This window comes from Aethalodelphis obliquidens, unplaced genomic scaffold (genome assembly GCF_003676395.1).
Source record: "Aethalodelphis obliquidens isolate GAN/ISIS:26980383/991018 unplaced genomic scaffold, ASM367639v1 scaffold8, whole genome shotgun sequence".
Taxonomy (NCBI): Eukaryota; Metazoa; Chordata; class Mammalia; order Artiodactyla; family Delphinidae; genus Aethalodelphis; species Aethalodelphis obliquidens.
This window is the reverse complement of record NW_020837952.1, coordinates 55,744,338-55,875,752: the sequence shown is the minus strand read 5'-3', so window position 1 is coordinate 55,875,752 and position 131,415 is coordinate 55,744,338. Positions and strand designations below refer to the sequence as shown.

The 131,415-nt window shown below is 53.3% G+C and overlaps 3 protein-coding genes and 1 long non-coding RNA gene across 9 annotated transcripts in view; 1 reads left to right on the top strand and 3 right to left on the bottom strand.

Annotated features, from left to right (window-relative positions):
* Positions 1–15,923, bottom strand: part of MGAT3 (beta-1,4-mannosyl-glycoprotein 4-beta-N-acetylglucosaminyltransferase) — a 30,940-nt gene extending 15,017 nt beyond the window's left edge. Inside the window, exon 1 of the mRNA XM_027107704.1 lies at positions 15,749–15,923. The gene's annotated coding sequence lies outside the window, so the exon portion shown is untranslated. The remainder of the gene's footprint in view (positions 1–15,748) is intronic.
* Positions 15,924–40,702: 24,779 nt separating this feature from the next.
* On the bottom strand, positions 40,703–67,067 carry TAB1 (TGF-beta activated kinase 1 (MAP3K7) binding protein 1). 3 transcript variants are annotated; one of them, XM_027107699.1, is made up of 11 exons: positions 66,957–67,067; positions 53,137–53,273; positions 52,610–52,763; positions 51,428–51,514; positions 50,791–50,929; positions 49,717–49,830; positions 48,979–49,090; positions 47,063–47,207; positions 45,303–45,525; positions 44,138–44,300; positions 40,703–42,555 (listed from the first exon to the last, which is right to left on the bottom strand). In XM_027107699.1, the coding sequence occupies exons 1-11, from the start codon at positions 66,987–66,989 to the stop codon at positions 42,348–42,350; spliced, it is 1,515 nt and encodes a 504-aa protein (XP_026963500.1). In that variant the 5' UTR covers positions 66,990–67,067; the 3' UTR covers positions 40,703–42,347. The 3 variants fall into 3 exon arrangements, with proteins under 3 accessions (XP_026963500.1, XP_026963502.1, XP_026963501.1); XM_027107701.1 differs by having other exon boundaries at positions 42,427–42,551; XM_027107700.1 differs by having other exon boundaries at positions 42,438–42,659.
* A 104-nt stretch (positions 67,068–67,171) lies between these two features.
* On the top strand, positions 67,172–81,985 carry LOC113621049 (uncharacterized). Of its 3 annotated transcripts, none has more exons than XR_003433015.1 (3): positions 67,172–67,261; positions 76,266–76,379; positions 80,595–81,985. It is a non-coding gene; the product is annotated as an uncharacterized LOC113621049 (long non-coding RNA). The 3 variants fall into 3 exon arrangements; XR_003433014.1 differs by having other exon boundaries at positions 67,189–67,447; XR_003433013.1 differs by having other exon boundaries at positions 67,189–68,802.
* An 8,096-nt stretch (positions 81,986–90,081) lies between these two features.
* Positions 90,082–121,181, bottom strand: SYNGR1 (synaptogyrin 1). 2 transcript variants are annotated; one of them, XM_027107702.1, is made up of 4 exons: positions 121,024–121,181; positions 101,717–101,954; positions 100,149–100,288; positions 90,082–96,067 (listed from the first exon to the last, which is right to left on the bottom strand). In XM_027107702.1, exons 1-4 carry the CDS (start codon positions 121,120–121,122, stop codon positions 95,846–95,848), a joined length of 699 nt encoding a protein of 232 aa, XP_026963503.1. In that variant the 5' UTR covers positions 121,123–121,181; the 3' UTR covers positions 90,082–95,845. The 2 variants fall into 2 exon arrangements, with proteins under 2 accessions (XP_026963503.1, XP_026963504.1); XM_027107703.1 differs by lacking the exon at positions 90,082–96,067 and adding an exon at positions 98,162–98,916 and having other exon boundaries at positions 121,024–121,177.
* Between the last annotated feature and the right edge of the window lie 10,234 nt (positions 121,182–131,415).

Below are 131,415 nucleotides of genomic sequence, written 5' to 3'. Positions count from 1 at the left end.
GCCACGGCTCACGGGCCCAGCCGCTCTGCGGCATGTGGGATCTTCCCGGACCGGGGCACGAACCCGTGTCCCCTGCATCGGCAGGCGGACTCTCAACCACTGCGCCACCAGGGAAGCCCTGAGCTTTGTTTGTGTGACTAGACTGGTCCTGTCTGCTCAAGAAGTTTTTAAGGCTGGTCTCCTTTTGTTTCTGATTTTAACAAACCCTCCCTGAACTCTCCCCTCTACAGTCCCTGCCCGTAAATACGACCTGCCCCAAACCCTCCACAGACTCGCTCATAGTTGGCTCCAGTTTGCTTGTCCCAAACTGCAAGTCCTCACCTCTTTGAGCTGGCCTCAGTTTACCTCTTTACTGAGGTCAACACAGCTACACCCTCTAGCTGGGCAGGGCTGGGCAGGGCTGGAGAGCAGCAAGCCTGGAACATTCCTCCCAGGAGAGGGCGCGTCCATCACCACCGCCTTCTTCAGGGCAGCTGGAACTTACTGAGTGCCGCGGGTGCCGGCCGCTGGGTGAGCTGGCCTTACTCCATTATCCTCAAGGCAACTGGGCAGGAGGAGAGGGGCACAGGGGCTGAGGGACCTGCCTGAGACTCAGCTGGCAGCAGCAGGACTCACACCCACACGCCACTGCTGCGGCTTCTCATTCAGGCTTTCCCGCACAAAGTCTAGGCTGCTGCCTTGAGCCTAGCCTGGGTCAAAGGCCCCTGCACGTCTGCCCCGGCCCCCAGCAGGAGCCCGTGGGCCTGCGTTTGTGGGTCACAGTCCTCCCTGGCTCTGGCATGCGCCCAGACCAGCCACCAGAGCCCCGTGCCCAGGACAGCTGCACCCTCCCAAAACCCCTCTGCCGGCAGCTTCCCCGCCCCACCCCACCCCCGACTCCCCCTGGAACAGCGTGAGCGCCCCCTTCCCCCGTGGCACTCTCAAGGCTGGGCTGCATTGACTTAAAACCGCATGTCAGGGTTTCCCTGGTGGCGCAGTGGTTGAGAGTCCGCCTGCCGATGCAGGGGACGCGGGTTCATGCCCAGGTCTGGGAAGATCACATATGCCACGGAGCGGCTGGGCCCGTGAGCCATGGCCGCTGAGCCTGCGCGTCCGGAGCCTGTGCTCCGCAACGGGAAAGGCCACAACAGTGAGAGGCCCGCGTACCGCAAAAACAAACAAGCAAACAAAAAAAACGCATTTCACAAAACCCAGGGTTCCCTGAAAGGCTGAAGGAGCCCCAGAGCCCTTTCCCATCCCCTACCGACTCCAATGGGAACAGATCAACCTGGACAGGGTCCCGTGTCGGGGTCTCCAGTAGCCTGAAGGGGGTCTGGTGCTCTAAGAAGTCGAGAAACTTCTGAGGCCAGGCCTGGACTTCAGGAGCTCTGGCGGCCTGAAGCTCCTTAGGGGACCTGACTCCTGCAGACCCCTGCCAGGGGTCGTCGCCTGCCCATGTGTACTGCCCTCCTGCCCACACCCTCCCTCTCTTCAACTTCTATCCCCACCTTGCCCTTTACTTTTTCCCTAGCCCTGCTGGCCTGGAGCTCAGAGACAGTGAGCGAGGGCCCCACACCGCCTGCACCCACCACTCAGGGGTTTCTGTTTGCTTGCAGTTTGCCAGCTGGGCCTGGCCATATGGCCTGGGGACACACAGACCCCCGCGCCCGTGGCCACCCCTACCAGCCTGTCACCGTGTGGGGGGAAGAAGAGCGCCCACCTGAGGCCTATCCCAGAGCCACTCTCTGGCAGGGGCACTAAGTGCTTTAGCTCTAATCTGATCCTTCCATGAGCCCCCATCACCGTCACAGGCGAGGAGGGGGGTTCAGAGTCTGAGTGACCAGCCTGACTCACCCTCTAGGCGGCAGCAGAGTGGCCGACCAGCCCCTGGGCCCTCGCGGTACCCACCACCCCACCCTGATCTCTGCCTGGCACCTCCCTGGAACCCCCAGGCCCACCCTCCCCTCACCTGACCCAGTACCTGCCTCGGGTCCGGCGTGGCACGCCACAGGTAAGGTAGTGTCCCATCCCGGCGGCTGCACCGTGCTTCCCGACCCCCTCCCGGCATATATGGCTTGTTTCTCCCTGGAGGCTGTCCCCCCACCCCCAAGCTGAGCGCAGGCAGCAGCAGTTAGGTGGCGATGCGGTGAGCCAACTCTGGCCTGGCTTGACACCAGCTCTGCCCTTCATCAGGGCTGGTTTCCTGGCTCCACCTCTTCCCAGCCGGGTGGCCTCACCTCTATCCACGAGGTACAAACACTAACCGAGCGGCAGGGCAAGGCAGCCTCCCGCTGCGGGAGCCGCTCCCCAGAGCCAGGAGTCAAGGAGGTGAGGGCACCCGGCGTTTCCGTGTCACAGGTGAGGGGCCTGTCGGTGCCCTGCGCTCAGTAGACCGCAAGCCCAACTCCTCTTGGAGTCTCTCCCTGCTCGCTCTCTGGGCAGAAGTTCACCATGACCTGTGCCCTGACTCCCAAGGTGCTGCTGGGCACGTCCAGCAGGACGCGGATGGGACACGGAGGTCCACGCAGAAGAGCTCAGAAGCAAACTCGCTCCACTGGTGGGACCCAGTGGCTCAAACAAAGCGGGGGCTGGGGGCGGGGAGAGGAGCTGGGGGACCCGGGTCTGAATCCGACTCTGCCCACTAGGAGAACCTGGGCCGTTCACCCGCACGGGGGCCCAGCTCTCCGGGGGTGGGAAAAGAGGCTGGCCAGGGATGAGAAATCAGAGGGCTCAGAGGAGACCCCCAAACGGCTACCGTACTGCCTGGCTCCACGTCCAAGTCCACCACTGGCAAGGCATTAGTTCTCTGTGTTAGGAATGGCCCTCTCCGGGGTCCTCCCGAGAGGGTGAAGCCGTAAATCAGGCCCGGGCGCAGAAGGGGGCTGGCCGGCAGAGCTGCCAGCATTCGTGCTGCTGGAGGGTGGGATGCATCAGAGGCCTTTAAACACACTGCCCCGCACCCCTGGGACTCCTCCTCCCCCCTCCTCCCCCCTCCTCACAATGCAGCTTAGCCCTCGCCTCCCGGGGGCGCGCGCTGCAGGGGCGCCTCCACCCAGCTTGCTCGGGAGAGAAACTTCCTGTTGGTCTGTCTGCCTGCCCTGCAGCCCCCCTGTGCCTCAGTGTCTCCCTCTGTCACATAGGATCAGCCCCACCCAGTAGGGTGGCTGGAGGTCCAAGTGAGGAGAGTTGAGAGGACACCCCCAAGTAGGGGGACGTCCCAAGGGCCCAGGGGCTGGGTCATCTCTGCAGGGAAAGGGCTGGGAGAGGCGGGGCGGCGTGCGGTGCTGGTGCCAGAAGGGAGAGAAAGGAGGAAGGGAGAGGAGGCCAGGGTCCAGCCGAGGTGGAGCCGAGGCAGCAGGAGGCTGCAGTGGTGACTTGGGCAGACTATTACTCATTAATAGAGCTTCTGATTGAAGGACTGAGAAGAACCCGGCTTCTTCCAGTTCATGACAGTAACACGCTGCCAGTCCTTCAGCAAATGTGGACGGAGCCCCGCCCCACGCAGGCCTATGGCTCACATCCTTACGTAGCCCACTGGGGCCAGTGGGGAGGAAACCCCCCCAGAGACCCCTGCACCTCGGGCTTGCAGCTCCTGGCCCACCTCCCAGCCACTCGGCCTTCCAGACCCAAATGACCCACCCTGGCCCGTCAGGAAGAGAGAGCGGCCAGAGCAGACAAGTCCAGGGGCCGAGGCCAGCCCTGCCCTGCCTCAGTCTCCACATCTGTGGAATGGAAATCAGAACACCCACACCTCCCAGACTCACAGTGAGGAAAAACAAGGCCAGTCAGGCCGGAGCTGAGCACTTTGTGCCTCTACAAGAACTCATTTCTGGGCCCGGCACGATGTGAGATGCCCCCAGCCCCATCTCTCAGGAGTGAGAGCCCTCAATGACAGAGCAGTGGGGCAGCAGCTCCCTGGAATCCAAACTCCAGCGGAACTGTACTCAAATCCGGCCCCTGCGCCTTCTCGCCCCCCTGTGTGATCCTGGGCAGGTCACTCAATATCCCTGGACCTCGGAGTCCCCGTCTACAACGTGGGATCATCCCAGCCCCTCACCTCAGGAGAATTAAACGGGGTAACGCCCAAAGCACCTTGACAGAGACCAGTCCTCTGATCTCCGAGGCTGAGCTCATGCCGGCTCTCCACACAGCCTCACCACGTGCCTGGATGGCCCGGCTGGGGCGCTGCTAGGCCTACTGGCACCTCCCTCCAAAATGCCTCTACTCCTCCTCACCGGCCCTGCCTTCCCTTTATTTTCTGTCTTGAAATTCTTAATTTTTGAACAAGGGGCCCTGCATTTTCATTTGGCACTGAGCCCACCAATTCTGTCACTGCGACTCCCCATCAGGCCACATCCCTCTGCGCAGACCCCTCATCACACTCAGAATAAAATCCAAACTCCTTTCTGCACCCACAGGCCCAGTCCCTGCATCTTTGCTGACCTCGCCTCCCTTGTCCACTTGACTCCAGCCACAGTCCCTGCCTTCCCAGCCCTTCCACACCCCAGGCTCACCCGTCTCAGGGTCCTCGCACTGGCTGTTCCCTCCGCCTGGAATGCCCTTCCCTCAGATCTCCACATGCCAGCCGCCTGCTCAGAGGGGCCTTCCTGACCAGCCAGCTAAAGGGGCCGTCCCCTCCCAGGTCATCTGCTCCACAACACTCCTCACTGCTGAAGCTATCTGTCTCCTTGTTTATGTGTTAGTGGTCTGTCTCCCCCACCCACACCCTGCTCGCTTGGAATGTCAACAACATGAGAGCAGGGTCACCATGGGCCCCAGTCATCGGTCACTGCTACTCCCCACCCCCTAGGACAAAGCCTGGCCCAGAGCAGGAGCTCCATAAACAGCTGTTGAATGAGGATGGAACTCATATGAGAAGTGATGCTAGACCCCTGGTGGCAAGTATCATCTGGTTTGGGGGTGCCTGAGGCAGCAGGCCCGCCAGTGCACACCCACACCTAGCAGGGCTCCCTCCACTGCTCCAGAGGAAGCCCCCCCAGCCCTGCTGAGATCAGCGCCGTCCTGCCCAGGCAGCCCCAGCAGTGCCAGCCCCTCCTGCCAGGCTCGCCCATCCTCCAGGGACAATGTACAAAGGGCCACTTCAGTTCGGAGCCTCAGCTCCATCTCCAGCCCAGCAGGCCTAAGTGTGGGGGAAGAGAGGGGAGGGCACACCCCACCCCTCCTCTGTCCTCGTGGAGCTTTCTCTAGCACAGGCAGGATGCAGGGTGGGCGACAGAATCAAGCGATAGCTGGAGAGACTGTGTCCCATGTGCTGCCCCCTGGGGGGCAGGGGTAGGTGAGTGCCCACGTGGGGGGCGGAGTGGTGCCCATGCCCAGGGTGGAGGCAGAGGTTGGCCTCCGTGTTCCTAGGCAGTAGGAGTGGAAGGACTCCCACGGGCACCTCCCCACATGTACAGGGCGGCAGGTGGTGGGTACACCTGTGCATGCGGGAGGCCCGAGTGCTGGCTGGGTAAGGGAAGAGAAGAGCAGAGCCAGTGGGATCTGGGCCAGGCTGCAGGGAGGGTGGGGACCTGGGCTTTAGAGTCAGTTCCCATCATGCCTAGAACCCTCCACTGCAAGACAGGGCGCAAGGGACTTCCCTGGTGGTGCAGTGGTTAAGAATCCGCCTGCCAATGCAGGGGACACGAGTTCAAGACCTGGTCCTGGGAGATCCACATGCCGCAGAGCAACTAAGCCCGTGCACCACAACTACTGAGCCCGCGTGCCACAACTATGAAGCCGGCGCGCCTAGAGCCCGTGCTCCGCAACAAGAGAAGCCACTGCAATGAGAAGCCCGCGCACTGCAATGAAGAGTAGCCCCCGCTCGCCACAAACAGAGAAAGCCCGTGCGCAGGAACAAAGACCCAATGCAGTCAAAAATCAATCAATCAATCAATATTAAAAAAAGGGGGGGCTTCCCTGGTGGCGCAGTGGTTGAGAGTCCGCCTGCCGATGCAGGGGACACGGTTTCGTGCCCCAGTCCGGGAGAATCCCACATGCCGTGGAGCAGCTGGGCCCGTGAGCCATGGCCGCTGAGCCTGTGCTCCGCGGCGGGAGAGGCCACAGCAGTGAGAGGCCCGCATACCGCAAAAAAAAAAAAAAAAAAAAAAAAAGACAGGGCGCAAAGAACTTGCTCAGTTGTTCCAACAACCTGAGCTGATAACCTGTGACCTGAGCCTGGCACCCAGGATGCTTGTACAGCTTCGGGCATTACCAACTTTCCTCCTTCTGGAACCCGTCAGGGGTGCAACCATCCACCTAGCCGCCCACGCCAGGAGCCCAGGAACCACCCTAAATCCTCCCTCACTGACCCCGCATGACTAGGCCTGTCTATTCCATGCCCTGATACCTCACAAGCCCCACCCTTTTCCCTGTGCCACTGTTCCACACTGGTGGTACCACCACCAATGCTCACCTGCACAACAGGAGTGGCCTTCCCAAGGGGACTCCAGCCAGGTGCCTGTGAGCCAAGCAAAAGCCCCATCTGGCGCTGCCCCTCCTAGCTGAGAACCGTGTCCTCAGGATAAAGTCCAGATCTTCCAGGAGGCTCGATGTTTCTGTGTAATCTTACACTCCCTCTCCCCATGCCGGTCTGGGGAGGGTTCAGCTGAACTAGACTCCAGGTCTCCCTGACCCCAGGCTATGGAAAGAGCCGAGCTGTTTCAACCCTGGCCTGCCCCCAACTCCCCTGGTCCCCAGCTCCAGCACAGCGCCTGACACAGAGGTTTGCTGAATGAATGAAAGACCTTCCTCCCACATCCACACACCTGCACTTTTCAGTCAATACCGCCGGGCTCTCAGGCCTGGTCTGGGGCCTGGAAAAGTGCCTGCAGGTCCCAGTCCTGCCTGCCACGTGACCTCGGGCTCAGCGCGCCCCAGGGAAGCGGTGCATCTACGTGAATTCGAAGGGTCCCTTCCAACGGGCTGGTGGTGCTGAAGGGAACGGTTCCATCCTCAGTGCTCAGCAACGTGATGGCTGATGGTTGGGAAGCAGTACGGGAAGGAAGAAGGTGGAAAAAGAAGCAATGGCTTCGAGCAGGTTAGGATCCTCCCCACCAAGGCTCACCGCTGTGTGCTCAGTGCCCAGAGCCAGGTCTGGCCTCAAGCAACCGCTGCTGAATGAAGAAACGGGCTTGAACCCTGGCTCTGCCACCCACAGCTCTGTGGCCCCAAGCAAAAGTCCTACCCTCTCCAGGCCTGTCTGCTGAGCCATTAAAGTGAGGCAGGTAACACCACCTGCAGGGTCCTCGGAGGGATGTGGGGCTGCACCTGGCCCAGAGCCTGTGGCTCCTGCAACCTGGGAACCTGAGCACAATTAACCTCCTGCTGGGAGTGGCTCTGACGGAGCAGGTGCACAGCTGGTTGGCTCTGCGGCTCTGGGCACCCAGTGAGCCTCCTCGAGGCTGAACAATGAGCCTTTTCCCTTCCCGATCACTCTCTGTCCGCCCCTGCCTGCGAGGGGCCATAGCCTCCTTGGGTCAGTCCCCACCAGGGACTCTCAGTGAGCCCTCACCAAATGGCAGGGGGCCATCGCGCAGGGCTGCAGGCACTGGGCCCCGCTCCTTAATTTCATGGAAGCCGCCAATCTCTTCTTGCTTCTTTAATTACTTAGTCCTTCCCACCGCTGGATCCAGAGAGCATTCTGGAACAGGCCTGCAAGTGCTCAAACTTCCCACTGACGGTGGGGCAGCAGTGACAGAAGCATCACCACAGGTGCGAAGGTCATTCCAGGGGTCAGGTGGCTGGGGTCCCAGTCTCAGCAATTGCTAACCTCCCAGGAGACCCTGGGCGCCCAGAGCAGCGCCCCCTTCCCAGGTGATGCGCTTCATCTCAGCTCATCTTCACGAGCCCACCTCACAGATGGGGACCGGGGCTTAGAGAGGGGACATACCTTGTCCAAGGTCAGGTACCAGCAGGCCATGGGAAGGGCCTGGCTCAGCAGAGACCACGTGCATGCCCACTGCTGCTTACCAAGGTGCAGGACTGCCCCATCCTCTCTGGACCTCAGTTTCCCACTGACCCCCGGGGGCACGGACTTGACCTTCCAGCTCTGACTGATATCAGTGCTCCGCATTCCAGGCCACATTCTAGGTTTGCTGCTCCATTTCCCCCCTCCAATTCCATAATCCAGTTTCTCTCTTCTGAATTGAGGGGTTCCACTTCTAGGTGCTATGTTCTGGGGTCTGGTCCCGAGGTTCTCCTCTCATGGAAAGTTCTGCAGCCCTGGCTCTCCAGCCCACATGCTACTTCTTCAGGGCACTGTACTCTCCTCCCTGCACTGGCAGCGGGGCTCACAGCCCACAACTCCGTGTTCCAGCCCCATCAGCCTTCAGGAGCACTTCAGAGCGGTGAAACCAGCAAGGAGTGTCAGCTTGGGGTCCCAGGGCCATCGGGGGATCGCAGAGCACACCCACAGCTGGGCAGGAGTGCGCCTCCTCACCCTTCTCCCCATCCTTCCAGGATGCCATCCTGCCCGCCCACCCCCACCCCTGCTGGCCACCGTCCCCACCAGTCTGCACTGGGATGTCCTGACAAGATGGGCACTTCCCAAGAGCAGAGACCTTGGGACACTCATCTTCAGGGTCATGGCCTGGCACCCCCTTGTGGGCACTCAATAAACGCTTGCTGAATGAATTAGCTAGGCATGATCAAGACTGGCACAGTTACACACGGGCACAGACTGAGGGACACGCATTCATATGACAGAGTTGCTCCTGCTGTGTGCACATGCTGGTGACGCACACACACACACACAAATGCACAAAAACAGACACGCTCACACCCTGCAGTCGGCAGAGCTGTGCCCTGGCACCTAGCCCAGCCCCTGGCACATAGTAGGCACCGGTGATTAAGTGCTGAATGAATGAATGAGTGCTTTGTACCAGGGACAGAGCCAGGGGCCATGGAGGAGTCAGAGATTGAGTCCCCACTCGGCCTCAGGGCTGAGCTGTGATTAGGAATACTATTACCACAGGGGAGAACTTGACCACGTTGCAGGACTGCGGAAAGGCACTTCGAGGCAGGAGTCCGTCAGGAGGGCAGTCAACGGCGATGCACACCCACTGGGCACAGGGGTGTGGGGGTAAAGCCAACAGCTCTGGAGTCACCCCTGGCTGGAAGGGGCAGGAATGGCTTCCTGGGTGGGTGGCAGCACCTGGGGTGGAGTGGGTTGGCTTTCCAGGTGGACGGTCCAGCATAGCAACAGCCCCGAGGCTGGAAAGTGGGGTACATGGGAGAAGAGGAGCGAAGGCCGGACTGGTGCCATAGGAAGTCAGAGGTTGGGGCGGAATTCTCGGGGCGCTGCATCCCAGTAGCCCCAGGCCTGGACCCTCACTGACCCGATTTCCAGGAATGAGAGAGACGCAAGCTGTTTGCCACGGGTGCACATGTTCTGGGGTATGTGCCTGGGACGGGCCAACTCCCACCCTGAGACCCCACAGCCAGTCCCCCTGGAGGCTGCCCACAGGCAGTGACCCCAGAATCCAAAATATGGGGAGGTGGCTGTTCTCACGGCACCTTTTCTTTTTTTTTTATTTTAAATTAGTTAATTTATTTATTTTTGGCTGCGTTAGGTCTTCATTGCTGTGCGCGGGCTTTCTCTAGTTGTGGCGAGCGGGGGCTACTCTTTGTTGCGGTGCACAGGCTTCTCATTGCAGTGGCTTCTCTCGTTGCAGAGCATGGGCTCTAGGTGCATGGGCTTCAGTAGTTGTGGCACGTGGGCTCAGTAGTTGTGGCGTACAGGCTTAGTTGCTCTGTGGCATGTGGTATCTTCCCGGACCAGGGCTCGAACCCGTGTCCCCTGCATTGGCAGGCGGATTCTTAACCACTGCGCCACCAGGGAAGCCCACGACACCTTTTCTTACCTCTCTCCTTTAGAATATTACTTCATCTCTCCGGTTATAAAGGTTTCTCATACATTCTAGGGAATCTGGACGTCACAGCGAAAGAAACAGGATGATACCACCCACCATCCCACCACCCCCTGGGCTAACATTTTGGCTTAAGTTCTTACAGAGTTTTTTCCTGTGCACATTTTTGCTGGAATGAGCTATTGACATGGATTTCCTGCCAGCTTTGGGGCAACACACATTTTTCCTAAGGAGCTTTGTCTCCCACACCGGAGGACCAGAGGGCAGACCTGAGCCCTGGGGATGCTGCTCTCCTTGACTCCTTCTCATCCACTCCCTAACCTGGACCCCATTGAGAAACACCCCTCGGGTGTGGGGTGCAGCCCCACAGTCCTGGGCTCTCCTCCTACAGACCACAAAGGTCTGGGTCAGTGCCAAGCACCCCGGGATCCAATCTTCCCTCTGGGAAATGAGCCGGTTCAGCTCCCCGGTGGCCCCAAGCTCCCCAGTATGGCCCCCTCTCTGGACTGAGGTGACAGTCACCGACTGGGCTGCACTTTCCAGTTGCCTTCAGGAGCTGCGCTGGGAGGTCCCTTGGTCTTTCCCAGAATCCCCTCCCTTTGCCACCTAGACACAAGGAACAGCAAAGCAACCCCGCTGCTGTCCCTTGGTGACCTGCACACGAGTCCCCTGACCCAGTCCTCTCTGTTCACTCCACTGGCATCCCTGCCAGACCCTCGATAGACCTGTCCTGCACACGGGTCTCATCCCATGGGGACGGACAGGCAGAAATCCCTAGCGAGGAGGATCAGCCTTGCCATTGGGGTAGGGGTGTGGCGTGGCTTCCTGAAGGAGTCTTAAAGGATGGGTCAGGAGGGGAGGGGAAGGGCATTCTGGACAGAGGGACAGCAGCAGAAAAGGCTTGAGAGGAAAGCTGGAAGCTGGATTTCTAGTCTGGCTGGGGGAGCTGGTGCATCGCTCCTGAGGTATTGAAATGAAATCACGCAAGAAAGCGCCAGCATCTCGTTCCCATTTCTGCCGTAAATATGAGTTACGACCATTAACATTCACAGTCCTGGGCGATGGGTCGAGAAGGCACCTTCTCTATCTTTCACCTAAACCAGCCAATCTGCCTTGTTTCCGGAAGTGGCCCTCATCTTCCACTCTCAAAATTACCATTCAACAAGTACTAAAGAAATACTTCTCGGGCTTCCCTGGTGGCACAGTGGTTAAGAATCTGCCTGACAATGCAGGGGACAAGGGTTCAAGCCCTGGTCCGGGAAGTTCCCACATGCCACGGAGCAAGGAAGCTCATGCGCCACAACTACTGAGCCTGTGCTCTAGAGCCCGCGAGCCACAACTACGGAAGCCCACGTGCCACAACTACGGAAGCCCGCGCGCCTAGAGCCCGTGCTCCGCAACGAGAGAAGCCACCGCAATGAGAAGCCCGCGCACAGCAACAAAGAGTAGCTCCCACTCGCCACAACTAGAGAAAGCCCGCACGCAGCAATGAAGACCCAACACAGCCAAAAATAAATTAATTAACTAAATAAATAAATTTAAAAAAAAAAAAGAAATACTTCTCGAGTGCCTCCTCTGTGTGAGGCATGGTGTCAGCCCCCAGGGAGTGCCTGTGTGCCCAGCCCAGGAACGAGTCCCCCGCCTTAATGGGCAGCTCTCCCTGGTCCCCCTTCCCTGGCCACCACGGTTCACCCAGACTGTGTGCTGGTCCCCAGTAACAAGAGGAGAGTGGTGACGAGGGATTTGTCCAAAGTACTAAGCAAGCTCTGGGGGTTCCACAGCCAGCCCAGGACCTGTTCCCTGGAGGAAGCGGCAGTAGCAGGTGCTGGGATAAAAGCAATGGGCAGGGGGAGGGGAGGAGCGGGCAGGGGGCATGGCATAGTGTGTGCAGAGCTGGGTTGAGGCTGGGGGTGGAGCAGAGGCCGAGAACACAGGAGGGGGCTGAGTCATAGGGATCTGGGTCCCAGAGGGCGGGGGTCTCATCCTGGAATTCATGGGGCTAAGCAGTGGTTCTTGGAGTCCACAGGCCTCTGAATCCCCAGGGGATTCAAATCTGGGTTTCCAGCCCTCCCTCCCATGGTGTGATTCTGACTCAGCAGGGCAGGGTGAGGCCCGGGAAATACATACTTTCCCCAAGCTGCCCAGGTGAGGCAGGGCCCCGGGACTACGGCAAGGAAGGAAGTAGCACCAGGACCCTGAAGCGGGTGGCCTGGAGGCCAGGACACGGGTGAGGCAGCTGTCTCAGGCACCCAAGCCTCAGACAGCAGCCACCTCTGGGTGATTGAGGGGGCCTAGACAGGCAGCCCCGTGAAGCTATGGGGTCCTACAGGCTAGATATAATCCTAGCCCTGCCACTTCCCGTCCCTGGGCCCCAGGCCGCCTCAAACTGCCAAATGGGATAATAATATTGGTAGCACCTGCCTCGAGGGAAGTTCGAGGCATCTCTGAACGCAAAGTGCTTTGGCCCAGTGCCCAGCACACAGTAAGCGCTCGATAAATAACAGCAAATTATTATGACTGGAAAGTCCTCCATCATGGGTCTCTCAACCAGACTCTCAGAGACTGCCTCTGGCCACCCTCCCTCAACCAGACGCTGTCTGGCCTGCTCCTTCTGGGAAGTTCCTGGCCTGCCTAGAGAGGTAGCCAGAGGCTGGGCCCTCAGGAGGCCCCAGTGTCCACACAGACTCCTACCTTCTGTCCTGGCCTTCACCCTGCACCCCACCCCACCCCAAGGAGTCCCACTTCAGTGGGAACCAAAGTCTTAGCCAAACAAGCTCTAAATTCATGAAACAACAGAGTAATTAGGTGTGTGAATGATTCTTATTGTTCCAGTTTTATTTTTATGGAAAAGATGAAAATAAGTGAGCCAACGGGGGAATTTCAGCAGTGCAAGGAAAAGCATTTGGGGACTCTGTTAACTTCTTGGATTATGGGCAAAACCTTGGGCCCCCTTGTCAGCCCATTCTAGACCACAGGACCGTGGGCCACTACCCTTCCACCCCCCCACCCCCCAGGCCCGCTTCCAGCCCTTGGGAAGTTCCCACCCGCTCCTGAAGCCTCTCTTTCCCCTTCTGGAAGATGGGCACAAGCAAGGTCCCTGTGACCACTCTGCTGCAAGTGAGGCTGCCCTGTGGAGGGTCAGCGTCCTCCATCAGGGATGGAGAAGGGGGAGGAATGGGTGGAAGGAAGAGCAGGGCCGTTCCCCTGGTCTGAGAACCATTTACACCCCAGCTCATTCGAGACCCAGTTGCCAGCATACCACTGCCCCCTGCTCAAGCAGTGGGTACAGAAAGGCAGGCTTTGGCCCATGGGGACTCACAGACAGAGGGGAAGAGAACGCGGAAGTGGACGACACATCTACTGGGGCAGGCTGTGTAGTCTCTGAGGAAGCAGGGGCGAAGAGGGAGACTCATTCAGGGAGGGGGGCAGCGAATGCCCAATGGAAACGGAACCAGGCTGTTCAAATAGCAGTAATGTGCGTCATCCCCATTTTAGAGACAAGGAAACTGAGGCACAGGGAGGCAGAGTGACTAGTACACTGTCACACGGTAAGAAGTGACAGGATCGGGATTCGAACCTGGGCCACTGGATCTGGAATCCTTGCTTTTTAACTTCTGCACTTGGCTGCCTCATGGCACAATTATTGAGACTCTCCCCCTACCCCCAAGCAGCCAGCACAGAGCTAGGCAGACCATGGGTGCCCAGGGATATCTGCTGGCCAACTAGATTCCAATCTCCGGGGGGCAAGGCCTGTGTCCTCTCCACCTGGCTCTGCCCGGCACAGTGCCCCTCACAGGAGGACATCATGTTTGTTGATCAGAATATCTGAAGAAACTTCTGGAAGGGAGCCCTGGTCCCCATGTGGTAGACTAGAGCTAGCTGGGAGTGGGGTGCACCATGCGGTGTGGGGAACAAAGAGGCTTTGGCCTTGGGGAGCAGAGCAGAGCCCCCTGATGGGCATGGCTGGGGGCCAGAAGGTGATGGGTGCCCACGAGGGCAAGAGGAGGCCGTCTATGCAGACCACCCCGTCCCTGGTCACTCCTCACTGCTCCTCCTAGAAGGAGGACATGGACATACAGCTCCCCCAGGCCTCGGCTACCTCCTAGTCACATCCAGCCCTCACGGGATCCTCACCGTCACCCATGAAGTGGACGTGGCCCGCCAGCTGGTATCCATGTCCCTGTTTTACACGTAAAAATACGGATGCAGCAGCCAGCGCTTCCCGAGTGCTTCTCAGGTGCGGCATGCGGCATCTCATGCAGTCCTCGCCACAACTCTGTGGAGGATTCTCCCCATGTGACAGATGTGGAAACTGAGGTTCTGAAAGCTGCCCAGCCGGAGGTGGTCCAGCTTCCACAGTAAAAGGGATCACCAGTGTGGGTCAAGCAGCCCTGACCACATCAAGGGCACTGGGCAGACCCTCGGAAGGGGGGCAGCTGAGCCAGATGGCGCTATCCCAGTCAAGTCACCCCTCACTGTGCTGTCCTCGTGCCAGCTCCCTGGTGTGACCCGCCATCTCGCCTCCACCTGGCCCTCCTTCCCTCCAGCCCTGGCTCCCCCTCTTCATCTGGCTTCCGATTTTGGCCTGACGCAGTGCTTGACCATCCCCCCACCTCCATCTCCCAGCACATACTCACATCTCTGAGCCTTTGCTCATGCCATCCTTCCTCCCAGAATGCCCTTCCCACTTTCTCCACCAACAAACCCTTCCAGCTTCCTTTTATGTTTCCCAGCAAGTTCTCTCTCCCCCTTGGACTGGCAGCCCCTTTTTCAAACTTTCCTAGGACCCTGTGCCTATCTCTTTAGCACTGATAACCCCACAGAACTCCCAGCTCCCCCAGGTGGGGGGTGGGGGGGCACTTGTCTTCTTCCCTCCATCCTCAGGCTTGGCCCGTTGCCTGGATTTTTAGTAACTGCCCAGGAGGTGACACAACAGTGCCCGCAACTCCCTCATCAAGGAAGGTCTGGCTTGGTGGCCCAGGAGTGAAGAGGAGTGCTCTGGGGTGGAGAGTGGCAGTGCTGGGGGACCCTGGAGAGAGCTCATTGAGGTAGTGTCCCTGCCCACGCCCCTTCTAGGAAGTCTTCTAGAGCCTAGACAGTCACCCGACCTCAGGTCACCAGGGTTGACTGAGACCCATCTCTGCCTCTCTGGCACCCCAGCTCAGGCACACCCCCCCCACTATAACCCAGGTGCACTCCCCTCCCCACCCCGGTTTCAGAACTCATTATTTGCAGATATTTATAGCGCCCTCCCCCAGCCTGGTTGCCTCCCCCGCCCTGGGCAGTGAAGTGGAAAGAGCGGGAGCCCCCTCAGCAGGAAGGGTTGGGGTTCTTCCCCCACTCCCCTCTGCCTGGTCCCGGCCTCCGCACCCGCCCAGCACCCAGACAGCGCCTGGGCCCCTGCCGCCGCTGCCGCCGCCGCCGCCGCCGCAACCCGGAGTGGGGGGAGGTGGATGGGGGAAGGCGGGCGCTGAGGCCTCCCACCCCCAGTCCCGCGCCGCGCGGGAGGTTTGTCGGGGGCGCAGCGCACAAAGCCTGGCTCCAGCCCCGAGGCTCGGGGACGCCCCCGGCCCAGGCCGGGGGTGGGGGGTCGAGGGGATGAGGCTTTGCCCTCCCGGGCCACGGAAAGCTCCGCTGAGCAGCCGGGTTGGGGGAGGGGGCGCCAGAACTGAGTAGCCGCCTCTGCATCCGCCCGTCATCTCGGCCCCCCACCCCGGCCCCCCAGCGTAGTTCTCCCGCCCCCGCCCCCAAAGGTCACGCTCAGGGAGAGGGTCTGTGGGAGCTGTGACTGGGGGCGCAGCGAGCGCGGAGGAGGAGGCGCGGAGATGGAGGCGGAGGGCCGGAGTGCAGGGATGGAGGGGGCTGCGGCTCGGGCCCCCAGGACGCCAGGGTCAACTCACCCATCGCCCGCCGGGTCTCAGCAGCGGCGGCATCAGCGGCGGCGGCGGCTCCGCGGCCCCCGGGGCCCCCGGCGGGGAGATGCTGGCGTCCGCCGCAACCTCTCGCCCCATCCCGGGCTCCGGCGGCGGCGGCTGCGGCGGGCGCCCGGCATCGCAGGCGGCGCGGCCCCGGCCCGGCCCCGATCCCCGCCCCCCGCCCCCACCTCCACCCCGTCCCGCGGGCCAGGCGCGGCCGCCTGCCTGCACCACGGGGCCGCGGCGGGGGCCCGACGAGCAGACCGGCGCCGGGGAGGGCCCCACGGGAGGCGCGCGGGGGGTGCGGAGCCGAGGCCCGAGCGCCGAGCGCAGAGGTGCCGCTCCCTCCGGGCTCGGGCGGCTCCGGCCCCCGCCCCGCCCCCACCGGCGCCCCCTCCCCTCCGCCGCCAGCCGGGCTCCGCTCGCAGCGCCGGGACTGGGGGTGCCTCGGACCGCAGTCTCGGGCCGCCGCCGCTCCGCGCCTCCCGCGCGTGCGATCAAATTGTGTGTGTGTGTGTCTGTGTGTGTGTGTGTCTGTGTGTGTGTGTGCGCGCGTGTGTGCGCGCGTGCGCGCGCGCGCCCCTGCCTGTGACCGTGCGTGCGCCGGCCCACGGCCCGGTGCGTCCTGTGCGGTTGTGTGTGTGTGCGATGGGAGGCGGAGCGGGTCGGAGAGTATGTGTGTCTGGCATGTGCATGCGTCTGCGTGTCCGGTTCTGTGTGCGCCTGGATGCGTGTGTCTGTTTTGCAGTGTGAATGGGTCTGTGTGACCTGCAGCGTGTACCCGGGTCTGTTCCCGTGTGTGCATGGGCGTGGATCCCTGGGGCTGTGCCTGTGTGTACCTGGATCGTGATTGTGTGCACACATCTGTGACCGTGTGCAGAGAGGCCTCTAGGTCTTGTACTGTGTGCCTGCCAGGCCCTGGGCGTCTGCGATGATGTATATACGCATTTGCGACCACCGTGGGCAGAGGCCTGGTTTTGTATTGTGGTGCGCGCATAGCGCTGGGCCTGTTACTGCGTCTACACAGGTCTGTGTGTTGGTGAAGATCCCCGATGTACAGTGGCCTGTGGGCCTTGGGCCTTGGCTTACTTGTATCCTTCTGACCCCCTCCATCCATGCATATGACCAACACAACTGTGTGCTCCCTCTCCCCCAGGCATGGCCCACTGACTCCGGGCGGAAACTTCCCCTCCCCCCGCAGCGGGCACTCAAAGCCCACTGGCCCTGCCCACATTTTGGGCGTCCTCTCCTGCTACGCGGCCAGCATTAGCTCTCCAAGCGCCCACCATTTCACACCTCGGCCCCTAACGCTCTTGCTCCGGGATCGAGGCACCCTCCATGTGCTTCCTGCCCTTCCGGGGCGGTGGGCTTCAAGCTTCCGCTCTGGGGGTCCCGTTGAGCATTCACTTCCACCCGTGTGTGCAAGGCATCTTGGGTATGCAGCAGCACCACTGTAGACCATCGGCAAAGGGGAGCAGGGCAGGGCGGGGAGATGCCTCAAGGCTAGGTCCCAGCACATGTTCCCAAGGGCAGCCCCACGGACCTCTGGAGCCACCTCCTGCTGGTCTTCCTACTCCAGGTGCTCCGGGCCCACCTTTATCCATTCTTGCTAAGCAGCCAGGTGGCCCCTTCTTCAACATTCATTTGAGCAGGTCACTCTCCTCCCTGAACCCCAGATGGCTCCCACTTGCTCTCAGCTTAAGCTCAGTTCTTGGGCAGGGAAGAAGGAGGCCCCGGTGGCCTGGACCCATCCAGTTTTTCAGCATCACCTGCTACTGTTCTTCTCTGCCTGAAAGTTCCCTCTAAGCCGAAGATGAGCAAACTATTGTCTGTAAGATCCAGATAGTAAATATTTTCAGCTTTGCTGCTCATAGGGTCTCTGTCTCAACTACTCAACTCTGCCATTGTAGCATAAAATCAACAACAGATATTGTGTAAAGGAATGAGCATGGCTGTGTTCCAATAAAACTTTATTTATGACCACTCAAGGTAAACCATTATTCTTCTTTCGATTGTTTTTTTCCACTTGAAAATGTAAAAACCATTCCTAGCTGGCACTGCTCTAGGTATATAGATCCCTGAGCCCTATGTACCATCCCCATGACTCACCTGCTTCAGGTACTCTGTCACGCCCCCCAAATCCCATCGATTCTACCCTGAAAATGTCAGCCTCCTCTTCTCCCCCACCTGCCTCTCTAGCAGACTCTCTGCCCTCGTCTCTCCACCCCCGCGGAATCCTCACTACTGCTCACACACACTCACCTCCACCTCGCCATGCCCCTCCCTGTGCCTCTGCCTGGGGATTCCTGCCACCTGGAAAGGGTGCTCGCAGAGACACTTTCCTTGCCCCCCACGTCCCCGGGAGAATCTCCTCCCGCGGCCTCCCGCAGTAGCTTGGGCATCCCTCGGCCCAGAAGTGGAGCAGTTTCAGGTCTGGCTTCCCCAGCAGACTTGTTCTGGGCATCTAAGAAACCTGGACACCGGCCCAGCACCAAGCTGGGCACAAAATATCGTATCCCTCGGTCTTCACAGCTTCCGGCAAAGGGGAGGTGGTGAAATGACATGCCCTGGGCTCGAGTTCAAGTTTGTGGGGCTTTCTCGGTCTTCACTCTCTGCCAGGATGCTCGTGGTGGGTGGTCCACAGTATTCATCTGTCACTTCGTGTGTGCTCTTTCTGCCCCTGACATGCTCTGGCTCCCCCCTAGACTACGAGCCCCGCAGGTCCAGATCAAGGCCTGAGCCACAAGTATGCCTTTTTGTCCTTTGAAATTTTTTAATTGACTTGAATGAAGAGAGAATAGCTGCACACAGGGCAAATTTGAAAATTATTGAAGGGTGGCAGGTGGAAAGCACGCTTCCCTCTATGTAAGGATTTTACCCTTGTGACATTTTTTGTGATGCAGCTCGTTTGATGTGAAGCCATTTTGTTGTGACCTAAAAACCAATCCATTCCACTTATAGCCTGACTCCCTTTTGGTTTTTTTAATAAGGTTCAAAATAGATGTGGTCACCTGTCGCTGAGCCCCCAGGCCCTGCCCATGGAGCCGAGTGAGAGGTAAGGTTTGTGGGCAGGTCACTTTGCATGGTGGTAACTGGGTTCAGGAACCAGAGACATCTGGCTTCAGTCTGGGTTTTTGTGCAAATGACTTAATCCTCAGTTTCCTTGTCTGTAAAATGGGGATAAGGAAGCCTCCCTCATAAGGCTGCTCAGAGGGTGAAATGGGTCCCTGTACACGAGGCCCTCCTCAGGGCCTGCCATCCAGTCTCTATCTTAGCTTCAGGGCTGCCTTCTCCTGAGCCCTGAGTACAGGGCTTGACATGCAGGAGGCACTCAGTCAACACTTGCAGAGAAAAAAAAATGAGTTCATGCTGTGTGCATGTTGCTTGTCATTAAAAAAAACAGTGATTGGCCATTTTGACCTGTCTGAAAATGGCCACTTGGGAAAGCTGTGTCCCCAGTGTCCTGCTTCAGGGGGCTATACCCTGCATCCCTCACTGGGGCATCTCCACCCACATGTGGGTGCTTTTAGGCCCATGCACTGGAGAGGGACCTAAAGGCAGGCACCCCCCAGGGAGGGCAGTTGTGTGGAGGAACAAGAGTGGGATTGGCCTGCCCTGCCCGGAGCTGGCCGGGTCAGGGAGACTCTGGGGACCTGCTCAAGCATGCTGTGTCCTCTCCCCACTTGGGTCCTTGTTCTCTGGAACTTTCCAGATTCCCAAGCTTCTTGGGAGACCACAGGGGAGTCAGACTTGGTTGGGGCCACACCAAAGTCGGCCTCCATCTGCCCATTGTGTTGGAGACTGCACGTGGCAAATGCCTGCCACCCACCCCAACAGAGATGACAGGTGACTTGCCCAGTCACACACAACCTGCCCAGGCCCCACCTCTCCACCCTCCCTGTACAGGCCCTGCAGCGCCAGGAGCCCACCTCTGAGATAGCTGCCAGGAGGGAAACAACCCCCAGTTCCTTCCTCCCCAGTCTCTTCCCCTCCAGCTTTTATAGAGGGCTGGCCGCCAGTAGGTGCTCGACAGGGAGAGAAGCCAAGTATTGTCGTGATTAAGACCTGGGTTCTAGGGGCTTGTCTGGTGGCACAGTGGTTAAGAATCCGCCTGCCAATGCAGGCGACACGGGTTCTAGCCCTGATCTGGGAAAATCCCACATGCCGCAGAGCAGCTAAGCCCATGAGCCACAACTACTGAGCCTGCGTGTCTGGAGCCTGTGCTCCGCAACGGGAGAGGCCACGACAGTGAGAGGCCCGCGCACTGCAATGAAGAGTGGCCCCCGCTCGCCGCAACTAGAGAAAGCCCTCGCACAGAAACGAAGACCCAACACAGCCAAAAATAAAAATTAATTAATTAAAAAAAAAAAGAACAGTTTTTTTTTTAAAAAAAGAATCCGCCTGCTAATGCAGGGGACACAGGTTCGAGCCCTGGTCCGGGAAGATCCCACATGCCACGGAGCGGCTAGGCCCGTGAGCCATGGCCGCTGAGCCTGCGCTCTAGAGCCCGTGAGCCACAGCTAATGAAGCCGATGCCCCGCGACAAGAGAAGCCACCACAATGAGGAGGCTGCGCGCAGCAGCAAAGACCCAACACGGCCAAAAGTAAATAAATACATCTTGTAATAACCTATAATGGAAAAGAATCTAAAAAAGTATATATATATATATATATATATCTGAATCACTTTGCTGTACACCTGAAACTAACACAACATCACAACATTGTAAATCAACTATATTTCAATAAAATTAAAAATTAAAAAAAAAGACCAGGGTTCTAATGCACTTCCACTGCCTGTTCCAGTCATTTCACTGTGCTAAGCCTCCGCTTCCCCATCTGGAAAATGGGGATGATCCCTGCCCAGTCATCACGTTGATATTAGTGTGGAACCTGGGCGTCCCCATCCTCTCCCTTCCCCTCACTCACTCCCCGCTGTGTCTCCAGGCCATCAGAGGGATGTGGGGAGGCAGAGGCTCAGTAGGTGGTCCTCCCTCTCCACTCCTCCTCTGGGGCCAGGCTGCCTGACAAGGAGGCTGTGGGAGGCTGGAGCTGAGAGAGGCCAGATACAAGATTAGCCACCCCAAGGCAGGTGTTGCCTTACAGATCTGCTGTCCCCTTTCCCCCGGGACCTGTTTGGTTCTGGGAACAATCGCTGGGTTTGTTATCCCTTTTGGCAGCTGCCGCCTGGCCTGTGGGAACTACATTCTCCCCTCCCTGGGTCATCTCACGCCTGGCCCTGGGTCTCCAGGACCCGTGATGAGGGCCAAGCACCTGTCCTGCCAAGGCTCCTTGGGGGCCAGGAGCACGGCAGCGCCACGGGCGGAGTGAGCTGGCTCAAAGCTTTGCCTTCGGGACTTCCCAGGCGGTCCAGTGGTTAGGACTCTGCGCTTTCACTGCCGAGGGCACCGTTTCCATCCCTGGTCAGGGAACTAAGATCCCGCATGCCGCCTGGTGGTGTGGCAAAAAATAAATAAATAAATAAAGCTTTGGCTTCTTCATCTGCAGAATGGACATGAGGTGACTGCCTGACAGCGTGTGGGCTGGCAGCAGAAGGATTCCATAAATGTTAGTCCCCTTCCTTCCTCATCACCTGCCAGATGAAGTCACCAAACTTGGCATCCTCTCCTACCCTCCCCCACATGCTCTCCATTCATTCATTCATTCATTCATCCATTCCATCATTACTGAGCCCCTCCCCAAAGCGTACAGCAAGCAGCCCTCTGAAAAGCTTGTAGTTTCTCCAACTTTTCTTACCTCTGTGCCTTGGCATATATTAGCCCTGCCCAGAGATCCTTTCTGGAAAAACTCCTACTCATCCTTCAAGACCCAACCCACATATCCCCTACCCTTGAAGGCCACTCTGGTTCCCAGAGGCCTTGCTCATGCCCTATGTGGAGAGTTCCCACCTCAAGGCCTTTGCTGCTACTGAGGGTCCATGGCTGTTATCGGATTCTCAAAGGGTGGGGGACCAAGCTGAGGGACTCCTGGGCTCTCCTGGCTTTTCAGAGGCCCCTCCCCCAATTCTTCCACTCTCCTCCCACGGTGGAGGATCCTGCGGGCTCCCACATTGCCCTCTCACCCCTCCATGGCTCTCACCTGCATTCTTGCCGTAGCTTTTCCACCGGTGCTTCTGCTCCTGCCTCATAGAACAGTCAGTGTGTTTCTGGAAGGCACAAGTCCGACCCCCTCCCTCCTCTGCTCAAACCCTGCCGTGGCTCCCATCTCACCCAGCGTGAGGAGCCACAAGGGCCCGCCCGGTCTGAGCTGCTGCCCCCTCAGCGCTCCCTGAGCTCATCTACTTCCTTCGGGCTGGCTGTTCCCTCCTCTGGAATGCTCTTCCCCAGGTGCCGCACGGTTCCTCCTCTTCCCAGTCTCAGTGCAAATGCGGGGACTCCCCAAGCACCCTGTTAGGTGCAGGCTTCCTGATCGCTCTGCCTGCTCTTCTTTTTTCTTAGCACTTTTTGTTTTTTTAACATCTTTATTGGAGTATAATTGCTTTACAATGGTGTGTTAGTTTCTGCTTTATAACAAAGTGAATCAGTTATACATATACATATATCCCCATATCTCCTCCCTCTGCGTCTCCCTCCCACCCTCCCTATCCCACCCCTCTAGGTGGTCACAAAGCACCAAGCTGATCTCCCTGTGCTATGCGGCTGCTTCCCACTAGCTATCTATTTTACATTTGGTAGTGTATATATGTCCATGCCACTCTCTCACTTCGTCCCAGCTTACCCTTCCCCCTCCCCGTGTCCTCAAGTCCATTCTCTACATCTGCGTCTTTATTCCTGTCCTGCCCCTAGGTTCATCAGTACCATTTCTTTTAGATTCCATATATATGTGTTAGCATATGGTATTTGTTTTTCTCTTTCTGACTTACTTCACTCTGTATGACAGACTCTAGGTCCATCCACCTCACTACAAATAACTCAATTTTGTTTCTTTTTATGGCTGAGTAATATTCCATTGTGTATACGTGCCACACCTTCTTTATCCATTCATCTGTTGATGGACACTTAGGTTGCTTCCATGTCCTGGCTATTGTAAACAGAGCTGCAGTGAACACTGTGGTGCACGACTCTGTTTGAATTATGGTTTTCTCAGGGTATATGCCCAGTAGTTCACCTTCTGGCACACTAGGTAATTTCTTATTTTTCTTTCTTTCTTTCTTCCTTTCTTTCTCTTCCTTCCTTCCTTCGTTCCTTCCTTCCTTTGCTGTGCTGCACGGCTTGCAAAATCTCAGTTCCCTGAACAGGGACTGAACCCAGGCCACGGCAGTGAAAGCCCAGAATCCTGAACACCAGGCCACCAGGGAACGCCCCCTCCTATGTTTCTTGTTTTTTGCTTGTCTCCCCACTAAATATAACCCCTAGCAAGGCAGCGATCTTTATCCTGACCCCGCTGTTGTCTCCCCAGTACCCACTAGCCTGCTGTGGCACACAGCAGCCGCTCAGTAAGCTCTGTTCCGTAGGAAGGACGCCTCAGCCCCGTGTGGGTTTGGGGGACATCCCTCAGCTGTAAGTGTCTTCTGTGTGGGGCTTGAGGGCTGGTGGGAGCCTAGAGAGGGAAGTGTCAGCCTTCCGGAGGGAGCGGGGCGAGGGAGACCTTCGGACGGAAGAGTCCTCCCATCAGGGCCAGGGCGGCTGTGTGGTTGTAAACGGACGTGACCCAGGAAGCCAGTCGCTTTTTGTACCATGAGCTGCACACTTAGTTGGGCCCCGGCAACCTCTCCTAGAAACTCGGGAGCCTGTTCCATCTCCACCCCGCTGCCTTCCCCGGAGCCCCCCCAAGCCTCACACACTGGAACCCCAGGTGAGGAAACTGATTGACAGAGCCCACCCGACAGCTGAGGGCAGAGCCAGGACTCAGACTCCAGAGCCAGAGCTCCAGCCACCAGGGGCGGGTCCCCCCGCAAGTTCTCTCATCCACATCTGCAGACCCCATTGAGAGAGGAAGGAGAGTACATTTGGGTGGGGCTGAGGTTACATCTATTCATTGATTGAGCACCTACCGTATGCCAGGCCCTGGGCTAGACGAATCAGACTCTTTCCTGCCCCCAGGAGAACCTGGGACATGGGGAGCAGGGGATGAGACAGAAACACAACAGGAGGCAGCCCTGCCATCCCCCTGTGGGGCTGGGAAGGTAGAAGCAGCATCTCAGCCAGGCCTCAAAGGGTGGGGCAGATTCGCAAACTAGCAAAAGAGGGGAGAGGGCATCCAGGCTGAGGGTGGACAGGGAAGGGACTGGCTAGAGGCAGAAAGTGTGCAGGGGACACAGAGGGAGGGATTCAGCCTGAGGACCCCCACAAGCTCCAAGGACACCAAAGGTACTGAGAGCTGGACTGTCACCAGCTGAGCTAGTGCCCCCCACTGTGGCAGATGCCAGCCAGGAGGGGGGCCTGCTGGAGTGAGGCTCGGGGGCCGGGTCGCCAAGGGGAACGCGCTGGGTCACACCAGTGGTCGTGCCCACAGAGAGAAGTACACACAACCACACCTGCGTGTCTATGCCTGGCACATGCACGGAGCAGGTGTGCCCACTGGAGACTCCCCACCCTAGTGTCACTCACACATACACACCCAGCCTTGTACACAGAGACCCACAGACACACCCCATGTGCACACACACAGGATACACACCCTGCACCCACAAAACACTGCTGGGCACTCCCCACAGACTCACCCGACAACATTCCTGTGGGCCACAGACGGGAGGGCAGGGCTGGGCCCCGCCCACCCAGAGCCCCCTCCTCCTGCAGCCTCGGCTCCCATCCATACCACCAGCACCTGCCTTGGCAAAGGCGCCTTGAAACGCCATGAACAGAGGTAGGGGCACAAACCCACGATGTCCACCCGATGGCAGCTTGCGCTCCTGGGGCCCATCAGCGAGGTTCCATCCTCACAGCTGCTGAGCCAGGACCTTGCCCACAGCCCCTCGGTCACATCTCCCATGCCTGGAAGGCGACCTTTGGAACGTCCAGACTGTTTTCACTTGTCTGAGCCTGAAAGCCCCGGGCCCAGAGGTGGCCCTCCAGGGGTCTCAGAGGTCCTTTGGCCCAGCAGGCTCTCCGGTCCTTTCGACACCAGAAATGTAAATAATGAGGTGCTGCGGGGAGCCCTGGCTGTCCAGCTGGAGCTGGGCGGACGGGTGGGAGTGGAAGAAAAGAGGAGTTCATCCCGAAATCTGTTCTGTGGGTCGGCCACAGAGAAAGGCCCTGGGCGGGGCTGGGTCTCCACCTGGGGGCCCAAGCTGGCAGCAGGGGCTCAGCTGGTAACCTCTCACCCATGTGCACCCCGAGACTACTGTGGCTGCGCAGATGTGGCTCAACTGAGCCTCACGCTCAAGGTCAACTCCTCCGACCCCCGTCCCAGGAGCTCTGCTTACATGCTTCTTGTGACACGGCGCTCACTCTCTCCCACAGCAGCTCTTTATTGTGGGACAGATTTGGCTGTTAGAAATCCTAGATCCCGCCACCTGGAACTGGTTAGAGCAAGTCAGTTTCTTCATGAATGCCACAGTCCTTCAGAAATTTGGCAAGAGTCCCTGCACCACTTCTCCTCCCAGGTTCTTCAGCAGCTACTCTTATGACAGGGTTTCTAGAAATTTCCATTCCAGCCACTCTCCCACTTGCCCCTGCCCTTCCCCAGCTGCAGCCTGACTAGTACAAAGGCCGAGGGCCTCTCCCCTCCCCCTACGGGCCGACCCTCCGGTTTACACCACCTGCCTTTGCGGTCAGGTTTCTGACCACTCTTGTACACTTCCTGCCAGCTGCTACCTGAAGTTCAGGGACTTGGCACTTGGAAAGGCTCAGGTGCTCATAAAAATTCTGGTTTAAAAAAAAAACCTCAGCCACATTATGGTATAGGATCGTGGGTTAGAACATGGGTCAACAAGGCAGGCTTTGAATTTTGCTATTGTTGCACTTTTGGGCCAGTCATTGAACCTCTCTGTGCCTCAGTTTCCTCTTTTGTAAATTATCAGTAGGAATAAGAATTGTATCTACTGGGAGTTCCCTGGTGGTCCAGTGGTTAGGACTCTGCGCTTCCACTGCAGGGAGCATGGGTTCGATCCCTGGTCGGGGAAATAAGATCCCGCATGCCACGGGGTGCAGCCAAAAAAAAAAAAAAGAAAAAAAAGAATCGTATCTACTGCATAAGGTTGTTGTAAAGATGAAATAAGTTTACACGTGTCAGAATGCTTGGAACAGGGTTTCCCTGGTGGCGCAGTGGTTGAGAGTCCGCCTGCCGATGCAGGGGACGCAGGTTCGTGCCTCGGTCCGGGAAGATCCCACATGCTGCGGAGCGGCTGGGCCTGTGAGCCATGGCTGCTAAGCCTGCGCGTCCAGAGCCTGTGCTCCGCAGCGGGAGGGGCCGCAGCAGTGAGAGGCCTGCATACCGAAAAAAAAAAAAAATGCTTGGAACATAGCAAGGGCCGTTATTACTACTACTTGTAGCTGGTTACTGTCCAGAAACTCCAGCCACTCAGAGCCCCCCTGACTTCTCCCTTTCTGAAAGTTTAGGGTCATGGAATGGTCTTTGAAGACCACTGAGTTCCAGCCTACCCTCCATTACACCAGTGAGGAGACAGGGCTCAGAGAGCGGCTCGGGCCTGTCTGAGACCATACGAAGCTGTGAGGACAAGACCCCATAACCATGGCCTTCAACCTACAGCATGTGTGTGGGCCCAAGGCTCTGAAGCCCAGACCACTCCCCTGGGCTCTGCGCTGCCACCTTCAGAATGTTTGGCCCCTGCCTCCCGCCAGGACTGGGGCCTATGCAGAAGAGACACCCTGTTTCTGGCACCTTCTATGGGGCTGGGGCTGCGGAGGTTGGGGTGGTAGGACCCGAAGAGGCCTCGCCAGGACTGGGGCCTGTGCAGAAGAAACACCCTGTTTCTGGCACCTTCCCTGGAGGGCAGAGCACCCACCCTCAGCCTAGGACCAGGGCCTTCGATGAGTCCAGACTTTCGGGGGCCTGCTGGCCTTACACCTCTTGGGAGGATGCTGGTAGCCTGGGCAGTGTGTAGAGAAAGCCAGGGTGGGAGCCAGGAGCCAGGGTTCTAGAACAGCCACACCCCTTGACTCACCACCAGACACCCGCACAGTGAGGGCCTTGGCCTTGGCAGCTCCTCAAAGGAGCTCTGCCTCTCCCGGGTCACAAAGCCAATTCTCAGGCTTGTCCCTACAAGGGGGAGGAGGTAACCGAGGCTGGGGAAGGGGGATGACAGGGTAAAGGGATGCAGCAGGGCAGGGTGAGGCCTGGTTGAGCAGGGACCCTCCTGCCCCAGGGTCTGACTGTCCCATGGCCTTAAGCCTGCCAGCGTCTCCCACGTGGGCCCCTCTCATTCCCTCTGCCCTGGGGCAGCCTGGTCTGGCAGAGAGGGGTCAGGAAAGGTCAGAGCCAGAGGACTGAGCCCAGAGCTCAGTGTCCACAGATGGGGATGTTGGCAGGACAGGCTTTCTGGTGCCCACCAGGATGGCCAGCATCACTGCCCCTCCCCGCATGCCCCTCACTCAGGAGCTGCTGGACAGTCTCTGCCAGCTTCTTACCTGGCCCTGCCAGGGCTGCCAGCATTCCCTGGGCCTGGAGTCACACTTGGGTGAAAGAAGGAACCCTTGTGTTTTGCTGGTGGGAATGTAAAATGGTGCAGCCACTGTGGAAAACAGTACAGCACTTCCTCAAAAAATTCAACATAGAATTAGCCTGTGATCCAGCAATGTTACTTCTGGGTATATACCCAAAAGAATGGAAAGCACGGACTTGAACAGGTAGTTATGCATCCGTGTTCACAGCCTCTTTAATCACAATAGCCAAATGTAGAAGCGACCCAGGTGTCCATTGATGAAAAAATGGATAAGCAAAATGTGGTATCAATATGCAACAGAATATTATTTAGCCTTAAAAAAGAAGGAAATTCTGACAGATGCTACAACATGGGTAAAACTTGAAGGCATTATAAATGAAATAAGCGAGTCACAAAAGGACAAATAGTGTATGATTCCAGTTCCATGAGGTACCCAGAGAAGCCAAATTCATAGAGACAGGACGGTGGTTGACAGGAAATGGGGGGTTATTGGGTTTTTTTTTTTTTTTTTTTTTTCCGGCTGCACAGCATACAGGATCTTAGTTCACCAACCAGGGCTTGAACCCGTGCCCCCTGCAGTGGAAGTGCAGTCTTAACCGCTGGACCACCAGGGAAGTCCTGGGGAATTATTGTTTAATGGGTAGTTTCACTTTGGGAAGATGAAAAGAGTTCTGGAAATGGATGGTGGTCATGGTTTTACAACAATGTGAATGGACTTAATGCCACTGAATTATACATTTAAAAGTGGTTAAAATGGTAAATTTTATGTTATGTATATTTTACCAAAAAAAAAAAAAAAGGAAGGAACTAGGAGATGGGGAGCAGACACTGCAGGAGCGGATGGAGCATAGGCTCCGGAATGATGACTAACTGTGTGAGCCCAGGCTAGTTACTTGACCTCTCTGTGCTTTCATCTCCTCATCTGTAAAGTGAGACTAATAACAGAGCCCCCTGCCCCTAGCCCACATAGAGTTTTGGGGAGGATTAAATAAGCTGCTAGATGTAAACTGCTGAGAACAGGGCCTGCACAGAGTGGTTACATTTGCCCTCTCTTCTCCCCATTTTTTAGATGAGGCAACTGAGGCACAGAGAGGTAACTTTCCCAAGATGGTAGAGCTAAGAGTGGCAGAGCCAGGATTGAATCCACAGCCTGTACTCAGGGGCGGCTGTGAAGTTTCTGAGGTCCTCAGAGGCTGGAGGTGGGGGAAGGGTTCGCATGGTCTCCTCCCCACTGGCCCCCTCGTGAACATCACTATCTAGGACTGCATTTGCTCAGAATCTGTGAGGCTAGGGTGGGGCCGAGGTGGCACTGCTGGACGGAAGTTTCTCAGTATCAGGGAGGACCGATCAGGGCAGGGCCGGTGGCGGGCAAGGCCACAGCATCTCTCCCTGCCAGCGAGGCACCCCCAGCAAAGCCGAGGCAGGGAGTTTTTAGAGTGCTGTCATCAACAGGAAGAGCAGGCCCGGCCTCATTCCCCACTGGGGCTCACGGTCTCACTCCTGGGGGGCGGGGGTGCAGGGAGCAGGGCCGCCGGGCCTTAGGAGGGGGAAAGACCCAGGAGACTAGAGAGAGAGGGCTCTGAGACCTTGGGTCCCCTAGGACCTGGCCAGAACTGGTCTACCCTTCTCGTCTCCCTGCAGCTGGGCCTCTGAGCTTCCTGGGCGCTCCCTCCTCCGCATTCTCATGAGTCACCATCCACTCTCCCACATGCCGCAAAGCAACTAAGCCCGTGTGCCACAACTACTAAGCCTGCACTCTAGAGCCCGCGAGCCACAACTACTGAGGCCGTGTGCCACAACTACTGAACCCCGTGGGCCCTAGAGCCTGTGCTCCACAACAAGAGAAGCCACCACAATGAGAAGCCTGAGCACCGCAACAAAGAGTAGCCCTTGCTCGCCACAACTAGAGAAAGCCCACGCGCAGCAACTAAGACCCAACAATGAAGACCCAACACAGCCTAAATAAATAAATAAATTTATTTAAAAAGTTCTCCAGGACTGAATCAGGCAGACCCCTCTCAAGCTGGCCAAAGTCTCCTGGGACCCGGAGATACCAGGATGCTCTCCAGGGCTATTGCCACAGGAACCTACTAGCTGCCATGTCCGCACAGGAACACCACCCCTTCTGAGCCTCCGACCGTCCTGGGAGACGTATGATGGAGCTCCAAGTGACAGAAGGGGAGGGTGAGGCTAAAAGACAAAGTGACTCCCCGACACCACCTAGGCCTGTGTCTCCACGCCTGTCCACCTTCCCCTCCACCTCCACCCTTTCCTGCTCTGGGGAAGACGGAGACGTGCCAGTGGCCCCAGCCAGGCTACTCAGGGGCAGCAGACGGCCGTCCACTGCCACACCTCTGTCAGTCCCACCAAGCCCCTGCGGTACCGGGGTCCCTCTTGCGGGGCCAGGTGTGGAAGGGCTGGGCTGAAAGGGCCCTTGGAGGGCCTTGAGTCCACACAGAAAGAGAGCAGCAGCTTGGCCCACGCACTCCCCCGGGGGGCCGCATTCCTCCCTCCACCCACCATCCCATTTCTGGCTCTCCTGTTTGAGAAATCGATGGAAAGAAGGGCACTCAGTCTGCCCCAGACGGACTGTAGGACCACGTTTCTACACAGGAGAGGCTGGTGCAAGGGGGAATCTTGAGCAAGAGCTGTGTCTTCAGCTGCTCCCCAGAGCAAGCACGTCTACTTGGGGCTGATGGAGTTTGGGGGTTGCCAAGACAACCGTGGAGCCACCTGTCTGTATGCGTCTGTCCCCCAGCCGGGGGTCCACTTGCACCCCTGTGCCCAGCTTTGCCCTTCCCCATCCCCCACCCTCCTTCCTGTGGGCCTGGACACACGCACTGCTCACTGCCCGCTGTCTCCTGAAAGCCGTGTCTCCACACTCCCGCCACTTTATCTTGTGGGTCATCTCTGTGCAGGAAGGAGCCTGGGTGGGTGCCAGGGCCGCCTAAGCAGACCTTGCCATTCGCCCCAGGCGGGGGTGGGGAGGGTGTCCAAAGCAGCTGGGTCCCGGGGCTAGCCCCTAGGGGGCCAACCCTCGCTACCTTCAAGACCAGCCCCCAAAGAGAAAGCAGAGGCCCAGAGAGGGGGAGTGACCTGCCCACACCACACAGCAGGAAAGAGGCAGAGCTGGGCCTGGCCCTGCACCCAGACCCCAGCTTCCCGATTGAATTCTCAGCAGCTCACGGGAAATGGCTCCTCTGCGGCTGAAGGGAGGACTAAGGTGACCCCAGATCCCCCCACCCCATTTCCTGTGACCAACACTCCACTGCCACCAAGATGATCACCAACTTAAAAACGCCCGTTCCTGGGACTTCCCTGGTGGTGCAGAGGTTAAGAATCCGCCTGCCAATGCAGGGGACACAGATTCGAGCCCTGGTCCGGGAAGATCCCACATGCTGCGGAGCAACTAAACTCGTGTGCCACAACTACTGAGGCTGCGCTCTAGAGCCCGCGAGCCACAACTACTGAAGCCCGCGCGCCTAGAGCCCGTGATCCACAACAAGAGAAGCCACCGCAATGAGAAGCCCGCGCACTGCAACGAAGAGTAGACCCCGCTTGCCACAACTAGAGAAAGCCTGCGCGCAGCAACGAAGACCGAATGCAGCAATAAATAAATTAAAAACAACAAAAAAAGCTCGTTCCTAGTAGAGGATGGTTTACCTATCATGATCTACTCTTCCTACTATCTCGGGAGGGACCATCTTCACTTTATAGACATGGAAACTGAGGCTGGGAGAGGTTTGGAAGTCCCAGGGCTCGCGGTGCAGAGCAAGCCCTGAACTCAGAGTTGTTAGGGGGGCTTTAGAGCTCCTGCTTTCCCAACCGGTTTCCTCCACCTCCCAGGCTTATCAGTACTTGGGCCCTGGGGGTAGGAGGAGGCGTTGATGGTCACATGGCAGACTCTGAGGCTGCTGGTGGGGGCGTCTGTTACCTGGACTCCTGGCCCACAGGGCGATCTGATGGGAGCCGGGAGTCTGCCAGGCCTCCTACATCTGTCTTTGCAGACAGCCGTGAGATTCCGGTGTCTCCAGCCCTGGAGCCAGGAGAGGGGCTGCTGTAAATGAGGCTGGGATGACAGCCACTCCTCCCTCCCTGGGCTGCTCCTCTTCAACCTCCCTGGAGGATTCCAGGCCCTGCTGATCCCTGCAGTGTCTCTGCCTACCATTCCATGCCCATCCTACAGGTGGAGAAGCTGAGGCTCGGAGTTGGAAGGTAACACGCCCAACATCACACAGCCACACCATGTAATGTGATGGCCAAGTGGGGTCAGGCCTGGGCCCAGCCCCAGGAGCACACCCCCTAAGCTGCACCGCCTTGGACATGTCGCTTCCCTGAGGCCCCCTTTCCTGAGGCCACACCAAGGCGGCCTTCTCACCACTTGTGGCTGGGGCACTCACCGGGGCCGCCAGGCTACGTGATCAGATCCTCCAGGAGCGGGGGCTGGATCACGGCAGGCATCCCCGGAGGGGCCCGGAGGCGCATACCCACCTGAGGACCCAGGGAATGTATCACAGCACCCCTCCCCCGATTCCTTTTGTTTTCCTCCCGCTCTTGCGGCGCTTGCTGTCATATGTCACTTACATTTCCTTGTTCGTTGTCTGTCTCCCACTGGGCAGGGCCTTTGCTTGGTTCCTAATCGGTGCTGCCCTAGTCAGTGCATGTTTACTGAGTGAATGAGTGAAGGCCTGCTGGACGCAGTACATCCCTTACTGGCAGGGGAGGCTATAGGTGCAGGGATGTAGGGAAGAAGTGATGGTGGCTGGGCCAGGTGAGGTGGCGCTGAGAGAGGAGGTGAGACCAACAGGACAGGGTAATGTCCGGGGTAGGGGGAGGAGGGAGCTGCGGGGTGTCTGAGGGGGAAGGCTGGTCTCTTGGCCGCCCACCCCTGACAGTCGGGCAAAGCAGGGGCTTGTTTGGATGCCCTGACGCCCTCTGGGCTGGGGCGGGTGCCTCCCCCCGAGATGGGCCCTTCCCCAGCCCCATCTTCTACTCCTCAAACTCCCTCTTCAAGACCCAGGATGCAGCCCCACCCCAGCCTTCCCTGAGTCTCCAGCTCCGCTGCCTCGCTGGCCCAGCCTGGACGCTGGCCCTGCAGGGACACAGAGATGACTGTGCTTCAAGGGAAACAGACCCAGAAGCCAAAGCACAGCGTTACCCCAACATCCAAGCAATGCCGTGTGGACACTCTCTTAAAGAAAAAAATTAGTTCCGGGACCCTGGGGCTGTCTTCGATGGTTTTTATTACAGTGTTTCTTACTACACACAGACTCAGAGCCAGGTATAAACCTCTTGTGCTTACGTTTGCCTCCCACATTAAAACCAAAGCAAATGTACAAACAAATATAAAGAATATTAGCAGAACCAATAAAAGTACAAGGTGACAGGGGAATTCCCTGGTGGTCCAGTGGTTAGGACTCTGTGCGTCCACTGCAGGGGGCAGGGGTTCGATCCCTGGTCAGGGAACTAAGATCCCACATGGTGTAACCAAACAAACAAAAACAAACAAGTTGACCACAGGAACGGACCTTGCCAGCTCTCACCACAGAAGGTCTGCAGTCCAGGGGACACAACGAAGAGCCGGTTCTCTGGGGCCGGGGGGCCTTGGCCACAGTGTGGGCCCTCCCCGCTCCTTGCACCACCTCTGTCCTCTCCCACCCAGCCTGCGAGGCCCCAGCAGGGACAGTGCCGGGACAGCTCCTGGCCGTCCTGGGCAGCCAGGCAGGCCTCGCTGGGCACGAAGTCTCCCCGCATCTTTTCTCATTAACCACCAGAGACTGTAAACTCTCAACTGCCCTGGTCAGCACCCACCCAACACACTGAGGGGCAGGACCTATTTTTTTAAATTGTGGTAAAATATACATAACATAAAATCTACCATTTGAGCCACTTTTAAGTGTACAATTCAGTGGCATTAGGTACATTCACATCGTTGCAGAGCCACCACCATCCACCTCCTGCACTTTCTCATCTTCCCAAACTGAAACTCCGTCCCTATGAAACACTAACTCCCCATCCCCGCCTCCCCCACGCCACAGCACCCACCCTTCTACCTTCTGTCTCCATGAATTTGACTCCTAAGTACGGCATAGGAGTGAGACACACAGTATTTGTCTTTGTGGCTGGCTTATTTCTCTTTAGTGTAATCCTCAAGGTTCCTGTGTTGTAGCCTGTGTCAGAATTTCCTTCCTTTTTACAGTTGAATAATATCCCACTGTGTGGATACATTTCACTTATCCATTCATCGTCAATAGGCATTTTATCCATCGATGGGTTGTTTCCACCTTTTCCCGACTGTGAATAATGCTGCCATGGACGTTGGTGTATAAATAATTGTTCAAGTCCCTGCTTTCTCTTCTCCTGGGTGTGTACCCAGAAACGGATTTGCTGGATCATGTGGTAATTCTATGTTTGATTTAGGACTTATTTTTAGGTGATTGCTCAGATGATCCTAAATAGGATTATCGTCCATTTGTTTTTAACTCATAGTTTTTTTTAAAATTAATTAATTTATTGTTGGCTGCGTTGGGGCTTCGTTTCGGTGCGTGGGCTTCTCATTGTGGTGGCTTCTGTTGTTGCGGAGCACGGGCTCTAGACGCGCGCAGGCTTCAGTAGTTGTAGCTCACGGGCTCTAGAGCGCAGGCTCAGTAGTTGTGGCACACGGGCTTAGTTGCTCCGCGGCATGTGGGATCTTCCTGGACCAGGGATCGAACCCGTGTCCCCTGCATTGGCAGGTGGATTCTTAACCACTGCGCCACTAGGGAAGTCCCTAATTCACAGTTTTAATTTGAAAACTCTCATACTCTGCAAATTATGTCCCGAGACTCTAGTTTGAGACTCTCTAGAGCTACGCCGTCCTATTGGGGTGACCATGTGCCACGAGTGGCTATGAAGTGCAGGAACTCGGCCAACCTTCCTGTACTTGAGATGCTCTGTGCGGGTAAAGGCACCCGTGTTTCAAAGACTTAGCATGAAAGAACCATCTCATTAGTAGTTTTTATATTGATTGCATGTTGAAATGATAATATTTTGGCTATGCTGGGTTAAAGGAAGTAGAGTACTAAAATTAATTTGGAAACCCCAGCAATGCGTCTTGGGGGCTCCAAGGAGCTCTGGTTCTTTATGTCTCGGGGCAGAAAGAATTCAGCAAGAGGCAAAGTGATAGATAAGAAGTGACTTATTAGAATAGAACGTGTGAGGCTTACAAGCGGGTGGGCCAGAGGGTGCCACGCCCCGAGAACTTAGTGGGCTACAGTTTTATAATCAAAGGAAAAGTGAGGAGAGAAGACCACCTTCTTCCTCACTCTTGAGTAGATGTCAAGCTTCCATCATCAGTTCCTCCTCCACGTCAGGTGGGGGAGTTTTCTTGTCCCTCCATGGTCAAGCTGGGATTGTCATGGTGCAACAGAAATGAGCAAAAAGGTAGTAACATATACTAAAATATGGTAAATCATCTCAGGTTTCAGTATAATGTCACCCTTATATTTTTGTTAGCGCACACAGAGGAGTGTGTCCTGGGAATCATTAACTTACTGAGCTCACTGGGCAGGACGTGGGTCTCATGCCACCATTGTTTTATTGTTTTGGGGCATCTCATGCTTCTGTTGCATGGTTTTGTTGCTAAGCAAACCTGCTTGGTTTTGTGGTTAAGCAAACCTGCTTTCTTGAGTTATCATTAACTTACAGGGGTCTCCCACACTTTTTTTCTTTACTTACAGTCCCCTATTGGGATTAACTATTTAATCACCTACTTTGTCCCTTTACTCTGTCCTTATCAATTTCACTTGTATCTTTTCACTTTTTGAGCGTGACCACTACGGAATCCAGCATGGCGTTTGTGGTTTGAATTCTCTCTGCTGGAAACATAACCCTCGCGGGTTAATCCAGGTGCTTTGCGAGTTTAGAGGAGGCACTTGGAGCTCAGAAGCCTTGGCCGGTTCTCTTACTTGTTTGTTTTTAATTCAGATAAAGTTCACATAACATACACTCAACCATGTGAAAGTGTACCATTCTATGTGGTCCCTGGGGTCTTTACGACATTGGACAACCACCACCTCTCTCTAGTTTCAGACTTTCTCATCACCCCAGAAAAACACGGCGTATCCACTGAGCAATCAGGCCCATTCCTTCCTCCCCCAGCCCCTGGCAACCACTAATCTGCTGTCTGTCTCTACGGATTTGCCTATTCCGGACATTTCATATAAATGGAATTATGTAATACATGACCTTTCGTGTCTATCTTCTTTCACTGGGCATATTGTTTTCAAGGGTCATCCATTTTATAGAATCTATGAGGGCTTCGTTGCTTTTTATGGCTGAATAATATTCCATTGTACGCACAGACCACCATTAGCTTATCCATTCACCCACTGAGGGATGTTTGGGTTGTTTCTGCCTTTTGGCTGTTATAAGCAATGGCGCTATGAACATTTGTGTATAGATTCTGTGTGGACATGTTTCCATATCCTGGGAATGGAATTGCTCGGTCATATGGTAAAGGCTGCTTCTGTTTGTCTTTTTTACCTTATCTACCAGAGTCCTAGATACACTTTGTCGAAGAGACGGCTGCTCCCTCAGGGTGTGTTAGGACAGACACTTGATCTTGCTGAAAGGAGGCTTGGGGGGCACTTGCTGGGGATTCCCCCCCATGTCAGTATTTTTGGGACTTTGTTCTTGGGAGGATTCGAATCTCCAGAGAGCACCTTCAGTGTCCTGCCTGGAGGGTAAAGGCCTGGCTGTCGCTGGGAGCAGGACAGGAGACAAGGGTGGGACCCCAGACTCAGAAGCCCCTGACTCTCAGCTCCCTGTTTTCAGTACAATGCCCCTATCCCCAGGCCAGGGACCCCTGGTTTACCGTTGCCAGAGAATGCCTCTGGTTTCCTGCTGGGGTGGGGGAGGGTGACTACCTAGCAGCTCTGGGAGGGGATTTGGGGGTCTGACTGCTCCTTATTTCACCCCCATCCACTACCCCCACTTGGGGCTGCCAGCTCAGGCTGAGCCCTTGGCGGTCCTGTGGGGTAAATCATGCTGGGGCTTAGCTGCCACCCTGCTTGGCTGGCATGTGGCTTTTCTGAGTCCTTTTTTTTTGCGGTACGCGGGCCTCTCACCGCCGTGGCCTCTCCCGTTGCGGAGCACAGGCTCCGGACGCGCAGGCTCAGCGGCCGTGGCTCACGGGCCTAGCCGTTCCGCGGCATGTGGGATCTTCCCGGACCGAGGCACGAACCCGTGTCCCCTGCATCGGCAGGCGGACTCTCAACCACCGCGCCGCCAGGGAAGCCCGAGTCCGTTAAGTCAGCCGTCACTCTACGTTTACTTTCCAGCTTCAAAATTGCACTCATTTGCCTCCTGTCCTGCTTGCCCCATCCTCATGGGTTTATACTTTTTTTTTCTTTTCCGGCTGTGCCACACGTCTTGTGGGACCTTAGTCCCCAACTAGGGATTGAACCCAGTCCTCTGCTTTCAAGCGCGGAGTCCTAACCACTGGACCGCCAGGGAATCCTATACCTTAAAACTGGACCGCCAGGGAATCCTATACCTTAAAAAAAAGAAAAAGAGAATCAATTCCTTTCTGTAGTCTTCACGGGGCTTTAGGAGCAGAAGACGTTTGGCATATGTGTTTAGTCTGCCACCTTTAGGGAGGTTGTCGGGATACGACTAGCCTGAAGCCCATATCCTTCACAAGTACGCCAGCCCCGACTCCGGGGAGCTTCTGAACCCATCAGCCGGAAGCGGTCCCCAGCTCAGCCTGGGTCTCGGGGCCTATTCGGGCTGGAGCTCCAGGTGCTGCTTTATCTTCTCTCCAGGGCAGGAGTCTTAACTGGGTCATTTGACTCCCTCCTCTCTCCACCCTCCCACCCACACCCTCTGGCTCAGGGCTGCACAGAGATGGCACTAGGCGTGTTTTGTCGCTAGACAGAGGAAAAAGGGAAGGACACACGGGGAAGAAGACACAGCTGGGCAAAGGCCTGGAGCCGCCGAGCGCCGAGTGTGAGGGGACATCCCTCTGCCTTCAGCTCCTGACCTCCCCCTACCTGCTCTTGAACCCTTCTTGGACCTTCTTCCTGGGCCTGAGACCCCAGGAGTGCTTGGAAGTTCAGGAAGGCTGGGGCCAGGACCTCAACTGCAGGCCACCCCACTAAAGGGAACTGAAGCCCTGCTGGTCCCTGCGAGGCAGGGCCAACCTCATTAGGTCCTACAGACACAGAGCCTCAGGGGTTGGGACCTCCTGGGAAGGACTGGCGCCAGCAACACTGCTCCTCACTCCCTGCCACCCCACCACTGCCTGCCTCTCCTCCCAGATCCCTGTCACCTGCTCTGTCAGCCCAGCCCCCCCGCTCCCCGCTAAAACGTGCACTGTCTCCTCCAGGACTCTCGAGAAAGAATGGCCTGACCCCCATGGCGTCCCCAGGCCCCCTGCGGCCGCCCCGCCAGGCCCTCCACACCCTAGGCCTGTGCTCCTGCCTTCTCTCCCTTCCTCCCCCAGCTGATCACTACTGCTCCATCAAGATGCAAGCCCACTTCCTCCAGGCAGCCTTCCAGGAGCCCCTGAGTCTTGGTCAGGGGTAGCCCCAGCCTGTGAGCTCTGCCAGGACAGGGCTGTGGCTGATTCCCGCCTGGTCTGAAGTTGAGGGCCAAGTCCCAGTGCTGGGAAAGGCTTGGTACCTCTTTTGTCCCCAATCCAGCAGACAAGTTTGACCAGGTGACAATATTCCAGTGTGACCTTTGATCTCAGAGGGTCCTTGTGAAAGTTTCCCTCCTACACCCAGGAGAGTGTGTTAAACTAGCATGGAGAGATTGCCGTCAAATCCCAGCTCTCAGGCCTGGAAGGGCCTTTGAAAATCATGAGCAAACACTGTGGGGCACAGAGAAAAGTCCCGATTTCAAATTCCTGCTCCTGTGTGATCCCGGGCACCTGGCTTATTTTCTCCGAGTCTTGGCTTCCTTACGTCTATAGTGGGATCACTGACATCTGCTCCTTGCTGAGTTAACCATCCCGTGAGATCACGTCAGGTACATGCCTGGTACATGGTTACAACTCATTAAATGATAGGCGTGGGGCTTTGTTTTCACAAAAAGCTGAACTGTAAACCTTCATTTTGAGATGAGACAGGGATCAGAGAGCCTTTGGGCCTCACCCAAGGCCACTCAGGGACACACAGACGTAGGACTCACAGAAGCACCAAATCACGGAAGGGCACACGGAGCGGGCAGGAGGGCAGAAGCCATTCAGCCCGGCCTTTAGTCAGGAACTCCAGGAGCACGTGGTCTTGTGAGATTCCAGACTCGGGGGCCTCCCTCTGGAGGCTGTGACTTGTGAGTCCAGGATAGGGCCAAGGAATCTGTAATTTTCAACAACTACCCCCCACCCCCACTGGCACACAGCTCTGACGTGCACCCAGGCTGGGCCTGCAGCTCAACGCTTCTGGCTCCATCAGATGCTGTGGGTGCAGCTCTGCTCACACGCCGTAAAGATCGGAATCTCCCACCTCCCATAGGCAGCCCCTTCCGACGTTTAACAACTCACACGCCATTAGAAAGTTCTTTCCGATCCTGAGCAGAAATCTGTCTCCTGGTCGCTCCGCGCAAACTCCTTCACCTGTCTGTGCTTTATTTCCTCATCTCCAAAGTGGGAACTAACAATAGGACCCAGTGAACCTTCAGACACAAATCCCTGCCTGGTGGCACTGGGGGGCATGTGGGGGGCGACCACCGTGAGGGCCTCTCAGGAGTTAATGCCTCGCAAGTTCCCATCTGGCACGTAGCAGTTAGCGGGTGTTATAGGGTCACCTGGGCCCCTCCACCTGGGTCCTGCTGGGTTCCCTGCGATGGGCTGAGACCTACAAACCTATAGGACTGACGTGGAGCACTTCCTGAAGCATCAATTTACTTGACAATAAGTAATTTTAAATATTATTTTTGAAAAAAATGTTGCTTTTGTACTAAAACAACCGTGAGATTATTGTGGGTTTGCTTGCAGAATTCACCTCGATATTCAAAGTAAGGAGACATCTAACTGCTTACACACTTCCAAACTCGGGGGGTACTAGGGTGGGAGTTTTCTACAGGGTAAAGATGTTTCCTGTAGGAAAGTTCCAGAAGTTCTTCTCTGGGCAGTGCACCTACCATCGTTCACCTGACATTTCTTCGACCTGCCCAGGGGCTGTGCAGGGTCCAGGGTGGAGGGGCGGGGGGAGAGGGGTAAGCACACGAAGGACTCCAATGCAGCAGGTGCCTCGAGGCAGGACGCAGGAGCTCTGGAAGGTTCTTGAGCTCAGCACCATCTGGGCAAAGGGCAGGCTTTGCTGAAGTGACAATTGCAAGAGGGTGCAGAAACAGGCGGGGGCCCTGAGGCCCACCCTGGCCCTGGCCCACCGAGGGACCGGGGAGAACGGGGCAAGAAGGGGCTGGATGAGCCAGCTGGTCCACACAGCCTGAAGGCAGGGGTGTCTCGGAGGCAGGAATGGAGTCCCTGAGCTGGTGTCAATACTCCTCAAAGCCGGCTGCCAGACACTGTGTCCCTCCTTGAGGAGGCTGCACGCCCAGAGGCTCATGGAAATGCCCTTCTTTGCTCCGGGCTGACATCACCTCTGCGTGGGAACAAAGCGCGTGCTCGTGCCGAGCCCGTCAGGATTGGCAGGAATCTGTGTCCTTGTTTGGCTTCAAAGCAGGGGGCCCAGAAAGAAGAATCATGAAAGATGCCCTTGCTGGAGGAAACGTCCGGGAGCCCGGTTGACAGCCTCCCTCTAGGCTTCGCTGAGAAGAGGCAATAACCACACCCACGGCCCAGCGTCTGGGTTCCCAGGGGAAGTGGCAAGTAGCACCTGCTGCACGCAAGGCCCCAGGCAGACCCTTCCTTATACGTGACTTTACAGTGTTAGAGGGACAAGGTCTTAAGTCCCGTAAAGCGGGAAGAGGCGCTTTGTGGACTAGTATTCATAGAGTATCCTCCATGCAGACGAAACCAAAATGAGGCCGAGGAACCTTCTCAAGGTCTACTGACCAGTGGGGAGCGGGAGTGCGAGGACTGGGTCCTGGTGACCCGCAGCCCTGCCAGCCACACCACACTCACACGCCGAGAACCGGCCTTGCCTTCAGGAAGAGGAGGAGCTGGCGCGCAGCAGGGGAGGACAGTCACCCTCTCCAGGTGTGCAGGGACCTCGGGGGATGCTGAGCAACCCAGCGCCCTCCCCTCAGGCTGTGAGGTGGCAGCACCGGTCCGGTCCGGAGGCCGGGTTCGCATCCCGGCTCTGCCACTCCCAGGCCTGCTGAGCTGGTGCTTCCAGATGCTGAGCAGGGCAGGAGGCGACGGCCACCTCCCAGGGCTGCCGCGAGCTACACGAGACACCCGTAGACTATTAACAGCACGACACATTATACCACCCTTTATTATCTCTTTACTGACGTAAAAAAGTGATTCTATCTCTAGAGACCAAACAGCATAGAGAGACGTTCTCGGAAGAGGATCCCTTTGTGCCCAAGCCTCTGTGACTGATTTTGAATCTGCTCACCTGCACAAGGAGATGGCTTCGTAGTGGAGGGGGGTCAGGGCCCTCTGCCGAGATCCGCTTTTCCTCTGCTCATGCCGCGGCTCCCCTCGGAAACCGGCACCACAATGGGCCCCGCCCTGCCACAGGAAAACATGTTCCTGGACCACATGGGACCTTGGAACTGGCCTTCGACTTTTCAGAGTCCAAGCACACTGGAGGCCGTGCACAGCAGCCAGTCCCTGGTGAGCTGTGTCTGGGGCATCATGGGGCAGGAGGCTGGGCACCAGGTGGGGGGGTGTTGGCAAGAACCCAGGGGGGCCTCAGAGACTGACAAGAAAGTTTGAGTTCTGCTCCACCACTGACTGCGTGACTTGGACAAGGTGAGAGTCTCCTGAGCCTGCTTCCTCCTCTGAAAATACGAAGGGCAATTCCAGCTGACAGCCCTGGTGGTACCCCTTCCCCACTGAACGCAGAGAACATGCATGAAATGGTCTCACTGAGGGCCTGGGCTGGCCTGATCCCCACCCTAAGTGTCTGTAAAAACAGTGCACGTCTCCAAAGCCCTCGACCACCCAGAGCAGCAGGTCTCCAGGACCTTTTGGAACCATTCTCCACTGTTCTCTGTTTCCAGTGAGCCCCGAGGCCTGGCCTAAGACCTGTCTGTTACCGTAGAGCTGGCAGAGACTCACAGTCAGTGGTTAAGACTGCAGTCTTAGCAGCTCCCACCCTGGGGCCCTCCCCAGCTCCAGCGGGGAAAAGCAGAGCAGAACTGGCTCACCCCGATTCAGGGCCTCGCCACTCCCGGAGGGGCCTGACAAGGGCGGCCCCTGCCCCCACTCAGGCCGGGCACACCTCCCCTCTTCACCCGGCCCTGGGGAGCCAGCCCTGCCCAGCCTGCCCACTCTGGTGGGCTCCAGGACCAGTGCTCCTCTTGGACCAGTTCTCTCCGGTTCCTTTCCACCTGACTGCCCTCTCTGCAGCCATCCCAGTGCCCCTAAGCCCAAAGAGGCCTAGGGACGGGGCCCAGGGATGGGTGCAGGCCTCGAAGGTGCAGACGCCAACTGGGGTTCCACTCTGGAGGCCGGCTGGAGAAGGCGAGAACCACCCCCCAGGGGCGAGGGGGTGCTAGCAGTGGCCACAGGCTCCACCAGGGGAGATGGTGTCGGGAAGGGGGTGGCCTTGGGAAAGCAGTGGCTGCCACTCGCGGGGCTTGTGGGCTGCCGCCCTTGTGCCCCTTGTTCTGAGAAACAGCCATGGTCGTGGCTGAGGCTGCCGGGGGACTGAGCCTCCGGCCCCTGTGCTGCCGCCGTGGCAAGGGGTCCGGTCTGCGTTGGTGCACTGAGAGAACATTCTCTACAGCACCACAGGCTGTGGAGTGAGAGTACGATGCAGGCTGAGCACCAGGCCCTGCTGGCCCCTGGGGCACAGGCAAATGGCAGGAAAAGGCCCGTCCTGCCGGAGCTGGGCCCCGTCCCCAGGCAAGGTCCTGCTCGGGCTGCACTCCGCGGCCGGGCTACGGCGCCATCACCACACTCTGCTCGCCATGGTCCACGCTCCAGAGGCGGTAGAACTCCGCAAAGTCCACGTAAGGCTCGACGCGGCCATCCTCGCCGGGCGGGAGTGAGTGGGCGGGCCGGGAGCGGAAAAGGCCCCCGTCAGAGCTGGAGCTGCTGCTCTGGGTGTGCGTGTTGGTGGACTGCAGGGTCAGGGTCGGGCTCTGGCTGGGAGCACAACAGGGGCAAATCAGTGATGGGCCGTGGCGTCTGGCCAGCCCCTCAGGGCACAGGCCACAAAGGCAACCACGAGGGCCAGCCGGCCAGATGTCCTTCGGGGCAGAGGAAAAGTCAAATGTATTTTTGAAGCTCTAACCACATGCAGCTCTTTAAATTAACTAGAATGAAATAAAATGGAACCCTCACTTCAGTGCTCAATAATCCGCGTGGCTAGTGGCTACTGCGTAGGATGCAGAACTTGCCACCCGCGGAGCGGCGCCGAGCTGGGCGCCATCCACTCCAACCTCTCCAAATCCATCCCAGACCAAACCCCACTGGTCACAGGCAGGCCAGGGTTCTTCTCCCAGAAAACCTCCCTACTCCCTCCTCCTCGTTTCTCTCGCAAGCTGGGTGGGGACGGGCCCCCCATGTTCCCAGAGCTCCCCGGGCACCCACCCTCTGCCACACAGCCTGTAACATCTGGGAATTACCTGCTAACCCACTGTCCTGCACACTCCCAGCACTCAGAGCTGGGCCAGCCCGGCAGCAGGGTGGGGGTGGGGGCAACTAAGCTCTGACGCAGGATGGAGGGACCCAGGGAGCTGGAGGCACAGAAGAATGGCTGGTTCTCCTGCCTGGTCTGGGATGGCTGCTACACGCCCTGCCTTTGTGGACACAGCTGGTGGCTCCTCTGAGCAGCCCTGCAGGGGTGGGGAGGCCACCCGTACAATGCTTAGGATGCCCATCACTCAGCTGCCCGGCAGGCCCCTCCAGCCCACAGGGGAGGCGGCAGCAGCCTGGGGGCAGGGAGCAGGAAAGGCCCCTGCGAGGCACAGGGAAACCTTCCCGGTGGCCCTTCCAACCGGCCAGATCTTGAGTGGGCTGGGTGGGGCACCTCTATTATTCTGTGCAGGGCTGGAATGTGGAAACCAGAGCCCAGCCCCCTGGTGTGGCAGGTGGGGGTACATTCCCCAGATGTGGAGGGGGCGAGGCAGACACCCGACCTGTCAGGCAGGTCTGCCAGGAGTGAGGAGGGGGCCCGCCCACCACACCCCCAGGCTCCAGACCCCCTGCTGCCTCCACCCCTCCCCCAGCCTGAAACTAGAGAACTCGCTTCAAAGCTAAAATCGGACGCTTCAGTCAGAGAGCACTGGCTCTCATAAGCCGGCACAGGCCAAACAATGTCCCACAAGCACAGATACCATGGGGGAGGCCCCCCAGATCACACACTCCAAGACGGGAGAAGAGAAAAGAACAAGAGGACAACCTTCCCATTAAATGAAAACGAATACATGGCACCTGCAAGCAGAAACGAGCAGCAGGCTGTCAGCACGAGCTGCCTGTCTCCACCCCCTCCCTTCCGGCTTCAAGGAGCTGCTGGAAGCTGCAGTCCCGCCTGGGAGGCTACGGAGGCCTCCCCAGGGATGGAACTGGGGGATTTGAGAGGAACAAGACCCCAGCACATCTCAGGGCGTCTCATCCAAGGTTCCTCAGGCACAGGACGTGGCCCTACGGCCACTCCTGTCCAGGGACCCAGGGCTGTGCCCAGGAAGCAGGCCTGAGATGGCTGGGGCTGGGGGTGGCCGCTTACTTGGTGAGGGTGGGAGTGGCTTCGTCCAGGGTGGAGGCACTGTGGGCCCCGTTGACTAGCTGGCCCTGGGAGGGCATGACGAGGGACAGGGTCACGCTGGTTTTGCTGGTGCTCTGGGCGCTTGAGTAAGGCACTGATACGGGGTACACGCGTCCTCCTGCAGCTGTGGGAGGAAGAGAGTGGTGGGCTACAGGGTGTGGCTCAGGGGGACCCTGGGGTGGCAGCAACAGGGCCGCTCCAGGGCCTGAGAAGGTAGGCGGTGGCCCGGCTCGGATCCCCTAGCTTGACCCTCTGCCCCTTAGGACAGCGAAGGAGTACCCGTGGCAGAGACTCCTCCGGGCCAGGCAGGGGCCTCCGCGCAGCAGCAAAGCACTGCTGGTGCTCAAAGCAGGAAGAGAAGTGCTGAGCTGCCTCAACGAAAGGGTTACTGCCTGGCTTCCCACGGTGCTTTAACCCAAGGGCTAAGTATGCTCCTAGTTGAGGTTGGCCCAACAAAAATACGGCTGCAATAACAAGCTAGAGAAACTCCAGTAACCCCGGTGTCCGTGGGAGAACAAATCCATCTGATGCTTGAGTGCTAGGGCTTGCTTGTTTGAAAAAAAGAAAAAGAAATGCAGCCCCAGGAACTGCTGGTCTTGACACTAAAGCAGCACTGGGAGGGAGAACAAAAGAGTAATTCTTCCTGGGCAACATGATTTAGAATTAAAAGGTGGAGAGTAAAGCGTCTCTCCCTCACCTCTGACATGCCCGACCTCGGCTAGGTCCCTTCCTTCTAGGGCCTCAGTTTCCTTTCTGTAAAAGGGTTGTTAATGAGGACGAAAGGAAATATGCGGGCGAGGTGGCTGGCGCACAGCAGGCACTGAGCCCGCAGCTGCCGCTGTCCCCGCGATGTGGCCCGCGATGTGGCCCGTGGTGCTGCAAAGTGCTTCCCGTGCACTCAGGTCTTTCAAAGGAGGCCAGGGCAGGTGGTACTGGCCTCATTTCACAGACAAAAGGGGAAAAATAAGCACAGCTCAGACAGCTTTAAAGTCAGGGCCCGGCCTGGAACTGCTCAAAGCCAGGCCTCCCGACTCCACTCCGCCCCAGGCAGCAAGGCCGTGGCCTCGCCGCTCTGCCCCGACCCCAGCCCCGGACGGCCTCGGGCACGGGCTTGCAGCACACATACCTGGGGCTGGGGTGGGTGCGGCCTGGCTCATCTCTCCCAGGGGGTACCCAAAGTTCCGCACCAGCAGGGTCATGTCCTCGTGCCTTGGGCAGAACTTGGCACGTTCCCCGCCACTGGCGAAGGTGTCACTGTGGATGCGCTTCACCCGGTCCACCACGGCCTGGGCCACTGCATCCAGGGACGTCTGCTTGGCGAACTCCGTGTCGATCATGGCGGCGATCTCCTGGGGGCGACGGGAGCACAAACCTGGTGAGGAACAAGGGGGCCCAGGGAGTGTAGGCCACACCTTCACAGCCGAATCAGGACACTTAGGGGTCACCAGCCAAGCAAGTGGGCGTCCCCACCGGCCAAGCCTGCAACCTGAGCTTCTCAAGGTATTCAGGATAATTCTTTTGGAACTTTCTCATTAGAAAAGGTGTGACCTTGTGATTTCTCTGATTTTTGGCTTCCACACACCAAAGAAATGGGGGAGAATATCCACCTCACTGCATTGCAGTGAGGATTAAACAACATAATGGACGTGAGGGCACTTTAAGCTCAGTACAAACTGTCGGCTTTCCTTCCTGGAACAAACTTATTGTAGGAGATGATATGTCAGGATGAAGAGAGAGTCTCTGCCCTCAGAGAAGTCCACTGTCCCGTGTATTCTAGAACCCAGTAGAAGCCACTGGATAGTCTTATCACGAAGAGCAAAGAAAGGAAAAAAAGATCACATTTATGGTAAGATAAAAAATATAAACACAAAATCCTCTACGTGATGGCTGGCTGCAGTCTCTTGGAGGTAGGAGGGCAGGGGCAGGTAACGGGAAATGACCTGGGCCCGGTCCGGGGGGCTCAGCTCCAGCACTGACCAGCTTTGTCACCTCAGGCAAGACCCTGAACTCTGTGAGCCCCAAGTTCCCTAGCTTGACATGGCAGTGAGCCCCTGCCCCCACCATGTTATAAGGCTACTGGAAGGAATGAGATAAAATGGATGAAAAACCTTGAACACAGGTATTAGGAGACAGTGAGGCGCCTAAGACTTGCCCTCATTATTTTTAATTAGGACAGAGCAGAAAAGGTTACCTTCTCACCAGAATCACAGATGGAAGGAGAAACACAAGCTGAACTTCTCTGACTGACCCAGCAAGCCCAGGTCAGGTAAAGGCAGCTTCCCTTCAAGGTCATCCTCAATGTGACTGCCTCCAAGTCCCGCTTTACTGACGACTGTCTGACACGTGCATCCCAAGGTGTAGGAAAAAGCAGCAGCTCCCCCTGGCTGAGAACCTGTGTCTACCACGCCCAGCCTTCATCACAACCCCACAAAGGCAGAAGTCATCATCCCCATCTCAGAAACAAGGAATGAACTGTGTATCATCTGCAGCTCAAAGAGGGAAGCGACGGAGGCAGTGGAGCGGGACCTGGGCGGGCCGCATGACTCCTTGGCCGGCGCTCTATGTACCAGGCCGCGCTCCTGCTGGGCTTTCCTCCGCGGCCCACCCGGGCCCTTCCCAGTCTCCAGAGCCACGTGTGCCTGTGGAAATTCATTTCCCTCACCCTCTTCCCTTAGGCTTTGCTCAGGACCCTGGGGACTGGCACTGCTTCAAGCCCAGATGAGCAAAGCTTTTGGGTAGGATGGGTGTTCTTGGAACTCTGGGCTTTTTCTTCCCCCAACTTTGAACCCAGAGAAGATGTCTGGTGAGAGCATGTGAGAATCAGAGCTCTGGGGAGCATGCCACCCTGCAGGCTGGCCAGCCAAGCTCTGCTCGGGCCCAGCTCACCTGGTTGGCCTGCCCAGGCCCGTGGGCTGCCTCCAGGGCCTTGTACAGCCCCTCAGACATCAGCACCAGGAAGCCAGTCACCCCATCCAGGGGCTGTGCACCGTGGATTTCAGGCTCCGCGATGATGGGCTTGGACTTGGCAGCGCTGTGGGAAGAGAGCAGAGGGCACAGCTGTGCTTGGAATGGCCCCCTGGGGACATTTATTCTGGTGAGAAGAATCTACATCCAGAATGTAAAATAAAACACACATCTGACAAGAGGAAAAGAAAGAGAGGAGAGAGAAAACCAGAAAAACAGACCTGTCTTCTGAGGGCAGCTCTTAAAATAAAGCTCAGAGGGCCAGGAAAGCCAGGGCGAGGCTGGGGTCACAACGGCCAAGGTCAAATGCCCAATCCTGGTCCCACTCCACATTTCCTGTCCACAGAGCTGGGGGGTGGCAGGGGGAGGGTAGGACAGCCAGAGGGATGGGTTCTCTTTTAAAAGCCCACTCCTCTTGGGCTCCTCCAAGCTGACCCAGGCCCCACATACACTCTAGCTGCAGAGGGACTATGAACTGATGCACCATCAGAGCTGGTCAATGTCGGGAAGCTCCAACATGCACACATGCACACAGGGCAACGATAAGAAGATGTTCCCGGCAACAGGATTTGAAAGAGTGAGTCTGGCAACATCCTGAAGGTCGGTCCATCAGTAGGGGCGGGTTAGGTGAGTGCTGACAGCTACACACTGGAATCCTAGCAACTGTTACCAAGAATGCTGCCAGCCTAAACTGTAGGTGTGCAGGAATGGAGGAGTGGGTGCCTAGACTGAAAAAAGTGAGGTGCACAACACTGGGCGCGGAATGCTAGCATTTGTGGGTGTTTTGAAAAAGCAACTTGCTCCCTCCCCACCCCCAACAAGCACGCGCCATGCACAGTGCATGCGGCGCGCACACACATGCGCGCACGTACACAGAAACTCCAGGGCAGGATACCTCAGAAACTAGCAGCTTCTGAGGAAGGAGTCTGGGCTTGGGGTGGGAGGAAGATTCACTTTTCACTGCATATCCTGGGCACTGTTTGAATTGTTTTAAACCACAGATGGACCTTTCCATAAAGCAAACAGAACCCGACAAATTAGAGACAAAAGGTTCCAAACGTAATTATTTAAACCTTGTGAGGGTAAGGAGCTGTAACACATATTTTCTAAGACACAAGGTGGGCACCACACACACACACACACACACACACACACACACACACAGTGTTGTCGCATACAGGGCCGCCGTAGTTCAGGACACAAGCTCTGAATTCAGCCTGCCTGGCTTCAAGTCTTGCCTAAGCCCACTATTAGCCCTGAGACCAGGCAGGCTACCTAGTGTCTGCATGTGTCAGTTTCCTCATATGAAAATACCTCTGGGGCAATAAAAGCACCCACTTCATAGGGCCTGAGGACTGAGTGAGAGAGTGGATGGAAAAAACTGCGCATGGGCTTGGATGGAGGCTCACGTTATTATCATCGTCTGTTTGCTATGAGCAGTGGGTGGCATCCAGAAGGGACAACCCATCTGGCAGCCCCGCCCTGGCCCCAGTCATGACAATACCGACCAACAGGCCTTCCGTCTGTCTCTATCCACACCAGGCAGCTCATGCCAACTCTGGCCTCTCCTGCCAGGCCCTATGGCATTGGTTGCTGCCCTTGGCTTTGGCCCAGCTCCCCACCTAACCCCTTGCCAGCCTAGCTCTACAGGACCCCAACTCCTGGCCTGCTGCCTGCTGGGTCCAGGGCCTGCCCCACACCAACCTCTCTGGGAGAATGAAAGCATCTCCTTGGGCTCCAAACTACCTCAACTGTACCTTTTGTCCCTAGAGCCTACAATCTGCATCTGCCCCAGGCCTCTGGTCTTACAAATGGGGGCAGCTAGGCCGGCCACTCACCTGAGTAGGTCGATGTCAGTGTAGCCGTATTTGACCTTGTAGTCCCCAATGCGCCTGGTGCTCTCCTGCCCACAGATGACGCCCACTTGCTTGATCTTTCCTGCATCCAAACCTACCAGAGGAAGAACAACACGACAACCTCAGAGTTTGTTCATAAAGAAGAACCAAAAGAAGGGGATACAGACATATCCACAAAAACAAGGCACTGAACAGGAAGTGAAATCATAGCTGGCACCTTGGAGGGCAGTTAGCCCAAAGTCCCCCAGTGTCCTCAGCCCCCATCCCCATCAGAACACCCGTGGCTCAGAGTCCTCCCCTATGGGACAGCAGATCCAGCACCGCCCAGCTCAGCTCCCTCTGCAGCCTGGGCTCACAGGGAAGGGAGGGGGTGGCCATGGCGGCAGCTGGAGCCCCAGGACTTCTTTGGCCTCTCAGTCTCCACCAATAACAGTGCATACCAGAGACTCCTGGAAGCATTTCACATGTAATAACTCTTTCAATCCTCACAACACCCTGAGGTTAAGTGTTACTATTATCCTCATTACACAGAAGGGGAAACTGAGGCACAGAAAACTTGAGTAAGTTCCAAAATCACCAACTAGTAAGTGGAAGAGCTGGGATTCAACCCCAGGCAGGCTGGTCCCAAGCCCAAGGTCACAGCCCGTCCACTTCATGCCTTTCTCTACATGACCAACAGAAGGCACAGGGTGGGCCACCAGGCCCCGCCCCCCCACTCACCCAGCTGTGAGAGCCGGAAGAGCTCATCCTCATTCTCCGTGGTGTGGTCCACGTTCAACTGTGTCACCTGAAGACCATCCCCCGTGGATTTGCATAAAAGCGCACGGTTCGTACCTGCAGAAGAATTCGAGCAGCTGAGCAAAGGTTGAGAGCACAGTGAAGAACGGGACACGTTGAGAAAAGAGAGAAAAGGCAAGCATCTCACACATGGAAGTCCTTGAAATGAGCAAAGAAAATAGGCTCAGACCACTGGAGCCAGTCACCAGACAGGGAGAGCTGATAATATTAAGGAATTAGGTTACACTTTTCCAGTGACATCCGAGGACAATTATGATTAGGGTTTTAACGAGACCTTTCCTCTAAGGAGCCACACTGCAGTATTTACAGATAGCACGACACAGCGTCTGGGTTTGCTTAACAACAACGCGGGGACAGAGGGCTGTAGATGAGTGAGGCTGGCCGGGGGAGGATGCTGGGGCTGGGGGATGGGCACACAGCAGTTCATTAAATGCTCTTCACTCTGCTGTTTATTACAGTTTTGAATTTTTTCCGTAACGAAATCTTAAGGAAAGGAGGAAGAGAAGAGGGACTGTATCAGTGGGGTCTCTCCAGAGCCCCTGCAGTAAACTGCACCCTGAGGGCACCGCCTTCTCAGGCCGAACATGGCCCTTCACCTACAAATCCAAACGTCCCTGTGACCTCTCACCCTCCAGCCCACAGCCAGCCCATCTTGCCGCCCTTCATGCCAAGTGGGTCTTCCACAGCCGGGCAACTTCTTCTAGACAAGGAAGCCACTGAGGTAGCCCAGAGAGGGGACACAACTCCCCAAGGCCACAAGCCAGTTAGGGGCACAGGGGGGACTCAAGCCGGGACACCAGCCTCTCAGCAGGTACTTCAAATGCCCCGGCCTGGGACTGAGACGTCCTATGGAGTTAACGGGAAACACTTAGTGGTCTCAGGACGCTCGAGGTGGAGGTCTTCCGTGTCTGGGAAGCAGACCGCCCAAAGGACACACAGATCCAGAGGCTGACCTTCTCCCCTGCTCTCCCGCCTTGGGACAGGCAGGTGGCTCACCGACATTGGCGACATAGAGCCTGTTGTTGAGAAGGACCGCCACCACGGCCATGGCTCCTCCCGAAATCTCCTTCTCCAACGTCTTGAGTCTTTCGAGGATCTTCTGATACTGAGGGGGCAGCTGGTGCTGAGGGGCGCCCTAGAAGCCATCACCGGCAGTCAGAGCGGGCCAGGGCCTTGGAGAGCATCTCACCAACCTCCCCTCCCTTAAAGACAGAGCATCTGAGGCCTGGCCGGGAAGGAAGCTGGCTGCAGCCCCAGGGCAGGCTTCTTTCAGGAGAGCCAGGCGTGACCTAACTCGTCCCGTCGGCCCTGAAGGTACCTGCGCATGACGTGAGCAGGCAGGTGACGAGGCCTGGACAGATTCGGGCCGAGGACCGACCTGGAAGGAGCTTCTCTCACACCCTATGCCCACCCCAAGTGGAGTCGCAGAGTATGGCTGCTCGTAGCCAGCCAAGGAGGGCCCTAGGAGGGCAGACCCGTTGCCACCTGCATCCCATCAGAAACTGTCCCCTAACGCCTGCCGCTCTGGCCCAGTTGTATCAATGGCCTGGGAGGGACATGGCAGATGAGTCCTTGCTCCTAGCAAAGCTGGACCTTGATCTGCTGCTCGTGGGGCACAGGCTGGGGACGTTACCTCAGGCAGCTGGGACTGGAGGCTCGCCTTCTCTGCCAACGCGTCATCGATGGACTCTAGGAAGCTCCTCTCCACCACATCGAAGGCCTGGAGGCAGAGGACAAGGCAGCAAAGGCCAATTCAAACACCACTGTCATCTGAGGCTGAAATGCTATTAACGGCAACAAGTTGCATCAACTGCAGGTTACCATGTGATGGGGCTTCGCACAGCACACCACCAGGCACTGCTGCTCCCGCAGAGCAAGGTCTGATGAAGATGGCCCCGTGGGGCTGGTGCCTTCCAGGTGGCAGTGCAGAGTGACCAGAGAGGCGGGAAGCGGCAGAGAGGTGGGGAGCACAGGCTCAGAGTCAGGCTGCCTGAGGGTGACGGCCAGCTTGGCACCTGCCGGCCAGGCAGCGCAGCCTTCTCAGAGGAAGTGCTGTTCTGACAGTGACTGAGGGTGTCCGCCCTGAGCACCCAGCGCCCGGCTCAGACTAAGTCTAGGTCAGTGACAGCTAGTGTCACTGCCACACCCTGAAGGCCCCTCAACACAGCTCACGCTGCCGCCTTTCCCAAGGGCGCCAGCTGAGACTCACTGGCACTGGGCCCTAAGGCCACGGCCGGCGCGCGGGCCCGCAGATGCCAAGGCAGGAAAATGGCTGGGAACGCTGTTTTCGAGGAAGAGGAATCCACACTTCTCATCTAAGACTAAGTGCCCCTGGACTTGCTTCCAAAAGGCGATGCCAGGAGGACAAACTCCAGAACAGCAGCAAGCACAAACGCAGAAGTGGCAAAACCAGCACAAGCCCAGCGGGAGCGAGGAGGCCTGGGGAGCGCCCAGTGACTGAGTGCCTGAGCCACGCGGGGGGAGAGGGCCGCCCTCAACGACCTTGTCTACCAGGGCTCAGCAGCCGCCACCATGCCCCACGTCCAAGGTGACGTCCAGAATCCCCTTCCCCAGGAGCACCTCGTCCAGAGCCGACCCTGCCAGGCGTGGGGAAGGACTGCTGCTGGCTGCCCGGCCCTGCACCTGGGAAGCGGGTTGCCCCTGCCGCTGGGAGAGGCTCCCAGAGCTGGTTCTTCTGCAGAGACAAGGAGCCAGTGGGGTCTTCAGACCAGCCCCGGGCTAACCGCACGCTCTGCTGTCGCAGGGCCGAGGCCCAGGGAACTCAGCCACGGCCAGCCAGCCCGAGCCCCCGTACCTGCAGCAGGACCCGCCGCACGTCGGCCTCAGTGTGCTCGGCGCTGAGCTGGCCCAGCAGGAGCTCCGCAGACAGCCGCTGGGCCACGAAGTTGGTTACCCGGTTGCCATCGTAGCCGTTGAAGACCCCGTACAGGAAGCAGTTGTTCTCACTCCTGACAGAGGGAGAGGGCAGGAGGTGGCCTGAGACCAGGGGCTCACAGAAGAGTGATGCCAGCTCCAGAGTGAGGGGGAGAAAGGAAAGGTATTGGGGAGACAAAAGACACAGCAGCTGTGGCTTCAGATGCCCACGTGGGTCCCCCACTTTGACTATCATTGCACTCCGGCCGTGGCTTTCTAGGATACCCCTGCCCCCTGTAGCAGGCCTTCAGCTGGTCTGATGTCTAGATGTGGAAGGGACAGCAGCAGACACCACCTCTCGTGGGCCATATCGCACTAGGAAGCCCCACGGAAAACACCTGCAAAACTGCTTTCTCTTGCTTGCAAACCTACTTCTGGTGCCCAGGAGAGCGCTGCCAGCACCCTCACCTGAACTTGAGCCAGTTGTCCTCTGGTGGGTGGCTCTCAGTGCCCTTGCCATCGGCAGAGTAGCTGCGGTTGGAGGCTGAGCCAACTCCAGAGAGGTGGCAGAGCGGCAGGTCATCCGTCCAGCTTGGTTGCTGCTCCTGGGAAGGACACCAGGAAACCAAGCGTGTTACCTTCTCACCCAGGGCAGACCCCACCTCATCTGCTTTTTCTTCCCCAACAAAAACCTAGCAGGCCCGGAGCCCCACCCAGAGGGTTCCACTTCCTCCTGGAAAACAATGATGCGTGTATGAACAAACACTTGCAGAAGGGTTTGCATGGTTTATGGCTAATCCACAAACTTCCCCGGGAAACCTGAAAAAGACTAGAGTTCCCACATGCAAGGCTCAGCAGGGATCTCCAGGAGTGCGCTACGCTGTGGAGCATGAGTGAAACACACACACACAAGTGAAGCAAACTCCTCGTATAAAAACTCTTTGGTGGTCCCCACCTTGCACTGCAATGGCTCTGACTCCAATCCCTTGGGCACTGGTTAAAACTGCAGATTTCCAGGCCCTGCCCACAGAATGTCTGATCCTGGCGGGGCTCAGGATATATGCAGTGTAGACAGCTCCTCCCAGGGGACTGATTCAAGCAACACAGATCCACACCTAGAGAAACTGACTTAGAAGCTCAGCCTCAGTCACTCTTCCTGGCACTGGGGTCTCCACGCCCTGGTCCCCACTCCACCCTGGTGTCCTCTCCCATCTGCCCCCCTGCCATATGCTTCTCCACTAGTACCAAATGCTTGCAGTACCCTGTCCACATCCCGCTCTTTCCCTCTGCGTGGAACACCCTCCTTGTCCTTGTCTAATAATTCTCCATGTCCTTCGGGACTCTGGCTCGGGAGTCACCGCCTCCAGGAAGACTTCCTTCAGGACGCCCCTCCCCAGGCTTGGCTGCCAGCCCTCTTGTGTATCCCTACTACACTTGGCCCCCCACTCTTGCCTGTGTCTGACTCCCATTCTACCCCCATGGATCTCAAAGCAGGCTGTTCAGTATAACCACGACAGAGCTTTAAACACAAACACACGCACATATACACAGAGCTGTCTAGGAGGCAGCCCAAACACAGACTCTGAATTTCCTAAATCTCCTTGGGGGGGCACTCTGAGCACCTGCACTTTCTAAGCCCCAGAATCGACCCTGACACAAGGCGCAGGTGTGATCCACTAACTCACTGAAAGCCTCCCCTACACCCAGCCCCCACTTGAGAGCCCTGACTGGTTCACAAAGGCATTCCCGTGCCCACCAAGCTGAACTAGAGCAAACTAAAACTGGGAAAATCAAAGTTCAACTGCAAGGAGAGTAAAATTTGGATTGAAAGCTTTATTGAAAATTTAAAAAGCACGAATACTGTGCACAACTTCTTACAAGTTAGCAGTAACAGACTTCAAAAAAGGATGTGAAAACTACTTCAACAGGCTTTTGCAATCAGATATGTAAAAAGCCTGTGGTTAGCTTTTGTGGCAAATTTCATCTTTTGTTTATTTACATACTGACAGGGAGTGACTTCATAGCTTTTTTATTTTTATTTTTTCATTTCAATTGCTTTTATGCTGCATTTATTCCAGCGCTTTAGTTTTGTGCTTTGCACCCTGGAGCAACTTCAGCAGGGTGTGGGAGTTTGTTTTTATTTTTAAATTAGCATATAGTAAAATTGCCTTTCTGGTGGGCAGGTCTATGAGGTTTTTGTTTTTTGTTTTTTTTGTTTTTTTTTTTTGCGGTACGCGGGCCTCTCACTGCTGTGGCCTCTTCCGTTGCGAAGCACAGGCTCCAGATGCGCAGGCTCAGCGGCCATGGCTCACGGGCCCAGTCGCTCCACGGCATGTGGGATCTTCCCGGACCGGGGCACGAACCTGTGTCCCCTGCATTGGCAGGCGGACTCTCAACCACGGCGCCACCAGGGAAGCCCCAGGCCTATGACTATGAGTTTTAACACTCGTAGAGATTTGTGTAACTACCACCACAATAAAGATACAGAACAGCCCATCTTCCCCAAACACCCCCTCATGCTGCCCCTTTGAAGCCACACCCTCCCCTAACTCCTGGCAACCAGTGACCTGTGCCCCATCACTCTACAGTCTTTTCAAGAATGCCATAAATCAAATTATGCAATGCATAACCTTTTTCTTCCTCTTTTTATTGTGGTTAACACGTATAACATAAACTTTACCATCTTAACCATTTTTCAAGCCATCTTTAAGTGTACATTTTCCTGGTATTAAATATATTCACAATGCTGTGCAGCCATCACCACCATCCATCCCCATAACTCTTTTCATCTTGTAAAACTGAAACTCTATACCCAGTAAACAAAAACTCCCCATTCTCCCTTCCCTCCAGCCCCTGGCAACCACCACTGCACTCTATGTCTTTAAGTACATAACCTTTTGAGACTGGCTTCTCTCACTCAGCATTACGCCTTTGAGATTCATCCAAGCTGGTGCGTGCACCAACAGTTGGTCCCTTTTTATCGTAGAGCACTATTCCGTCACATGGACATAGTATAGTTTATCCATTCATCCCCTTAAGGGCATCTGGGCTGTTTCCAGTTTTTGGCAATTCTGAAGAGAGCTGTCATAAACACTCATGGGCAGGTTTCTGTGTGAACATAACTTTTCATATCTCTAGGGTAAACACCTAGGAGTGAGACTGCTGTTTAACTTCATACGAAGCTGCCAAACTGCTTTGCAAAGCGGCGCGCCACTTGCCTCCCACAGGTAACGCACGACCGTTCTTGCTGCTCCGCATTCTCATCACATGGTATTTTTTTTTTAAGACATTCTAAGAAGTGTATAATGATGTCTCATCACAGCTTTAATTTGCATTTCCCTAATGGCTAATAATGATGTTGAGCATCTTTTCATGTGCCTATTTGCCATTCACATATCTTCTTTGGTGAAGTGTCTCTTTACAAAGTCTCATACCTATGTTTTAATTGTGTTGTTTGTTTTCTTAACTACTGAATTTTGAGAGTCCTTCATATATTTTGGATAAAAGTCTTTTCTTGCATATGTGATTTGCAAATATTTTTCCCAGTCTCTACCTGCTATTTCATTCACTTACCAGTGAGTGTCTTTTGTAAAGCAAAAGTTTTTACTTGTGATGAAATCCTTTTTTAAAAAATATTTATTTATTTTCCTTATTTTTTTGGCTGTGTCGGGTCTTAGTTGCAGCACACGGGATCTTTAAGGCATGTGGGATCTTTCGTTACTGTGAGCTGTCTCTGCGTTGCAGTGCTCAGGCTTCTCTCTAGTTGTGGCACACGGGCTCCAGAGCACGTGGGCTCTGTAGTTTGCAGCACGCGGGCTCTCTCACTGAGGCGCGGGAGCTCAATAGTTGTGGACCCTGATGAAATCCATTTAATCATTTTTTTTCTTTCATGGTTCATGCTTTTGATGTCATCTATAAGAACTCTTTGCCCAGTCCCAGGTCAAGATATCTTCTGTTTTCTTCTAAAAGTGTTATAGGGACTTCCCTGGTGGTCCAGTGGTTAAGACTCCGTGCTCTCAATGCAGGGGGCCCAGGATCGATCCCTGGTCAGGAAATTAGATCCCACATGCACGCTGCAACTAAGAGCCTGCATGCCTCAACTAAAGGATCCCTCATGCCACAACTAAGACCCGGCACAGCCAAATAAATAAATTTTAAAATAAATAAATAAAAAATAAAAGTGTTATAGTTTTACATTTAGACCTGCGATCCATTTTGAGTTCATTTCTATATAACGCAGGAGATTTAGGTAAATTTTTTTTTTTTTGGCAAATGGATGCCCAATTTTTCCAATACTATTTGTTGAAAAGACCATCCTTTCTCTGGACTTCCCTGGTGGTGCTGTGGTTAAGACTCCGCCTGCCAATGCAGGGTACACAGGTTCGAGCCCTGGTCCGGGAAGATCCCACGTGCCGCAGAGCACCTAGGCCCGTGTGCCACAACTACTGAGCCTGTGCTCTAGAGTCCATGCGCCACAACTACTGAAGGCCGTGCACCTACAGCCTGTGCTCCGCAACAAGGGAAGCCACCACAGTGAGAAGCCTGTGTGCCGCAATGAAGAGCAGCCCCCCCAGTCGCCGCAACTAGAGAAAGCCTGTGCGCCGCAACAAAGACCCAACGCAGCCAAAAATAAATTTTAAAAAAAAAGAGTATTTTAAATACTTCTGGTTACTTTAAAAAAAAGAAAAAAAGACTATCCTTTTTTGATCTATGTGTCTATCCTTCCACCAACTCAAAGCTCTTGATGACCATAGCTTTATTAATCTGTATTTAAAATCTACATTATAACATCAGTTGGTGTGATGCCTCTAACTTTATTCTTTTTCAAAACTGTTTTGGCTATTCTAGTTCCTTTACCTTTCCATATAAATTTTAGAATCAGCTTGTATTTACAAGAAAATCCTGCTGGGATTTTGATTGGAATTGTTTCAAATCTATAGATCAATCTGAGGAGATGTGACATCTTCACTATATCGAATCTTGCAATTCATCAAACGGTATGTCTTTAAAAGTCCTTGTGTCTTCTTTATGGGACTTTAAAAATTCACACAACTTCACCACAAGGGCTAAAAAGCTACCAATGCCTACGAGCAGTCTCTGACAACAGAACATATGACTAAAATCTACTAATGGAAAAGGAACGGCAACAAGAGCTGAAATTCTGCTCAGCTCCCGATGATGCTGAGCATTTAACTCTTTCAGGTCAAGCTACAGGGAAATAAAACAAAACAAAACAAAAAACTGCTTCACAGTAACACAAAATTGTTTCTAGTTTTGATCCTGACCTGTCTCACTTTAAAGCAACAAAAATGTCTCTCTTAACGTAAGTGTGAACTTCAGTCTTTGGAATCCACATGTGACATTATGCAATGAGAGTATATTTGATTAATACATATATTCATTCAACAAATGTTTACTGAACATTTACAACAGGCTGGCATTACTCCAGGTGCTGTGGACACAGTGGAGAAGACAACCGAGGGTCCTGGCTTGAAACTTCCTTTCTAGGGAGAGAGACTTCAAACATGTAATATGGTAAATAAACACGGCACTTTTAGACACGGAAATGTGCTATGGAGAAAATACATCAGGGTAGGGGCACAGACAGTGGTGGGGAGGGCTCTTCCAGATGAGGTGGTCAGAAGAAGCCTCTCTGGGGAGGTGACCTCTGAGACAGACCTGAACGTCTATGGAGCAGTGGCCATTTCAGAAAGTGGGGAAAGAGCCTTCCAAGCAGATGCAAAGACCCTGAGGTAGAAAATAGAATGACTTAGGTTTAAGGAAGTGTGAGGCTGGCGTGGCCTCTGTAGTGAGCAGTGGGGAAAGTGGCTTGCTCCTGCGTTCACACACATGCACGCACGTGTGTGCCCAAGTAAGGACAGTGTAAGGCCTTTTAGGCCACAGAAAGGAGTTCATTGCCAAGGAATTATATTTCAAGGAACAGATATTGCCAATCATCCCCTATGTCTTAGATTGATTAATATACCTCCATCACCAAGGACCTCACAAAGGTCTCAGGCAACCTCGCAAGTAAATTTCCCAAAAAACTCCTTTTTCTAGGGTCTGCCTCCTGCCTCCAACTGGGAAGAAATTAAGCATAAGATAAGGCAGAGGCACAAAAGCATCTCCCCAACTAGGAGTGTCCCCTGTCCTGAAAGGATGGGCCAAGAAGCCAGTATTCAGCACCCCAAAATGTCCCAGCTGTTTTAAAGCATGGGAGGAGAAGACATTTATACTTTCTAGAATCCTGTCTGTGATTAAAACTGAGATTAAGATGGACTGAACTCGTCCTCTAATATGAGATGAACAATATGAATGTGTCACCCACGATGCAAAACCTGTCATCGATGCTGCAATCACAGTGCTTCCTCTGCCATTATCTAACTCCCACAAGGGACAGAGACAGGCTTCCAGGGACTTAAATCTTTCCAATCAATTCATACTTTCCAGAAAAAAAAAATATTACCCAAGCAACTTATGGGCCCCCTCGGCATTGAGAAATACACTATGAAAAAGACTAGTACATTAGTCCTTCACAAGGAAGGATACAAACTCAAATGGATGACTGAGGAACTTGCCACGTCAGTGTGTCGTGGCAGAGGAACAATTCATGTAAAAGCACTTCACGATGGGAACTCACGAAGCTGCTCTCAGGAGCGGGTGATGCCACGCTGGCTGCTGCAGCCGTGCCCAGCTGACATGAGTGTAGCAAGCTCCCCAAACCAGAAAGACTGTGTGTCTGACAGTGGTCAACCTACTTAACAAGCACCTTATTCTTCAGAAAGTATTTATGCTTAGTGTCTGGATACTTCTACAGTGTTAAGTGCTTTTTCTGAAATTGGATTTTCATAATGTTGAGCTAGTAATATTTTGGAAATGCATTGTTTTAGTAATTGGCAATCAGTGTTTAGGTCAGTGGGTAAGTACTCCAGGGCTTAAGGGCAGTGTTTGTCCATTTCTGATAAAAAACACTTAAGGAAACAGTCATTGATGGATATTTTCTTAATGTACCATTATATATATACTTCAGTCAGTCCTAATACCAGCATCTTACTTAGTGGGTAAACACAAAAGGCATTCGCATTAGGATCAGGAACAAAGCAAGGATACCTATAATCTCCATTACTAAATAATGAACTGGAGGTGTTAGCACATGCAATTAGACAAGAGAAAAGAAGGAGAGCATACGACTTGGAAAAGACGTACAGTCATCTCTATTTGCAGTTGATGTGATGGTATTTGGAAACCCTAAAGAATAAATAATAAAACTAACTCAGTAAGTTAGTTAGTTAGTAACTAACTCAGTAAGTTAGTTACTGAAATAAATCAGTAAGATGGCAGGATACAAAATCAACACAAAAAATCAACAGCCTTCATATACTTAAAGAAAAGATGGGCATCTAGCCTCTACTTACTGTCAACTAGAATAACAAAGCCTTTTTCCTCTGAAGTCCTCTTGAGTCAGTTCCCCAAAACTACACTCCTATAGAGGAGTTTTTTAAACTTAAATTTATATCGGTTGGATTATATCTTAATGCTTTCATCTCAGCCATCCAGCCTGTTGACATAGTTTTGAATCTCACCCTTTGACAGATTAACAATCTCACTCAGCTGTCTATCTTGTACAGATAAGGCCTGCTACAGAGTGTTCCAAATGACTTCTAAAAAACTGTGACCAGAAGAAAAAGCGTGGGAAGCTAACCCGCTTCTGACAGGAGGTGTCTGCACCAAACACAGAAGGGAAGTAACACCTCCGCCAAAGGTTTATGATACTTGAAAAGCCATATGTATTTTTGGAACCTCAAATAAAGAAGCTACTGACCCTAGAGGTACAGTCACAGAAACAAGCACATACTTTAAAACAAACCAACTATTTATATATGAACCTTGCTGAGTGAAGTTCTCCTATTTCACACTGACATTCTTTAAACAATGAGTTTCTAGCCAACTTGCCTTGCTATTTAAATAAAGAAAGAAGAAATAAGAAAAAAATTACCCAAAGAGCATATTAAATAGTATCTACGGTAAGGCAGAGCCTCCCCCTTTCTGTCTTTCCAAGTCCTATCCACCCACAAAAGCCCGGCTCAAATCCCACTGGTGCCAGAGGCCCGTGTTTCCCAAACCTCAACCATCCACTCACCATCTTCAACAAATTATCCATTTCATGTTTTTTCTTTAATCTGCCATTTTTTCTTTTATTAAAATGACTTCATTTTGAATATAAACTCTTCAGTATTATAAGTGGAAAACCATTATTACCTGCCAAATCTTGATGGTAATAAAAAAGGAAAACAAAACAAGGTTATTAAATTCTAGCTTAAGTCATGGGCTGCTGCACTCTGAGCTGAAGCCCTGTTCTCTCTGTTGAAATAAAGGGAGATTAGCAAGAATCAGAAAGGTGTTACATACGTACTAGGACCAAACCAAGTTTATCTCCTGATATCATCAGAAAGTTTCAAAGAGAACTAAAGAGCAAATAACCTCCACACGTAAGGATGCGTTTTATATCGGCATACACCTAACCACCTCACTGAATGTGTTCCAGGTTCTGGGAAAATACTGCCCAAGGCCATGGGGCCCCTTCCCTGAGAAATGCATCCCGTGGCCTCACCGTGCATTCTGGGTACCTACTCACTGGCTATTAACTATTTGGCAACTTGTGGCAACTCTCAGGTTATAGTCTGGTATTGTTAATTGGCTACTTTATTTCACCGATTCAAAGACATGTATTTTCAACATTTTTAATATCGCTGAAGTTAGTGTGTTACAAGTTAATTAGCAGGGCACTTTCTTAGTAGTATATAAAATAATGATGTGCCCTTATAATCCATAGTGTCTTAGACCCAATGACATACGGGCAATTTCTCAGATACTCATGAGTGCTCCTTCAGCGACGGCCCTGCATAGAGTGCAGTCCCCACAGCAGCTCAAACATTCAGTAACAAGCTGCCAGAGAATTCCAGGAGGTGCTACCCGTGTGGGAGTGGGAGAGTATCTGGTCCTCCCTGATTTCAGCAGTGGCCCTCAAATCATTCTCACCCTGCTGTGGCCGGCTAAGCTTCAATTGTATTCTCCCCCTTCTGTCCACCACCATCAGGGATTATCCATACCAAGCATTCATTGCTGATTCTATTAAAACCCACCAGACTGCCAACACTCTTGCTTCCTTCCTCCACGATTCTGAACAGTTTTCGGAAAGGTCATGTATTTTCTACTCACACAAACCACCCACCCCTCCACCCCTGCACGCACTGATGCACACTTTCTCCCACGCCCGCAAATGCCAGGCCCACAGCACCAGCAGCAAGCGGTGCTTAGCGCCTGAACATGAGTCGTGAGAAGCTGAGAAAGGGGAGCCTCAGGCTTAGAGCCTCATAAACACATACAACAGTGAGTATGGCTCACTTAACTCTTTGATGGGTTACAAGCTCATTTCTCACAAGAAAGAATCTGTTTCGAAAAGCCTAATTTTAACTTGATTTTCTGAGGGAGATTCCAAAATTCATATTTTGGTATAAATTTCTCTAGTTATTCAATTGTATTTAACCCATTAAGGGGGTCACACCTTGCACACATATATTTCAGCATTAGCACCTCATGTACACGTGACCATGTCACATAAAAATAGTCCATAAGGGCTTCCCTGGTGGCGCAGTGGTTGCACCAATGCAGGGGACAAAGGTTCGAGCCCCGGCCTGGGAAGATCCCACATGCCGCGGAGCAACTAAGACCGTGCGCCACAACTACTGAGCCTGTGCTCCAGAGCCCACGAGCCACAACTACTGAAGCCCACACACCTAGAGCCCGTGCTCCGCAACAAAACAAGGCACCGCAATGAGAAGCCCGCGCACCACGACGAAGAGTAACCCCCACTCACCGCAACTAGAGAAAGCCTGAGCACAGCAACGAAGACCCAACACAGCCAAATATAAAATAAATTAATTAATTTTAAAAAAAAGTAGTCCATAAAAGTCCCCAGAGACTCATCTCAAACTCCTGGGCAGCAGAAATAGACAAAAGCATGATTCCAAGTTCGGGCCACAGCCTGAATATCAAATTATAGTATGAAAAGGCCGAGTGTTTTTGTGGCGGAAGCACCCGGATTCCTTAGAAGCAAAAAGGAAGCTCAGAAAGGGAGAATCATGCCCTCAGCAAGATGACTCTGGGTGGGGGCAGCAGTTCTTTCTCTCCAAAAAGGCTAAAACACCCTGATGCCTCCTGCCATCTCTATCTTTCAGAATGACCCCCTTTTCCTTCCTTGCTTCTCTGGGACCGACCCCACTCCTGGCCCCCACCTCTTTCACTAGGGTTTCCATCAAAGGTTCTCTATGTTTTCATCACAAATATAGCACTAATGCATTTTAAAGGGGCTACTAATAATTGTGGAGCTTACCGTGTGCTGGAGCAGCTGGACCACATTCTGACGGCATATGAGACAGTTGTAGGTGATGGTCTAAAGGATGTTTTTTTTTTTTTTTTTAATTTTTTTTTTTTTTTTTTTTTTGCGGTACGTGGGTCTCTCACTGTTGTGGCCTCTCTGGTTGCGGAGCACAGGCTCCGGACACGCAAGCTCAGCGGCCATGGCTCACGGGCCCAGCCGCTCCGCGGCATGTGGGATCTTCCCGGACCGGGGCACGAACCTGTGTCCCCTGCATCGGCAGGCGGACTCTCAACCACTGCGCCACCAGGGAAGCCCTAAAGGATGTTTTTATTTTAAGGCTATGTGTTTATTTTAACATACATTAGAAGAAAAATATATGGCTAGGACCTGTGATTTCATAGATATAATTGCTCAGGAAAAATCTGATTTCAAGTTGACTTTTTAAATAATTAAGTAAATAGTAGTTTAGGCAAAATTAAACTCTTGATTCTCCCTGCCCCCAGGGCACGCCTCCTCCAGGGCTCCCCACCTCAGTAAACGGCACCACTGTTGTTCCAACGGAAACCCTGTAGTCCTTCTCGACTTTTCTTCCTCTGTCACACGCCTCACACTTGATCCGTCAGCAAACCGTATCGGCTCTTCCCCCCGAACACAGCCAGAACTGGGTCCTTCTCACCACCCCTCTTCCATCACTCTGACCGAGCCTCTGTCGTCTCACACCTGGGCAACGGGGAGCAGCACGCAGCAGGCCCCAAGCTTCCACTCTCGCCGCTCCAACGCCTGCCTCTCGACAGAAGGCTCTTTCTCCAGCCACGAATCAGATCACTTCACGCCCCTACTCAAACCCACCCTAGAGTTTCACATCACACTTAGCACAGAATCCAAAGCTCACATCAGGATCCACAAGGCTCCCTCGGACCTCGGCTTCTCCTACTCCCCCAATGTACTCCACTCCAGCCTGACGCTCCCCTAATAGGGGAGCCTTTGCACCCCTGTTCCCTCACGCAGGAATACTCCCTCCCACATCGCCCACCTCATCTCATCAAACGTTCAACTGTCTTCCCCGACCACTCTGTCTAAAACAGGCCCTTCGCCCCGCTGTCTGTGAATCCGGCCTATTCTTCCTCGCAGCACCCCTATGTTATATTCTGGCTATTATTATATCATATATAATCTGTACTTCTTTCTGTTTCTTATTTCACTCACTAGAACATAAGCTTCACGAGGGCAGGGTCCCCTGCACTACACAGTGCCTGCCACATACTGACTACTCAGTGACGTTTAAGGGAATGAACCGTAGGCCTTCATTCACATCAGGACTGAAGGTGGAGCTTCATGGCTGGAGGTAACCACACCAGGCCAGGAGTGTAACATGGTCATTTAATACTAACAACACTCCTGGGAGTCCTCTCGGGTGCGGAAACCAAGGTTCAGGGATGTTAACTGAAAAATCAAGGTTTAGGGATGTTAGTGACTTGCCCAAGGCCATACAGGACCCGTGAGCTGTTTTATCAGGCTGTGAAGGGCCCAAGTTCTTTTGAAGCTACTTCAAAAGCTCATCTTTTCTTCAAAAGACCTTTTAAGGTACTACACTACCTGGGGAGCAAAGGTGAAACTCCTCAGGATGACATTCCACGAAGCGCTCTGCCATCTTGTCCCTGGCACTCCCTCCCAGCACCATGACAGCAGATCCCCAGCCCCTCCTGCAAGCCTCCACTGACCTGGTCAAATTAGGCCATCTGCATCCCCTCAACACATTGACACTAGAGTGCCTTACACATCACATTAGTGATACAGGCTCCTTCTCCCATGCAGGACTGCAAATGCAGTGGGGGTGGACACCTGCCTTCTTTATCTTCGTACCCCCAGGCCCAGTAACTACAGACCAGCAGATCTCATAGCCACCTGCTGTATGACGGTGTCTGAGCTACTCTCACCGGACTCAGGACAGTGGAGGGCAGGCCAAGCCCAGCACACCGTGTGGACCCTTGGATACCCTGTGAGCAGAGGTGTCTTGATCGTCATTAGCGCGGGAGGGCTCTGGTGCGGACATCCCTATCACCCCTTTGCCTTTCATCACAGTGCTACGTGCTTAAAGCTAACCAGCCAACTTTAAAAGACTGCACACGTTCCGGAGCTAGCAAAGCTCGCCTCTGTCTAACCCGAGTCCCTGGGCTCCATCACACCGGTAAGGGAGGGAAGCTGGTAGCCACTCTCCTCGGCAAGCCACGTCAGCCTATGACAGTTAACCGCACCAGCATCTGCCACAATCCACCCAGTATTTCTGGACTATTTACTACACTGGGGACATTTACATAGGGGCCCTGCCCTCCTGCAAAGCAGAGGGCCAGGCCTACCTAACCAACTCAAGGATAAGGCCAGGGCTTCCCTGGTGGCGCAGTGGTTGGGAGTCCGCCTGCCGATGCAGGGGACACGGGTTCGTGCCCCGGTCCGGGAAGATCCCACATGCCGTGGAGCGGCTGGGCCCGTGAGCCATGGCCGCTGGGCCTGTGCGTCCGGAGCCTGTGCTCCGCAACGGAAGAGGCCACACCAGTGAGAGGCCCACGTACCGCAAAAAAAAAAAAAAAAGGATAAGGCCAAACTGCCAGGCAGTAGTAAAATAAAGGGACAGCCACAGGTGTGGAGGGGAAGAGAGCATTCCCCACTGGGAAAAGCTGGGAATCGCCGTCCTGGAGGAGCAATTTCAAAGGGAGTCTACACAAAGCCTCTCATTAGATTACAGCAGTGAAGGCCACCCTTACCCGCTGGTTCCAATGCTTCAAGACCCCTTAGGGCAGTAGGGCCAAGATGCGCTGCATTTCTGTAAAGTCAGGGCTGAGCACTGGACCTGGCCTCAAATGCTTTACTCATTATTTTATAAACAATTTATTGAATGCCCAGCACCTAGTGATGGGAGGTGCTGGTAACACTATTCAGTGTTCCCCTCTCTTCAAGTTCACTTTCCAGTACAGGAGGCAGACAAGTCCACAGGCAAGTACAACAGACTGCCATGTCTGAGCAGGACCCAGGGGACAAGCAACCTGCCCTCGGTCCATGGTGCCAACACGCATGTGCATCTATGTATATGTGTGTCAAAAGGATGCAGGTGCTGGAAGACACCAGTGACAATCCCATGAGGGTCCAGACTGGGGGGAGGTGGGAGGGGGGAGCCTCACGACAATCCTCCCGCTGCCTGCTCTTACCTAATGGATAAGGAAACTGAGACTGATGGAAGCACAGTGAGTTACAGCCAGGACCAGAACCCAGTCATTCCCTCCGTATAGCCTAGAGGTTAAGAGGGTTTCTGGAATCAGAATCCCTGATTTTAATCCTGCCTCTGCCACTTACCAGCTGTGTGGCCTTTGGCAAATGACCACCTCTCTGTGCCTCAGTTTCCTCATCTGTAAAACAGGGAGAATTACAGTACTTGTCTCACGGGGCTGTTATGAAAAATTAAACTTAGAAATATAAAGCTATTGGCACAAAGCCTGGGATATAGTAAGCGATACACAACTGGCTGCTGCTGCTGCTACGATGATTATTATCGCACGACCCGCCCAGGGCCCGGGGTAGGCTCGCTACCCCGGCTCTCTCGGCGGCCGCGCGCCACTGTCCCTGCAGGCTCCAGAACGCTCCTACCCTCCACGCGCCCTTGACGCTCGCGGCCGCTAGACCGCGAATCCGAGCCCCCGACGGCCCGGCCGGCAACGCGCACGCGCGGGCCTTGCGGGGCCGCACGCACCCGGGGTCGGGAATGAGGGGGGGCCGGCCCGGGAAAGGGGAGGGCGGCGGCCACACCCTGCCAGGGACGGGGAGGCGACCAAAGGCGGAGAAGGAGCCGCGCTTGCACCCGACAGGTCCCCCCGGGCTCCCAACCCCCATCCCGAAGAGCGAGTGGGTTCCTCACATTCTGTAGCAGGCTCCTCCTCTGTGCCGCCATCTTGGAGGGACCCCCGCGAGCGCCCCCGCCTCCCGCCAGAGCAGGCGAGAAAGGCGGCTAGAGCGACCCAAAGCCGGCCAGGAGGACCGCGCTACCAGGAAGCTTGAGCCCAGCGCCACCCTACGGCCGAAGTAGGATGCGGCCGTAGGGAAGCGAGTGCGCAGGCGCGCTCTTCCACCCTTTCTCCCGTAAGAGAAAGGGAAGGACGGCTTCCTTATGTAGTAGCCCCTCTTCATCTTTATTTACAGAACTTTCTTCAGGATCCCTTTCAGGTGGGGCTCCTAAGACCCTGGATTAGGGTACTTTATGAGCACTATGGGGGCGGGAGAGGGCGAATTATTCATTCACTCAATAAATATTCATTGGGTGACTGTGCCTGGCCCTTTGGGGTGAAGCAGCAAGCAAGACAGGCCCTCCAAAAGCTAACATGTTAATTGGGAAGGACAACATTTACATGCGTAAGTCATTTCGAATGCTGCTGCTTACTGGGAAGGGAGTTTATGCATGTGGCAGGCGTGGCAGTGTGGCAGGTAACTGGCGACAAGGAAGGGCTGGAGGGGACAGCTAGTGCACAAGGCACGAGGAAAGGGAGCGGGTGGGTTCAGGAAGCATGGGTGTCACCGAAGGCCGCTGTGGCTGGAACAGAGATGGAGGGGGAGTGAGATGAAGGGGGTAGGGGGCAGGCTCTGACCTCGCTAGCCCCAGGCAGGAGTTGGGCTATTTGTCTGGAGGATAAAGGAAAGTTGTTGACTTCTGAGCAAGCCATTGACATGACCCTGTTGGTAGAAAGATCCCTTTGACTACTGTGTACAAAATTGGTGTTTAGAAGAGGATTGGCGTGGAGACAGAAAGACCAATTAGGAGAATGTTGTACTGGATCCAGGCAACAGTCCCTAGAGTGGTTTGTGTCAGCTGATGGCGGTGAACTTTATTTAGGAGATGAAATCGTCAGGGCTTGACCACGGATTGGTTGTGGGTGATGGTGGGAAGAGACGTGTCAAAGATTCTCCCAGATTTCTGGCAAGAACAACTAGGTCTGAGGAGAGGGAGAATGTTCATTTTCGACATGTTGGGTTTTTCTGGCTGCGCAGCGTGGCTTGTGGGATCTTAGTTGCCCGACCAGGGATTGAACCCCGGCCCTCGGCAGTGAAAGCGCAGAGTCCTAACCACTGGACCGCCAGGGAATTCCCTGGATATGTTGAGTTTGAGTTGCTTTTGAGACATGCAAGAAAAGAAGTCAGATCATTCCTTAGAGAAGACTAGAGCTCAGAGCAGCGGGTTAGTAAGCAAAGCCAACAGAGAGTGAGCAGCTAGAGAGGCAGGGGGAGCAGAGGTGGCACAGAACCCAAGATGAGGGGGGCATGGGGAGCAACATGACATGCTTCTGAGAGATCCAGTTAGAAGGTAACCGAAGAAAGCCTGTTAGATTTAGCTGTTCGGAGGCCCTTGGCCCAGGCAATTCGGATGGAATGGTAGGACAGAAACCCACATGCAGTGAGTTGAGGAATGGCTGGGAAATGGAGACACAAAAACCTTGAGAATAGGTGGTTCTTCCCAGTTGGTGGGAGGGAACATGGGTTTGAGAAGAGTTTTTTCTTTTAGGTTGGGAGAAACTTGAGCCTGTTTAAATGCTGAAGTAAAGGCTTAATAGAGAAGAGCTGATATTCAGAAGAGGGAAGAGGGAGGCAGTCTAGGACTGGGACGGTGATTCACCATCTTGCTGTCCTACCAGCACAGCTTCACATGGCCCAAGATGACTGCTTGAGCTCCAGTCATTTAGTCTGAGTTCATCCAGCAGGAAGGAAAGAGAAAGGTAGGAAGATGGCATTTGCTTCCTCCTCCTTTTTTTTTTTTTTTTCAAATCAACATTTACTTGCAAGCAATCTCCCTTCCCTTTTAAGGAGACTTCAGAGGTTCCTCATGATGCTTCTCCTTACATCTGAATGGCAGTAACCTAGCCCCATGGCCATATCTCACTGAAAGGGAGGTCAGGAAATGAAGGCTTTGGACTGAGCTACAAAGTGACCAACTACAGTTTCTGTTACTGAAAAAAGATTGGGAAATGGATACCAGGAGCTTATGTGCAGTCTCTGCCATGAACGGGGTTGCTGAGGCCTGGTGGTTTGTCTGTTGAGGAAGAGTCTGGAAAGAATTAAGATTTGGAGTCCAGCCCACTCCATTCTAATTCCGGCTCCATATCCTGTCGCCTGTGTGACCTTGAACAAGCCACCTGCCCTCTCTGAGCCTCAGTATCCTCCTCTGTAGAATGAGAGTGATAATCTACCTGACAGAATGACTGCAAGGATTAAATGAGATGCCACAGGGAGACCTGACCTGTGGTAGGTGCTGATGTTTATTACATTCAGAGTAAACTTTAATTTTTTAAAAGAGAATAAACACGCATTGAGCATCTACTGGATGCCAGGAACTTGTTGGATGTTTTTTCATCATACACTTATTTACTTCTCACTCCAACCTGGTGAGATACGTATTGTAATCTCCTAATTTATAAAGCAGGAAACTCCAATTCAGCAAGTCATCCAACATAGAAATGTCAGGATTTTGAACTCAGGTCTGACTCTGCAATGTTGTGATATAGTAAGACATGTATATTTCGTCTTCGTCCCAGTTCCTAGCGCAGAGCTTCTGAAAGGGTTTTGAAATTTCCTGACAGAGGTGATAGGAGCATCTTTTGTTTTTCTTAACAAGCAGCTTTCCACTGTACTGGAGTTTACGGTTAATGAATGACTGGTGTCTGGAGGCCCCTAGATAACTTCAGGTTGGGGGTTAATCGCAGAGGGACCAACCTTGTGATTAGAGGATTGGAACTTTCAGTCCCCCCTCCCCTGCCCCAGGGAGGGGAGAGGGGCTGGAAATTGAGTTAATCACCAGTGGCCAGTGATTTCATCATTCATGCCTATGTAATGGAACCTCCATAAAAACCCTAAATGAAGGGGTTTGGAGAGCTTCTGAGTTGTGAGTACAAGCACTTCCTGGGAGCGTGGTACACCCCAAACTCCATGGGGACAGAAGCTCTGTTCTCTGTGGACCCTACCAGATCTTACCCTATGTACCTCTTCATGTAGCTGTTTGTATCCTTTGTAATAAACCGGCAGAAGTAAGGTGTTTCCCTGAATTATGTGAGCTGTTATAGCAAATTATGAAAGGTGAGGAGGGGGTGGAGGGAATCCCTGATTTGTAGCCAAATTGTACAGAAATGTGGGTAACCTGAGGAATCTGTACTTGCAACTGAAGAGGGGGACGGTCTTGTGTACTCGGCCCTTAACCTGTGGGGTCTGCACTGACTCCAGGCACTTAGCATTAGAATGAATTAAATTACAGGGCACCCCATTGGTGTCTGCAGAGAGCTGGAGAATTGCTGGCTGGGGGAACCACACACTTGGTGTCAGAAGTGTCCTGCTGGGACTTCCCTGGTGGCACAGTGGTTAAGAATCCGCCTGCTAGGGCTTCCCTGGTGGCGCAGTGGTTGAGAGTCTGCCTGCCGATGCAGGGGACATGGGTTCGTGCCCCGGTCTGGGAAGATCCCACATGCCGCGGAGCGGCTGGGCCCGTGAGCCATGGCCGCTGAGCCTGCGCGTCTGGAGCCTGTGCTCCGCAACGGGAGAGACCACAGCAGTGACAGGCCCGCGTAACGCAAAAAAAAAAAAAAAAAAAAGAATCCGCCTGCCAATGCAGGGGACACGGGTTCGAGCCCTGGTCTGAGAAGATCCCACATGCCGTGGAGCAATTAAGCCCGTGTGCCACAGCTACTGAGCCTGCGCTCTAGAGCCCGCAAGCCACAACTACTGAGCCCACGTGCCACAACTACTGAAGCCTGTGCGCCTAGAACCCGTGCTTCGCAACAAGAGAAGCCACCGCAATGAGAAGCCTGTGCACCGCAAGAAAGAGTAGCGCCTGTTCGCCACAACTAGAGAAAGCCTGTGCGCAGCAACGAAGACCCAACGCAGCCAAAAACAAATAAACAAAATTAAAAAAAAAAAAAGTGTCCTGCTGTTGTGGGTAAAAACACGTTAGTAGGAGACACCAAGGCCTTTCCTGGCAACCAGTGAAGTAAGCAGACCCGCCAAGGCCCTTCCCAGCTAAGCCTCGGCATAACTTCTTCAAGTTTCTCAGACAACCACGTGTTTCCTGCCTCCGTCTTTGTCTCTGGGGTTCCCACACTTGCCTGCCCGGTGAACTTCTGCTCCATCTTCAAGACCCTTAGCAAATGAAAGCCCTTGACATTTTTCTTGATCCTGTAGGGGAGGAAAAATTTCCCTCTGCCCTTCTAGGTTCTCTTTGGCTGGTCTAATATAATTAAATTGGCATAAGACAGATCAACAGGAGAAAAACAATCAAATTTAATTTCGAACGTCCAGGAGCCCCAAACATGAAGCTCAAAGAAGTGACTAACGCAGGCAGCTTTTATACCTTGTAGGCAAAGAAACAATCACTTGTGAAGATTTGACAACACGGAAGCCTTTTTGCTTGGGGTAGCAAATTAATGAAGAAGTAACAAAGTTTGTTTATACAGCCTTCTTGGCCTTGAGACCTTGAATTCGCTATCTCTGGCGATAGGCATGCCTCCTCTCCTCCTGGTAGAGGGTATCTTCACATGGGAGATTTATTTCCTGCTTTTTCAGGGGGACAAAGGAGGGTAAGCATGTTCTCGCACTGGCTGTTTCCCAAGAAACTTTAATTCAAAATAATCAATATGCCAGAGTGGCATGTTTGGAGGCGGCCTGCCCTGAACCCCATCAATTCCCTCACCAAGAATCACTCCCTCAGTCATTTTTTGATCATTTAAAACCACAGGGCTTCCCTGGTGGCGCAGTGGTTGAGAGTCCACCTGCCGATGCAGGGGACACGGGTTCATCCCCAGGTCCGGGAAGATCCCACATGCCGCGGAGCGGCTGGGCCCATGAGCCATGACTGCTGAGACTGCGCGTCCGGAGCCTGTGCTCCGCGGCGGGAGAGGCCACGGCAATGAGAGGCCCGTGTACCGCAAAAAAAAACCACACAGTTATTGTTTGGAGTGACCTTTCCGAGGACGGGAACTATGGCATTTCAGCTCTGGGTCTCCTCGTAGGCCCTGGGGAAGCTTCTCAGGGACCGTGTGTGGCATCTAATTGATTGAAGAGTCAGAGATGAATGGATACATTGGTAGATGAGGCAGGTGGGGGACAGGCAGTCCCAAGGTCCTCAAGTGACTTACAGGGGAGCTGGGGCTAGACTTGGGGCTTCTAGATAACCCCCCAATGCCTCTTTCCACCCCTGACCCCCTAACCAATGCACTATGATGGGTCCTTTTTCCAAAATCCCTCGAGTCTGATCTTCCAGGGAGCAAAAAGACGCCGGGCTCAGCATGGCACCTGGGAGAACAAGCATTAAGTCAGCGCCTCCTGTTTGCAGGACACTGAGCTCCCAAGGGGTAGGGGTGGATCCAAGGAAGTCTGCTGGGACAGGCCCCCTTCTCTGGGGTCACCGTGCCTGGGAACCAAGCTGTAAAGTGGATCCTGTTTTCCCCAGGACAACCCTGTGGGTCAGGGTTTGCCAGCAGTCCAAGTCATGCTTCTGCCAAGGAACAAAGATGTCACAACTGCTGACCTTGATAACTGTTTAAACGGCCAGAGCAAGCTCCAGGTGCCCAGGTGGGCAAGCCACCTGGCAGGGACAAGGGCCCCGATGCGCGATGAAGCACACACATGGCCCAGGACATCAGATAACTCCGTGCCACCACACCGTGGCCTTTCCAAACCCCCAACAGCAGAAGAACAAACAGCCATGCAGAACAAACAGCCGTGCAGCTCGTTGGCCACCTTCTGGGAACTGAGAAGGGCTGTGCCTGGGGGTTGGATCCGCCCTTTGTCATGAGGTCTTCAGCACGGCTTTCCGTGGCTCCAGCAAGCTCCCCACGGAGCCAGCAGATGCCATCAGTCCTTTGTTCAGCCTCACACACAGCCCTGGCGAATCTGGCTTGCAGGTAACAGCTTGGAAAGGTGCTGTTAAAGACGCTGAAGAATACTTGGAAGAGAGAATCGCAGATTCGCCCACATCCAACCACCCTCATCCTCACCTTCCTTTCTGCCTTCTCCATTCTGGCTGGGAACCCAGGCAGATATTTTGGCCTGGTTGCCAAAAGGGAATGCAGAGACCACCTTGGGCTGCGCTCTCTGCCTTTCTGGGCTTTTCTTGGTCACAGGCGTTTTGCCATGGGGCTGTGTGGTCTTCATACTGACCATCTGAAAGGATGCATTAGAGTCCTCTGAGCACCCCCTCATTTTCAAATGTTAGCTGATAAGCGTGTTTCCAGCTGGGGGCTATTATAAACAGCTTGGCAGCAGTCATTCATGTGATTGAAAACCATTCATTCAATTTCTTAGAGAAGCACAGTGAAATACATGGCGGGGGGGAGGGAATGATTTGCTTTACAATTTTAGCAAAGGGGAAAAAAGAAAACAAGGGGAGAGAGATAGAACCTGTGGGACAAAATCAGTATAATCTGGGGTGATGCGTGAATGGGATTTTGTGGTGCTGTTCTCTCCCTTTTTGGTGTATGTTTGAAATTTTTCATAAAAAATTAAAAATAGAAATGTAAACACAGTTCCTGCCCTGAAGGAACTCACAGTCCTGCAAGGAAACAGACAAGGAACCAGACCCTGGCAGAGCAGTGTGACAGGGCTAGCATGGGGCTAGGGGACCCAGAAGAGGGCCACCTCCTCTGACTTAGGAAATCAGGGAAGGCTTCCCAGAGGAAGTGACATCTTAGCTGAGGCCTGAAGGATACATAGGAGGTGGTCAAATGATATGGAAGGGAAGGGTGTTCCAGGCAGAGGTACCTGCAAGAGCATACAACTGGCAGAGAAAGAAAGGTGGCAGCTAACGCCTGAAGCGATGGTCTGTCTGGCTTCAGTGTTGGTGAGGCTGAGCCAAAGCTGGAGCAGAGGCAGGGGCAGGACCAGCGGTGCTTCGTGATCCGTAAGTGTCTGGGGGCCTCCAGGTGCCTGGCAGCTGGGGAAGGATGTGATCAGATCTGGATTTGACGCTGATCGTTCTGATCTCTGTGATTCCTGGGCGCGGGGTGGATTGTGGGTGGTGGAGAAAGCCCCAGGCGTCCTCACGTTCGCAGCTTTACTTTCCCCTGAATTACTCCTTTACGATCATTTCCAGAATGCTCACCTCCACGTCGTGCTCTCAATTTCTCTGTGCACTACTGCTATCTTCACTTTGGTTTACCTCTTCAAAGATGCTGTGACCTCTTTGAAAGCCGGGACTAGGTTTTACTCATCTCTGCAACCCCAGTGTTTCACACATAGCAGACACTAAATAAATGCTTTGTGAATGAATGAACTTTTATTGAGCACGTACCAAGTGCCAAGCACTTTTCTCAGTGCTTTACACATATTACTTCGTGTGCAGGGTTGTCATAACCACTCCCGTGGAATGTGTTACTATTACCCCTGTCTGGGATATGCCATCAGACCATGATGCAGGTCTGAAGGTCTGACTCCTGGGGGTGGGGGTGGGGGGCGGGGGGTTGAGTAAGAAGGGTCTCAGATGGTAGGTATTGCAGTCATAGGAAAGTGTCAGGAGACTAACCTGGAGAGTCCTCGTTAAAGGCGTCCTGTGTCTCGTGGGGACCAGCCCGAGTTAGCTCCCCTCTGCTCAGTCACTAGTTAGGAGCAGTCCATTCCTGCAACCTTGGCAGGAACATGAGGGTGGATCTGGAAAGGCAGCAGCTGGAGCCGTCTGTCAGTGATATGCACAATCCCTATTTTACAGTCATGAGAAATGAAGCCCAGAGAAGTTAGGTCACTTGCCCAAGGTCACACAGCTAGGAAGCAGTGGAGCTCCTTTGCTTCAAGGGCTGTCTTTGTGACCCCCTACTTCATGACAGTGTTGTTATGGGTTGAATCGTGTCCCCCCAGATTCATGAAGTCCTAATCCCCAGTACCTCAGAATGTGACCTTATGTGAAAATAGGTCGTTGCAGCTGTAATATGTTTTGTTTTGTTTTGTTTTGGCCGTGCTGCCTGGCATGTGGGATCTTAGTTCCCCAATCAGGGATCGAACCCACGCCCCCTGCAGTGGAAGCACGAAGTCTTAACCACTGGACCGCCAGGGAAGTCCCAGATGTAATATGTTAATATGTGATCATACTGGAGTCAGGTGGGCCTCTAATCCGATATGACGGTGTGAATTCCTCTCTAAAGTGGAGCCGTAATACCTACTTCACAGTGTTGTCATGGGTTCACAACACGTGGGGGAATGTATGCAAAGATGTCCAAACTGGGAAAGGCAGGGTGGTGCTCTTATTACAGAGAGGGAGACTGAGGCCCGGGGAGTTGAAGTGGCAGCTAGAATGTGGCAGAGCCAGGATGTGAACGCAGGCCCCTTGGAGCCCCGGGTGGATCTGACTTCCTCTGGTCCCTGCCAACCCCTGGAAATGGCCCAGCGTGACAAGAGGAAGCCGACTCCGGCAGGAATGTGCCCCGGCCCCCAGCCAGCAGCATGACCGAGGCTGGGATCCTTCCCCAGCTCGGTTCCAGCTCCTGACCATGGCCGGGTGCTCGCGGACAACACCATGTCCTGTGGCTCCTGTCCCTGCCTCCTGTGGCTCAACCCTCTGGAGGATATCTGTGCGGGGGACTCCTCTGGCCAGCCACCCCCGGGGCCCAGTCGTGACCTCCCTCCTGCATCTGCCCCTCAGCTCTGTCTGTGGAGACTCCTGGCTTCCGAGCCGTCCAAGGGAAGCAGGTCCTCCTTGAGTCCAGCCCGGTGCCACCAGGCTGCCCATCTGCCAGGCAGGCTGTTTCCCCACCTGGCAGCTCCTGGAGACAAGGCCTCTCCTTTCCGGTGCTCCAGACCCCTCCCTGAGCACCCCAGACCCCCAGTGCCCACCCCAGGCTTCAGGAGCCCAAAGGAAGGGGAGTTTGCTGGAAGACGGTCAGAACTGACAAAGAAAAGGGCAAAAGGTGTCTTTCCTGAGCATCCAGAGGGCTATGGAAAAAGCAGGACCGGTGTTTGAGTCTCAGCTAGAACACTGCTAGCTGCGTGGCCCTCCAACCAGCCACTCATTCAACAAATACCTACCTAGCACCTACCGTGCATCAGACCCTTAGAGAGGGCGGTATATGCACGACTCTGGACTCAGACAGACCTGGTTCAAGTCCCAGCTCAGCCCTTTACTGTGTGACCTCAGATGAGTTGCTTAACCTCTCTGAGCTTTCTTTGTCTCATCAGTTAAATGGAAGGAATTTTACCATCCTCTTTTCAGGATTGCTGGGAAGATAGAATAGACATCGGTGAGGAGTTTTGCATGCACCCGGCACCCAATGAGTACTCCATAAATGGCCTTGTTGCTGCTATAGAAGGTGCTGGAGGTTGAAAGGTAAGTAACATGGAGCCCCTGCCCTTGAGAAGCAAATGGAGAGAGAGAGATGAACCTGAATCAGTGATTAGTAAAAACACACCCTGGGTTTGGCGTAGAAGGACAGACACGCTGGATGGGGTGGGGGCGGGGAGGAATAAAGAGGATGGAGAATCCGAAAGGCTTCCCGGAGGAGGTGCCCAACCTTAGGGAATTCAGCTAACTTCTCTAAACATCTCATCAATTGTTTATTTTCTTTAATGAGTAATTCTTAGGCAAAACTGTAGTCACCAAAAGCAGGTCAGTAGGTACCAGGGGTGCAGGGAAGCAGTTGGATAGCACTGTACATATTATTTTATAACCTGTTTTTTCCACTGAATATAATTTTAATGTTTTATTTCATTATTCTTCTACAATAAAGTTCTTATTTCCCTCATGGTATTCCATTGTAAAGATACAACCAAGATTAATTAACCAGTTTCCCTCGCATGATGTCTTGGTTGTTTCCTGCTCCTCAGGATTCAACTCCAGGTTGCATGGTGTATCCCTGTAGACCAAGATTTCTTAACCTTCTCTGTGCAAGAGAGCCCCTGGCCACCAGAAGAAGCCTGCCACCCCCCAAAAATAATATTTTAAAATGCATAAAATAATATACCAAAGTTTGCAAAGGAAACCAATTATCCTGAAACACATTTATCAAAATATGTTGTAAAATTGGGCTACAGCGGTCCAAAGAAGGTGTGAGACCCATGGAACAGAGCAGCCCACGGGTCTTCAGGCTGGCTGTGGCCTGAAGCACCCAGCCCCACCCAGCCCCGCCCAGCCACGTTCAGCTGAACCCCGTAACACCCACAGATGTGTGAGTTTATTTTAAACCACTGAGTTTTGGGACTTCCTTGGTGGAGCAGTGGCTAAGACTCTGCACTCCCAAGGCAGGGGGCCCGGGTTCGATCCCTGGTCAGGGAACTAGGTCCCGCATGCATGCTGCAACTAAAAGTTTGCATGCCACAACTAAGGAGCCCATGTGCTGCAACTAAGGAGCCCTGGAGCCTCAACTAAGCAGCCCGCCTGCCGCAACTAAGACCCGGCACAACCAAATAAATAAATAGAAATAAATATTGAGTTTTGGAATAGTGTGTTACACAGCAAAGGCTAACTGATAACAGTGGGGGAGGATAGTCTTCCTACAGAAAGCATCACCTAAGCTTATGATTAAACCTGGAGCAGAAATGGCAAATAAGCATGTGAAAAGATGCTCCACATGTCTTTGGGGAACTGCAAATTAAACAACAATGAGTTACCACTACATACTTATTAGAATGTCTAAAATCCAAAACACTGACACCACCAAATGCTCGCAAGGATGTAGAACAAGAGGAATTTTCCTTCATTGCTGGTGGGAATGCAAAACGGCACAGACACTTTGGAAGACAGTTTGGTGGTTTCTTACAGAGTTAAACATAGTTTCACAATATGATCCAGTAATTGCGCACCTTAGTATTTATCTAAATGAGTTGAAAATTACATCCACACAAAAACCTGCACATGGATATTTATAGAAGCTTTATTCATGATTGCCAAAACTGAAGCAACCAAGATATCCTTCAGTAGATGAATGGATAAAGAACTGTGGGAATCCAGACAAGGAAATATTATCAGAGATAAAAAGAAATGAGCTATTGGGACTTCCCTGGCGTTCCAGTGGTTAGGACTCTGCACTTTTCACTGCTGTGGCCGGGGGTTCAATCCCCAGTCAAGGAATTAAGATCCTGCAAGCCGCACAGCACGGCCAAAAAAAAAAAAAAGAGCTATTAAGCTTCATGAAAAGACGTGGGGTAACCTTAACTGCATATTGTTAAGTAACGAAGCCAGTCTGAAAAGGCCACGTACTGTATGATACCAGCTATATGACATTCTGGAAAAGGCAGAACTAGACACAGTAAAAAATCAGTGGTTCCAGGGGTTCAGGAAGAGAGAGGAAGGGAGGAATAGGTGAAGCACAGGGCATTTCTAGGGCAATGCAAATATTCTATATGGTACTGTAATGGTGGATACGTGACATTATGCATTTGTCAAAACCCATAGAATGTGCAACATAAAGAGTGAACCCTGATGTAAACTGTGGACTTTAGTTAAGCATAATGTATCATTCATATATACAATGAAATACTACTCAGACATAAAAAAGATTGAAATAATGCCATTTGCAGCAACATGGATGGGCCTAGAGATTATCATACTAAGTGAAGTAAGTCAGGAAGAGAAAGATAAATACCATTTTATATCACTTATATGTGGAATCTAAAATATAACACAAATGAACTTATCTATGAAACAGAAACAGACACACAGACATAGAGAACAGACTTGTGGTTGCCAAGGGAGAAGGGGGATGGGGGAGGGAGGGATTGGGAGTTTGGGGTTAGCAGATGAAAACTATTATATATAGAATGGGTAAACAACAAGGTCCTACTGTACAGAGCAGGGAACTATATTCGATATCCTGTGATAAACCATAATGGAAAAGAATATAAAAAAGAATATATATATGTATAACTGAATCACTTTGCTGTACAGTAGAAATTAACACAACTGTACTTCAGCAAAACAAATTTTTTCAAAGTAGTAATAATAATGCATCATTATTGGTTTAACAATGGTGACAAATGTATCAGTAATGCAGGACATTAATAATAGGGTAAACTCTGGGGGCAGTGAGATGAGAAGTATGTGGGAACTTTCTGTATTTCCTGCTCAATTTTTTTTTTTTTTCTTTTTTTTCCCCGGTACGCGGGCCTCTCACTGTTGTGGCCTCTCCCGTTGCGGAGCACAGGCTCCGGACGTGCAGGCTCAACGGCCATGGCTCACGGGCCCAGCCGCTCCGCGTCATGTGAGATCTTCCCAGACCGGGGCACGAACCCGTGTCCCCTGCATCGGCAGGCGGACTCTCAACCACTGCGCCACCAAGGAAGCCCAATTTTTGTTAACACTTTTTAAAATTTTTATTTATTTATTTTTGGCTGCGTTGGGAATTCGTTGCTGCACACGGGCTTTCTCTAGTTGTGGCGAGCGGGGGCTACTCTTTGTTGAGGCGCGCGGGCTCAGTAGTTGTGGCTCACAGGCTCTAGAGCACACGCTTGGTAGTTACGGCTAATGGGCTTAGTTGCTCCGTGGCATGTGGGATCTTCCCGGACCAGGGCTCGAACCCGTGTCCCCTGCATCGGCAGGCGGATTCTTAACCACTGCACCACCAGGGAAGTCCCTTCCTGCTCAATTTTAATTTTTTTTTTTTTTTTTTTTTTGGCCACGCAGCGTGGCTTGTGGGATCTTAGTTCCCCAACCTGGGATTGAACCCGGGCCCTTGGCAGTGAAAGCGCCAAGTCCTAACCACTGGGTCACCAGGGAATTCCCTCCTGCTCAATTTTATTTTCTTTCGGTTTTACTGAGATATTACTGACGCACAGCACTGTATAAGTTTAAAGTGTACAACATAGTGATTTGACTAACATACATCATGAAATGATGACCCCAGTAAGTTTAGTGAATATCCATCGTCTCATATAGATACAAAATTTAAAAAAATAGAAAAAAGTTGTTTTCCTTGTGATGAGAACTCTTAGGATTTACTTCCTTCAAAACTTTTCATATGTAACATACAGCAGCATTCATTATATTTATCAGGTTGTGCATTACATCCCTAGTACTTATTTATCTTATAACTGGAAGTTTGTACTTTTGATCACCTTCATCCAATTCCCCCTTTCCCCACCCCCCCACCCCTGCCACAAATCTGATCTCTTTTTCTATGAGTTTGTTCAGTTGTTTTTGAAATATAATGACCTACAATACTATGTTAGTTCTTGGTGCACAGCAGAGTGATTCGATATTTCTGTACATTTCAAAATGATCACCACTCAACTTTTACGTAAACCTGAACCTGCTCTAAAAAATAGTCTTATGAAACAAAAGAAAATGGGTTGTACTTATGGCTGTGCTTCTTATGAATGCATTTAATAGCAAGATCCCATAGCGGGGCTAATAATGATGGAACTCTGAAATGGTGATGAGTGGCTGATGCTCTGATTTCTGCAACGCTGTGATTTCTGTTGACAGCAAAGCCACAGGTATGGCTAATTCTACTGTGGTTTGCTGCCTATATTTGTAAGTGAAGGAAGTGCTAAATTTCATCGAGATGTTCCTGGAAATAAAGGTGTCGTGTTTTTGTTCCCCATCCAGGTTCACAGATCCCTGCTGTACAGTTACCTTTCTTTGACCTTCTGATAAACTCCAGGAAATGGTTTTGTCGGGTCAGAAGATGCACATTTTTAAAAGGTTTTGCTGCAATTGGAAAATTGTCTTCCAGTTTGCAGGTGCAGTTTCCAGTCACCCAGCATATAAAAGGGCTTGTTCTCCTGCCTCCAACCTGCAGCCAGGGGTCCTGGGATTCTGCATCCCCTGGGCCACTCTGCTCTCTAATACTGAAGTGAAAATCACCTAAGCGTCAGCCCGGGAGACCACGCCTTCCAAGGCTCACTTTGCCAGTGACTTCCAAGCCATGCTTTCTGTTTCCTGCTCTGACCTGGTTGCCACTCGTCACCTTGGCCACCTCCCTTCCTCTGGACCACTGCCCTTCTCCCCAGAAATGGGTAACCTCCTGCCATCTGGTGACATCTCCAGGCTTCAGCTCTCAGGATGGCTTCTCTGGGCTCAGCACCCCCCCTGAATTCCCTAAAACACAGCTACCACCAACCTGACAAAACCTGGCTGCAGGTTTGGGGAGAACAAAAGACAGATGTAAATCAGAGATCAGGGACTTCCCTGGTGGTCCAGTGGTTAAGACTCCGTGCTCCCAATGCAGGGGGGCCTGGGTTCGATCCCTGGTCAGGGAACTAGATCCCACATGCCGTAACTAAGAGTCCACAGGCCGCAACTAAAGACCCAGCACAGCCAAATAAATAAATAAATATTTAAAAATTAAAAATAAACTGGAAGTCCACAGTCTGGGATTCTTCACGGGGGCCACATGCCTGCTTTCTTCTTAGCCCCCACTGGCCTCTGTGCAGGGGCTCAGTGCCCTTGACTGGGTCCCTATTGCCCAGCATGTAGACCTCCCCATCCCCCCACCCCAGGGGAGAAGAAATCCTGGCCTCCCGTCTAAAGCTTGCTTCACCTCCTTCTCCTACACCCTCCTGCACAGAGCAGTCCAAAATCGAGATTAAGGGGGGAGAAAAAGTTCTTTAACTAGCTGACCCAGTTTATATAACTGAATAGAATACTTAACATCTTAGTCTAAAGCAGCTGTCTTTGGGCGTCCCCAAGAACAGCAGGAAGCTCTTACTTCACAGCTGCCTGACCAAGAGGGCTCAAGAAAGTGGTCTTTCCAAGACAATCCAGAACAAAGGGACGATCGTCTCTGTAAACAGATCCCCTCTGCTGCCCTAGAATGCAAAAGACGTTTATAACCTTTACGGTTGTCACAGTTTCTCTCATCGGCAGTTTTATGATGCATTCTCCCATGGCGCCCCATGACGCTCTCGTTTTATTAAAATGAATGTTTGATAATTTAGTAAAATTTATTTTTTTAATTAATTTATTTATTTTGGCTGCATTGGGTCTTCATTGCTGCGCACGGGCTTTCTCTAGTTGCAGCGAGCAGGGGCTATTCTTTGTTGCAGTGCATGGGCTTCTCATTGCAATGGCTTCTCTTGTTGCGGAGCACGGGCTTTAGGTGCATGGGCTTGAGCAGTTGTGGCTCGCGGGCTTTAGAGTGCAGGCTCAGTAGTTGTGGCACACGGGCTTAGTTGCTCCGTGGCATGTGGGATCTTCCCAGACCAGGGCTCGAACCCGTGTCCCCTACATTGGCAGGTGGATTCTTAACTACTGCACCACCAGGGAAGTCCCTAATTTGGTAAATTTTAAATGGTACTTCAATTTGATTTAATTTATATTTCTCTGGTTACTAGAAAAATTGAACTCTGGCCCATTTAAATTTCTTCCTATGTGAATTGTCTGTTTAGATTAGGAACCTATATTTCTCTCTGGTAACATGTAGGAAGTATTTTTCCCAGTTTTCCATTGTCTTTTTAACTTAATTTGTTGACCTAAAGCGTTTACACTTTTACGTAGTCAAGTCTCTTAGTACTTTCCTTTCTGGTGGCCGCCTTCTGTGTTATGCTGAGAAAGACCTCCCCTACCCCAAATTCACATAAATAATCACTTAAATGGTTGTGTTTACTCCATTTGGAGTTTTAATGCAGTGTAAGGGGTCCAACTTGATTGTTTCCAAGTATATAGCCAATTTCACATGAAAGTCTTCTATTGAATAGTCTCTTCTTTCCCCCACGGCTTTGAAATGCTACCTTTATTAGTTTTGGAAATCCTATACACCAGTTCCTTTGTTTTTAAAATCCCTACTACCTCCCAGCGATGTGATGATGATTAAATGAAGTAGCATCTTCAGAGCCTTTAGCACGAGAACATAGAATCTGCTCCAAACATGTTGGTTCTCGTCCCTTCTCCTTCTCTTTCCCAGTCCCATTTCCCTCTTCTCATGCCACATGCATCTACCATTTGACCTTGGGATTCTGGGAACAGTCCCAGATTCACAGAAGGTGTTTACTAAGGCCTTTGCCATTTGGGCCCCCCAAACTGCTTTTTCACCTGTTAATCATCTCAGCCAGGGTGACCTTGCTCGTGAGAACTGGATGAGTGAGCCCCCGGTGAGGAAGGTGGTAATTACACAGTGCTGGGGAGGTGGGAAGGGGTGGTCAGGGAAGAGTTCACAGTGGAAGTGACCTCGGAGCTGGGTCTAGGAGGGGAGAGGAATTGGGCAGGCAGAGAAGGGAGAAGGCATTTCAGGCCAAGGGAACAGCACGACCAAGGGGTGGGTTGCGGGGTGTTGGGCAATGGCTGAAGTTGAATGTGGCAGGATGCTGGGGATGGCAAGTCAGGGAGGGTGCACGGGAAAGAGTAGGGCTTCATTTAAGTGGGAGAGTCACGTGATCATACTTGTGTTTTTGGAAGATCACCCCAGGCCAGGCAGCAGGCAGGGAGACCAGGACTAAGAGGCTGCTAAGAAAACCCAAATAAAAGTCCAGGGGTGGTGGCCTGGACTAGAATGGTGGCCATGAGGAGGAAAGGAAATGGGCAGTTTTCCAAAATATCCAAATAGGTAAAATAGAAAGAATGGCCTTAGATTGGCAGAGAGGGGAGCTGAGGATGCCTCCCGGGTGCCTGGCTCGGGCAGCTGGGCCAATGGTGGAGGGTTTCCTGAGACAGGAGGAGCAGGTTGGGGCCCGGGTTGGGAGGACTTGGGGATGGATGGGGAGAGGCAGGGGTGGAGAAGACACAGAAAAATTCAAAATATGCAAACTCAGTGTATTACTGTATGCATTCCTGGCATCTGTTGTGAAAGGGCAGAACCAAGGAAGTGGCAGAAGGATGGTGGGAAGTGGATGGTTTAAAAAATACTTAGGGGGCTTCCCTGGTGGTGCAGTGGTTGAGAGTCCGCCTGCCGATGCAGGGGACACGGGTTTGTGCCCCGGTCCAGGAAGATCCCACATGCCACGGAGCGACTGGGCCCGTGAGCCATGGCCGCTGAGCCTGTGCGTCCGGAGCCTGTGCTCCGCAACGGAAGAGGCCACAACAGTGAGAGGCCCGCGTACCGCAAAAAAAAAAAAAAATTTAGGAAGTTGAGTCAATAAGATCCGGGGTGGATTTCTGCAGAGAGGGATAAATCTCGGATAAGACCCCCGGCGGGAACTGGAGACTGATGGCATCTTTTTCTGAGATGGTGAACACAGAGAAAAGTGGAGGTTTGGTGGGAAGATCAATTCAGTAGCTCAACAATTCCCAATTAAGCACCTAACTGCTCTATGCCAGGTACCTTTTTTCTTAAATTTTTATTGGAGTATAGTTGATTTACAATGTTGTGTCAGTTTCAGGTGTACAGCAAAGTGACTCAGTTATACATATATATACATATATCCACTCTCTTTCTTTTTTTTTAATGCCAGGTACTTTTGTATTTGGGATAGAGCAAAGACAAGATCTCTACTCTCGTGAGACGTACATTCAGTGAGGAGAGCCAGACAGTAAAGAAATAAACAGACAAACATGTTAAATGGTAAAAAGTGCTATGGAGGAAAATAAAGTGGGGGTGGGGACTGCTGTTTTTAAAGGCATGACTAGGGAAGATGCCATTGAGAAGGTGTCATGTGGGCAGAGACTTGGAGTGGGGAAGAGAATTCCAGGCAGAGGAAACTGCAAGTGCAAATGCCCTGAGGCAGGAACGTGCTAGGTGTGTTCAAGACACAGTGAGGAGGCCAGTGTGGCTGGAGAACATGTGATGGGAGAAGTGGCAGAGGCAGATCCTGTGGGGCCATGTGGGTCATTGTAAAGACTCCGGCTTTTATGCTCAGAAGGACAGGAAAACTTTCTGGAGAGTCTTAAGCAGAAGAGGACCATGAGCTAACCTGTATTTTATCTTTTTTTATTTTTTAATTAATTAATTTATTTTTGGCTGCATTGGGTCTTCGTTGCGGTGCGCGGGCTTCTCGTTGTGGTGGCTTCTCTTGCTGCAGAGCACGGGCTTTAGAGCGCAGCCTCAGTAGTTGTGGTGCATGGGCTCAGTAGTTGTGGTTCACGGGCTCTAGAGCGCAGGCTCAGTAGTTGTGGTGCACGGGCTTAGTTGCTCCGTGGCATGTGGGATCTTCCCGGACCGGGGATCGAACCCGTGTCCCCTGCATTGGCAGGCAGATTCTTAAGCACTGTGCCACCAGGGAAGCTCTAACCTGTATTTTAAAAGCTTAGTGATTAAGAATTCTTTGGTCTTTAGATTCCCAATTCCACCATTTTCTAGCTGGGTTACCTTGGATAAGTTTTATGTATATATACATATATGTATGTATGTATTCTTTTCCAGATTCTTTTCCATTATAGGTTACTACAAGATATTGAATATAGTTCCCTGTGCTATACAGTAGGTCCTTGTTGTTTATCTATTTTATATTTAGTAGTGTGTATCTATTAACCCCATGTTCCAAATTTATCCCTCCCTTCTTGGACAAGTTATTTAATTTCTCTGTGCCTCAGTTTCATTATCTGTAAAATGATGATAATAATAGTACTCACTCTGTATGGATATTGTGAGGATTATATAAAGTTAATATAAAGAAAGCACTTAGAACAGTTTCTGGCACATTATAGCACCGTATAGTGGGAGCAGTGATTATGATAATATTGAATAGTTATATCTTGGCTGCGGGCGTTGAGAACAGACTGGAGGGGACCACGGTGGAAGCAGGGATGCCATCTGGGCAGCTCCTGCCGTGGTCCAGGAGAACGATGAGAAGGGCTTGGACTAGAGGCCTCAGTGGAAATGGAGAATTAGGAAGAGCTTACAGCATTTGCCAATGGATCAGATGTGAAATACGACAGAAAGGGGAACCAAGGACCGCGCCAAGGATTTCCCCCTGAACATGCGGAAGACGGAGTTCACTGAGCTGGGGAGTCTGGGTTTCAGGGCGGAACGTCATCAGGACTTGGGCTTTGAGTATGTTAAGTGGGAGATGTCGACGAGGTATCTCCGTGTAAAGGCGCTTGGATCTGCAAGTGACCTGAGCTGGGGGTGTAACCTTGGGAGTGGTCAGTATACGGTGGATGTTTAAAGCCAACAGACCAGATGGGCTCACCCAGGAAGCGAGTATGGATTGAGAAAAGGGCCAAGGATGGGTCTGGGAGTCTGCCATGTTGACGCTAGGGCTCAACCGATGCCACCACCCAATTGATGTGACTTGAAAAGCCTGCAGACTTTGGAAAAACTTGAGTAAAAGGTTTTTGGTTTTGTCGGAGCTCTCTCAAACCTTTGAAGTAGGATTTCTAGGACATGTATTGGGACAGGCTTGGGAAGACAGCAGAGATGGGTAAGCCCAGAGGATGGATGGGTACCAAAGCTGAAGCGTTTGCTGATCCAGAAATATTCAGAGCCGGGGGAATTGTTGCCTAAAACAGCCTTTAAGGACATGTGAACTACTGAAAGTGTATAAAAATATTTCCACAAAAAGCAGCAAAGTGGCTAAGAGTATTTTTTTTTTTTTTTTTGGCCGCACCGCCCAACATGCGGGATCTTAGTTCCCCAACCAGGGATCAAACTCGCGCCCCCTGCAGGAGAAGTGTGGAGTCTTAACCACTGGACCACCAGGGAAGTCCCAGAGCATGGGTTTTTTGTTTTTTATAAATTTATTTATTTATTTTCGGCTGCGTTGGGTCTTCGTTGCTGCGCGCGGGCTTTCTCTCGTTGCAGCGAGTGGGAGCTACTCTGCGTTGCGGTGCGTGGGCTTCTCATTGCAGTGGCTTCTCTTGTTGTGGAGCACGGGCTCTAGGCACGCGGGCTCAGTAGTTGTGGCTCACGGGCTCTAGAGCGCAGCAGAGCCATGGGTTTTGAAGTTGGGTGCACTATGGGGCTTCAGGCTCTGCCCCAGTGTGACCCTGGCTCTACCCAGCTCCTCCTCAGTAGAATGGGATCAGCTTAGTGCCTCTATCCATAGGCGTTGAAGAAGTGAAATAGATAATACAAAGTGCCTAGCATAGCGCTGGCCCTAAAAGAAAAAAACAGTTTTCTTTTTTTTTTTTTAATCGGGGTATAGTTGTTTTACAATGTTGTGTTCATTTCTACTGTACAGCATAGTGACGTAGAGTTCCCTGGGCTATACAGCAGGTAAACACTGTTTTCTTCTATACCTAGTCCCACTCACACTTGTGACACTAAAAGTGTGGGGCTTCTCCCACACTGACCAATTCTCTGACACCAGCTGGGTGTCCTAACCGAACCCTATTCAGTTCTGACACTATCCACCTGGAGTTAGGAGTTAGGGTCCCATCCCATAAGTTAGGGGATCAGTTCCACAGACTGCCCTCACTTCAGAAACTATTTCTGACCTACCAGATATAAATCAGAGGTTCCCATGACCCCCTCCTTGTGTTCAATAATTTGGTAGAATGGCTCACAGAACTCCAGAAAGTACTTTACTTATTTTTACCTATTTATTATAAACGGATACATCTCAGGAACAGTCAGATGGAAGAGATGAATAGGGCAAGGCATGTGGAAGTGGGTACAGGGCTTCCATACCCTCTTCAGGCCTGCCATCCTCCCAGCACCAACCTACAAGCTCTTGGAAGCCCTTTGGTTCGGAGTTTGATGGTGGCTTCATGATGGAGGCATGATTGATTAAACCATTGACTGTTGGCGACTGAACTCAACCTGCAGCCCCTCCCATCTCTCCAGAAGTCAGGGGGTAGGGCTGAAAGTTCCAACCCTCTAAGCACATGGTTGGTACCCCTGGAACTAATCCCCCATCCTTAGGGGCTTTCCAAAAGTCACCTCATTAACATCTGCTCAGGTGTGGTTGAAAGGGGCTTATTATGAATAATAAAAGACATTTCTTTTACCCATATCATTCAGAAATTCCAAGGATTTTAGGAGCTCTGTGCCAGGAACTGGGACTGGATGAAGACCAAATATGTATTTCTTCTATTAGCACAATATTACAGGCCCACAGTCAAGTGTAGGTATGTACTTGACAAAGAGAGTAAAAGGAGAAGGAAAAAAAGATTCAGAATAGGATAAAGGGGAAATGGAGAGGGGGGCAGAATCAGTATTCTGAGCAGGGCTGAGCTCATGGGCATGTGACCTGTGCAGTCACACAGAGCCCTGCTCTCAGAATGGACCCAGCTTTTGGTTTAATGCCAGCATACGCTATCTTGAAATTCTTAATAATTGACCTTGTTTTTTTTTTTTTTTTTGCGGTACGCGGGCCTCTCACTGTTGTGGCTTCTCCCATTGCGGAGCACAGTCTCCAGCCACGCAGGCTCAGCAGCCATGGCTCACGGGCCCAGCTGCTCCACAGCCTGTGGGATCTTCCTGGACCAGGGAACGAACCCGTGTCCGCTGCATCGGCAGGCGGACTCTCAACAACTGCGCCACCAGGGAAGCCCTACTTGAACTTGTTTTGTAACAGAAGTCGAATGGGACGCTGATGCATGTGTATGAGCGGAGAAGATACACCAGGTGGCAGCAAGCAGGCTCTGGCCATCAAGAACAGCAGGGGGAAAAAAAAAGAACAGCAGGCAGTGGGCGGTATGGGTGCTGAGCAGTTGGCCTGGCCACCCCAGTGCACCCATTTGGCTGGGCAATCTGGGACACCGTGGGACTGCAAGGGGCCAGGATCTGAGCCCAGATCGGCAGCAGTAGAAGATGGTAGCTGTCCACCAAGGCCGTGGTGAGAGAAGGAACCCCATATGGAAGAGCCCGTTCTGTAGCATCTACACAAATATAAGCTCTGCGGCCTAAGTCTGGGACAGGAGCTGCCAGCACTCACACAGTAAGATGTCAGCAAATTGTCACAAAACTAAAGGATACACATGGATGTTGCAATAAAGCATATCAGGGAGTCATCAGAATTCATTAGAGCTAGAACCTCTGGTTTTAAAAACCGCTGCAGCATGGCAAAGCAAGTATTCACAGGCTTAGAAATACAAATTAAATTTAAAGATCATATTCTTCAGAAAAGAATTCTATTTTCACTGAAGTTTCATTATTAATGAAGAAGGCAATTTAAAATTAATTTTTCCTTGTAATCGAAGATAGAGCAAGCAAATGTATAAACAGGTTATTAAAATTATATACAGGGACTTCCCTGGTGGCGCAGTGGTTAAGACTCCGTGCTCCCAATGCAGGGGGCCCAAGTTCAAACCCTGGTCAGGGAACTAGATCCCCCATGCACGCTGCAACTAAGAGTTCTAATGCCACAACTAAGGAGTCTGTGAGCTGCAACTAAGGAGCCCGCTTGCCTCAACTGAGACCTGGCGCAACCAAATTAAAAAAAAAAATTATATACAAATCATGAAGTCACTCAGTTTCTTATACAACTTCCACAAGTTACAGAAAATGTTAGGGGAAACATTAAAATGTCACTGTATAACTTTACATATAAAATTAAATTCAGACATATGAAATTGGTTTGTATGAAGAGTTAAGTCTTTTTAGAAAAATTGTTCCACAAGAATCATCAGTTCTAGATGTACTAATATTTGATATATTTTGAAGTAGTTTATCAGAAATTTCTCCTAATGTGACAGCCTATAAAATATTCTTAACAACTCCAGTAACAACTGCATCAGCAGAAAGATCCTCAAAATTAAAAATTATAAAAAATTATTTGTGATCTTGCATTTGCCAAGAATGACCGTCATAGCTTTTAATTATGTCAACGGAAATGAAGTTGACAAAAGTATGTTTTGATGACTTAATAAATGAATTTACAAAAAAGTAAGCCAGAATAATTTAATGATCAGATATCATATTAACAAGGTATTATTATTTATTGTATTATATAAAATTATGACAATAAAAAATTTATTTTTCAATTTTAGGTTTATGGTGTTACTCATGTATCACTATTACCTCTTACTTATCATTATAAGTAATAAAATGGGCTTTCCCTGGTATCGCAGTGGTTGAGAGTCTGCCTGCCGATGCAGGGGACACGGGTTCGTGCCCTGGTCTGGGAAGATCCCACATGCCGCGGAGCGGCTAGGCCCGTGAGCCATGGCCACTGAGCCTGCGCGTCCGGAGCCTGTGCTCTGCAACGGGAGAGGCCACAACAGTGAAAGGCCCGCGTACCGCAAAAAAAAAAAAAAAAAAAAAAAAATTAATAAAATATTTTGAAAGAAAAAATCTTTATATTTTAGTACCTTTAACTGCACTTTTTTTTTTTTTTTTTTACTGCTTTTTTGAACAAGAGGCCCTGCGTTTAATTTTGAACTGGGCTCTGCAAATTATGTAGCGGCCCTGATTCTGAAAACTAGTATTTTTTTCAAGGGTTTTCACACTTCTGCAAATTGTCCTGCCTCTGTGACAACACCTTCAGGCTTTTACAGACTTCCCTCCAGTCCAATGAATGGCCACCACGTGATAACTTTCTAAAACCCACATCACAGTGTGGAGCGCTGGTCATCTTGGAAGGCTGACACTCTTCACTGTGATGTCCTGTTCATCCCCTTTGGGGCGCAGTCTTCTCCAACTGAGACACTTTCCTCTGAATCGCTCCCCCACCCCCATCCCAGATGGCAGATCTGAGTCCTTCGATGTCAATTTTTGAAGTCCTTTGGCAATATGTGACAAGTGGTAACTGTAAAGGGTGGAGGGAATACCGGAATAATGATGACGAGGACAGAAAGTGCAAACAGAGGACGGTGTGACTATGATCACAATTCCATTAATCTTCTTGAAGACTGAGGGGAAAGGCTGTTACAGGTGAGCCCCGGGGTCAAGCAGAAGCTAGCGGCCTGGAGCCCAGCCCCACTGTGTCCCAGGGGTACGCTTCCTCTCGCCGGGCTGGGGGTGGGGGGACAGCACCCTCAAGGGCGGGCCTTCCAGGGGTGGTGGGGCTCTTCTGATTGCGAGCAGTTGCGGCGTTCAGGCCTCCTTAAAGCAAAGCAGGACAGAACCTGGGTAGGCTGAAACCTGCGGTTCTCCACATTCTCCTGGAACTCGCGCCTCTTCCTGAGTCTCCGCCCACCCGATTGACCGGTCCCTCTGCGCCATCGCGGAGGGAAGCAACCTGATTGGCTTGGTCATAGCGTGGGGTGGGATGGGGGTCGGTGCTTTATAACAGCCATGGCGCCAAGGCCCTGGAACCCATCAGCCTGTGAAGGGGCGGCCCATGGATCAGGTGTTCACCTCTGTCCAATCAGAGGCCTAGAGGCTATTTCCCAGGCCGGGACTACTGCGGAATTTGCAGAGAGCAGGGGAGTGGGCGTGGCCAGCACCATAACTGACAGGTCCATACTGAGAGCCAAGCTCACCTGCTCCTCCCCGCCAGCCTGACCTCCAGCACTTCCAGTACTTGGGAGGTGTTCTCACAGCTACCTCACCCCTCTTTACTCAGTCCATTATTTACTGATCTGCTCCTCCGTCAAACTTCTTCCACTCTTCTCATCGCCATGGTGACCTTCCTGTCTGAACACTGGGCAGCAACCTCGACTGCCATCTCACCACCGGAGTGGTCTTTTTAAAGAACACACTGGGACGGTCACTCGCTCTTCAGTGGGTTCCACACACTGACTCTGAACCAAACCCCTACGCAGGCCTCAAGACCCTGCGCCATGCAACTCGAGTACCCTCCACATTCTCTCCGTTGTCCGCCACTCTCAAGCTCTTCCCCAGACAGGACGGCGTTTTAGTTCCTCTCCAGAATGCTCACCAGCCCACCTTCTTGCCAGCGAACCCCTGCTCATCCTAGACAGCTCAGGTTAAGGGTCATCTGCTCAGAAGGGCCCAGGTCTAAACCGCATTTTCTGACACTCTCAGCACTTCACACAGTTGAGATTTTTGCTTGCACGTTGGTTTAACGTCCATCTCCCCTGCTGGAAGACCACCTCTGCAAGGGCAGGGGTGTCTACCTGGTTCAGTGTTGAACTCCTAGGGCCCAGCACAGTGTCTGGCACTTTCCAGAGTCTGAATAAATCCTGTGGCAGCTGAGGGCCACTAACCTTAAAAACAGCACCCTGCAAACATGTGTACGTAAGAGCATGGGAATGGTCTGGAAGGAATGAGGCCAAGCTAATCTTGGCTGCCTGTGGTGGTTGGGGAAGGGGCCAGGAAAGGGAGTGGCGATGGGGTGTGCGTGCATGCACACATGTAAAGGTGAGGGGCACTGGCTTCATCCGTAATGACTTTACTTTTTACTAAACATTAATGAACAAATAAAGCATGTTCCAGGTCAGGGGAGACAGAGGGGATGGGCAAATGCCAAGCCACACCCACCAAGAACCAAAAAAACACCGTGACACTCTGCAGTCCACTGGTGGGTTTGGAGTCTTCACTTTATTACTATGTCACCAGAAGTCACCACCTTCACTTGGTTCACCACAAATGGACGGATGTCATAGAGGAGGGTGCCATGGGGCCACTGGATTCACTCTTGAGACTTAACCAGGTGGTGGGGGAGTCCAGAGTGGGGGCCCAGGATGGGGACTGCCATTCACTGCACACACACACGCACAGAGATATATTTGTGGAGCCTTATATTATACATCTTATATATAGAAAATATATATATTTATACTATACACAGGCAGTAACGCTGCGGGAAGGGCCAGGGCACCCAGACAAGGGTTGTGGGCACCAGGGGATGGCGAGCGTCACATCAAGGGGCAGCGCTGGGAGACGGATGGACAAGTCCATCCTCCCACAAACTCTTGGGAGGGGTGCTCCCCCTTTGTGCTCCTTAGAGAATCAAAGGGGTCTTGGGCCAAGGTTGGGGGCTCCCGAGGGGTAACGTGGGGGGAAGCCTGGGACCCCCAACAGTCTTCGAAGATCAAGAACCACCAGGGAAGGGTGGAGTGGGGAGCAGATGCCAGCACCCTGGGAGTTAGTCCCTCAATTGTTACACACCCGGGTGGACCAGATGCCTGTGATGGAGCAGGATGAGTGTCAACTCGGAGGCAGGAGACCTGGATCCCGAACCTCTGGCTCTGTGCTTGACTTTGGACAAGTCACTGTCTTCCTGGCCCAGACTCTACCACCCCTAAGCGTCCGTGCAGCTCTAAACTTGTGTGGAACCCAGTTTTCCTTGGCCCTCTCTTGCACTTGACGGGAGGAGGGAGCCCAAACTCAGCAAGGTCGGACTGCAGGGGTGCCCTTCTCCAAGGAAGGGCTTGGAAGCAAGGGGGAGGCGGGGGGGGGGCAGCAGGGAGGGAAAAGGGGATACCGCTGGCCTGTGAGCACAGGCTCTAAGCTTGGGGTCCCCAGGGGGCTGTCCTCAGCCAACAGAAAGAGCAGGGCTTCCCCACCAACCACTCAGCAGGGGAGTCGGGAGCCCTGGGTCTCAATCAATTCCCGCCCTGCAAATCCCTGCTCCTGTTTCTCACCCCCGCCGCAGCACAACCTGACCACGGGACCCTGTCTGGGCAGCACCCCAGGACTAGTGGGGAATGCTGAGTGAGATGATTCAGCAGCCCCCAGTCCTGGCAGGGCCTTGTAAGTTTTCCCATTCTGGGGTGGCAGGTAAAGTCTGTAATAAACACCCAGCGACCGGGTAAAGTTTAAATGGTATCCTGCCCTCTAGCCCAGCATCACCAGCAGCTGGTCGGTGCCCAGGGGAAGACATGGGCAGCACCCTGGGGTCTCCTGGTGCCCATCAGCAAGGGATGTTTTTGGTGGGGAGTGGGTGAGGGAGAGGACTTCTCAGAGAATCCTATGTGGGCACAGAGCTTCTCTCTGCCAGAAACACACCCACTCCCACCCTTACCTTTTTCGCAAACCGCTGCTCTGGTACCGGTTCCACTGCTCAACCTGGCAGATACCAGAGCCCCATCCTGTCCCCACTTGGGCCACCCAGGGGGAGAGAACCATAGATAGAGCCCCTTCCCCAGATGTGGAAAACTGAAGTCAGCAACAAGCAGCTGTCACTTGGCTGCCTGGGGTCCTCTCCCGTCACCGCTGCCCCTTGGGAGGACTTGACCAGACCTGATCCATGCTCCACCGCTAATTCACGTGCTGAGCCTCAGTTTCCCCTTAAGTGGGGACAACGATGCTACTTCTCTGCCTAGGAAATTTCCTCTCCTTCCCTCATTGCCAAGCTAACTGCTGCCCATCCTCAGGGCCCCTCCTTGGGGAGCCGCAGCCCGTCGTGCACTCGCATAGCGTCTCACCCCTGTAACGGACCCTGGATACAGCTGTCGGCTTAATGCTCACCTCTGACGGCTGTCGGCTCCTTGAGGGCAGGGACCCCACCCTCTATATTCCCAGCACAGATGCCCCATAACTGCTGAATCAACAGGCAAGTGAACAAATATTACCTGCCCCTTAGGGTTCTCGTGGGGGCTGGTGGTGGGAACACCCAGCACCGTGCTGGCCTGCAATCCCAGTGCCCTGCTTCCCGAGGCACTGGCTGGTGGACGCTGGGCCCCAGGTCTCCCCACACCTCTCCCCTCTTCAAGGCCTCCCCAACCCTTAAGGCTCAGTGGAGAGCCCACGTTGTGTAAGAGTCCCTCCCTGTCCCCCACAACCCTCCCTGTGCCTTTGAGGACACCTGCCACCCTCTCCCCTACAGCCTGTGGCCTCCCGGAGCCTTCCACGCCCCAGGGGCTCTCACCGTTCATCTTGAGGACAGTTTGTCCCACGACAGCAACTGCAGGCTGGCCTTGCTGGGTCTAGAGCCCCTGTCTTCCCATAGGGAGACCGGCCATTGGCAGGCCTTCTGGAAGGCTTTGGCTTGGCTGTCCCAGCCCCCGGGACCCTGGCTGACCCCAAATGAGGGAAGATGACACAGTGTCCCAGATCAGTTCTGTTTCCTGGGAGGTCACAAGGGCAGGGAATGGGGCACCTGCTGGGTAGCTGGGACCAAGGAGACCAGGTAGCAAGCCCAGCCCTGCCACTCACTCACTGTAACCTTGGGCGACGTGCTCCCCATCCAGGCCTCCTTGTCCACTCGGTCCCGGGCAGGGACATAGCGAGCCCCTCCGAGAGGCAGGGACAGCGATCAGTCGCCAGGAGGCCACAAAGGCGTGCTGGAGCTCCTGGCGGGATACGCGCAGCACGGAGCAGCACACGGGAGCCAGGCACGCCCTCTTGGCTCTCCCGCCCTGGGAGGCGGCCAGGGGAGGGGCTGGCGGGATGTGGGGAGAGGGGCCTGGAGGCAGGGCTGTCCCACTTGAGGGAACAGTCGGGGAAGAGCAGGCCCCTGGCTTGCAGCAGAATCAGGGTGTCTCATGGGCTGAGGTCCCCAAGCCCTCCCAGAGTGACGGTAGCACTGAGCGGTGGAGCCCCCAGCTCGGGGAGGGGGGATGGTGGGAAGGCCAGGGGACAGCAGGTGCTCTGCAGTCAGGGGCCTGGGCTTGGCCCCATCTCTATCACTGGCTGCCTGAATGACCCTGGGTGAGTGACCTTGACCTCTCCAGGCCTCAGTTTCCTCAGCCATAAAATGGAGACAGGCCAACACTCCTAGCAGGGCAGTTGTATCACTCCTAGCGGGTGACAGCCCCCAGTGTCCTGTGGGCGCTCACACCCTGCAGCCAAACCTTCCCAGCATCCTCCCGGTCTAGTTTTCCCTCCACTCCTACTCGTGGTGCCAGCAGGGCCTCCTCCACATCCCCTCTTCCCCATTCCCAGGAGCCATTTGTCTTTCAGCACTCATGCCAAGCACAGGCCTGATATACAGCAGGTGCTCAACGAACGCTCGAAGACACAAGGAACGAATGCAAACACCCCAGGGCCCTGCTGGACACACCTGCACACACATGTGGATACCCCCCCAACACCTCACTGCCCCATCCCACCCGAGCTGCCCTGGACCTCAGTGGAACCACCTGGAGGGACCGGGTAGGGCAGCCTGGGAGGGAGAAGGGGGCCGGGTGTGAAGGGGAGCAGGGGGCAGCTGGGGCAGGTCACAGGCAGGCGGGGGGCAGGCGGTCACTGTGGCTCAGTAGCCCTGTGACTGGTAGCCCTGGGGCTCGGGCTCAAAGGCGCTGGCCGGCTGCTGGTAGGTGCCACCCATGCCGGCGGGGTCTGGCCCGGTGCTGGGCTCCACGTAGGGGGCGTAAGGCATGCTGGAGTCCTGGCTGGGGTCCATGTAGTCCTGGGAGAAGAGGGCCGAGTCTGCGCCAATCTGGTACCTCTGGAAGGCCAGCACAGCCTGGCCCGCCTGGGGACGGGGGTCGGCGGGGACAAGGACAGGTGGGAGGGGACGGTTAGGGGAAAGACAGACAAGAGCACTGGGTTAGTAGAGGTTAGTCCACAGGACACGGGCAATAGAGGGTTAAATATCCTCAAAACACAGAAGATGAAACAAGCTTGACTGGGGAGGAGGGAAGGCCATCCTCGAAGCCAGCCCAGAACCACACTCTCTAGCCACAAAGAACTTCAGAAATCACCTGCCCTATGGCCCCTAATCCCAGAGGTCACTCTGGGTCAACAAAAATTCTAGAGTCTTCATTTTGGAGTGTTAAAGTGCCCCCAAGGCCCACAGCATCCTTCTCAAGATGTGTTCTTAGGGAGTTAGATGGAATGGAGAAAAAAGTTTTTGGTGGGACAGAGAAATGTCGGCATCTCCTAAAAGCTACTCTGCCTCTCTTGCAGTTAGGCATAGCCATATGACTAAGTTCTAGCCAATGGGTCACCCCCAAGTTCTCTGTCCCACCCTTTGACCTGATGCCTGGAATGCAGGTGTGATAGCGGGCGCTCTAGTTGTCATAATGGACCATGAGGTCCATGAGCCAAATTATAGGGATGGACGAAGCCTGGGTCACTATAGACTTCTGGAGCCACTATGCCAGCCCTGGACTGTCTTCCCAGGCTTAGACTTTGTTTAAACCACTGTCATTTGTGATTTCTGTCATTTGTCGCTGAACCTAATTCTAACTGAAATGCTTCACCAAACAAGTTTGGGAAACTGAGTTAAATAGAAGACTATAGGACTTGTCAGAGCTTTGACTAATGACTAATATATGCTGGGATCCCCAAGGGGAAAACTATGGCAAGCAACATTTGCCAACCTTATCCAACCACTGAAGCCCTTTTTTCACAGGACCCAGTTGGGAAAGACTTGTCTACCGCATAAATGCATAGGCGGGAAGTTCTTTTCCAGTAAAAGCAGTTTCATTGTTATGAAGGACAGTGACACTGATCACACCAAGCTAGGGAATAAATTAAATCTGTCATTAAACGACCATGTTTATAGGTTTGCACTGAAAGTCTTCTCCAGAGACCTTCCCAATCCAGGTAATCTGCCTGTGATGGGAAAATGCTAATGTTCTACATACCCTTGTTTGGGGTCTGGGAAGACTGAGGCCTAGAAAAGGGTGGACTCATGGCAGTCAGTGCCAGAACCCAGACCTAAACACAGGGGTCCTGCCCCTTCCCAGGCCACGGCCCTCCCCACCTCCTTCCTTTTGATCAGCCTGCTGACAAGGCACTGAGTCAACCAGGAACCCAAAAGGGTCAATGGGTGAGAGGCAGGGGGCAAAGGGCCAGGGGCCTGGGAAAGGCAGACCAGGCCTCAATGAGGTGGGCTGAGGAGGTTAGGAGTGGCCCTCCTGTATTTTCCACTATGTTGGTAAGAGGTCCTGGCTGTGGGGCACTCGGATGCAGGAGCCTGGAGAAGCAGGGAGGTGGAAAGTCCCCCCGGGGTACCAGCAACGTTGTCAGCACCCTTGAGCCATCAGTGAGCCCACAAGAGCACAAGGGGAATGAATGAATGAATGAATGAGTCCCTGAGAGGAACTTCTGCAGACCTGGTCCTCCCACAGCTCCCTGGCTCCACTGGGGTCTGCACGGAGGCAGAGGGCCGGAGCAGATGACCTCTGCAGACCCTTCCAGGAAGGGGCCTCTAGCTACAGGCACCTAGTGCTATATCTGTGGTCACTCCTCCATCCCCACTGAGTCAAGGCCTCCCTTAGCCAGCCAGTTCAAAGAGCCACAGACAGGAGCCATGGAGGGGTGTGGGCCCCTGCTGGACTGGGGTGCAGAGGTGAGGCTGGGCGTTCTGTTCAGAGCCCAGGGACCTGGTGGTCCACCTGGCCCTGCTTCTTCAGAGCAGGTGCACTCTCTGTGGCATTTCCACCGTGCAGTGCTTTGCCCTGGGGGCCAGTTTGTACTCCAGAGCAGCAGAGGGAACCTGTGTAGAAATGGGGGCCAAGGTCCTTTGGAAGAACAGGGATTCACCACACGGGAATCACTCCCAAAGTAGAGATTATGAAGGTGTCCTTGACTCCTTGGAGAGAATGAATGAATGAATGAATGAACAAAAGAACCTACATTTATTGAGCATCTCTGTGCCAAGCCCTGTGCCAAGCTTTGTTTCATCTGTGCAACAGCCCTGAGAGGCTGGTCCATTATCACTCCTCAGTCCAGGGAAGTAGACTGAGGCTCAGAGAGGTGCACAGGTCTGCCCAGGGTCACAAAGCACACGAGAGCAGAGCCAGACCATGAGTCTTCTGATGTCCTGGGCCAGACCCCCCTTGGCAGCCAGCCTCCATGGCGACTGGAAAATCGGCCTTCATGTTGCAGCCATGGGACGGGCTCTCAGCCCACAGCTCGGCACCCTGACAGCCCATGTGTGGAGCCACCTCCAGCCCTTCTACAGCCTGTGCAGAACATTTGGGGGAGGTTTCGGTTTGTCTGTCTTCGCCTCCCCAGGATGTGGGCTCCTGGGGCCAGGGACCACATCTGATTCATCACTAGGCACATAACAGTTGCTCAATAAATGTTTACTGAATGAACGGACACATGAAGAATAAACAAAGGAGGCAATGAGCGAATGGTGAGTCTTAACTGGCCCCTCTAGCCAGCTTTCCACTGCCCTGCACGCCCTGGCATCTTGGCCGGTCCAGGAAGTGGGCTGCCCCCCAACCTTGCCACTGGGCATGATTAGGGCTCCCTGCCTCTGGAAGCCGGGTGGGCCTACGGCTGTGCTGAGCTGGGAAACAGCGTGCTGTATTCCTCCTGGAAGGTAAGGTCCTTGAATCTCCGCACGGCCAAGGCTGCGGTCAGGCTCTGCCAGGAGACAGCAGGGGTGAGGCCAGTGGGGAAGAACAGGGAGAGGCAGAGGTGCCGGCAGGGAGGCTGACTGCAGTGGGCTGGTGGGCACCTGTCAGTCAGGCTTTCAGACCCACCCCTGGAAGTCCTGGTGTCCAATCACCCACTCCTCCTCTGCAAGCCCCGCCCCCAAGAGAAAAGGGATAGCCAGGAGCCCACAAAAAAGGAAGAAGTCTAGGACAGGCCCAGGAGGGCAGGGGGGACAGGGAAGGCTGGCTGCAGCAAGGCTTCACAGGAGGGGTCAGGACAGCTGGAAGGTCTGGAGGGAAGGTGGCACTGTCAGAGGGGAGGCGAGAACCCTTGGGATGTGGCAACGGAGCCTATATAACCCCAGATATCTGCAGGAGGGAGACGAGAGAAGAAAAAGTAAATCGAGAGGACCTGGAACCAGTGGGAAAGAAGGACCAGCCTTGCTGTCACGCTGATGGGTGCTCAACACCCCGTGGTCTAGAGCCTGCAAAGGGGTGACCTCTGGCCAGTGGGGCCCAGAGACATGCTTTTTTGGACCCACACAATATATTTCTTTAAATTTGAACAAATTGCTAACACATAAAGATCAGATTTCTCATAGAAATTCAGACTTCTGGGCTCCCTGGGAAAACAGGAAGACCTGGCCTCTGTGGGTCCCCATTACTGCTCAGAACAGGGGCCGGGCAGAGGGTACCCTTTTAGGACGGTGTGCACATGCCACCCGGTCCACTCACACCTTCTCACATCCTGCCTGCCCCGTGGCCATCTGCGTTTGTGACACACCCCACAGCAAATCCAATCTCCCCACTTTACAGATGGGAAGACAGAGGCCCAGAAAATGAGAGGCAGCCCCATGATTTGACCCAGGTCTCCTGACTCTCTGCTTGGGCTCCTTCCCTGCCTTGAACCTCAAGGCCTTATCTTCCCATCTAGGCCTCAGCTTTGTCATCTGTAAAAGGGGACAGTAACTACCTACCACCCAACTATTGGAGTGGCTGGGAGGGGAGTCCATTACCACAGGAATGGTGCTCTGCACCAAAGCCAGGGTCTGCCACCACCACCTGACTGTCTTTGCTGGACAGTCTCCTTCCTCAGGGAGCAGCCCCGCCATGAGCATTGAGGAGGGAAGCAGAACAGAGTCCATGGCTATGCTCAAAGGCCACCAGCCCGGGAGCCTGGCTGGGGCCGGCGAGTGTGGGCTGGGTGGGCGGTGTACTCACCCACGTGAAGATGGAGAAGAAGGAGAAGGCGATGGCAGCCCGGGCCGCGTCTGTCCCTTCGTTCAGCGGGCTGTCCTTGGAGACCTGCCACTGGTTGGCCAGGTAGCAGAAGCCCACGAACCACAGGAAGGCCCAGAAGGCTGGGGTGTGCGCGGGGCCAGGCAGACGCCCGCGCGGGGAGAGAGGGCGAAGAGGGAGGCGATTGGAAACCGAGGAACGGGGGACGTTCAAGAGCACGTCTCCCACGCTCCCCCACCCCCAAAGGGAGAGGGGGTGGGGGTCAGAGTGAGGAGAGCACAGGCAAGGTGCAGGCGGAAACAGAGAGGCCGGTCAGATGCAGAGCGGGAGAGAGACCACAGAAAGGAACCAGCCAGGCCGGGAGCAGATCCAGGGAGGGCCGGGCAGTGAGAGGGAGGGCCGGGCAGTGAGAGGGAGGGAGACACAGAGGGGAGGAGAGACAGAGAAAAGTCAGTCAGCTTCGGCCGGCGTGTCTCTAACCTCAGCCAACACACATTTCCTGGCTGAATCCCTGACTGACCCATGGTCCACCCTGAGACCTGCAGCTCTCTGGGAGGAGCGTCCACCCAACCCCGCAGCCTCCCAGAGAACTGGGCAGGGGAGGATGAGGGGATGCCGGGGCCAGCAGGTCTGAGTTTCAACCACTAGTGTGACTGCAGCCTCACAAGGCCCCGAGGTTAGTGAGGGGCCCTTGGAGAGCCGAGGTCTGGGGAGTTTAGTGGTGCGAGCCCTGTGGCAACAAGATCTCTAGATGCCCACAGTCTATCCATAGAAGTCCAGAGCTGCTCAGGATAAAAAGCGTGTGTGCCAGGGGTGGTGCCTAGAGCCCAGCCCCTCCCAGAGACACTGCTGGGGAACCCAGGGGCTCCATGGAACAAAGTTTGAGAACCACTCATGTCATTCTAGTTCCTTCAAGTCTAAGGGACCCCGGGCCTCACTGCCTGCAAGCCAGGCACATCCTGAGAGTCCTGGGGCCAGGAAGTGGGGGGAGGTCCCAGCCAGACACCTGACACCACAACCCCAGGCCAGTGACACCAAATCCAAGCACCCTCCAATCAGTCTCTCGGAACTCATGGGGACAGAGACCAGGGTACTTCTGCCAAAGGTCATTTCTGAAGGGCAAGGGTGGCAGGTCACGGTGGCTCCCCAGCTCCAGGTCCTGACCCTCCCGGGGTACCTACTGTGTGCTAGGGCCTTCAGCCATCGCCTTGCTTACTTCTCATGGGGCTCCACCAGGGAAGGGGCCAGAGGAGGCCACTGAAAGAAGGGGTAACTCCTCTGGTCGTTGTGCTCCCCTCCCCGCATGAGCTGTGGGCTGTTCTGGGGTCTCAGGCCCAGCCCTGGTCCCACCCTTCCCTGCTGCCAGCCCTGTGACCCCAAGTCTGTCTCTTCACCTGCCTGTACCTCAGTTTCCCCATCTGGAAAATAGGGAGAAGGGTGGCAGCCGCCTCCCAGGTGTGCGTGAGGCTGAGGAGGACCACGGCCAGGACAGCCCCCTGCGGACTCTGTTGCGCTGGGGTTGGGGGGTGCCCACTGGGATGGGGGCTCACCCGAGACGCCGATGTCAGACAGGACGGCCTTCTTACGGTCCTTGACACTGCTGATCTGCGGGAAGTACACGTCCAGGGCCAGGTAGAGCAGGCAGGTGAGGAAGGCAAGCACGCCCACGGTCACGCCGTAGCCGCAGGCATTAGGGTTGCGGTTGTAGATGCAAAACTCCTTGCTCTCTGAGGGGCTATTGAGGTAGCCCTCATTCACGATGGAGCCGAACACCACGATGGAGAACACCTGCGGTGGCGGGGGAGGGGCAGGGGCAGGCGTGAGACCCCTCCCAGTACCAGCCCCAGGGGAGGGGAGAGCTGCCAACCCCCTCGGCCCGGCCGCTGCCTGCCTCTCTGTGAGCCCTCTTCACCCCAAACAGCCACAGGGCCGGTGTTAAGCATGCGTTTCAGAGGGCAGGCCCAGAGAGGGAGGGGAACTTGCTTGGGGTCACACAGCACAGGCGGGGTCAATCGCCTTCTTCTTCAGCTGCAGGCACTGAGGACCCTCTGACCACAGATGTGGCCCCACTCCCCTTCCAGCCAGGTGCTGAGAGGTCTTCCTGGGCCCTGATACCACAGTTCCTCTAGGACTGGACCTGGCCTCCCAGGAGAAGAGGTCTCAGCCCTCTGGGTGGTAAACTGCCAAGCCAGCAAGCCCCCAGCTGATTCCCCCGGATGTGGGCACGTGCCCAGCCCCATTCTGTGCTCCCCTCTGCTCTGCAGAGCCACGGGCTGTTCTGGGGTCTCAGGCCCTGTCCTTGGTCCCACCCTTCCCTGTTGCCCAGGCCCTGACAAGTGGAAAGAATGATAAATGAAAAAAATACAACAGTCACAATCCTGTCAATTACAGAGCAACAGGTCAATTACTTGCAGGACCCCAAGTGTAACATGTGTTACCTCCTTAAGTGCCCCCCAACAACTTCCAAGACAGGTCTATTTCAGCTGGGCTGGCAGCCAGCAGAGGTGGTCCCCTAAGACCCCACCTCCTGGTATTCCGCGTTTGTGCAATCTCCTTCCCCTAGACTGTGGGCTGAGCCTAGCGATTTGCTTCTAAACAAACAGAATACGTCAAAAAGTGACAGGATGTCGCTTGTGCGAGGAGGTTACAAAGACCTGGCCTCCATCGTGCTCACCCCCTCCTGACTCCTCTCACTTGCTTGCTCTGATTGAAGCAGCTGCCAGGTTTTGAGCTGCCTTATGGAGAAACACACGCAGCATGGAACTGAGAGGCCTCCAGTCAACAGCCAGCAGGGAACTGAGCCCCGCGGCCCACAGGGAACGAGTCCGGCCAGCACCATGTAAGTGAGCTTGACAATGGATCCTCCCTCAGCCTTCAGATGAGACCGCAGCCCTGGCTGACACCATGATGTGAGAGGCAGTGGCACCTCGCTAAGCAGATTCCTGGCCACAGAAACTGTGAGATAACAAATGTTTGTTGTTTTAAGCCACTACATTTTGGGGTGTCTTGTTACACAGCAGCAGCTAACGAGGACAATCAGCATATCGGCATTTTGCAGATGAAGCAGGGAAGGTATAGGTATTGGTGAATGTGCCCAGAGTCACACAGCTGGTACGTGGCAGAGCTGGCTTCAAACCCAGGGACCTGACTCTGAAGTTCATGCTTTTTCCTCCTACCTCTCGCCTCCCCAGAAACTATGATTATGAGGAGGCCCAGACCCAACTGACAAACACACAAACAGGAAAACAGAACCTCAGATGTGGCCTACAGTGAACTTGAGGTGCAGGCTGCAGAGCGTTTATTGTCCATTGTCCACTTCACTTTGCTTTCCAACTTTTCTATAATAAGGAACTAGAATTTCAATATGACCCAGACACATTTTTGTCCTTAGCTAACACCTATGATGGGAAGTGACTCCAGCGCAGGTGTGAGAAAAAATATAAGCAGCATCATTTTTTAAATTGTATCTTTTTAAGATGTCTACACTTTACATGGGTTTTATAATGTACTGGACATATTAGTGTAGCAGTAATATATATATAAAACAAATCCGCATTTCTTATTGAAGTATAGTTGATGTACAATATTATATAAGTTACAAGTATACAATATAGTGATTCACAATTTTTAAAGGTTATATTCCATTTATAGTTATTATAAAATATTGGCTATAGTCCCTTGTTGTACAATAAATCCTTGTAGCTTATTTTATATGTAATAGTTTGTACCTCTTAATCCCCACTAGTAACCACTAGCTTGTTCTCTATATCTGAGTCTGCTTCTTTTTTGTTATATTCACTAGTTTGTTGTGTTTTTTAGATTCCACATATGAGTGATACACAGTACCTGTCTCTCTCTGTCTGACTTATTTCACTTAGCATAATACCCTCCAAGTCCACCCATGTTGCTGCAATGGCAAAATTTCATTCTTTTTTATGGCTGAGTAGTATTCCATTACGTATATATACAACATGTACCACATCTTCTTTATCCATTCATCTGTTGATGGACACTTAGGTTGCTTCCATTTCTTGGCAACTGTAAATAATGCATGAACATTGGGATGCATGTATCTTTTCAAGTCGGTGTTTTTGTTTTTTTCAGATATATGTCCAGGAGTGGAATTGCTGGGTCATACGGTAGTTCTATTTTTAGTTTTTTGAGAAACCTCCATACTGTTTTCCACAGTGGCTGCACCAATTTACATTCCCACCGACAGTGTACGAGGGTTCCCTTTTCTCCACATCCTCGTCAACATTTGTTATTTGTGTTCTTTTTAAAAAAATATTTATTTATCTATCTATCTATCTATTATTTATTTATTTTGGCTGCACCGGGTCTTCATTGCAGCATGCGGGATCTTTAGTTGCAGCATTTGGACTCTTAGTTGCAGCATGCATGCAGGATCTAGTTCCCTGACCAGGGATAAAACCCGGGCCCCCCGCATTGGAAGTGTGAAGTCTTACCCACTGGACCACCAGGGAAGTCCCTATGTTCTTTCTGATGATAACCATTCTGAAAGGTGTGATATGATATCTCATTTTTGTTTTGATTTGCGTTTCCCTGACGATTAGCGATGGTGAGCATTTTTTATGTGCCTGCTGGCCATCTGCATTTCCTCTCTGGAAAAATGTCTATTCAGGTCTCCTGTCCATTTTTTAATCAGGTTGTTTTTTTGATGTTGAGTTGTATGAGCTGTTTATATATGTTGGATATTAACCTCTTATCAGTCATATCATTTGCAAATATTTTCTCCCGTTCAGTAGGGTTGTGTTTTTGTTTTGTTCATGTTTCCTTTGCTGTGCAAAAGGTTTTAAGTTTAATTAGGTCCCATTTGTTTATTTTTGCCTTTATTTCCTTTGCTTTAGGAGATAATTCCAAAAAAATACTGCTATGATTTATGTCAAAGAGTATTCTGCCTATGTTTTCCTCTAGGAGTTTTATGGTTTCCAGTCTTACATTTAGGTCTTTAATCCATTTTGAAGTTTATTTTTGTATATGGTGTTAGAGAACACTCTGATTTTATTCTTTTCCATGTAGCTCTCCAGTTTTTCCAGCACTACTTATTGAAGAGACTGTCTTTTCTCCACTGTATATTCTTGCCTCCTGTGTCATAGATTAACTGACCATAGGTGCGTGGGTTTCAAATTTACGTTTAATGGGAGGACTGATTCAAAAATTTTTCCTGAAGGACGGCACGAACTAAGGTTTGGAGACCGCTGGTTCATGACACTTGCGTTAACAAGGATTCTGACCCAAATGTCCATGAATGGATGAATGGCACATCCATACAATGGAATATTATTCAGCCATAAAAAGGGACAGAGTTCTGATATATGCTGCAACTGGATGAACCTTAAAACAGGTGAAGAATGAAGTGATAGAAGCCCAGACACCAAAGGTCAGTATTATGATTTCTTTTATGTATCATACCCAGAATAGGCAAAACAGAGACAAAAAGCAGACTAGAGGTTACCGGGGGCTGCGGGAGGGAAGAATGAGGAGTGATTACTTCATGGGTATGGGGGGTATTCATGGGGTGATGAAAAAGTTTCGAAACTAGACAGGTGGTAGTTGCACAACATTGAGAATCCACTAAATGCTACTGAACTGTATACTTTAAAATGGGTTATTGTGGGTAATATGAATTTTTCTGCAATTCAAAAAAAAAAGAAAGGATGCGGGGGGTGCTGTGTCCTGGTTCAGCCACGGGCACTGAAATGGGCAGTGGTGGCCTGTGAGCCACACATGTGCCAGTCCTGATTTGGGAATGTACATGTCACCTCAACCTGCAGACCAGTGCAGGCCTCCTGGCACACAGCTCTGCCCGGTCACAGGCTCTGCATCTTCACAATCTCCGCATGGAGCAGCAAGGGCAATTCGTACTGCCCCCAATTGACAGAGAAGGAAAACTGAGGCTCAGAAAGAGAAGGTGACACTGTTGTCAGGGTACAGGCTGAACTTGAACCCAGGTCTCTTGAACCTCAGCCCTACGCTCTCTTCCACCTGACCAAGCTGACCCTCAGCCTCAGGAGGTGGGCCCTGAAGCAGGCGTGACCCTTTATTTCCAGAGACCCAGGGGATCAGTAGGAAAGCATCAGTGTGATGGGAACAGGCCGTGGGACTGGAATGGCAAGTCTGGCGTTCAGGGGCACAGGAGGGGAGAGGCACGAAGTCCAGACTTCAGAGCAACTGTCAAAGGGACCCCTAGGCTACTGACAGCCCAGACAAGCAATGAAGACGCCACTGGGAGACAAAGGCGGGCTCTGACAGCCAGCTGCCTGGGCCGTGCACTGCACAACTCCAGGGACTACCACTCACACAGCCCCTTGGGCCTGTGCACCAAGACAAGTCCAAGGCTCCTACCAGAAAACTGCCAGGCTGGGAATCTGAGGCCCAGTCCCAATGTCATCAGACATCACCAATCCAGCAAAATGGAAAAGTCTCTTGATTAGACAGAGACTTCAGACACTGAGGAGTCACACAGACCTGCTGGATTCAAATCCCAGGCCTGCTGCTCATGCTGTGTGGCCTCAGGCAAACGACTCAACCTCTCTGAGCCTCAGATTGGTCCTCTGTAAAAATTAACCTTCCCTCCAGGGCTGATGGAAGCATTATACACAAGTACACAGAGCACAGCAGTCAGGACTTCGTTAAGGGTTAACTCCCTTCTCCAGAGGCCCTGGGAGAGAAGACACGCTCCCTGGGGGCTGGAACAAGGGTGGACCCCCTCCCTAAAGCAGGCTGAGTGGAGGCGTGGGGGCAGCAGGTGGGCGGAAGTCCGGGCTTTGGGGACAGCAGAGGAGGAAGCATTAAGACGGGCCCTCTTGGGGGAGAGGAGCAGGGAGTCCTCAGAGACGCCAGGAGGAAAGTGCTGGTGAGGGCGTGTCCCCAAGAGGGGAAGGAGCAAGATTAAACAGCCTCCTGGACCTGACCCGTCGAACTGGCAGAGCTGGCATGCCAGCTCCCTGCAGCCTGTCCTTCAGCCCCTGGGCTCCCCGCCCTCCTCTCCGCCCACGGCTCCCTCCTGCAGACTTGGGCCTCCGTCAGGCATTCATCACAGGTCACAGGCTTCTCAGTGCCTTGCACTGTGCTGGGAGGGGGCGTCAAGGGGGACCACGTCCGTGGAGCCCCTGCTGTCGGGGAGCTGACCATCTGGAGCTACAGGAGTGAGGGGGCGAGAGCCTGGCCCCTTGTCTAGCGGGGTGACCTTGGGCTTAACCTCTCTGAGTCTCGGTTCCCAACAACAATAGCACCTAAACCACTGACATTTTGTGAGGAATAAATGAGGTCCTACGTGTAAGGAAGAGCACGTGATGCAGAGTAAACAACCGAAAAATGCCAGACTGACACTAAGCAAGTGGAAAAGAGAATTGAGGCGATGGCCCACGGGGGCAAGTGCTGGGAAGAGGTGGCAGTGGCCAGGGGAGGGAGCCCTGAGCAGTGACCTCTGAGCTGGGCCAAGAAGGAGCCAGCCCTGCACAGATCAGGCACAGGAACAGAAGGGGCAAAGGCTGAAGGTGAGGGAAGGAGCACGCCTGGAGCAGGGACCAGGGAGCTGGGGCTGGAGGAGGCAATGGGTCAGGAAGCGGCAGGGAGGGCAGGACCTGGTGGGCCACGGGCACGTTGGATTAAATGCAGTGAGAAGCCACAGGAGCAACGAGATCTGGGTTTATGGATCATGGTCCCCACCCTGCAGAACGAAGGTCACCTAAGGCCCCCAATCCCCGGCCCTGGGCCTTCTGGACACAATCCAAGCTTCTAGGGCTGGTGGTCAAGGTCCTCTAAGTACCCGCTCTGCCCACCTCTCCCGGTGCCTCCCTTCCCTCCACTTCCCACCAGCCACCTACTTGCCCACCTCACAACCCCCGGCCCTTTCCGCTGTTTTCTTTCCGTAATATTCTTTCTACCACGCGGTAGGTGCTGGGCTATAACTAACTTTTCTGATTATGCTGGGTGGCGGTGGGGTGAGCTGCCCCTCTGCTGGGCCTGCACTCCCCAGGGAGATGACCGCTCTGCAGCCACAGGGCCCCCTGCCTCCGGGGCCTGGGAGGCCGCAGCTCGGAGGCCAGAGAACTGGGGCTTGCTATCGGTTGTTCATTCATTTTAAAGTATTTCTAAGCACCTAGTACGTGCCAGGCCCTGTGCGAGAGGCTGAGGGGGCAAGGTCCCTGTTCTCATCAGGGAGACAAACAGCTGAGAGACATGTACAAGAGTCCAGACAAGTGTCCCGAAGAAGCGCCAAGCAAGGCAGGAGGAGACAGACTGGGCAGATGGGGGTCACTGATGTAGTGACCTTTGAGCAGACGCCCATATGCAGAAAGGCAGAGCCATGCAGATATTGGGGAGAGATGTTCCAGGGAGAAGTAACCACAAGTGCAAAGGCCCTGGGGCGCGAATAAGCTTGGTGCCTCGAGGAGGTGCACAGGGTGTGTCTGGAGCACAGTGAGCGAGGGGAGGTCCCCGAGGTCGGCAGGGGCCGGCCCCCAGGGCCTGCAGGGGAAGGCTGAGCTCAGGAGTCACTTTGGGGTTAAGAGCAGGTGAGTGATTGATCTGACTTAGGTTTAAGAAGACTCACCGTGGGCTTCCCTGGTGGCGCAGTGGTTAAGAATCCACCTGCCGGGGCTTCCCTGGTGGCGCAGTGGTTGAGAGTCCGCCTGCCGATGCAGGGGACACGGGTTCGTGCCCCGGTCCGGGAGGATCCCACATGCCGCGGAGCGGCTGGGCCCGTGAGCCATGGCCGCTGAGCCTGCGCGTCCGGAGCCTGTGCTCCGCAACGGGAGAGGCCACAACAGTGAGAGGCCCGCGTACCGCAAAAAAAAAAGAAGACTCACCCTGGTCATGGTGGAGAAAAGACTGTGGGGCGAGGGTGAAAGCAGGGAGACCAGAGGGGCTAATCAGCGCCCAGGTGAGGGACAAGCGGGCGGGGCTGGCATGGGCAGCGGGATGGGGTGAAGTAGTGGGGGCTGAATGTCCTTTGGAGGTAAAGCCACCAGAATCTGCAGACACTGGCCTGCTGCAGGGAGCAGGGCAGTCGGGGAGGGGCTGGGCTGGATGAGAATTGGGAACAGAGGTGTCGTGCCAGGTCCCCCGCAGGCTGCAGGGCTGGGCCAGGGCAGGGAGCCACCCCTGGACCAGGCTGAGAGTCTACAGATGGAGAAACTGAGCCTAGGGGAGGGGAGGCAGCATTGCCAAGGACACACAACAAGGCCCTTGCTGTCTCACCACACCCCCTGCAGGACCCTCTGGGCCCCAGCTTAACTCCTCCACTTAGCTGCAGTCTCCCCACCCCGAGTGGGAGGGAGCCTCCCAAAAGCAGGCCCAGGCCCCAGGTTTCTGTTCCACAGTCCAAGGCAGGAGGAACGGGGACTCCCTCAAGACCCACGATGTGACTGAAACACATGCTCTTCACTCCACAAGGTCCATGGCCTTATTCTCATTTTACCCACGTCCAGGGAACTGCCCAGGTCCCACGGCTGTTTAAGGGTGGATGGAGTATTGACAAAAATCCAAGGCCGGTGCCCTGTTCGGGCGGCCTCTGGGGTGACTTGCTAAGGCCGGATGGCAAGGAGCACGCAGAGCAGCCATCAGAGAACCGGAAATTAAACCACAATGAAATTCTACGCTGGCCACGGTGGCAGAGGCATGGGAGGGAGAAGCTCACCCCAACAAGCAGATCTGCTGCAGGGGCCAGGACAGAGCTGCGGAGGCAGAACCAGCAGCCAGGAAACAGGAGAGGATGGAGGGTGAGGGCCCCGGGAGGTACTCAGGGGGCCACTGGGCACAGGCAGGCACAGGAAAAACCACCTCCCTCCCTTGCACTAGAGAAAAATGTTAAAAAAAAAAAAAAAAAAAGCACCAAGGTAAACTGGGGCAAGACTCTGTTTTTTTCACCATCTTTATAATCCAATCCTGAGCCTTAAAAAAACGGATTCCAGATGGCACTTAGAGCAGAGCTATCTCCAACTCAGAAAAGCAAACCGAAGGAATCTCAGCATCTCAGGCTCCTGGACTCAGAGACACACAGAAACAGACACCCCAGAACTGCCAGACCCTGCCCTGGCCTCACATCGCTCTCTCTCCCACCCCATGACTCAACCATCCTAGAGGGCCAGCACTAGCAAAGCCACAGGCTGTTTGATAATTTCGCCCTGGCTGTTCCCACCTCCCAGAACACCCTTCCCCACCTTCTTCATCTTTCAAACAGGAACGAACTCCTTCCCAACCTTCAAAACGCTGCTGGGAGGTGGTGACTTGCAGCTGCCTCCTGGGACACCCTCCTTCCCAGTCACTCTCGCCCACCCTAACCCTGCACATACTCCTGCTTGGGATTCATCTAGCGGTCTGTCTCCCCCGGCCCACCCTCACCCCCGACCCTGAGCCAGCCCACAGCCTCTGCAGGGGCCCTGCATCCACTGGGAGGGCTTGCCAAAAATCATCTCATTTAATCCTCATCAAAACCTCTAAGGAAAAAAATAAACCTAAAAACACCCCACAGATTAGGAGATACACACTACTATGTACAAAACAGATAAACAAGGTCCTACTGTAGAGCACAGGGAACCATATTCAGTATCTTGTAATAACCTAATGGAAAAGAATCTGAAAAAAATATATATATATACACCTATATGTATAACTGAATCACTTTGCTGTACACCAGAAACTAACATTGTAAAAATCAACTACACTTCAACAGATAAACAAAAACAACAACAAAGCACCCACCCCAACAAAGCAGGCTTACTTAGCGCACTCCAGCAGAGGGCAGCTGAGGCTCCATGAGGCCTGGACTCTGGCCAGCCCACGGCCGGATGACCCGGAGCAGGTAAGCATGGTGCCGGGCCTCCTGCCCAGGCCTGCCCCAGGTCCAGCCCCATTCCAGAACGTGTGCCAAACCTCGACCTTCAGCTGCCTCCCCATGAAGAAATGACTTCCAGATCCCAGACTCTAGGACCAGCACGAGACCCAGGAGAGACAGCTGCTGTGCCGAGCCTGTCACCTCCCCACAGTGCAGGAGGGGCCCGGCCCACTTTTCTCCACATCCGCCCAGAGAGCTGGCAGGCTGTGCCTGGGCCAGTGCCGGGCATCAGGCTAACTTGGGCTCCAGGGACAGCTGGGCCCAGCCAGCGTCAGGGGCAGGTGGGGACAGAGGTCCCTGCTGTTCTCAGGGAACTTCCCAGAGGCCTGGCTTTAAACATCCTTAGGCACCTGCTGAGTCTTCCCCCAGACAAGCTGTCAAGAGATGAGGTCAGGAGTCCACGACTCTCCGGTCCTGCCAGCTCCGGATGGTACCTTCTATCTACCTCACCCTGTACAGAGACATCTGTTCCCCAGACCGGTGGCTGGGAGGAGTCCCTGGTCCCTGCCTCACGCTGCAGGCAGCCAGCGGACCTGCTCGCCGGCTCTCCAGTTCGCGGCATCGGCTACTGTCCACTTCCAGGCCACAGTGTCTCTTGCCCGACTAAGGACAGCCTCCTCTCCCGCCTCCTCCAACCCATCTCCAGACGGGCGCCAGGGGGCGCTCACCACTCCCCCAACTCTCACCAGTCCCTCCCGGGGCTGAGGATAAAGTCCAGCCCCGAAGAAGAAGACACCGACGGGCTGCTGGTCTCACCTCTGGTCTCTCCCCGCCCCCTCATCCATCTGCATACTGGCCCCCACTCAGCTGCTCAGACCCCAGAGTGGGCGCGTCCTTGAACCCCATCCAACCTGGCACTTGGGTCTATTTCTTCATCCTTCCCCAAACTCTCAATTTGCTCCATGCAGCCTCCTGCCCCCGCCCCTGTGCCGGTCCAGGCCACCATCACCTCTTGCTAAGCGATGACGGCAGCTTCCCAGCCTCTGTGCGCCACTCCTGCGCCCCTGCACCATCCCCTTCACTGGGGCTGAAAAGATCTCTCTAAACCTAAGTCAGATCGTGTCACCCCCTGCTGCATCTCACTCACCAACACCCGCACAGTGAAATCCCCCTCTCCACCCCAACCCCCAGGGTTCCAGCTTCCTCTCAGCCTCCTCTCCTGCCACTCGCCTCTGCTTCCTCCTAAGCTCATTCCTGCCTCAGGACCTTGGCACTGGCTGTTCCCTCTACCTGGGATGCCTAGAGTTCCCCAGATCTTCCAGGCTGGCTCCTGCTGGTTCCTTCTCAACGTCCAAATCTCAATGCAAGCCACCACCTCAGAGAAGTTCTCCAGACCTGACTCCCAATATTCTCCAATACCCCCATTTATTTTCTTGATAACCTCATTACATATTTTTTTCTTATTTTTTGGTGCAGTTGTTGGGTGTATGTCTCCACTCCAGACCCAGAGGGAGGGTCAGGAAAGGCTTCAAGGTGAGTGAACAGCAAGCCTGATAGATGGGCAGAGGCACAGGCAGCACGAGAGTTGGGAGAAAGACTCTTCTCTCCTCAGCATCCTTGGCTTGCACACCTCTGACCACAGGGAGCTCACTCCGTAACAAAGCCTGCCACGTCCTCTCCCTCAGCACGAGCTGAGCCCGCCTTCCTGCCCGCATCCCCATGAAGTCCTCAACCTGCCTCCTGGGCCTCACGGGAAGAGCGGACAAAGAAACGGGCAGCCGAGCGTTTGAGGGATGAGTCAGGCTGCAAGGGCCCCCCTTCATGGGAACAGGCCCTGCCCCCCCCCGGGTCACGTGAGGGAAAGGGCCAAAGCCAACGCAGGGGCGCGTGATGGGCACTGGGTGGGGGGGCACTCGGCTTCCTCAAGAGCCTCGTGCAGAGCCGCAGGGTGGGGGCGGGGCAGGCGGGCTCCCTTCTCTCCTCCCAGGCCCGGCCCGGCCACCACCTCTGCAGCCTTGGAAGCAGAGACCTGCTGCGGATTAGGCAGTAATCTTCCCGCAAGCTGTCTCCGTGTGCTCTCCGCAGTGGGGGTGGGGAGTGGGCTTGCTGGGCAGGGGCCCTGTCCCTGCGGCACTGAGACTCGCTGGACCTGGTGATCTGAAGGCTCCCCTGTCTTCTCCCTCCTGTGGCTGCACAAACACCAGGAGAGCAGGGAGCCTCCTTAGAAACGGGGAAACTGAGACCCAGCCCTGAAGACCGCAGGCTTGAATGGGGACGGTGGGTGGACGGAGGAGGACACAGCACGGCAATTCCCAGCCTCATTCACCCACGTGTGAGCCATGACAAGATGCCAGGTGCCGTCTCGCACTGGGGATAGACAGTGACCTGACAGACACGGTCCCTGCCCCCCAGAGCTTACAGCCCATGGGGCGTGGAGGTGGGGGGCAGCAGCCTCTCATCACCGCCCTGCCGCGCCTTCATCCGTGCTGCTCCTGCTTGGAATGTCCCCGCTCTCCGCCTGGCTGGCCCCATCCCTCCCGCCTGTCCCGAGCCGAGGGAGCCTGAGGGAGCGTCCCTCACTCTAGGGCTTATGCTCACCTCCATACTTTAAGTGATTCCTCAGCCACATTTCCCACCACTAGACTGTGAGTCTCGCAAAGACCAGGCACATTAGAGAGAAGGTGGCAGTCCCGCGGCTGTCGGAACCCACGGAACCAATGGGAGGACGTACGAACCCCTCACTGCGCCAGATGCGGCCGTGAGAGCCATTAATAACAACTGGCCACAGGATTTGGCAACGTGAAGGTCACGGATGATCTTGACGAGATGGAGAGGTGAGGGCGAGAGCCTGAGCAGGGCGCAAGCGAGAGAAAACCAGGGGAGAAACACCAGAGACGGAGACCATGGACGAATCTTCTGCAGGACCAGAGGCACGGGCAAGGGCGTGGGAAGAACTCCCATTTGTAAGCCGGTGGGAAAGAGCCAGAGTGGAGGATGGAGGCAAGGGCGGGGGGAGGGAGGGAAGGAGGGAATCTGAGTCCTCCAGCAGGTGAGAGGGTGCACCTGGTGGACCCTGCGAGGCTGGCCTGGCCACCAGCACAGGAGAGAGCCTGGGGGAGGGGCGGGTGCGAGGAGGCCAAGGGTGGATGCAAGCAGGGCTTTGCCAGGTGAGCGCAGCGACGCAGTGGGGCCAGAGCCGGGAGCAGGTGGGTGAGACCACCAGGGAGCCCAAGCTGGCGAGGGGGGCGGGGAGGATGGGGTGAGGGCCGGTGTACAGAGGGAGCCCCAGGCCAAGGACCGCGCGCGAGGCAGAGCGCTGGAACGACAGGAGGGGTGGGGAGAGGCGGACACCTGAGTTCTCGCCAGGAACAAGGGCCAGGCCCAGGGTACACCCAGTGAGAGTGGCTGAGGCAGGGAGGACAAGACTGTGGGAGGCTGGAGGCCAAGGAAGTGAGAGGCCAGGCTGTGAGAAGGATCACGGAAGCGGGAGCTACAGTCAGCAGGATGGAAGGCGGGGTGGTGCTGAGGGACAGGGCAAGTGACCTGGGGCTGGCTTGCAATGAGGGGAGTGGCTGGCCCAGTGCTGTGATGAGATTCAAAGCTGGGGGAGAATGGTCTGGAAGCAGCCTCAGGAGCCGGGATGACTGTGTCCCATCTCCAGGCCCGGCGGAGGGAGGGCATGAGGCAAAGAACAGCCCCCACTGAGAAGGCTGCTGGGGAAGCCGGGTCTGGGTCGGGGGTGGGGAGGCCAGGTTACAGTGCAACTTAAAAAAGGTGTCAGGGATGCTCAGAGGGGGGCCCAAGATTTGGGGACGACCATGTCCTCTTGACCCCTGGACCCTGAGTCATTTGAGGAGCCGGGATGGTTGGGGTTCCCAGGTGATGGCTTTCTGAACAGTCTGGGCCTGACAGCCTGGGACTCTCCCAGCCACCCCTTCCCCACGGTCCCCCTCCCCCCACACCATCTTCCCAGGCAGAGGTGGGGTGAGCACATCTCCCTCCAGGAAGGGAGGGCTTCCCCAGAAACACAGGGGCACGGGCCACCCTGCCGGCTCCAGCTGACACTGTTCTGCTCCTGCAGTATGGATCTGGGGCCCAGGCTCCCCCTGCAGGCCCCCACAAAGCATCAGGGGTGCAGGAGGCTGGTCCCTGACATCACTTCTTTAAATACTGACCAGTCCCCAAGTTCCCAACCTACAACCCACTGGGAGCAGGAGTAGCATTTGCTGAGGGTAGAAAGGCCGGGAACCACCAGCCCAACCTGGCTGTCCTCCCCGCATCTGATAGATGGGGAAACGGGCCCAGAGAGCACTGGCAGACGCTCACGTCACACCACCTGTCAGGGGCGGAGTGGGCGCAGAACACGGACTCAGGCCTTGGGCCCCAGGCACTTCCTGACGCTCTGCCCTGCCTCTCCTCCCACCGGACAGCTGGTTCTTCCGGTGTAGGTGCCAACTGTGGCTCCGTGCCAGCTCTGCCATCTGCCCTCTCCCTTTCCTCCCTCCTCCCCTTGGTTCTTCCTCCTCTCCGCCCTCCCTCCCCCAGCCTTTGTTCTTTCTCCCCAGGCTCAAGCCTGCCTAACAGCTCTGCACAAGTGGCCGTGTGGGACTCCCCATGTGGCTGGGGACTCCCCACAGCAGGAAGAAAGGGCCACGTCCTGGAAGTCAGGCATGGGCTGCCATCCCAGTAGCTCCAGTTAACCTCTCTGGGCCTCAGCATCTCACCTGAAGCGGGGGTCATGAAACCCATTGGACAGGGATGTCACGTGCCTAGAGGAATGAACTGGATGGCAGGCCCTTTATACATCCATGTTCACAAACCGAGTCGGCCCTGAACCCAGGCGCTCCAATCCCACGTTCCAGGTGGGGATTTTCCAAGGTCCCTCTCTGGCGGCCCTGGTCTCGATGCCAAACCCAAGACCCCTCAAGCTCCCACACTGCCCCAGGACACGAAGAAATGCCCAAGACGCATGCAGAAACCTACCGTCCACGTCTCCTGTTGACCTCCGTGCCCTGACTCTCTCCCAGGCCTGAGAGAGATGGACCAGACAAAGGTCGGTCACAGGCAGGCGAAGAGGACAAGAAGATTCTGAGGCTGTCAGCGATACACACCAAAGGAGCACAGGACATGCCTGCGTGGACCCAGCCCCCTGAGTAAGTGGCAGGGCCTTGCCTGGCGCTGGGAGAGGACAGGCTAGACCACACCACACATTTCCTGCTGGGCCTCCTGTCCCCAGAGCCCTCCCCAAGCCACACCTCCACATGGCTCCGCAGGGAACTTCCGAAAACACACCTCTTCTCTGCTTAAAACCCCTCTCTGAGGCCGTCCATGGCCCTCCGATGCAGCCCAGCTTGTGAAACTGGCGCCCAAGGCCGACCCTGGGTTGCCCACCCTGCCTGCCCCCCACACCTCTTTGACTTGCTCTCACTCACACACCCGGGTGCCCCAGGAGCTCAGCAACGTTTCTAAAACCCACTCAGACCTTGTGCCCCCAAGTATTTATTTATACATGTTGTTCCTCCCACCTGGAATGCACCTCCACCCCCACCTTCTTTATTAGGACCAACACAGGGGTCACCTCCCCCTGGAAGCCCTCCACGCCCCCTGGCAGAGGTACCTACTCCCCACTGGATTTCCTTCTCATCACATCCCAAGCCTTCTGGATGGTGCCTGTCGACTCAATTCTGTTCTCACTGACCTAGAGCATCTCCGGTGGGACACACAGGCTGGCACCGAGCAGGGACTTGGTATTTGTGGAATGAATGAATGAATGCCAGAGCTGGCCAGAGGCTCTGTCTCCACCCTGGACCCATTTCACCCCAGCCCCTGCAGGCTCTAGAGTTTCTATGTGGGACAGCTAGAGTGTGGCAATCTGGCTGGGAACGGAGACAAGGGGTCTCATTTCGAAGCTGCTGCGTCTGCAAAGCAAACTCAGCTTTTTTATTTTTATTTTTTGGCTGAGCCTCGCAGCGTCGGGAATTCCCGACCAGGGATTGAATCCGCGCTCCCTGCAGTGGAAGCGCGGACTCTTAACCATTGGACCGCCGGGGAAGTCCCGCAAGCTCGGCTCTTGTACTCAGTGTCTGCTTGGAGTGATTGAGGGGGTCTGATAAAAATGAGGGTGTAAAACCGCTCCCTCAAGCCACTCCTTAGTGCCACTGCGACTCAGACAGGGAAGCCACAGGGAGTACACTGAATGTGGACCCAGTGGACTGCATTGAAACTGCGGCTCTGACAGTCCCGGGCCCAGGAGCTCTGTCTCTAGTCAGTAGTCAGTCACCTCCAGCCTGCCCCTGACTTCTGTCATGCGAGGGATGACACCCACCCTCCTTACAACATCCTGAGTGTTACAGCCAAAGCCCTTAAGAGATCAACCCTGAAAATGGCAAAATTTCCAACATTTTATTGTTTTATTTTTGCCAAAACAGAGCATTAATTTAAAAAAAAAAAAGAAAGAAAAAGAAAACCTCTCATCTACCAGTGCTAATATTCTTTTCCCATAGGTCATTTCAAAGCTCTAAAAGGATGTAAATTCCAAATAGAAGGTAGTCCTTTATATGAAATCAGCTAGCTCCCTGCTGAAACTCCACTTCCCCCCACCTGGCTCCAGGTAAAGAAAGGGGTCACTGACAGGCTGCAGGATCGGGACAGGATTGGGCACCTCTGATCCAGCCCAGCCTCCGCTTTCCGATGGGGAGACAGAGGCAGAGGGGGTGGCCACAGCTGGTGCCAGATCTCCTGGCCCCCGGCCAGCACAGCCCACCTCCCCGCCAACCCAGGTCAGAGGAGGCAGCTCTGAGCTCACCCTGGACACTGTCCCAACTTAGCCATCACCTCCTCGCCCAGGGCAGGAAGGGTCCAAGCTGGGATCTGCCAGAGGGCTCACCAGCTCCCTCCCCACCTTAACCCTCAGGGTCCATTCCTCAATTCCCGAAGTGAGTAATCACCACCCCCCCAGGTGTGTGTGTGGGGTGGGGGGAGGTGATGTAGGGCACACAGGGGCAGAGAGGAGTTGAGAAAGCCTCGGTCAAGAGATAAGGGGTCCTGCAGGCCTGGGGGCTCAGGTTCCAGGATAGGTCCAGGTTTGGTAACTCCCTGAAGCTTACATGGTTTGGGGACCCACTTTCAAATAAAAAAATAACAGAAAAAAGATCTTTCTCTTACAAGTTTTACAAAATCGCAAGCCCAAGTGCTCACGTTGTTAGCGCCCTACAGGGCGGCAGAAGGGGTCTTGGGGAGCACAGGAGTCCTGGATAGAGTGACCAACCGTCTTGTCTGTCTGGAACAGGGGGGCTCCCAGGTCATGGGACTATCAGTGCTGAAGCCAGGAAAGTTCTGGCAAACCAGGGCAAGCGGGTGCTGAATGCTCAGGCTCCATTAGCTGGAAGGTGAAGCTTAACGCCAGCCAGACCCTGCCTGCCAGACCCTGTGGTGAGCAAGCAGAGGGAGCTCGAGGGAGGAGGGCAGGTGGCCACGTGCGTCCACCACGTGCCCCCACGTGTTAAAATGTCTCAGCGCATCACATGTTTTTGAAAAAGGCTGGTAGGAGATAGCAGCCCTCCCTAAGTGGTGGGATCACATGTGCTTCCTTTTCCAATTTTTTTTTTTTTGGTGAAATACACACAACATAAAATTTACCATCTTAACCATCTTTAAGTGTACAGTTCAGTGGTATTCAGCACATATATATTTTTGTGCAACCATCACAAGTGATTTATGTTTTCCAACAATCGGCAGGTATTACTTCTATGATCAGAAAAAAACCTATAGATTTTTTTAAAGTTCATCAGCCTGTATCAGATACCCCTGCTCACGCAAAGGTAGTGAGCAGGGCTGGGAGACTGTCGGGGGCCTGTGGGGGGATTTGGACATTGGATGGAGGTTGACCCAGATGACCCTTATCCTTTCCAAACCTGAAATCCCAGGACTTCAAACTCTTCCTGATCCAGGGGAAGCACTGTGCTTTGGAGACAGGAAGATCTGGGTTCAAATCCTCCATCTGCTACTTACATGCTCAGTAACCTTGGGCCTCTCTGAGCCTCAGTTCCCTCAAGTGTGATACAGACTGTGGGGGGAACTAGCCAGGTAACCGTGAGAACAGCCCTGCATAGTGGGTGCTCAGTGACTTTTTCTCCCTTCTGCTTGGAATGTCCTCCCGGCACCCTGATGTGCACACATGTAAACCCTCCTCATCCTTCCAGGCCCAATTTGACATCGCCTCCTCCAGGAAGCTTCTCTGATTGCTCTCCTGGTTTTGCTGGCCTCTGCCCGAGGGTGCCTGGCTCACTCCCCAGCGGGACTGTAGGCTCCCTGAGCACTAAGGGCTGCGTCTGAGTCACGCCGCCTTCCCTCGGAGCCTAGCCAACTCAATAAAGCTTTGCTAAATGAAGCCTTCACCAGCAGAAGTGACCCAAGCAGACAAAACGCCCACACCCCGTCACAAAGCCAGTGACTTCACGCTTCGGGCCGGCGGAGGGGAGCAGTGCACAGAGCCACCCCACCTCATCAGGCAGGTGTCCCCCAGAGCTCTACCTTTGCCAAGGACCTGCCAGGGTCTCTGGGGAGCTGGAGACAACACACGGATGAATGAACTCAGCACCACAAACCCTCCTGGATGTACCCAGGGTGCCAGGCCATGTGCCAGCACCAGGGACCCAAAGACTAAAGAACAGGGCTTCCCTGCCCTCAAAGAGCTCCCCATCTGGTGGGCACTTGAGAAGAAGGGGTTTAAACGTGGCCACCCTTCCTGTGGCACCAGAGGGAAGTTTTAACGTTTTTAGACAAAGGAAAGGTAGATCCCTTTCCCTCTGGGAGGCCAGAGATAAACACCCCAGCTGTCCCACCCATCACACCCTTATATGGCCCTGAAAATCCAGGAAGTGAGGGAGCTTGAGCACCCCACAGCTGGCTTTAGGCTTAGCCCGGTGGGGTGGCTGACAGGGGCCCTGCCCAGTGTCCCCAATCCAGGCCTTTCTGATCTAGGCCCACAGGAAGGGGCCCCAGGCCTGCAGAGGCAAGACCCTCTAGTGAGGGGGTCTGGGCAATGGCCAGCAACCCTAGGGAGCCCCAGACACCCCTCCCCAGACAGCAGCAGGCCTCCTTTCCCTGGGGTGCTGCCAGGTCATGTGAACCCCTCCCCGTGTGCTGACTCTGTCCCATCCTCCTCTCCCCGACCCCAGGTTTGAACAGGGACCCCCACTCAGCTCTCTGCACTGAGGGATTCTGCCCTCGCCAGGCTGGAGGTCCAGAACGGGCTTCTCTGCTCTTCCCTGTGGGCAGGGGACCTCTCTCCCGCCCTGCCGGCCCACGGCCCTCCTCAGGCATCCAGGTGTCTGCACGAATTCAGGAAATACCCAAGCCCAAGGAGGTCTCAAGGAGGCTCCTCCCACCTCGCTACAAATCGGGAAACTGAGGCAAGCTAGAGGAGGTGACGCTGCCCACCTCGGAATTTAACTCCTCACTTTCCGTGAACATTTCTAGGGTGGCTTCCAGCCCAAGGTCACGCTGCAGAAAGACGGTTCCCGGGGAGAGAGCCCAGGTATCCGGCTCCCGGCGCGTCGCTCCACACGAGCCCAGCTAAGCCACAAAAACCCGGTTTCCTGCCCTCTCCTCCTTGAACGTCCATGGCAAGAGCGCGTGCACCCCGCGAAACGATCCACGCCCCGATCCAACCCCGAATAAAGGCCACCTGAAACCAGGGTTCCGTCCCCACGGTCGCCGGTCCGCCCAGGCGGCCGCGCGCAACCCGACCCACGAGGCGCCAGGTCGCGGTCTGGAGGTCACCGCGACGGGGGGGCGGGGGGGAGAGTAAGAAGTGGGGACACCGGGAAGCCAGGGGTCGGGGAGCAGGCGCCCCCGCGAGGGCCAGGACCCCCGCCCGGAGCCCGGGAAGGAGGGAGGGGCGGGCGCCAGGACGCCGGCCGGCCGGCTCCCCACCCGCGGCCGCACCCGGGCAGCAGGCCCGGTGGGGTTGGGGTCCGTCCGGGCGCGCCGCCCTCGCCCGCGCCCCCACCCCGCCCCACCCCCTGCTTGGCCGGGCCACCCAGACGTCCTTACCCAGGACACGACGCGCAGGATGGTGTGCGGCTGCCGGACCAGGGTGTAGGGGTCGAAGGCGCCCCCGGCTTTGCCCGCTCCGTACGCACCTCCTTCCATCGTGGCTGCACCCGCGCGGTGCACGCCGCTCGGCGCGCTCCGCCAGCCCGTGCGCGTGCGTGGCGCCCCCGCCCGCTCCCCTGCTCGCGCGACCGGCGAGGCCGAGGGCTCCCGCGAGGGGGCGCCGTAAGCCGAGGGCGCCGGGCAGGCGGGCGCGGCGCCGGCGGGCGGGCCGCGCGCGCCCTCGATCGCGGGGACGCGGGTGCTGCGGAGCCGGCGGAGGGCGCGCTCGTCGCTGGCTTGGTGACCTCTTTGCTGAGTAGTGGGGACAAGGAGTGGGGGGGTGCAGTAAATGCAGGACTTGTCCCCGCCCCCGGGTGGCGGGTCTGCCGGGCCGCCCTACCCGCTCCGAGCCTACGGCCCTGGATGAAACCACCTTCGTGACTTTTTTGCTGGTTTCCTGTCGCTCTGTCTGCCCCCAATATAGTGAGCGGACAGGGGCCGCGTTTGTATTCCTCATGGGGTGCTTGGGACACAGTAGGTGCCGCAGGACTTCTCGAATGAATGAACCACGAATGAATTCGATTCACGAATGAATTACCCTTCTCTCAGAGCCTTCCTAAGCACAGCCCCACCTCCCCGGAGGACCTTTCCACCCTGTTTTTACTCTGACGTCACGTGAGTCCCCGAGTCTGCGCAACCCCACCCCCAGCCTGGAGGGGTCCGAGGTACCTGGCTCAGAGGCAGAGACCTAGGAACGGCAATCAATTCTTTATGAGACACCCTCACCCCCACCCCACCAGCACGCTACCCTTTTCCTTAATCCACTAATTAATTATGTAGTTATTTGTTCATTGTGCTCCTCTGCTAGTCTGCGAATTTTGTCTGACTTGTTCACTGCTGTAGCCAAGGGCCTGGCACACAGTAGGTGCTCAGTAAACAGACCCTGATCCCCATCACCCCATCACTGCTTGGCCTAGAGCTCCAGCTTTCATGGAAACCGAGGCTGGATGGAGGAGTGCTCGCTGCAGTGAGAATGACTGCCTTCCAGGTCTGGCTCTTAGCATGACCTGTAGTCCCCAGGGCCTCATGTCTCCACTGGTTCCAGGAGGCTGTTGGATAAGGATGTCTATCTGCAGGGGCCTTTGCTGTCCTGGTGATGACAGAACATGCCGCATCCTGTGATGACAGGACACCAGATCCGTGCAGAGGAAATGTGGTGGGTGTGAGGCCACCCCTTATAAACATTCCATAGACAAATGTCCATCTTAGGCTCTGTTTAGTGACTGTTAACTCAGCACCAGGGCCTGAGCTAAGGGCTTTACATACGTTATCCCATTTAATACAGCAATCATATTCTATGATTATATGAAACTTCTAGAAGCAAACAGAAATTTTTTGTGACTTTGGGTTAGGCAAAGAGTTCTTAGATACGATACCAAGACCATGATCCATAAAAGAAAATCGATAAATGGGACTTCGTCAAAATTAGGAACACTCATCCGGGGACTTCCCTGGTGGTCCAGTGGTTAAGGCTCCACGCTCCCAATGCAGGGGGCTGGGGTTCGATCCCTGGTCAGGGAACTAGATCCCACATGCCGCAACTAAAAGATCCTGCATGCTGCAACTAAAAGATCCCACACGCCACAACAAAGATCCAGTACATGGCAACAAACATCCCACGTGCCACAGCTAAGACCTGGCACAGCCAAATAAATAAATAAATATTTTTTAAAAAAACACTCATCCAAAGACCTTGTTAAAAGACTGAATGAAAAGGCAAACCACAGTCTGGGAGAAAATATTTGCAAAACACATTTCAGACAACGGATTTGCGTCCCAAATATAAATAAAGGACTCTAAAAAGTCAATAATAAGATAAACAAGCCATTTTTTAAAAAATGGGCAAAAGATTGGAGCAGACGCACTTCACCAGAGAAGATATACAGATGGCAACTAAGCACATGAAAAGATGCTCAACATCATTAGTAATTAGGGAAATGCAAATTAAAATCAATGAGATATTTCCACACACCTATTAAAATGGTTAATGTTTTAAAATTTTGACAATTTAGGGCTCCCCTGGTGGCGCAGTGGTTAAGAATCTGCCTGCCAATGCAGGGGACACGGGTTCGAGCCCTGATCTGGAAAGATCCCACATGCCGCAGAGCAACCAGGCCCATGAGCCACAACTACTGAGCCCGCGTGCCACAACCACTGAAGCCCACGCGCATAGAACCCATGCTCCGCAACAAGAGAAGCCACCAGAATGAGAAGCCCGCGCACCGCAACAAAGAGTAGCCCCCACTCGCCGCAACTAGAGAAAAGCCCTCGCGCAGCAATGAAGACTCAACGCAGCCAAAAATGATAAGTAACTTAATTAATTAAATTGAATAAAAATTTGACAGTTTTGAGTGTTAATGAGTATTTATAACAACTAGAATTCTTGTACATTGCTGATGAAAATACAAAATAGTGCAGCCATTTAGGAAAACAATCTAGCAGCTTCTTATGGCGGTAACTATACATTTGCCATGTGACCTTGCAACCCTCTCCTAGGTATTGACGCTAGAGAAACGAGAAGTTACATTCACACAAAACCCTGTACAGGAATTTTTACGGCAGTTTCATTGGGAATAGCTGAAATCTGGAAACCACCCAAATGTCCCTCAGCTGTAGATTGTATAAAAAAAATTGTGGAACATTCATACAATGGAATACTACTCAGGAATCAAAAGGAATGAACAACTGATACACTCAACCACAAGAGACTACAGACTGCATGACTTCCTTTACGTGACATTCTTACAAAAGCAAAACTATAGGAACAAAAAACAGACCAGTGGTTGCCAGGGGCTAGGAGTGAGGTTGGTGTGTGTGTGTGTGTGTGTGTGTGTGTGTGTGTGTGTGTGTGTGTGTGTGTGTAGGATTTACTACTAAGAAGCACAGGGAAATTTGGGGGGATGATGGAATCATTCTATATCTTGTTTGTGGTGATAGTTATACAATTGACTATATATGTTTGTCAAAACTTGCAAAAATGTCCATTAAAGGGTGACTTTCACTGTATTGAAGTTATACCTAATTTTTTTTTTTTTGCGGTACGCGGGCCTCTCACTGTTGTGGCTTCTCCCGTTGCGGAGCACAAGCTCCGGACGCGCAGGCTCAGTGGCCATGGCTCACGGGCCCAGCCGCTCTGCGGCATGTGGGATCTTCCCAGACCGGGGCACGAATCCGTGTCCCCTGCATCGGCAGGCAGACTCTCAACCACTGTGCCACCAGGGAAGCCCCCCTAATTTTTTTTTTTTAATGGAGAAAAAAGTGTGCAAGGCTGATGGGCTGAATCAGTGAGTGATATTCAGATCAGTGAGTCATGTTCATTCATTTATTCCTTCAATAAATATTTATTTGAAGCCCACCATGCATAAGGCTTTGTGCTACGCATAGGGCCATAAGAGTGAAGAATTTAGAGACTGTCCCTAGACCTTCCAGCACTAAGGTTTGATCACACTAATGTATTAAATCTCAGAAAGGGTAGTGTTCAGAAACCTGAGCTTCAGACTGAGATATTCTTGGGTGGTCCTGGCTCCTGCCACCCTTCACTCACTGTGTGACCTTGGGCAAGTGGCTTCACCTCTCTGTGCCTGTTTCCTCATCTGAAAAATGGAATAAGCATAGTACCTACCTCTGAGGATTATTGACAGGATTAAAGGAGAGAACTCACAAAATGTGCCTAGAATAGCGCTTGATACAAAGAATGAGCTCAGTAAACGTTAGTGAGCTACCCATCCCCGTTGGTCTTCAGGGTAGCTGTGTACAGCAGGGTATACAGGCACTTTCTTAGAAACACAAAGCTATAAATGGTGGGTAGCTTCCCGACTCACCCAGGAACCTCTACTTTTTAACTATCATTGCAGGTCATGGAAACATCCTCCTCTTCTACTGTCTGTATTTATGTGTTCTGCATTAGCAGCAAGGCCAGGTTGTCCTTCGTAGGTCAAGCTTTTGCAAACCCAGAGCTGCCTGGATCATGCCTTGTACTGCCTGGTCGTTCAAGTTCCCAGCCCAGGCTGAGCTGTAACTCGCCTTTGTTCCTTCCCTCCTGCCCCCTGGAGGCCGCTTTGGTATGGAAGGTGTTTGGTCTGTTTTGTGCGAGTGTGGAGTTACCTGGGCCAATGGGCAATGCATTCATTGTATTTGAGTGCATAATGATAACGTTAAAAATTTGCCAAAGGTACGTTTCTGGAGAGCTGTTTGGCAGTGTGCCATTTGATACAGAAATCCCATTCTTTTCCCAAGGAAGGGATGTAGGAAGTACACACAGACCTAGTTAGCTCTAAGGTGGGTTGCACATTCGCCTAGTCATTTGTTCAATATATCTTTTTTTTTTTTTTTTTTGTTCAATATATCTTTAACACCACTGTGCTCCAAGTCGTTGAAGACCCTCCAACAGTGACATAGTACGTGGTCTCTTTGATGCTCCTCCCACAGAGAGGTGGAGTCTGTGTCTCCTCCCCTTGAATATGGGCAGGCTTGTGATTCGTTGATCAATAGGATGGCATTGTGCCCTTTTCCCGGCCCAGGCCTTAAGAACATATCAGCTTTCACATTCCACCTCTTGAAACACTCAGCCCTGAGCTGTCATGTAAGAAGTCTGACTATGTTGACACCGCTGAGACATCATGTCCATACTCAGGTTAAGAATCCCAGCTGAGGGAATTCCCTGGCAGTCCAGTGGTGACGACTCAGCACTTTCCCAGCTGAGCCCATCCTTCCAGCCATCACCACCACGGTCCTGAACCCTCCAGACTGATCACGTACCAGCTGAATACCACAGAGCAGAAATACGAGCTGGGGAGAGGGCGGAAGTCATGGATACTTGAGCTCTGGATCCAAGCAGCCACCGAAGCTTTGGCTTTTGTCGGATAACAGAGATTAAAACTTTCCAAAAGAGACGGAACCTGAGCCAGGCTTTTGCCTGAAGGCAGCAACAGGGGTGGCACTCCATCACCGGGAAAGGAAGCAAAGAATAGAACTGCGGGGGATTCTTGCCTGGGACTCTGACTTAAGAAAGTGATGGGTCCGGGAAGGGAGGACAAAGATTTAGCTTGCCACCGAATGCTGAAGCAAGGCTCCCACTGCATCCCCAGACAAGGCATCCCCGATATGTCCATAGGAAAGAGCCCTAACACATCATTGTGAGAGCTGCAGAGATTTAAAATAATAATACCAATATAGCAAGAGAATATTGTGAACTTTATGCCAATAAAATTTGAAAATAAAGAAAAATGGACAATTGCCTATGTTTTTATAGAAAAATGTAGCTTACCAAAACGGATGCAACAAGACATAGAAAAATCTATGTAGTCCTATAACCATTAAAGAAGCTGAAACAGGGGCTAAAAATCTAGTTACAAATAAAATACAAGGCCCAGATAATTTTATGAGTGTATTTTAACAATCACCCAAAAAAGATGATTTCATTTTCACACAAATTCTTTTAGAGTGAAAAAGTGGATATGCTTGGGCTTCCCTCGTGGCACAGTGGTTGAGGGTCCACCTGCCGATGTAGGGGACAGGGGTTCGTGTCCCGGCCCGGGAGGATCCCACATAACGCGGAGCGGCTGGGCCCGTGGGCCATGGCCGCTGAGCCTGCGTGTCCGGAGCCTGTGCTCTGCAACGGGAGAGGCCACAACACTGAGAGGCCCGCGTACCGCAAAAAAAAAAAAAAAAAAAAGTGGGTATACTTATTTTATTCTATGAAGTTAGAATACTTTGACATCAAAATCGGAGAAAGATAGTACTAGAAAGGAAAAGCTCAGGGCAATCTCATTCATGAATATCATTGCAAAGAGTGCTGAGAAAATATTAGCAAACCTAGTCCTGCAACGCATAAAATGATAATACATCATGAGCAACTTGACTTTATCCTAGGAATGCAAACTTGGTTCATTTTTAGGGAATCAGTAAATGTCATTTTTCATATAAACAGATTAAAAGGTAAAAACTACATGATCATCTCAATAGATGCATTAAGACTATTCGATAAAATCAATACCCATTCAATATAAAATCTCTTACCAAACTAAAAATACAACATCCTTAACTTAAGATTATCTACAAAAGTCCTATAGGATGAGTATACTTTTTTTAAATTTTTTTAAAAAGTTATTTATTTTTTTTGGCTGCGTTGGGTCTTCATGGCTGCGTGCAGGCTTTTTCTGGTTGCAGCGAGTGGGGGCTACTTTTCATTGTGGTGCGCGGGCTTCTCATTGTTGTGGCTTCTCTTGTTGCAGAGCATGGGCTCTAGGCACGTGGGCTTCATTAGTTGTGGCACTCGGGCTCAGTAGTTGTGGCTTGCAGGCTCTAGAGCACAGGCTCAGCAGTTGTGGTACACGGGCTTAGTTGCTCCGCGGCATGTGGGATCTTCCCGAACCAAGGATCGACCCTGTGTCCCCTGCATTGGCAGGTGGATTCTTAACCACTGAGCCACCAGGGAAGCCCCAGGATGAGTATACTTAATAGATGAAGCATTAAAAGCATTCCTTTTAAAAATTAGAGAAAAAACAAGAATACCAGCCATCACTATATTCAACATTGCTCTGGAGATCATAGCCAGCACAGTAAGACAAGGAAAAACCATATGTAAGGTACAAAGATTAGAAAGAAATATTCATTAGTTCCAGGTGATATCATTACTGTACATAGAAAACTCTAAAGAATGTACAGTCAAATTATTAGAATTGATTAGAGTTTAATAAGTATGCTGACTAGAAAATCAAAATACCAAAAGCAATCGTATTTTTATATTCCCACAGCCAATAGTTAGAAAATGTAAAATTTAAAAGGGAGTCATTTATAATGCATTTTTTAAAAATCTAGGGGTAATTTTAAAAGGGAGTGTGTAGGGACTTCCCTGGTGGTCCAGTGAGTAAGACTCCGTGCTCCCAATGCAGGGGGCCCAGGCTCAATCCCTGGTTGGGGAACTAGATCATGTATGCATGCCGCAACTAAGAAGTCCACATGCCACAACTAAAAGATCCCGCGTGCTACAACGATGATCCCACGTGCCGCAACTAAGATCCAGCGCAGCCAAAATAAGTAAATAAATAAAAAAATATTTTTAAAATAAAAATAAAACCTAAGCCCTAACACAGTAACCCCTGCATACAAACCTTCAAGTTGTGAGCTTTCAAAGATGCGAACGTGCCCCTGTGTGCCAGTTGTTGTACGGTACCACTGTACTTTTCAAGGTACTGTACTGTACGATTAAAATTGTTTTCTTTATGTTTGTTTTTTATGTATTATTTGTATGAAAAGTATTATAAACCTATTATAGTGCAATACTATATAGCCAATTGTGTTAGTTGGGTGCCTAGGCTAGCTTTGTTGGACTTACGAACAAATTGGACTTACAAACACGCTCTTGGATCAGACCTCATTCGTATGTAGGGGTCTTACTGTAAAGAAGACCTAAGAAAACGGAGACGTAGTCCAAGATAATCAGGTATGAATACTCAATATTATAAAGATCTCAATTCTTCCCAAATTGATCTACAGAGTCAGTGTAATTCCAATTCAAATATCAATAAGCTTTTTAGTGGAACTTGATACGCTGATTCTAACATTTTTATGGAAAAACAAAGGGCCAAGAATTGGTACAACAGTCTGAGGAAGCAGGGCAAGCCCTATTGGACAGGTAGGGCAGCTGTAAAGGTTGATTATAAAGCTAAAGTAGGATGGTAGACAGAAAGAACAATAGAACAGAATACAGAGCCCAGAAACAGAACAGTGAACATATGGAAGTGTGTTATACAGCAGAAGTGACACTGCAAACAGAAGGATGGGCCATTCAGTAAGTAGTAGCTGGGAAGAATGGCTATCCATATGGGGGGGAAAATGAGGTTGGGTTCCTACCTCACATCATTCACACAAGTTAATTCCACATGCTGGTTGCAAGTACCACCAGCGCAAATCAAAAGCCCCAGCGGGTGTGGCAGTTGTGAAAACAGGCGTGGACTGGCCGCAGGAGTCACTTACCCACCCCTCCCCTCCAAATCAGCAGCTCAGGGATGACAGCTGGGAGACGGCCTCCTCCCAAAGCCCCTTCACCCTAAGCGTTTTCATAAAACCATGGTAAAGTGAGAGGTAGTGTCAGCAAGAGGGGATGCTTGGCTGTCTTGTGGAGCCTGGAGCTCTACTGCCCCAGGGCTCACCCTCCCCTCTACTTCAATTTCCTGGGACAAACACACACTAGAAACTGCCCTCTTTCTTTCTTTTTTTTTTTTTTAATTTTACTTATTTATTTTTGGCTGTGTTGGGTCTTCATTGCTGCATGCGGGCTTTCTCTAGTTGCGGCGAGTGGGGGGCTACTCTTTGTTGTGGTGCGCGGGCTTCTCATTGCAGTGTCTTCTCTCATTGTGGAACACAGGCTCTAGGCGCGCGGGCTTCAGTAGTTGCAGCACGCGGGCTCAGTAGTTGTGGCTCGCGGGCTTAGTTACTCCGCCGCATGAGGGATCTTCCCTGGCCAGGGATCGAACCCACGTCCCCTGCATTGGCAGGCAGATTCTCAACCACTGCGACACCGGGGAAGCCTGAAACTGCCCTTTTTCTTTTCCCAATACACATTACCAGATTGAATAGTTGAAATCCTTGTGGGGGAGGGTGGGGCTCAGAGGCTAAAATAACTAAATGTCTGAGTAGGACAAGTTCCTGAAAATAAACACAGTAAACTGCAGGACATATACCATTTGAAGCCCGGCTACTGGAAAACACAAACCAAGAATATAAAATAGACCTGACAGAGCTAAGGGATGATATTAATGATATAAATGAGGAATAAGAAATAATCAAAGTGAATCCAGCAGAAGTATTTCATTTTATTTTATTTTTTGGCCGCACTGCATGGCTTGTGGGATCTCAGTTCCCTGACCAAGATTGAACCTGGGCTATGGCAGTGAAAGCGCAGAATCCTAACCACTAAGTCACCGGGGAAGTCCCTTGAAGTACTGAATGAAAAATATAAATGTTGAAATAAAGGACACGGCATGGATACAGCTGAAGAATGAATTAGTGAGATGGATGACCAGAGTGATTAAATGCCTTGGTAGAGTTTACTGATGGCTAGAGCGCCCTGCTGTTTGGTCAAACACTAGTCTAGTTGTTGCTGTGCAAGTATTTTGTAGATGTAATTAACATATAATCATTTGACTAAGTAAAGGAGATTATCCTCAATAATATGGGTGGGCTTCATCTCATCAGGTAAAGGCCTGAAGGCTTCCCAGAGGGGAAGGAATTCAGACTCCAGATTACAACATCAACCCCTTTCTGAGTTTCCAGGCTGCTGGCCAGCTCTACAAATTTCAGACTTGCCAGCTCCCATGATCCCATGAACTAATTCCTTAAAATAAATCATACATATATTTTTATTGGTTCTGTTGGTTCTGTTTCTCTGGAGAACTTCAACTCATACAGGTAGGTTGTAAAAATCTCGCCATCATAGAAGTCCCTTTACCCTCCCTGCTCTATGTTGTACTTGTCATATGTGTCACCTCTACATACACTGCAAACCCCATCTGTGGGAGTTGCAATAAATTTAGAGGAGCTGAAGGGGAGAGCTTGAGAAGGGGCTGGGGGAAAGTGGAGGCCAGAGCGGCACGATTTGTCTGTTTCCTCAAGATAACACCTATGTGAAACATTTGGACGTTAGTAGTTCCCATATGATGTCATGCACTTCACCGTGCACCCCGCTGGGAGGGACATTATGCCAGGTTGTCCTACTATGTGCTGCTGGCTTAAAGTGTGACCATCAGTCTCCCTGATGTTGAAGCGCACTTTTCCTTGGTTATTAATAAATAATCTGTAGCTGATACTTCGCCTGACTAGCCTGTTTCCCAGCCATGTTTCACCCAACGGTTTTAACGTCTCTTGACGATCCTTGCTTGATTCAATTAGGGATTACAAAGGGGTGATTTTTCTATTATTTTTCTGTATTTATTAGCACAGCTGTTATCTGGTGTTTTGTTTTTTAACAACATAGTAGTAGATTTTGGTTGGTTGGATTAGAAACACAGCTCATCTAGAATCCTAAAGCTAAGTGGAAGGGACCTGGGACCATCCATTAAAGAAATTCTGGTCCAACCCCCTCATTTTCCAGAGACGGGAAGGGATTTGCTGAAAGGCTCCCAACAAGAGCTTTGTAATGTCCTACAGGAGCTTTCTGGTGCACAGCAAAGACTTATACAATTACTCGGATTTTAAGCTTAAATGATTTGCCCAAACTTTCCCTAGCTGAGTGGACTGTGCCACCAGGGAAGTCCCTAATTTTTAAATAAATAGGATTATAGCATTTGG

Coding starts and splice junctions, on each gene's coding strand:
- TAB1 (XM_027107699.1), bottom strand. CDS start 66,989: ATGGCGGCACAGAGGAGGAGCCTGCTACAGAAT. Junction 51,515..52,609: donor TGCGGCGGGTCCTGCTGCAG/GTACGGGGGCTC, acceptor CTCTGCCTCCAG/GCCTTCGATGTGGTGGAGAG. Junction 45,526..47,062: donor GGCCTGGGCAGGCCAACCAG/GTGAGCTGGGCC, acceptor CGTCGCCCCCAG/GAGATCGCCGCCATGATCGA.
- SYNGR1 (XM_027107702.1), bottom strand. CDS start 121,122: ATGGAAGGAGGTGCGTACGGAGCGGGCAAAGCCGGGGGCGCCTTCGAC. Junction 100,289..101,716: donor GTCTGACATCGGCGTCTCGG/GTGAGCCCCCAT, acceptor CGCACACCCCAG/CCTTCTGGGCCTTCCTGTGG. Junction 96,068..100,148: donor TCTTCTCCATCTTCACGTGG/GTGAGTACACCG, acceptor CCCCGTCCCCAG/GCGGGCCAGGCTGTGCTGGC.